The 114,302-nt window shown below is 44.7% G+C and overlaps 1 protein-coding gene across 1 annotated transcript; it reads left to right on the plus strand.

The window, feature by feature from the left end:
- Nucleotides 1-42,235: 42,235 nt before the first annotated feature.
- On the plus strand, nucleotides 42,236-100,091 carry frmpd1a (FERM and PDZ domain containing 1a; the record flags this gene model as incomplete). The annotated part of the gene is made up of 16 exons (XM_080463563.1): nucleotides 42,236-42,503; nucleotides 57,240-57,353; nucleotides 69,227-69,349; nucleotides 69,462-69,625; nucleotides 76,821-76,923; nucleotides 78,407-78,452; nucleotides 83,053-83,157; nucleotides 85,185-85,280; nucleotides 85,532-85,657; nucleotides 86,654-86,773; nucleotides 87,125-87,261; nucleotides 87,660-87,879; nucleotides 87,964-88,146; nucleotides 89,616-89,760; nucleotides 93,092-94,360; nucleotides 96,739-100,091. Exons 3-16 carry the CDS (start codon nucleotides 69,231-69,233, stop codon nucleotides 100,089-100,091), a joined length of 6,186 nt encoding a protein of 2,061 aa, XP_080319689.1. The 5' UTR covers nucleotides 42,236-42,503; nucleotides 57,240-57,353; nucleotides 69,227-69,230.
- Nucleotides 100,092-114,302: the final 14,211 nt, after the last annotated feature.

The following is a 114,302-nucleotide window of genomic DNA, read 5'->3' on the forward strand; positions in this document are numbered from 1 at the left end:
TATTGGTTTTAGCCAGCCAGATCAACTAGTTGACAGCACCAGTGCTCTGGGCCCTCTGCAAACTTATAATTGGCTGTTGGCCAAAGAAAAATCTTATCTCTCCTACAATAACAATAAGAGAGTGATGCATACCTTTAATACATCGAGACTGGACTGCTGCACCCCCTTTATCTACAGATAAATAAACAAATGAAACCAGTAACGGTTCTTCTGTCGGGTAATAAGTGCTACATCAGATGGTGCTGCATTGCACTGCGGCGTGTTGAACAGGTGAGCAGTTCCAGTTGTGCAGATCGTTCCGGTTCGTTCTGCTGCTGTTTCATGTTGCGTCGGCTGAACGTGCCTGAGAGCTCTTTGTGTGTATGAGTCCTGAGGAATGTGAAGACGTATGGATCTGGTAGATACTCTGGCTCCTGGAATGCCGTAGCTGCAGGTTTATCCACCTGACGATGAACGAGCAGTTTGATTAAGGCTTTTAGCTTCAGAGGCAGGAGTGGATGTTAATGTTGGGTGGTGATTGAAGGCCAGCGAGCGTCTCTTTAAACTCATATTACAAGTTGCTCTGTTCATTGGCTGCTATTCAATAAACTGTGGTTGAATGTTTACACACCAGCTTAAGAAACAGGCGGATGACATCACTGCTCAAATAAAAAAAAAAGTATTTTTTTAATGCTGTTGTTCCTGTAAGTTACTTAAATCCTGAATCCTTATAGCAGGAAGCTTGTTCCTAAATGACATCCAGAGCCGCGACCGTCAGGCAGCTGAAGCTTTTTGGAATAATTGAGTATCATTGGAATGAATTCTTTATTTTAAACAAGCGGAATATTTAAAGTTCAGAGGAAACATGCATTTATATGTGACTCTGGGATTAGCGTCATCACCCTGAGCTGGATAAAGAAGATGGATAAAAGTAGAAATTGCGAAGACGCTGTGCTCAGCACTGCCCCCTACAGGTGGTTGTTGAAGTGTGTGAGTCAGACGAAATCTGGATCAAAGCTAATAAATATAAAACAATGAATTTACTCCTTGGCTTTTAACCCACTTTGAGACTCTAAACCTGATTTACTGTATTATGAAATGAAATGAAATTAATGAATTAAAGTGACCGGAAGGAAAAGATGCTGTGATTTGCTGTGAGTGTGGAGAAAAGAAAAACATTCTAACCATCAGATTCCTCTCAGTGCTCAAATGACGGAAATCAAATATGATTTAAAAGGAGTTTGTATATTTAAAAAGTAAACCACTAAACTTCAGGAGCAAAATTCTAATGAATCCCTGAAATTAAGATGATAAACCGGCATTAGATGGATGAACTGCAGTTAGTTGGATTCTTCTTTGTTGGTCTGTGTTTGATATTTTAGTTGCTGTTCATGAATGTAAATGGTCGCAAATAAACAGCCCATTGAATGATCAGTATGTCATAATTACATACATCTAATACATGAGAGGGTGTACAGTGTTTTTCGAATGAAAACAGAAAACCTTCGTTGCATTTTGGGGGTGTGTTTCCATGGCAACGCTGCTCAGAGACACTGAAAACACAACTTTTTGAGAATGTTCCGTCTCCGTGGGAACGAGGGGAAACCTGTCTCCCGAAATAACGATCCAACTTGGTCGTCTGTCCATACGAATGTCCACGTCCTCCCCTTGTTAATGTTTATAGCGTAAAAAAAAAATAAAACAGCACCAACTGGTGGCCCAACACGAAAACTACAATTTTAAGAGTTTCTGCCGTTTCAGAGGAAACGGACATTGTTTGAAGACGTTTTCATGTAAACGCAAAACTTTGCTGAAAGGAAAACACCAAAACTATGTCTTGTCATTTGAAACAGCCTGGATGTCAACTAATTTCTACTTTTGTGAAGTTTGGGCAACATTTTGGTGTGTGAAGTTTTAATTTGTGCTGACCCTTGACCCCGGCCTCTCGGGCCCAGGCTCGGTCGGGGGGGGGGGGGGGGGGGGGGGGGGGGGGGAGAACAGTGTGTCGGTCCTCTTCCTGTCTCGGGGCCCCGGAGGAGCTTTCTGCACCTTTCCATCGAAACCGTCCTCGTCGTGACATCATCGCCACTCCTGCGTTCCTTTGTTTCATTTCTCCGCCGCCTTTTAATTCACAGAAGATGAGAGGATCTCGCGGTGCGGCGCAGAGGAAGAGCAGCACGAAGGCAAAATAAACAGATTTCAAAGCACTTTTATATCGGCACATCAAACGTCCTGTGCCATGAAACAACGTGCCGTGGCTCGCTTTAATTGACACATTGACAACCTCAAACTTGCGATAAGAAGAGGAGTGAGGGCGAGAAGGATGGGGGGGGGGGGGGAATGAAAGAAAGATCAGCCTAAACTAACAACAATTACAGAGTGATCGAAGGGCTTAATTTGGCCTGACAGACGGCGCTTTCATCAGATCGTGTGCCTTGAACTGCACCTTGATTAATTATTAAATAAGGCGAGCTGCTCGTCAGCGCCGGCCCTCCTTTCATGCCCCCGCAAATGTGTTTCTGCTGACAGATAGAGGTCCGCTGCTGGACCCTGTTTACATATCTGGAACTAGATCACTGCAGCGACGCCAAGTTCTGTCTCAGTGAAGTGTGACGGGAGGTTTTTAACTCTACAGATCCTTCTTATATGAAGAAATGTCCACGAGGGGAAGTGGCTCCGGCCAGCAGTTCATCATGAGGCAAACACAGAGTGACGGAGTCAGAATCACACCTACATCGGGGAGCAGTTCCAGGAGGAAACTCCATGGATGCACAGAGAGAGAACATGCAAACTCCACACTGAAAGGCCGCTGAAGCCTCGTTGGCGCCACAGTGCTGGCAGGTGAAAACGCAAAACTCTTGGTGTGTCTTTGGATCCGTTCACACCACAACGACGCTCCTCTGAAAACACAGATTTGTTTGGGGATTTTAAGGCTGTAGCTTGGTCCCCCCCAAAAAGTGTAGAATGAGTAAGAACTTCTGCAACTTTTTCCCAGATAGAAGCTCAGTTTTCAATATCTGGAAGTACTGAGAATCCACAGTATCTCGCCTGTGATTGGACAGTCACATGGACGTATTTTCTTTACTTTCTTATGAATTCCATTCAGGGATTTGTTAATTTCACTATGAATATTATTATATAATTATTATGCTCTTGGGTTTCAGTTGATTGGATCTTCAGTTCCTGTCAGTGCCAACGGCACAGGGCTGGTATGGGTTAATTAAAAGAAACAGACGTTTAAGCCAAATTTCTCCTGCCAGTGAAAATCTGCTTCCATTGATCAGTAATTAAAGGCAGATTCTATTTTTGTGTGTGCAGAGAGAGGAAGAATTGAACCTTTTATTGTCATTGTACAATGAGATTAAAAAGCTCATTCTGATGAGTTCCCGATGCAAGTCGGTGGAAACGACAGTAAACGGGCGGTTTTCTATTTTCACACGTGCATCTAAAGCTTTCTAGTAAAAACTGCCTGGAAACAGTTTCATTCTTTTTAGAAATCAAAGCGAATAATATTATCTGCAATGTCGTATTTCATCTGCACTACCAAAGACCCTGTTACTTTTTTTCCTATCATTTATACTGAACAGATGAAGAGTTTCTACGGTAAATATTCATTCTTGTCGGATTCTTTTTTTGTTTTGTTTTCTGTTTTTAAACTGGTAATTTTCTGCCAAACATAATGGAAATAAAAGGAAAAGAGCACATTAACTCATGGTCACACAACTGCTATAACGAGTTGATTGGTCCTTTGCATCTTTTTGAATCAGGAAGTCCACACACAGAGACGGGAAGATAAAAACGGTCAATATATCAGATTATAATCTGTCGCTGGTTGAATTTGCAGTCTGACACACAGTGAATCGCAGGGGAAGGTTTCTCTGTGTTTAGATGTGATGGAACTGAACTGCATGGACACCAGGGATTTTATTTGCCCACCAGATGTTGAAGATGTTGGTGCAGAAGCTTCCCAATAATCCAGCCCATTGTCAGATTATTTTTTTGGGGTTTGAGTCTTTAAGGTTTGATCCTGAAGTGAGATCATTCACCAGGAGACCTCCATTGTACTTTTCATTGGTCTGACTTTATTTTAACCCAACTCCCATATTTACTTTTATATGAATATGTTCCCTATTCAGTTTAACTATGCTTCAATATGTCATTCATTATTTCTCAATCGTTTCATTAATTCGTCACATTATCTCATTGAATCTTGTCAGTTTGGGGTTGTTCGGATCGTCTGATTGGTCGCCCTGCGTTTTCAAACATGTTTTAAATCTTCCCATGCAGTCTTGTGGGTTAAACGTGCTTCGCTGCTCAGAGATGGAGTGAGAGACAGATTTACGTTTGTAAATAACGTGAAGCTGCCGGCAATTTAATGCGCCAATAAATTCTCCCCTAAAATTCAAAACGACATGGGAAACAAAAACCCTGCCAATCGTTCAGTGAATCATGTGTTTAAGATTTTGACTTTTTAGTGCCAGGATTTACTGTTGGCTCTGAACTGACCACAGATTGAAGGATCAATGGTAAAATCTGCTGTGTATCTCTCTGTAATCTTCTCCAAATATATTGTTAGATTAAGAACAAACTTCTCCTTCTTGTCTTTCTTTAACTTAATTTAACCTTCCAGGACCTGGCGTCCACATATATGGACACTATTTTGGGTTGTGCAGCAGTCGACTGGACACTTGTCGTTGTTACTTTAAAGAACAATTGTCACCACAGACGGCGGTTTTTAAGCTACCTGGCGTCCATGTATGTAGCATCGCTAGTGTGTGAGCCCAGAAACCCTTTAGCATGTAGCATATAGCATCACTGGTGTATGAGCCCTAAAACGCTTTAGCATGTAGCATTGCTAGTGTGTGAGCCCTGAAACCCTTTAGCATGTAGCTTGTAGCATTTCTGGTGTGTGAGCCCTAAAACTCTTTAGCACGTAGCATCGCTAGTGTGTGAGCCCTGAAACTCTTTAGCATGTAGCTTGTAGCATTTCTGGTGTGTGAGCCCTAAAACTCTTTAGCACGTAGCATCGCTAGTGTGTGAGCCCTGAAACTCTTTAGCATGCAGCTTGTAGCATTTCTGGTGTGTGAGCCCTAAAACTCTTTAGCATGTAGCATCGCTAGTGTGTGAGCCCTGAAACTCTTTAGCATGTAGCATCGCTAGTGTGTGAGCCCTGAAACCCTTTAGCATGTAGCCTGTAGCATTTCTGGTGTGTGAGCCCTAAAACTCTTTAGCATGTAGCATCGCTAGTGTGTGAGCCCTGAAACCTTTTAGCATGTAGCATATTGCATCACTGGTGTGCGAGCCCTGAAACTCTTTAGCATGTAGCATGCAGCATTGCTGGTGTGTGAGCCCTGAAACCCTTTAGCATGTAGCATGTAGTATCACTGGCGTGTGAGCCCTGAAACCCTTTAGCATGTAGCATGTAGCAGGGCTTGGTGTTACGTGCTGAGCCGTTAAACTAATGAGACATCAGGATAACTCTGCTGGCGATTAAGTTGCTGGTGATTAAGTTGCTGGTGATTAAGTTGCTGGTGAATAAGTTGCTGGTCTTGTACGAACTGTCTTCCTCTTCCTTCCGTCGGGCCTGATACAGGTATCGGTATTGTTGCATCCCTAGTTTGAATCCCACTAAGGACACACACGATTTTAACAATCTTTAGTAGTAAGGGCCCCTCACACTGAATGAGAGGAATGTAAATAATATCTGCAGACTGCACGAACACACGGCGTGGGTTACGCAATCACGAGTTGCGTACGCAATCGCAGAACGATAACACGTCCGAAACACACACATGAACGGAGCCTCAGCGTTGTGGAATCTATGGGTTTGGAAAGAAAACGTGATAAAGAACGAGAGAGGACGACCTGGAGGGTGATGTTGCAACGGGAGATTGAAGTACTTCTGTTAGCATCTACTAGCATTATACGTTGGTATTTTCTGTTGTGGTCTTTCACGTACAGACCAAACACATTACATGTAAACAAAACAAACGGGAAGCAGGTCGCAGCAGCAGCGCCGATCGCCCCAAATATCTGACTCTGTCTGGTATTGATCGCAGGCCGTCTGGTGGATCTAGCACACGGTGCAACGTTACGGCCACTGATTTAAGCCACGACAACAGATTTTACTAACGATTCTCTTTTTCATCGCCGACGTCTTAAAATCACCTCGATGTATTTCAGCCATAAGAATTAGGAACATGATCCTGATTCACAGTCTTGGCCATCGGATCCCCATCAGATCACTCGTGTTACGTCTTCTTCCTTCTATATACTCATTAATTCAGAGAAACTGTCCACCTGACTTCAGCTCTCAGGGGAAATCTTCAGTCTGTAAAGTTGAAACTGAAGAAATGAGCAGATATAACAAACACAAGTCTTCTTGGAATGAGATGTGGCTGTGTTCACTGCAGCCTTTGATCCAGTCTTAACTCCTCGCCACACAATGAGCTATTGAATCAGCGCCGTCCTCAGAAGTCCTGAGTGAGCAGATGAAGAGAGAACACAGTGGAAACATTGTCATCCATCACTTTTGATGTGGAAACACGTGATGGCGTCGCATTATCAGATTTTTCCTCCAAATTAGTACGGCCAAATGAAATGAAGCACATCAAACGACATGAAGGAGCCATTTAATTGAGTTACACACCCACACTGCGCTTCCTGCAGCGGCCGGTCCTGAACGTCTGCAGGAATGGACAAACAGATGCAGAACAATGCTCCAGCAGAAGATCCTTAATCAACTACAAACACCGCCCACCACCCACCGCCCACCGCCCACCACCCACCACCCACCACCACCACCCATCGCCCACCACCCACCACCACCGTCACCACCACCGCCACCACCAACCCAAGCTTCACTTCAACCTGCCCACCACACACCGCCCACCACCCACCGCCCACCACCACCGCCCATCGCCCACCACCCACCACCCACCACCCACCACCACCGTCACCACCACCGCCACCACCAACCCAAGCTTCACTTCAACCTGCCCACCACCACCATGGCCCACCGCCACCACCAACCCAAGCTTCACTTCGGACTTGCCCATCACCCACCGCCCACCACCACCACCAACCCAAGCTTCACTTCAACCTGCCCACCACCCATCACCCACCGCCCACGACCACCACCAACCCAAGCTTCACTTCAACCTGCCCACCACCCACCACCCACTACCCACCGCCCACCGCCACCACCAACCCAAGCTTCACTTCAACCTGCCCACCATCCAACACCCACCGCCCACCGCCCACCGCCCACCACCACCACCAACCCAAGCTTCACTTCAACCTGCCCACCATCCAACACCCACCGCCCACCGCCCACCGCCCACCACCACCACCAACCCAAGCTTCACTTCAACCTGCCCACCATCCAACACCCACCGCCCACCGCCCACCGCCCACCACCACCACCAACCCAAGCTTCACTTCAACCTGCCCACCATCCACCACCCACCGCCCACCGCCCACCGCCCACCGCCCACCACCACCACCAACCCAAGCTTCACTTCAACCTGCCCACCACCAGGGCCGTTGCTGCCATTGAGGACACCAATGTTGAGACCTCGGTATTTTTCCGATGTGTGTGTAATTAAAAATAGTAAAAACGATGCTTTGGAACTGGGTGGTTTGATGAGTGGATTCACACACACACATATTCACAACATATACTGAAATCACTTGTTTTAAATGTTTCAGTTTTAATTACATATTTCGCTCTCTACTTGTTATAATGAGTGGAGGACCTCAGTATTTCTGAATCTCAGGCTCCGGCCCTGCCAGCAGACCGCCGATGGCCCCTGATCATCAGTGACGCTAGAGAACCCCACCGCCCCCCCACCATCCTCACCCTCACCCTCCTCCCCCGCTGTGGTGAAAGTTCAGGTGTCGGCGTCGCCCTCAAAGACGGAGCCGAGCAGAGACGTCGTCCGTCCGCGGTGCCCGGAAGAAAAAAACCAGCAGGCAGATTGTGAAATGCCACCTCGTGACTTTTGAGAGGAGCTAATCTATTCTATTTAATGTAGTTCAGAGGCTCCGCGCCCGAGACACAAGGCGGGATTAGTCCTCATATAGCGGTGCAAGATGAAAGGAGATAAACCACTTAGCCTGCTTCTTGGATGACTTTATATATTTATTTCCCTCAAGTCTCTTCCCCACGTTTGAAAAGGGATTTAACAACGAAGACACTTAAGTCTCTGGAATTTAATCTTTTTTTTCCTCTTTCAAATAAGTTGTGGATTTGTGTGTGTGCGTGTGTGTGTGTGTGTGTGTGTGTGTGGTGTGTGTGTGTGTGTGTGTGTGTGTGTGTGTGTGTGTGTGTGTGTGTGTGTGTGTGTGTGTGTGTGTGTGTGTGTGTGAGAGCTTTATGAACTTGCGGGAGCAGTGGGAGTGTTGAAACAATTTCCTGAGCAAACAATGACCTTTTTCTAATGAGGGGATTTCTGTCGATGACGAACGAGGGTCACGCGGCCGTGCAGTGGTTTAGTCTCCTGCCTCACAGAGCGAGGGTCCTCGGTTTGAGCCTGGGTTTGGGGTCAGTCGGTGACTAAAGCTGCATGAGTCATCGGTCCCTATATTTGTCCGTCCTTAAGGAACTATTTACTTTATAAGCCTTTTGAGTCGGTCTCGTCTCTCTGGCCCCCGTTTCCACAACGTTTCAAGTAAAAACACATCATTTTGGTGTTTTCATCTCTCAAAATTCCGGGTTTGCGTGTAAACGTGAAAGTGTTCTGAAACAACACAGTGAAAATTATGTTTTCAATTGAAGTGTGTTGCGGAGGGAGTGTGAGAGTCTCCAGGTCACTGAGCGAAAGCTTCGATCTGAATATCACCTCGATAAATCACCTCACAACCCGGAAGCGGGTCTCCTGACCCCGAAATGTGTCGCTCAGCCTTCATGTCTGACTCCTCGGGATCTTCCCACTCCTCCAGCGACTCTGCAGACCCTGGCTTTCTGAGCCCGTTCGCCGAGGGGAGTCGACCCCGGGCCGCGGCCCCCGCACATCAAAGGCTCCTCGTGGAGGATGTTAATATTTGCTCAGGTGCATCTCGGAGACTGCTCCGAGCATATAAATATATCGGAGGCCAAAGGGGCGTCTGGTCACGCTGTCCCTGAGAGTGTGTGTGAGAAGCTGGGATGGGGGCAGATGAGTGTGTACACAGACCCCACCCCCTCCACCCGCTCCACCCCCCTCCAGACTCCTCTGGTCTGCAGCCTGCATTTGAACCCCCCGGTTCCTTTCTTCTCGGTGGCCTTGTGACCTGGAGCTGCCCTCCAAGTCAGGAGGAACAGGGACAGGACAGCTGGGGACCGCAGGATCCCCGTCCCCACCGAATCCCCTCCCGCCTCCCGCCTCTTCATCCCATGACCCCCACATCGCCTCTGAACTGCCGCCGCCGGAGACTTCCACTGTTTCCCCAACAACCTTACAAACAACAACACGGTGGCAAGATTAGATATCACTCTTTTCCCCGCGTTTCCCCGATGGCACAAGACCTCCATCGCACATCTGCACTGATCCTATCTCGGTGTCACTGATTACAGCGGCGTGCAGAAAGCCCGGGCCCGTCTCCCGCCGCCGCTTCACGCTTCTGTTGTTTGGATGTCTGGTTGACCTGAGCGCTCCGCGACCGGATTGTTTACGCTGAGCTCCGCAAATAAGATCTAACCCTCGGCAGCCGCCGTCATCAGCCGACGCAGATATTCAGACGCGGAATGTAGAAAAACTCCGGCGTGCCTTCAAAGGAGCTGGAAGCCGGTCAGCTCCACATCTGTGGAACAATCTGATGTGTTTCGTAACCGGCTCGCTGAAAACACAGTCTGCTGAAAACCTGCTGGATGTGTCTCACAACAACAGTGTCTGTCCACACGGGAAAAATCTGCCACACCATGAACACTACTCAAAATGATGTAGTACATATGCCAAGCCTATAGGTGGCACTGTAACACTGCCCCAGAAAGACACCAAAAACAGAGAAGAAGACAAGGAGATGAAATCGACAAACCCAACATGCGGCCTTATTAAAGCGACGAGCATCAGCAGCTTCTGCCGCTCCACCTGGAGCAGGTCGTCCGCCGTGTTGTCGTTGTTAAGTGACGGGTTATCGGGTCGAGAGGCGGGGCGATGACATCATCGTTTTCAGCTGATGTGCGTCCCGTCCGTCCACACGTCAAAGACGAGGCGGCGTTTTCCGATTCCTCCACCCTGGACCCTGCCGTCATGGTGCAACGACGGCGGGTAAACAAAGCAGACCAAAACCTTTCCTCCTCTCACTGACAGACGTAAAATTACCTGTAAGAGGTTTGCATCCCTGTTAAACTCACACTCCTCCTCCATTCCACTGGTAGAAAATCCATTAATTCTGCGACTGTCGGTTCGTCATCGATGTGGAAATGCTGAAAAAAAAGGTCTTTGACAATGACTTTGTCTCTCTATCTAAACTCGGAGGGAGAAGGGGCGCCGAATAAAATGTCATTCTTTGATGGCGTTTCCCTGTAAAGTCTGTGAATGACGATAACATTACCCAGCAAAGTCAAGCAGGACTGTTAAATTACACATTATTGATCATCGGTGCTTATCAGTGAAGCCCAGCGCCCGTCCTTGCCGCTCACGTTGTCCTTCATACTTCTATTAATCATTACTTTCCGAATAGAGGTAGTCGCAGGAAAATGTCTCACAGTTTTGATTGTGGAAGTTCACGCCTCAATGATATCACAAAAAATACGTCATTTCTAGTTAAACTTTGTGCTTCTTCTCTCTCGCTCCCGTCGTTGCCTCAGCAAATCATTTGCCTCCAATCAATAGTTTTCAACCAGGAATCGTCCAAAATGTCAGATCTGCTCTGTTACTGTTTCACAGTTCTCTTGTTTGCTGGAGGAACACCTTCTTAATCCTGAACTGACTCAGATTAAAAACAGCTGGTCGGCTTCTGGTTCAGCATTGTGGTAGTTAATCTCAGCCGGTTTGTCGAGTTGTCATTCGTTAATAAACCATTTTTTGTTTGTTAACATCCACATAATAGAGCGTCTTCCTCTAACATCCAGATTATAGAGCATATTCTGTCAACATCTAGATTATAGAGCATCTTCCTCCCCTAACATCCAGATTATAGAGCATATTCTGCCAACATCTAGATTATAGAGCAGTTCCCCCTAACATCCGGATTATAGAGCAGCTTCTATAACATCCAGATTATAGAGCATATTCCTCCTCTAACATCCAGATAATAGAGCATCTTCCTCCTCTAACATCCACAATATAGAGCATCTTCTGCGAACATCCAGATTACAGAGTTTATTCCTCCAACATCCATATTATAGAGCATCTTCCTCCACTAACATCCATATTATAGAGCATCTTCCTCCTCCAACATCCAGATTATAGTGCATCTTCCTCTAACATCCAGATGATAGAGCATTTTCCTCCTCTAACATCCAGATTGTAGAGCATCTTCCTCTTCTAACACACAGATTATAGAGCATCTTCCTCCACTAACATCTAGATTATAGAGCATCTTCCTCTTCTAACATACAGATTATAGGGCATCTTCTGCTAACATCCAGATTACAGAGCATATTCCTCCAACGTCCATATTATAGAGCATCTCCCTCCTCTAACATCCAGATAATAGAGCATCTTCCTCCTCTAACATCCAGATTATAGAGCATCTTCCTCCACTAACTGATGTTACGATACATGAATGATTTAAGGCAATACAACGTGTGTAAAAGGAATATATTTTTACGTTTCACCATTTTAACCCTAACCCTAACATTTTTACTTCTGCATACAACCTTTTTTAACATTTTCATCATATTTGCTACATTTCAAACTTTTGTTCCTTTAAAAAGGGTTAAATTCTGCATGGAGTGATCCTTTAATCCCTGTTACTCAGCTTCGATCAGCTTTTAACTACCGAATTTATTGTGTCAGTGTTGGAGAAATCTCCTCCTCCGTCACAGGATTTACTCCGTCCTGTTGAGGAACGAGAGGAAAAAGCAGATTGCGTCATTGTGGTGAAAGTGTTGCACAAATGGGTTTTTTCTGCTTCATGCAAATGCATTCTGTATACTCTGTTTCCCCTCACATTACTGAATGAAATATTGTAAGTGTGTGCATGTGTTGTAATTAGCGCAAAGCAGGAATCCTAATCAAACATTCCCCAGCATACTGAATTATACAAGTGTGGGGATTTTCCATGGGGCTCTGATTTCCAGTTAACAAGGATACAACTGAGGAGTTCTTCAGAAATCCTCCCCCAGCTTCATTTTCAATGGGTTTCACTGAGATTATTCCCATTGACAGTATAAAAGATGTATTTGCTTTGCCACAGCTGTTACCAGGCAGAATCCTCCGTCCACGACGCTGTGGAGCGGTGATGGAGCCGATCAGCTGATTCCAGCTGAGAGAAGAGTCACACCGCCGACGGGTCCGAGTTCATCACAGGACAGACACACACTGAGTCGTGTTTCTGTGCTGTGGAAACCTGCACAGCTGCTCAGGGACAACATGCAAACATAAGAAAACACAGAAGGGCTGTCTTCGGTCCCGTTCACAAGTTCTCAAGTGAAAAATGACAAAAAAAATAAATAAATTCAGAGAGTTTTGAGGATCTGTTTAGGGAAACGATCTGAATCTGTCTCCGTGGAAACGGGGGAAAGAGCAACATTGATGAAATGTAGATCCTGGTCCTGGTCCTGGTCCTGGTCCTGGTCCTGGTCCTGGTCCTGGTCCTGGTCCTGGTCCTGGTCCTGGTCCTGGTCACCACTGCCATAGTAATTTGTTGTTGTGTGCATGCTCAGTAGATGGACAATAAGCCAACAAGGACAAGTGACAAGGGCCAATGACAGTAACCAATTAATGTTTGGTCAATTTAAATGTATAGTTTAAAAAACACTAAACAAGGCCTGTCTTATCAACACCTAAAAATCACGCGCAGATGCCCCTCACCTAAATCCAACAACGCAATTTGCCTTTCAAAATAAGATTTTCACCCAAAAAAGGCCCTTTATTAGCTGTCATATCTTCAAACGCCGCCGCCCTCCTCATTCAAATACATGGGAAAACCAGAATGTCTCCTCTAAAACAGCCGCGATAGAACGCCTTGAACAAGTGGCGACTGTGGCGAAACCGTGACTCAGATCGAAAAAACGAGCAGATCAGAAGTGCGACAAGAACCTGCCGAACAAGACGATGTAACACATGTTGGGGGAAATTCCATAAAACATGACCTTTTTGACGAGAGAGAACAATGCTGTCATTTCTTCCCCCCGGCGATATCAAGCCACGTTTATCATTGAGTCAGATGGAGCAAAATCGTGCGGCTGCGTCAAACTGCGCCTCCTAGTGTCTAAAGTTTACGTCTGACTGCTTCGAAACCCACACAGACTGAAAGACAACACATTTTCCTCTCGAGAAATGATAATTTTATCAAAATATTTGAGCGAAAACTGTGGATTCAGGGGAGTTGTTTCCAAAATATGTAGTCCCCATTTCTTTTCAAAATTAGTCCTTGTTTATTAAAATGATGAAAATTAGAAAATGATGTTACGTTATTAGCTAGGCCAGGTGTGAGCTGGCATTCAAAATAAAAGCCCAAAACTCCTTCAAAAATAAAAGTCCTTGTCTATTAAAAAAGATACATCAAAAACTCAAAAATATTAATTTAGGGATTACCTGGATTAAAGTTTAGTTGGCTTTCAAAATAAAATCCCCTCCTACATTTTTCAAAATAAAAGTCCTTTTTTGTTAAAATGTTCAAATTCTATATTTTATCACTATTTAAATGGGCCAGAGGCCATGATTGGGCCAACCCCAAGGGCCAGAGGGGCCAGGGGCCAGAGGCCAGAGTGCCAGAGGGCCAGAGGGCCAGAGTGCGAGGTCCTGATCAAGGCTGCTTGCAGCTTTAATTACTATTATTATTGAAATTCTCATTGAATCCTAGTGATGTTTTCATGATATTGGATCAATATTGTGTTTAACTTTTGCCATGTTATGACATTATTGGCTTAATTCCATTTTAAAATTGGATTGTCTCAGCTCAATAATAACAATGATTAAAAAAAAATAACGATAAGAATAATGATAATGAAACAATCGTCTTGTGTGTGAAACCAAACAACCACAGCTGCCAATGCTGCATAAGAGGAAGTTATATATGAAGCCTTTTGTCAGACCTCATGTCCGTTCATCAGTCTGATTCCTCCGGACAAACAAATCGAGCCGACGACTTATCAACAGACTCCCAGAAGGAAATCAGTGCAGTGAGAGCACCATCTGCTCTGCAGTATGGAAGTAATTAACAGCACATAAATGAAGCCGATGAACACACAGCGGGTGAATCTATATGAGTCGATATCAGACAGAAAGATCAGATCACAAACCGGCTGCGGAGGGAAAATGTTGATAAACGACCAAACTTTTCATATACGTGTAAACATGCAAATGAGAATGTTTTCTGTTGCATCACGTGATGATCTGTGCCTCCCGGTGCTTCTGTGGGCGGCTGCGGCTCTGAATGAAAATTCTCCCACTAAAACACTCAAAGTTTTCTATTAATCATTTTGGTTAATCCTCCTACATCTGCTGGTCAAAACCTTCATGACACAGAGTGACTGAGTCACTGCTGGAATCAGTTAGAAGCTCATATGTCACAGCAGCGTGTTGGTGGATCGAAGCTGAATCACAGTTAGAAAAACGTTTTGATGTTTCGTGAAAACTTCTTGCATTCTGATTATCTGTGAAGAAACTTCTTCTTCCTTCACCAGATACTAATGTCAGAGCCGATGACATTCTCTCTTTCTGAATTGGATTTATTTTCGTTTAGGAAGCTCTCTGGATCATGGTGTTTGCAGATGACAGTGTAATCTGTGGTGAGATTAAAGAGCAGTTGGATTGTTTTTACAGTGACTGTCAAAATAAAAGTACCAAGTCCCAGGAGAAAATGGACTGGGACTCATGTCACTCTGGAGGAAACATTGTTCTGATTGTCCAGCTACTGAGCATGTGCACAACTACTAGTTACTAGTACTTGGTGACTCGGATCAGCGCTTCACAAAAGTGTTTTCTCCGTTTCCATGGAGACGGTGTCAGAGCGTTTTCAAAAAGTTGTGTTTTCAGTGGCTCTGAACATCGCCGTTGCATAAACAGACCCCAAAAACACAACAAAGGTTTTGTGTTGGTTTTTTTTAACTTGAAAACATTGTCGTGTATACGGAGCTTTAGTCACATTTATTTTAGACGATCTTGTACTTTATTCATCCCACAACAGTGAAATGTACTTGTTACAGCAGCAAAGAGGTAAAACAAAGTTGCAAAATACACAAAATACCTTAGACGGAAAAAGACTCCTGCCGTAAAATATTTTAGAGATAAACAATAAACACTAAACAATATACAATAAACTATATCATATTTAATATTTTATTTTATTTTTGTTGTGTTTGTTGTTTTGCTGATATAGTGTTCAGTTTTTTTCTGTCTTTAATGTTTTGATATTCTTGCGACACACCTGAATGCAATCAGGGCCTGGTTACTTGGCTCTGACGATGACATCAGCATGAGCGTTAATGTCACCTGACCTGCCGTTACCACCCTGCAGCCAGCAGAGGGCGTGACGCCTGAGCGCCATCCGAGGATGATTTCACCGTGAAGCTTCGCATGTGGCAGCGACGTAGATAAAGCTCTCCTATAGAAAGTGGTGTTATGAGGAGGGACGGTAGAAGAACGAGGATCCTGTCGCCGTCAAAGAGCCGCCGTCGCCGTGACGGCGCCTCTCGAGTGACCGGCCGTCATTTGACATAAATGCAAATCACATTTTTCAGCCGGGGAGAGGTCGGAGAGGAGCTCCTGAAAGGACGAGAGGAACAAGCTCGCTGACAGGCGGGGAACCTCAAACCGACAAACCCCCGACGTCACAAACTCTCCTCTCAAATATTCATCACCCCCACCCCTCCCCCGCTGCTTCCCAGCTCCAGTAGTAATAAATACATTAGTGGATAAAAAGCAAATCAAACCGGCTCCCGGAGGAACATTTGAAGCCTCACGGTCTCCGTGCTGTTTGTACTCCCGAAGAATCAATTAAAAATGTACAGCTGCCGTAGATTTATTATTCATGCACACATCTTCTTCAATTCATCCACGGATACACGTGTGTTTGTCAGCCTGGGTACGTGTGTGTGTGTGTGTGTGTGTGTGTGTGTGTGTGTGTGTGTGTGTGTGTGTGTGTGTGTGTGTGTGTGTCTATAAAGCAGATAAAACCGCTGTAATGAAATAAATTCTAACACTGGTAAAATAGGTAAAACAGCTAAAATGATGAAAGCTGCTGGGATTGCTTGAAAAATACTGAAACCACTGGATATAGTGAAAAGAAAAATATAAGTAAATAATTAAATAGGTAAATAAATAAATAATAAATAAATAAATAGATCAATCATTCAATCAATCAATCAAAATATAAAGAAATAAATAAGTACACAAATAAATAAATAAATAGATCAATCAATTAAATAAATAAATAAATAAATAAATAAATAAATAAATAAATAAATAAATAAATAAATAAATAAATAAATAAATAAATAAATAAATAAATAAATAAATAAATAAATAAATATACCATTCATTATTAAATGATATAAGACACAGTTTTACTCTCTAAAGCAAACTTGTACAATACCTCACGTGGACAATAGACACGCTGAACTTTTTAACTCTTATAAGAATAGAAACTGTCACCGTCTGATTATATATTTTTGCTGTTTGATGTTCACATTCTTTTCTTCTGCTACTCTTCTATTTGTTTACTGGATACTGTAAACGTCCGTTCATCCATCTGTCTTTCTTTGTGAGCTGAGTTCTCCTCATTTGGAAGGTTAAACATGTTTTGTAGCTTTAATTTGGTGAAAAGAGGCAGAATCGTTTCTCTGGGTCATGAAGGCAGCAGACGTTTGATTTGGGTGCAAAGTCAGAAGATGAAGGGAAGTAAAAATGAACTTTTGGCTTTATTATTGATAATGAATGTCATTTGAAGGCGAGTTGGAGGCTTTTCTGCTGTTGCTGGATCATAGTTAGTCATAGAATTACACCATGTGGGGGTCAAACCAAAGGTTTTCATGTTCTGAAGAGACTCTTAGGCACAGCGAGGTAAATCTCTGTCCTCTTCACTCTGTTGATCTCTGCTTGTTTCTCAAACTCCAGGTGCTTGTTCAGGTTCTAGATTATTGACCACCGCTGGATTTTCTTTCTTTTCTTTCCCCTCCCCCCCATTTTTGACAGATTTCTATGTGATATTCTCCCATTTCATCCTCACCCGTCTGCCTGCCAGTCAGGTTGTTGGTGCTATAGATCCCTTATGGCTCAGCCAGAGAAACTATTGAAGCTGTGCGATGCAACCTCTCCCCCTGCGCTTTGCTTATAGGATCCACAAGCAGACCTACAAAGACGCTATTGAAGTGAAAGAGTCAAGTCAATCTGAACACACACACACACACACACACACACACACACACACACACACACACACACACACACACACACACACACACACACACACACACACACACACACACACACACACACACACACGCACAAGCACAAACACATGTGGGTGTTTCGTCTTGTAACATCTGAGATTCTTCAAATGTGCTTTTAAAAAAAGTTTCTCGCCAACCACATCAGTGAAGGCGAAACTTGTGCAAAGAGCTGCCAAGTATAAGACACAAACACACACATGCGCTCACGCACACACACCTACCTGCAGGTTTCTCCTCCTTGAGAAGTGTTCTCACTTCCTCCTCCTCCTCCCTCTCCTCCTCCTCCTCCCTTCCTTATTACACTTGTATTAAAAACCATCAATCTGCTGGCAGCTGTTCTGTGTGGAGGCCTAATAGAGGATCAATGGCAGGAGGATTACCTGTGCTCAGGTGGAGGAGTGAAGAATGTAGCTTAGCAGATGTTCGGCGCAAAGATAAATGAAGTGTGTGTGTGTGTGTGTGTGTGTGTGTGTGTGTGTGTGTGTGTGTGTGTGTGTGTGTGTGTGTGTGTGTGTGTGTGTGTGTGTGTGTGTGTGTGTGTGTGTGTGTGTGTGTGTGTGTGTGTGTGTGTGTGTGTGTGTGTGTGTCTGTTGTGGTATGTGTGAGATAAGAGATTGGGAGTATCCCCGAGGGAAACTCTTCTCGAACAGCGCAGGAGGAAACATTTCAGAGCTTCAGAACGGCGCCGGCGTTTAGCCGCGACACGAGGCTGGATCTCCTCGTCGCGTCTCTGACCGAGCTGGAGGGTGAGCGCTCATCTCCGTCCATCTGCTCAAATAAATGTCCTCGTTATCTCGGAGGTGTGTTGCTCCACGGATAAGACGAGATGTGAGATGACTTTGTCCCAAATCCCAAAGCAGAACGCGTGAGGGTGAGGTAAGCCTCGGATTTTCGGGGCTTGTTCACACGGCTACGATTTCAAGTGAAAATCCGAAACCTTCATAGCATTTTGGCTTTCTGTTTACAGAAAACTCTGAGCCGCTTAAAACACAACTTTTTGAAAACAAAGGCAAAAATCAGACTTTGTGGAAACGCTCCACCTCCATGTAGAGAGTGGAGATGCTGCGACGGGTCCTGCACAGTGAATGGAGTCAGCATCTGTTATGACTAGTAGTTCTGCACATGCTCAGTAGAGACAATCAGAACAATGTTTCCTCCAGAGTGTCATGACTCCCGGTCCAGATTCTCCTGGGACTCGGTACTTTTATTTTGACAGTCATCATAATAACAATCCAACTTGGTCGTCTGTCCACTAGAATGTCTGTGTTCTTACATTGTTAATGTTTAGAGTGGATTGTTCTCTGCTGCATGTGTGTGTGTGCTTTCATTAGAAAAACAAACAACAGCACCAACTAGTGGCCCAACATGAAAACTATATCATTTCCAGCATTTCTGCTGCTGCAATGTAAACGGACATCGTTATCCACACATTGCTTAAATGTGAATTTTTTTCTGGAAAAAACAAAACACAAAATGATGAGTTTTGACTTGAAACGTTGTCGTGGAAACGAGGCCTCAGTGTGAAGCTTATCTCCTTTTTCTGTGGTTCCACCTCTTCGCCACTAGAGGGCCGATTCAGCCGCACTGGCAGGTGGAAACCTCACAGAATCAGCTGTTTGGAGAAATAAAATACAAAGCCTAATCTCCTGATTGACGGATCGTTGGCAGCCGAGATGATCAGCGTCTCATCACTCAGTGGATCTCCTCACAGGCAAGAAGCTCGTGGATGGAGCAGCGATAGTTAAATGATCGTGAGACAGACAGAAAGACAAAGGAGTGGAAACCCACCGTGACCTCCTAAAACTGCTTTCTGACACAACTCCTTCTGGCTTGGTGCCACAATTCTTCTGCTTCTTCCCCACATCTGGAACATAAAGGGGCTTTTTGAAGACTGGAGATACCGAAGGTTACTGGATGTTCCTCCACCTGCACACACACACACACACACACACACAAACACACACACACACACACACACACACACGTTAAAAGCAGTTTGGATGTTTCCAAAGGCGCTGTTTTAGAGAGACTCCAGGAAAGGTGTGAGAAGGAAAAAATATGTGACCTTTGACCTCACAGGAAGTGATTTATTCGGGACTATAAAGCAAGCCCCGAGGATCAGTGCTGGGCTGTGATTTTTAGAGCCGTGGCCACAGTCAAAATTGCAGACCGAAAGACGTCCACAGGTCCAAAAATACTTTCTCATGTACAAATGACTGAAGCCTGGTTTAACACGATCTGAGCCATTAGTTCCAAAGAAAATAACAAAGTCCTAAAAACCTTCGTGGAACATAAAAACCTCCGAAAACCTAAGAAGCCAGAAGAAATTCTTCAAATGAAGGGGTGCCAGTGAGCACAATTCATTCAGTTTCCTTCATTCATCTATTATTCAGCTATAATTTTAAGTTAAGTAGAAGTTCAGTAAGTACCATGTGATCTGTCTTATGGTGCGTTTCTCACAAAATCCCAACATTCAGTAACTTTCTCTTATATTTGCTCTTGATGTGGAAGAGGGAAGATGCTCTGTAATGTGGATGTTAGAGGAGGAAGATGCTCTATAATGTGGATGTTAGAGGAGGAAGATGCTCAATAAGAACAATGCCGGCCTCCAGGGAGGCATGACAACGTGTGTAAAGTAAAACCACACAGTTTTTTGCATTTTTAAATCTACCAAGTCGCAGGAGAATCGAGGTTAATATCCATCCACTCACACATGTGCAAAAGAACTATTTGCTACAGCCGTGGTGCGCATGCACAGAAGCAGTGTTTCAGTAAAGTTGTGTTTCCCCCCATTTCCACCACGACTGAGGCATTTTCAAACAGTTCCACTGAGAAAGCTTAGAATAGTTAGAAAGTTTTTCAAAAAGTTGCACTTTTTGTAAATAGACACCTGAAACACAACAAAGTTTTGTGTTTTCACTTGAAAACGGTTAAAACAGGCTCGACCCTCAAACTGGAAAGGAAATCTTGACTTTAACCATTATTCATGTAAATAGCATATAGTTCTCAGTAGTGCGCGAGTGCAAGCGTTGGGGTGGCGTCTATTGGGAACATATGAGTGCAGGTTAAAATATTCTGTAAAATACTCTAATTTCATTTCCAGATTTGCTGTGGAATTCTTGAAAGGTGGCGTTAAGAATAAAATGACCACAAGAAAGGCCCGGGGCACGTCCAGAGTCACCGGCCGCCCACCCGACCCCCTCCGGATAAATCTTCCAGTCAGTTCCTGCATAGTTTCACATCAACTTCATGGAGGTTAAAACAAGTAATGAACCAATTTATCCAAAATGAGGACAATAATGTACAGAAATTTGTCTTTAAATGCACTTTTCTGAAGTTAAAAAGTCAAAATATAATAAAACCTTAGAGCTCTAAAAATCCCAAAGTAATAATACTTCATTACTCGCCTCCTCTGTCCATGTTAAATTTGTCCTCGACGCTGTTAAAACAATTATGGGGGTATTTAGGAGAAATCTCCCACTCAGGCTTCTTTCATTTTCGCAGAGTGAAGCAGTGACAGTAAAAGTGCTTTTCTCTCTGGTTTTCTTCCTGCTTCTTGCCCTTGAACGAGACGAGGACGGACTCAGACAGCCTGGGAACGGCTAACTACTAACGGATCCGAGCGGCGCGACATCAAAGGCTGCCCCATTTGCACAGCAGCTTACACACACCCACACATACACAAACAGCGGCTTACATATTTGGGGTTGCTTTCTCTGAAGTTCATTACGAGTGGCAGAGCTATTACCCTCCCTGACAGCGTGTGTGTGTGTGTGTGTGTGTGTGTGTGTGTGTGTGTGTGTGTGTGTGTGTGTGTGTGTGTGTGTGTGTGTGTGTGTGTGTGTGTGTGTGTGTGTGTGTGTGTGTGTGTGTGTGTGTAAACAGTTCAACTCGGCCCTGAGACGTCAGAACGCTCTGCAGCCGTTTTCCCGCGTCATCGTTAGTTTCTCTCTCTTTATTTCCGGCGTCGTGGACAGTCAACAGCTCTCACCAGTCATTTTCCGGGACTGCTGGTTTAAGTTAGTGGAACAAAACTGTGAGAATCATAAGTAGTTGGATTTTTGGACATCTCCACCCACAGCCTGTGATGTTTGACTGCAGCCCCATGAGCAGGAATCCACAGTCATCCAGTACACTTAATCTGAAGTGGCAATATTAGAACCCTGAGCCGCTGCCAAAACAAATGCACACAACTGCCGTTCCTCAATGGTTCCTGATGTACCATGTCGGAGAGGACAGGGGGGTGGAAAGTGGAAGCGAGCGAGGGAGGGACGGGCAGATTAACGTGAGAACAGTGGAGGAGTGTATCGTGTGTGGGAGGGACACGTGATGGATACAAGATGTGTGAAGATCCTCCGGCAGGATGAAAGAGTCATATTGAGTTATTGGCCTCAGACTCGGAGCAATGTGATAACAGTGAGCAGAGGTCACCGTGACATCATTAAAAAAGAGGATTAATGCAGATTCACCTTCAATCTGCCGGCGGCTTTTTGTCACGAAAGGTGCAGTTGGAAGGTTCTGGTCCGAACAGGAAGTGATATCTGGCTGAATGTTGCTCCATCAGGGCCAAAGCCGTGGCCGTTACACTGGACAGCGAAACACTTTGTAGTGAAGTCGAGCGTCCGCCGTGGGTCGGGTCCAACTCGCCTCACCACATGCTGGAACCATTACGTGATGTCATGGCGGTACCATTTCCCACCAGCGCCTGCACGTGTGAGAGGAAGTGATGTCACGGGCTCAGGCTCAGCCCTGCAGGGCACGCCGGTACGCCTGCAATCCAAACAGTGTGTGTGTGTGTGTGTGTGTGTGTGTGTGTGTGTGTGTGTGTGTGTGTGTGTGTGTGTGTGTGTGTGTGTGTGTGTGTGTGTGTGTGTGTGTGTAGGCGTGTGTGTGTGTGTGTGTGTGTGTGAGCTGGAGGCCAATGAGACAACAGCTGGGCAAATCAGCTGGTTTCAATCCAGAAAAAAAATAAAGTCTCATCCTCATTTCTTTCTGATTGGAAGCGAGTATGAAAGTACTTTTGATTGTTTTTTTTCTCTGTGTGGGAGAAAAAAAAAGATCACATTGTTCAGTTTAACGTCTCTCGGATGAAACAAAACTCCACCACAAAGTCTTCTTTTTTATATTTTTGCTTGTTTTACAGAATGTCTTCCATGTGGTTGTACGCTGGTGCAGTGGTTAACACTTCATTCACACAGTGGGAGGACATCGGTTTGTTTCCAGGCCCTGTGTGGCGTCTGCATGTTCTCCCTGTGCATGTGTAGGTTTTCTTCCTTAACTAAAGTCATGCATTTAAGGTAAACATGAGACTTTAAATTGTCTTTAAGTGTGTGTGCTTGTCCACTTGTTTTTCTACCCTTGTGGGGTCCAGAACCTTTGACTTCCTCCCTTGGGACCGGGATTTTATTTGGGGAGATCTAAGATCTGTTCTCCACAAGGATCCGCACTGTGTTCAATGGGAAATGCACTGAGTGGTTTGAATCTTTCCAAAACAAAGAATCGGTGCCAAGTGGGTCAAGTTTAAAGACGTGTGTTTGGGACAGCGCAGTGCCTCTGGAGGTCAGACCTGGTACTGCATTGTGTAAAGTCCAATTTAACAAATACATATGATTATTGTAACTCCACATTAAAGTTCCACAAAAGCATAAGTGGCCTAAAAAAAAATAAAAAATTAAATTGTATCTTAGTGAGCAAAAACACTATGGAGCATCTCTGGAGTCAAAAATTCTTATATTCAGCAAGACATTTAAACTATTTGCTGTGATTCATACTCTTGCCTTGTAATTCATCCTCCAGGTGGGAATGTCACACCTTTATGTGATCTTAAAACATACCAAACTAATCTATCTATTTATATCACAATGCAGACTATCATTAGAGTTCGCTGAGGTGAAGCTGCAGTGATCTGTACTGCCTACAACCCTTCACATTTACATACCCATGAAGTAAATTGGAACTAAACTCCGCCACAGCAACTCACAAAACAATGTGCGCACCCTGAAAAGTCCCAGGTGTTTATTTGTTTGCATTTCAAACACGCCGTCTTCTCCTGTGTGTAAACTGGTTAAGCACTTAATCACTGGTTTCAGGGGAAGGCAGAGAGGAAACAGAGTGGGACGGTAAAAGTGGATTATTTTGCAAGAGGGAGGAAAAAATTGGGGTAAAAAAGGGAAAAATAGAGCGGCTGAGCAGCGATCAATGTTTTTTTTTTTCTCTCTCCCCCCAGAGCTCTGCAGGGATTTGCGTTGAGTGATCTGAAGTGGCGCCCCGCAGTGCAAACCTGAGTGCTTTGACTCCACATAAAACCGTTCAATCACAGAGCACCGCGTTCCACTGAAAAGCCCCTTATGAGATCATTACCAAGGATGAACGAACAGCCACTAATGAAAAGGGCCGGGGCACTTTGTGCGAAGGACACCGAGAAAGTTAGAAGCCGAGTGTATTGAGGTTATTTAGAAGATTCATCTTAATGTCCTGCAGAGACTTGTCCTTTCCAAAAATGTCAGATTTCCCATCTTCACTTGTCGGAACACAGAACCAGTTTACTGATCGGTTTAGTCTCCGTAGGTTTCCAACCTGTAGTGGGTGGCAGAGATCCTGGGGTTTGTCCAAGGCTCTGCCTGCTCGAAAGTATTCAGAATCCGAGTAGCACATGTCAAGGAGGACTTTCTAAAATCCAGGAAAGAACTTGGGTATTGGTTGCTTTTTAAATGTTGGTAAGAGTTCGTATCCGCCAGCGTTTGGCTTCGTGTTCCAGCTGAAGGAGTTCGGTACTCCCATTGTTCCAATGTTTAGAGCGTATTGTTCTCTGCTGCTTGTGTGAGGTTTCATTAGAAAAACAAACAGCGACAACCAGTGGCCTGACCTGCTAACTACACTGTTTTCAGTTTTCACCTGTTTCCATGGAAACCAGCATCCTTTTCAAAATGTTGCCCTGTGAACGCAAAACATTTTTAAAACAACAATGGATGAACAATGCATTTCCACATCGTCATGTAAGTGGGGCCTTAATGCCAAGAAATGTATGATACCCAGAAACCTTCTCATTCGGTGGTTCAGAGCATCTGTATGTCGGAGCAGAATCTGTGAGCTTTGTGCAGCTGAGCTGTGTGCACGCTTAGACATCCAAGCAGAAGTGATTCATTTGTTGTTTTGAACCTGCCACTGTTGTCAAATTCATCAGCAGTCGAGATGCCGGCAGGACGCTGCCGACATCAAACAAACCAGAGGCCCCGTCACAAAGAGCCCGAGCGGCTCTCCACCAAAACAACATTCTTCTTTCTCTTTGTGGCGCTCGGGATCCTGGGAACACGAAACCCGAAGCGCTCGTATTGACAGTTCCTCCCGTTAGTGAGCGCAGGAGAAAAAAAAAACAATGTTAGGATAATGATGCAATCCATCAAGGAGAAACGGTAACAAGGCTTTGCCCCTATGCAAAGTGATCGCGCCGCGCCGCTTCAAGGCCGTCTGAATACACCTGCTTGTTTCCACAACACAGAACAACTGGGCTCCGTTTCACACGCTCGCCTAACGATTCGCACTCCAACCCGGCTGCACTCGGACTCCGGTGGAAAAGAAAGTTTAACATAAATCGGGAATCAAAATGCGTCGAAGTCTGGGCTGCTCTTGACGCATCTTCACCATCGCGCTTCCACTTTCATGTTTTTTTTGTTGTTGTTTTTTTTTTATGTTTGTTGAAACAGTTTCTGAAATTTGGGATTACATGAAAAGTCCTTTCATCCTTTGTAATAACACTCAGCTCGTCCAAGAATAACCTGAGAACAAACAGGAGCAAATAAACTCTTACAAGTCAGCTGCCAGTTGTCATGGACAAGGTGACAAAACAAAAGAAAATCAAATGCTTGACCAACATTACGTGTCCAGAAGAGCTCAACGCAGCACGCGTGTCAGCAGAGGATTAAACAGCCAGGCCACGCAGAGAGTCCTCCCAAACCACATGAAACAGCAGCAGCAGCAGCAGCAGCAGCAGCAGCAGAAACTATATCACAGCTCTGCCCGTAAGGCGCGCTGCTCAGCGTACAGTGTGCCCGGGTTTAGAGCCACATGCACAGATTCAAAGCCTGGGAACATTAAAGGGGTTGACCACCTGTCTCCGTCCTTCCTCTGCGTCCTGAATGAGACCACAGGGAGATCGTCCTCCTCCAGCTCGCCACCTGCCACCGCCAGCCTTCCTTTAATGGTGGGCAACTCTTTAAAGATCGCACAATGGCCCTTTGTGAGGGAGCCCAGTTTAACATGGAGACGACTTGCAAAACCGCGTCACACTGTGCTGTGACTTCACTTAAACTGTAAAGTAGCGTCTGAACTCGTCTGTGTTGTGTGGGTCCAAACATTAACCTCGGGGGGATTTCGTACCTGCTTGAAACTGTTCCTGCAAATGACGGGGAAATGATCTGTTGCACGAGAGTTCCTGGTTTCACACTTTTTGTTTTATAACACACCAGAAGAGGTTTCAAAGTGCTGAAGGTCACATTGTGTCATCCCCATTTGCTATATGCACATTTTACACATAAAAGCCTGGATGGCGAAGTGGTCAGTACTGCCGGAGGAGGAATGTCTTGGTGTGACTCTGGGCTTCGGTTCTTACCGTGTGGAGTTTGCATGTTTTCTCTGGCTGTGTTCCTCCTTCGGCTGCTTCTCACAACTCAACCAAATGTTAATGATGTAAAATGAGTGACTCACATGACAACATTTCAGGTGAAAACGCAAAGCTTTCGTTCTGTTTCGGGAGCCGTTTACACGACAAAGGTTCTCAGAGTCACTGAAAACACAACTTTTGTGAAGCGCTCGGGCACCGCCTCCTTGTAGACGGCGGAAACGGTGCGACTGCGCTTGTGCACCACGAAGGTAGTGAATACTTCTCCACCCCGCAGACATCGCTCGTCCTCCTCTTGTCCTCCTGCTGCTGACAAGACTGACGCTTGACGTCACGCAATACTCGCCAGGTTGTATCAGGAAGCTTTCACTCCGTACAGTATCGGGCCCGATCCTAAATACTGGCATCGATGTCGATGCATCTGTGCTTATAGCCTCACCACTCTTTATCATATCGCTCTCTGAGATTCAGCACGGATCATATTATTATGGAAATTGGACAATTTAGAAGGTTTATTTTTTTCAACACAGACTCAAATAACAGCATTTAATTGAGTGAAAAATTCTCTGCAGACTGATAAAGAAATAAATAAATTCCTTTCAAGAGGAGTCTGAAACAAGGAATAAATGTGTAGAGCTGAAAGGCCTGAAAACTTTCCGAATGCACTTTATGAGATGAGAGAGGAGCTTTTGGCTTCTGGAAGCTGCTATATGTGGGTTGAAGCTTTGGTGCATGTGTGACATGCAGTGTGTAGAATAAGAGTTGCTGGCTGTGCAGAAAGCAGCTTCAGAAGTGGTGAAAGCAAAAGAGGAAGAAGAAACAAAGCCGTAAGAAGGAAAGCAAAGCCCGTTTCATACCGAGATCAGCCTCTCTTTCTCTCTCTGACTCAAGTCTGCTTCTCGTAGCTCAAGGCGAACCTTTTCATCCTCCCCAAAAACAGCAACTCGTGACACTCCGGGTCCACTTAGCTGCAGTGGAGCAACACGGAGCGGCGAGCGGCAGCCGATCCTCCTGCAGGAGCGAATTACAGTAATGACGAGCTGCAGAGGTCGTGGAACGATAAGTGTAATGGATCGGGCTTTGATGGAAGTTTATCAAACTCAGCAGAGGAAAAGCAGAGAGGAGAAAATATCATCACGCCAAGTTGTACTCAGCGTTAGATTTAATGGTTCCAGTCAGAAAGGCTGGCTCACATCAAAGGCCACTTTAAACTGTCGAACTGTCGTCGTCGTTAAACTTGGCCGCAGATGGGTTTGGTTTTTTTTTTTTTTTCTTCTTCTGTGTTTTGGACGAAGACGAAACAGGTTTATTTCTCCTTCATTCCTCCCACTGCCATGTAGGTCAGTGTCAGTGAATCAGATGTAACTTACATTAGTGAGCCGAGCCGAGCCGCAGCCAGACCCAGACTGGCCATCTGGCAAATCTGGCAGCACGTCTGAAGCCGCGCTCGACTTCGCAGCCATCGAGTGAAATGATTTAATGAAAGATTTCAGTACCAGCAGGAATAAGTCAGCGCGTTTCGCAATATGCCTCCACATCAAATCATTGTGAAATCTAAACACTGAGAGAAAACTGCTGTCCTGAAGCAAATTTCACACATTTTTCATGAAGGGGTTCGTTTAAAGCTGAAAAAGAAAAGACGTGAGGTAATCAGGGTTTCTTTTAATTAATTCAGACAGACACTTCATTAAACTGATGATCCGAGTCATTATTGGTCCAAAATGATTATTTATGTTGCTTTACACAAACTGTTTATCTCACCCAAGTCACAAGACAGTGATACTTCTAAATATCAAAGCTGTTATACTTGATCCAGGTTACCTAAACTTATATCATCATCCTCTTAAAACATACAATTTGGTACAAATATGACTGTTTAAATAATACTTTAATTCCTTTTTTTATATGTCAAAGACATCTGGAAGCACAATCAACATTCTGCTGCATTGTTACTCTTTATTATTGGTTATTGGTGATATAAAGAAATTGAATGTGTGATGGTCATTGCAACACCACTGTACCAGTACACCACTATACCAGTACACCACTACACCACTGTACTAGTACACCACTATACCAGTACACCACTGTACCAGTACACCACTATACCACTGTACCAGTACACCATACACCACTGTACCAGTACGCCACTACATCACTACTCTACGACATGTACCAGTACGCCACTACATCACTACTCTACGACACCAGTACACGGCTGCACAAGTACATGACTACACTACTACACCAGTACACCACTATACTAGTACACCACTACACCAGTACACCACTACACCAGTACAACAGTACACCAGTGCAGCACTACGTAGCTCCTCCTCTACATAGTTAAACCACTCTGCATCGTGAGACACTTCGTTTATATTAAATAAACATGCATGGACGTACTTTACGTTCCACACTGGTGTAGTGGTCGGCCCTGTCACCTCACATTGAGAGATCCCAGGTTCCAATCGGGGCTGAGAAGAGTCCAGGTGGGGTTTGCATGTTCTCCCTGACTCCCGACTCTCCCAACTTTGAGGTAAATGTGTGACTATGAAGGTGCTGATGGTTGATTGGTTGAGGTCTGTTTGTCCTAGACTGACACGAGAGCCGCTACACAGATGAATGGATGGTGATATTTTTCCATTTTAAAATGATTCTATTAATGCAGCCTATATGGCCTGTATAAATGAAGCGATTGTCATCTGGAAAGGTGATAATTTCACTATTTTGGAAACGACCTCAGACCACAGAGAACAAGTACAGTGGCTCTTTGTGGTCCTTTGTGGCCCGCAGGCTTCTGGCTGCACGTCTGATCCGTCCCATTGCATTGGGACGTTTTCTTTCCCGGATCTGCACACGTGAAGTCGGTGCAGATCATCAAAGGAGCTGCAGTCTGTTCCCATGCTTGTTCCTTGAGTCCTGCTATTAAATATAAGAAGATCAGGTTAAGTGATCAAAGGCCTTCACTTTCTGGGCTTAAGTGTTGCTCCATTTCATCAAAGGCCATTAGTCTTTTTAACCTCCATTACCTCAGGTAACATAAAACTCGCAGGTAATGGAGCTCAGCCTGTTCCTGTAAATACTGTACGAGCCTTTTTCAATGGGAACCAATATGAAAGAGGATATAATGACACAAAACGGCAGCTTCTTTTCTCACATTCCTCCAACAACAAAGGCACCTGTCTCTTTTATCTGCACTAAAAACAATACGAGCGGACTTCAAAAGCGTATCCGGCTGACACTCAGTTTTTCCTCTGACCAGAGTGTTTATCAGACAGGCATATATCAGGCCGCCCCGGGGCATTGTGTTGCCACTAACCCACTTCCTCGCGGCCCGGGTTAATTGTCACGACATGTGTCCTTCCAAACCGCGACTTGGGAGCCATCAGCCTCCACTTCCTGTTGACGGCTGACGTATTCACACGGAGCTGTGGCACTTGTTCCTGCAGCAGCTCAACACTTTTGTTTCTCCAACCTGGGCCGGTTAGTGAATCTCACACACACACCTGAAGCGTCTCAATGTCATCTTTTTCTTGTGTGCATTTTGAACTTTCACTCACGGAGAACAAACTTTCCTATGAACAATAAAACAGCTGGTATTTGTCGCCAATGCCACCCATGCTGCATGTGTGACCCCGCAGGGCACTCTCAATGAAATCGTCCACTAAAAAAAAACCAAATGTTTCCCGATCGATCAGGGTTCAAGACTGCAGGTAACGCTCAGGTAGTCGGATCCTCGACGTGCTCTTGTTCCGCTCCACCTCAGGCGGTTACACAGTGAAGGAACGGTTTATTATTTTTTTTTTTTACACAATCACGTCTGGTTTTCTGAAACAATCTGCATGCCTGCAGGATCGGGACCAGATGGGAAATAAAATGAAGCTTTTTCTCTTTCTTGCTTCTCTCTGTTCTGCGGGAGAGAAGAAGGTCGAACGATGTGCATTAAAGACAGACATGCTCTGGAACATCAGGCCAGCATGTGTTGGCACGCCGCAGCCTGGAGAGCATGCACACACAGCCACATCACCAGTCTCATCGAACGATTTACTCACAGGATTCACGCAAAATAACAATAATATTCACAACACTACGTCTTTCATCAGGAAAGTGGACATAGATGGTAACAGTAGCTTCTCCTCCCGTTTTTAACATTAAAAAATAATTTTTAATGGATAAAAGCTCAATAGTTGTACTTGATAACTTAAGTAAATATAAATGAAGGAAATGTATAGATAAACAAATATTAATCTAAATATAACCTAGAAAGTAGCAAATAATACACAGTATACAATAGTAGTGCTCAACATGGTCTAGGTAAACTTTTTCTTTAAATGAATAAACTATGAAACATGTGTTATTTCTATCAGTTTGCCACGCTGGGATCAATAATTTGTACATACACTGACTACAGTAGTCTTGAAATAGACTTTAACAACACAGTATCTAAATCTTAATTTCGTATTAATACTAGTGGTAACTTTTTATAATGTCTCTTTAATATTAAAATGTGCCATCACACGCCAGAATGTTTGGGTTGTATTTGTTTTTGAAAAAAGGAAATTACACTTAAAACTTTGAGGAAAATAAATATAAAAAACAAAAAATAACATAATTGTGTAAATTCCAAATACAACTACCACTACTTATACTAGTACTACTTCTACTACTTAATTATGATAATGATAAAAATAAGAATAAGAAACGTCATCAGAGAAGCAATGATAACAGTAATAATGTCCTTTCAAGGGAAAACGTGTCATTTTTGCTTTTTCGTTTCAGAAAAATTTCCCCTTTACACAGCAACATTCTGAAAATAACGTAGTTTTCATGTTGGTCCACGAGTCGGTGCTGTTTGTTCTTCTTGTAATGAAACCACACGCACGCACGCACGCACGCACGCACGCACACACACACACACACACACAAGGTGTGGTTTGTTTTGGTTTATTTCCTCCAGCGCGGCAGGTTTTCCTCAAATGGCCTTCTGTCTTCAGGCTCGTTTCCTTCATTTGCCGGTTTTCAGTTTCCTCGCTTTCCGTTTGGTTCAGCTGCAGAACATCTCTGGATTTTTGCGAACGGCTCATAAAGGGTTAATGTTGATTGATTTCAACATTAGAAAACATCAGTCTCAAAGACCGGAGCTCCAGAAGCTGCACACGTTTCCCCTGCACTAATGAGCCCCTCATTCGCCTCTGAACATCGACGTGATTTCACTTTAAACGCACCTCTCTCTCTCTCTCTCTCTTTTCCGCTGCGTCGTCGTCGTCCTCTTCTACACTTTGTCTTCTCGGGTTCTGCTGCCAGCTGGAAACCCCGGCCGCTCTCTCGATCTGTAAAGATTCCATACAGCTCTGTGGCCACGCGCTTTCCTGTCGATATCTTGTGACTTTGTGACTAATCACATGTCCTTTGAAGTGCCACTGATCTCACTCTGCGGCCGACGAGCACGACAACACACACTTTTATTACTTGCGAGACTTTTTGTCTTTTTTTTCCCCCCATAATCCTTTCATGTTTGTCCTCGGCAGCTCTGTGATCCGTCTCTCGCTGCCTCCCCGTCCCTCATCCCGCTGCCTTTTTTATCTAATCCCAGACGAAAGGGAGTTGGACACTCATTCCAAAAAGTTGGATTTGTAAATAGCTTGAACCACATCTAAGGGAGAGACCGAATTAGCAAGAAAACACCAACTCAGGGCTGAGAAAGGGAGAAGGAAGAATACAATAGAGTTCAATGTTCAGAGGCAGAAGTCCTCTCGTGTGTCGGCTACAAAAGGTTATGGGCGACGGTAAAAGTTTTCTCCCAAAATAAACCATGAAGCCAAATGCAATTTCCACCTTCAGTCAACATAAACGATTGTTTGATCTCTGTTTTTCTGTGGAAATGATAAATGTAAGCGAGTCACTCTGGGTTCTCGGAGGCGTCTAATCGCTGACACGCACAAGGTTTCAAGATGTGACATGTGCGTTGACACACAGCGGACGGGACTCTGAAGTGACCCGCGGCGTCCGACACAGCGCTTTCCGACTCCGAGCCGTCTTGTCCGCGAGCTGACGTGTCCCGCCGGCTTCTCCAACGCGGCAGCGCCGCCGCGGTCTGATCAGGGAGCTGCTGGCAGACAATACCAGGGCCCGGTGCCACCGCCAGCTGCTTCCTCTCCTCACTGGAGTGGACTCAACTTATTTATTCCTCTTTTATAAGGCCGACATGAAAGACAGAGCTGTTTATATGTGTTTATTATGACTTGGGTTCACAATAGGAGTCTTGAGGAAGACTCCCTCAGAGAATCAAAGTGTTGGTGTGCGTTTGATGCTGGATTCAAGTGGCCTCCAGTGCTGGGATCAGCTGCTGAGTGATTAGTTTTTCTGACATTTGGACCTGATGTAGCATGACTTCATCCAGTAGCCCTCCTGCTTCTCTGCCCGCCAGATGTTGCCACTGGAGGGGGACTTTTCCTCACCTGCTGCTTCCAACGTTCCTTCATGGGAACAAAGAACAAGTTGTAGCGTTCCACTATGTCACAACACAACAGAAAACAGTAACGACGTGGACAAGCTGCAGTTAGGTGGAACATAAGAACTGTGATTAACCACCGATGGTGTAAACGCTTCTGTCATCTGTCACATCGGCCCTTTACGATTACCTTCGCTGTTTTTAGCCGCGTGTATTTATTTATTTATTGGTTTGTATGTGTTTTACCAACTTTTCACAAAAACTGTTGACTCGAATTGGATAAAATTTTCATGGAAGATTTGTCTTCATCCAAGGATGTTTCCTCTAGATTTTGAGAACGATTGTGTCAAAGGTCAAGTTCAAGGTCTGGAAAGGTCAAAAAACGTATTTTTGTCATAACACGGTCAGTTTTAATTTGATTGATGTCAAACCGATGGCAAAAAGGTCCGTTTTTGTCCTCTGATACGCCACGAGATGCAGTGGTGTCATTAGCAGTTCAGGGTGAAAGGTCAGGAGGGTCACACGGAAATGATCAAATGTGTGTCAAACAGTGATAACATGAAGTATTTCAAACGACCACGACAAATGATGGAAGGAGTGGTGTGGTGGATCAAATAACCTTGTTATCCATTGGTTTCCATGGTGACAAATGTGGCTTGGCGAAGGTATGCGCTCAACCGAGTGTCCGTTTTAGTTGAAATTACGATTGGGTTTGGTGTGAATACTCATCTATGCTCTAGAAAAGCATAAAACTGGTCACTTGAAATGGCGTAAATGTCACTTTATACTTTTATGAATCCAACTGATTAGTGTTATTCCTTCCAGCAGAGGGCGCCACTGAAAGTCTAAATGCAGCGAACACCAAGAAGAAATGTTTATTTTTCTGAGAGAGAAGAAAGAAATCAACCATGACTACGATGGAGACAACAGGAAGTAGATCTAATGTTGGTGATTTTGGATGAAGTGGATCACGTTGAACATTGTATATTAATCTATTAGTACAAACATATGTATGACATATTCACAAAGGCAGTGGTTAAACAGGAAGTGCTTAAACAGGAAGCTTAGCGAGACGGACAATCAGGGACAAACCTTTAGCTCTGGAACGACTAACAAACTCAGGCCCGTTGACGCGGCAACAATTTTAAGTGAAAACTTAAACTTATGCTGTAGTTCCAGTGTCTGTTTACACGACAAAGGTGCCAAAGCCACTGACAACACAAATTTTTGAAAACACTCCATCTGAACTGAAACGGAACAAAACGCCACTTTTTTGAAAACGCCTGCGACTGCTCCCGGTCAAGAGGGCAGTGGTAGTTAGTAGTTCTGCACATGCTCAGTAGAGCCAATCAGAACAATGTCTCCTCCAGAGTGTCATGACTCCCAGGTAATATTCTCCTGGGACTTGGTAGTTTTATTTTGACAATCACCACAATAACAATCCAACTTGGTCGTCTGTCCAGTAGAATGTCTGTGTTCTTACATTGTTAATGTTTAGAGCAGATTGTTCTCTGCTGCATAAGTGTGTGTGTTTTTTTTTTATAAAAAACAAACAACAGCACCAACTAGTGGACCAACATGCTAACTGCACTGTTTTCAGTGTTTCTGCCGTTTCCATATAAACAGATGCCGTTTTAAAAACACTGCTGTGTAAACGTGAAACTGAACTGAAATGAAAACATGAGATTTTACTTGAAATGTCTTGTAAATGGAGCCTTAGTCTTAACTAAGTTTAACTGCTTGATGAATTTCATACTAGTAACTATCTACTAGCGCATTACGGCTGAAAGTAGTGGCGTTAAAAAGGCACATTACTTTAAAACATAGGTTCTCAAAGTGCAGCCCGCGGGGCCAATGGCGGCCGGCAACAACATTTCAGGCGAACCACAATGAATTAAGTTTTTAGTTTTCATTCGGCTTTGCGTTGATTTAAAAGGCTGAAGCTCCATTTCGTGGTCCGCGATTGTTTTGTTTCTTAGGTTTACATCATGACATCATTGTTTTCTGCAGATGTGCGTCTTTGCCGTCCACACCTCAAAGCTGAGCCGGCGTTTTAGAATTTCCCCTCTCTGGGACCCACCTAAAAAAAAAAACATTTTAAAAACCTGTTTTAAACCTAAAACGCAGTGCAGTGGATTATTGGACAAAAGTGGAGCGTTTATGCGTGAAAGGGCGTCCTCATGTGGACAGGCTGACTGACTGTTCTAAATAAGTTTTAACATATATTCTGAATGGACTGCACACAGGACTGTTATACCCCAAATTTGACTGTAGAGGGCAGAAAAGCCCATTTTGGATTTTGTGTGCGTTACATCATTTCTCAAGGTTTTCTCAGGTTTGTCCTCATTTATTATTTAAAACGTACTGATTGCACATCACTGAATGCAGACCAATAAATGTAAATCGTAGAGATGCAACCTGGTCATCAAAATGATTTCAAATGAGACTTTTCTTTGTCTCTTTTTTTCCATTTTTTTTCTTCGGCAGCCCTCAGTCCAATCTTGGATTCCTAAATCGGCCCTCGGCTATCAAAACTTTAAGAACGCCTTCTTTAAAACATGCTGATCGGAGCTCTGCCAGCTCGTGACAGATGTCTGTTGTTGTTGTTGCAACAAGTACCTGGTCCAAACTGGTCCGTGTCCCACGTACAGTCCCGCGGAGAATGGCGGAGCCTCACGTCTGCAGCCGATCGGGGAGATTCCGGCCCGCCAGGAGGAGGCGGGCCATGGTGGAGCTGAGGGCGCCGGGAGAGACGGAACGAAGGAAAGACGAGTTCAAACCATGTCGGGCCTGCTGGGCTTTATCCACCAGCATCTGCAGAGGGTCGCAGCGTCCTGATAAAGATGAAGAAACCACGTAGAGGAGGGGATGAAGGCGGGGGGGGGGGAGGGGGGGGGGGGGCATTAAGTTTACATAGGTTTCTACCCCCACCTCCAACGCTCCATCATGCTATCAAACATCTACTGGCTTCGCCTTCATCTCTCCTCCCACCTGATGGGACGGCTGCTTTGATTCAGTGGCATGCTGGCTCTCTAAGCTTTTAACCATCCAGAGGAGATTTAGTTTCTTCACTGTAAAGTACAGTAGCGCCGTCGATATTCCTGTCCTGATGAGAGAAAACAGTTTCATCCATTTATGCATCAGACGCGCCGACCACAGCAACATCTTCATCTCAAACTCCTTTCATCTTCATTTCTAATGAAATCTTTCATTCCGCCGTACGTTTTCACTTCAAAAACTCTGCTTTCATGTTCCACCAGTGGACTCGGAAAGTTTCAGGACGAGCAGAGGTTTGCTGGTTCAGATCCCGTCTGTTCACTTCTGCACTTGGTCCTTGAGCAAAAGCCAACCGCTGCTGATTCTGCGACCAAACGGGCCAACATGGAGACCACATGATGGCAGGTGGAAAATGTTGGGAGTATCACTAAACTCAACCCGTCATGACGAGTTCCAGAGTGTGAAACTGTGAAAACCATTTGTTGAGTTTCTGAACTTTGCTGACATCTCTTCATTTTGTCATTTTTTTTAACTTTATGATGTTTCTTTTTAAGCAACTAATGAGCGAGGAAAGATGTTTTTACCTTGTGTCAGCTGATGTGGGACGGATCTATCAGAATCTGCCCGGCCGGCAGACACCGAGGGAGACTGCAGATGAAACATGTCAGAAAGGTGAAAAACATTCTTACTTACTCGTTTATGAACTTTTCTAGAGACGTCTTGTTTTTGAGAGGTGGGATGTTCCCCCAGGTCTCAGTTTGAAGAGGAACGTGTCCCTCTCTGATCAACACATCTGTACTGGACAGTTTTGGTTGTTGTGGTGGACGGTGATACTTTTGGACTGACCACATGATGGCGTCACTTCACAGAGAGAAAGTGTGAAACTGAGTTTGCATGTTTTCTCCAGGTCCCTCGATTTCACTCCAGAAACGTGTTTGAAGCCATTAAAAGGCCCAATTATTATGCACATAAATTAGTATTTGCATTTCAAACGTTGTCCCGTGTCCTTTACATTGCCGTGATTTGTAATCAATACTTCCAGTAGGGGGCAGTGCATGTTGCTGGTTTCATGTGGGACAAAGTTTTTAATCCAAAGATCCATGAAACAGGTTCAAAACTGCTGATATAAGTGTTTGTATTCTTCATATTTAAAACTTGGTCTCAGCAGATCATTTGTTGCCTTTTATTTTCAATTTTGCTGGTGAAAACTCCAAACCGTTCACTTAAATCGTCCGAATCTTTGTCTTGATGTCCAGTAGAGGTCGTGTTGTAGATGATCTTTGTATCCACACACACATTCTTTCCTAGAAGTTGTTATTATTATTATTATTATTATTATTATTATTATTATTATTATTATTATTATTATCTTTTTTGTTCCTTTCTCTGGTCACATATGAGCTATACTGGTCAACACTGCCCCTACAGGTCATCAGGGGTATTACTGTCATTATCATGCATCTGTCAGCTACAAATAAACAAAGCAAATCACACAGATTAGTTGGTTTTAAAGCAACATAAAATGAGATTCCTTCTTCTTCTATTTTTAACATCTTCTTCATGAACCGTGCATAAATCAGCAGGGGGCTTTTTTTGTGACCCACCTTGTGAGCTAAGACCTTCCTGTTGTTAATCCTTGTTGTCTTTCAGCAGCTGCAACCAAGAAAAAAAACAACAGAAACACATTTAGACTTTTCAACTGAATCAGAAAATTGAGAAACGGCTCGTATAACCTTTCAACTCTCGTTCTTATAAAACATGAAGCAATGATTAATCGTTCACAGAGTGGCTCTTATGGGCTAAACACATGGATGGCCAGCTGCTTTTCATTATAATCCCAGATTGTATGTACTAAAACATTAACTTTCAACATTACATCAAACCAACAAGCCTAAATTCAAACCAGTCAAAGGATTTCAGGGCACGAACTGAAAACACTTTTTAACGATTCCTCAGCTGGATGATTGAACTTTAATCAGCAGACACTTGACAAGATGAGACGTTGACAGACACTTACTGAGTCACACTACAGTGTCACTGTTTCAAATACTTGAATTACTTTGGAATTTGCTTTTCAAGTCATGATTACATTTATTAATGAATTAATGCTGATGAGCATGAAACCAACACAAATCTTCACATGATAGTGAACGGTATGAGGATAAACTTCTCACGTCTACAACTTCTGTCTGTCCACTGGAATGTCCGTGTTCTCTCATTGCTAATGTTTATAACGGACTGTTCTCTGCTGCATGTGTGTGTGGTTTCATTACAAAAAACAAGCAACACCACCATCTAGTGGCCTAACATGAAAACTACATTGTTTTCAGGGTATCGGCCGTTTCCGTGCAAATGGGACATCGTTTTCGAAACATTGCTGTGTAAACGTGAAACTTTTCTGAAACCAAAATGCTATCCAAATGATTGCATCAGAAATGACAGGCCTTAAAAATAAAAAATGACCCTGGCTATAACTTTAAAGCATTTACAAATGGACGTACTGACACTGACACTCACTTCAATTATGACATTAAGTCAAAAATATATATATTTTTCTCTATTTTCACATTTAAAGTGTCAATCAGGGGGAAAAATGCAGAAACACAGCAATGTTTTTCTTGTTATAGGTAATCTATTCCCACACAACAAGCATCAATCATATTTCAGCAGGTATTCTGTGAAATTTGTAATCTTGCTTTCAAAATATGTAAAAATGTGGAAATTATAGATTACAGTTACTTCTCTGTTTAAGGGTTAAAGGTGTGTAAACTGTGTTAATTTTACATTAAGCTGTTTTTCTGTTATTATGTGGGTATAATGAACAAGACCAACATATCTTTATGCGTTCCAGTGAAGGTAATTCAGCAGGATACATAGAACAGATGGGAGGGTGTGAGTAATAATTCAATGATATACTTAGATATACATAAGAAATAACACAAATTGTGAGGTATTAGCACAAAATGGTCCTTTGTCTCACTTAAATATGTTTAAAAATGAACATACCGTCTGTAGTTTCAACTGTGAGGCACTAATTAAATCATATATGATCAAATTTTCTTCCATTTTCCAATAAAAGCATAAGTCAGGAGCACTGATGTACTGCACTGATTGTCATAAAGGGGTTTATGTTATTATGCAAAATGAAAAGCAGATTTTTTTTTTTAATGTCATGTTGTATCATTATTTTTATATTATATATAAAACCAATGAAGTGCTCTGTCCTGGTAGTAAAAGGAGCTAAAGGACTAAAACTCAGCAGTGTTTGTATTATAATGAGAGGTTTGGGTTAATCTGGTTTTGCAGGATTAATATATTCCAGTTTGTAATCTGTGACTTTTGTGATCTCACCTTTGAATTGAGGAAGTTATTGAGGGAGTTATGGATCGTGATTGAGGGTTAAAGGTCTGTGTGATCCTGAGGCTGGAGGATCTTTAAGGTGCTGCAGTAAGCGGCGGTCTTCCCGTCATGCTCCTCTGCCCGGAGTCGCTCCACCATCTAGTGGCTGCATCCGAAACACGAGGCTCCCACTTCATACGGCAACGCACATTAAATAAGTACTCATGTTGCTTCTATGGAAACACAAATAACTCCAAGCCAATCATTTGAAGTTCATCCATACTGCGCTAATGATGCTAATAAGGCTAATGACAAAGAGGTTCCTCTGTTCTACTTTCATGTGGAGACAGAACAACGTCTCCTTCCTGAGGACAGGATTGGATGGGTTCTGGCTTCAGACGTCTGAATTCACTTTGAAAATCTTTCTTTTTTTTTCCTATCATGAGAGAGGAGGCGACTGGAGCAATTGAGAGAAAGCGGGAAAAGGATTGTTTGGAGTCAGAAACACATTTCAAAGGCTTCCCCAAAAACAGCCTGCGAAATCTGAGATGAAACCAGCTAATAAAGCGCCACACAGCAATAAATAATGCAACAAGAGGAAACAACATGAAAGATCTTTTCATCTCCTTATAGAGAGAAAGAGGCAGAGGAAGGCGATGAGAAACGTGTACACGCTCGGCTCTCGAGTCCCGACCAGACTTTGTTGGACTTTGCTTTGAAACTTTGAGCTTCTGGTCAGGAGCAGGAACAGATTTGTGCTTTACAGTCCCGACGATGTGTTTAATCGGAAAAATACGAAAGAAAAACATGTTTTTCTTTACTCATCCGGAGCTCTCCCCTTCATAACCTATGACACCCACTTCCAGTTTCGTGTGATGTTGCTCCACATGTGTTGTTTTTCCTCTAACCCCCCCCCCCCCCCCCCCCCCCCCCCCCCCCCCCCCCCCATGTGGACCGAGTGCTGTAATTTCCCTAATTTCACATCAAGACAGTCTTTGCTCTCACTACATCCTCTCTGCTGTGACTCGGTACATTCAACAGGGCTGAGAATTCCCCTCACACTACCCTAAAATAGTTCTGTCCAACCAGCTGACGGCCAAAGACGGAGATCAAACCCACCACAGAAAAGGAGGGGGTCGGGCGGGGATCAACACCGGGGTTTCCTCTCATAATCTCTGCTAGATTAAGGTGGACATGTGGGCTTCCTGGAGAGGATGAAGAGGGATTGAGTGGTGACTGGAAGTGGACTGTGTGGTTTCCATATTATTATTAATAATGGGGGAGTTCAACAGTGCTGCATGTGAGGCCTGCGGATGAGGAGTGAAAAGAGACACCGCAGAAAAGAGGAAGAAAAAAATCTGAATAAAAAAATAAAAAGAGTAAAAACCTGTGTGTACCGTTGTATGACACTGACATCTTGTGGCCAGATGAGTGAACTGAATTTGAATTCAGACGTTTCTCTGGCCACACACACACACTCATGGGTGGATTTTAGTTAAACGTGAGTTATAGTTTTCAGGATGTTTCACCCAGAAAAACAGTAAAACACCAAATCCACAGAGTCTTATCAGGGATGTACAGATATCAGTGTCGGCCCGATTCTGCAGGTCGAAAGCTCCCCGATGCAACCCGGCGAGTATTTCCTGACGTCATGCATCAGCAATGTCGCTCGCAGATACGCAAGAGGGGCAGGAGTGATGTCTTGCGAGACTCTACGCACCGCACTCTGGGTACTGTAGACTGTGAGGCCTTGTCCACATGACAACATCGTTTCATGTAACTGCATCGTTTTTGTCCGATCATCCACACGCCGCAGCGTTTTAGGACCCCAAGAACGATTCTTTATTATTTTTTTTTAGACTGGTTCCAGAGTAGAGGAGCTCGAAAACGCTGCCTCACCTTAACCCTAACCCCTTGGCCAAACAAGAAACGATGATGTCATCGCCCCACTTCTCTATGGCGACGTCACTTAACAACAACAACAATGGCGGACGACCTGCTCCAGATCGAGCTGCAGAAGCTGCTGATGCTCGTCGCTTTTATAAGGCCACATTTGGATTTGTCGAATCCCAGGATTTTATTCATACCCGTGTAGTCTTCTGTTTTTGTTGTATTTCTGGTGCACAGTTAGAGCCCCCCCTATAGGCCTGACATATGTACCCACATCATTTTGAGTAGTTTTCATGGTGTCCTGTGGATGAGGGGGGGGGGGGGGGAGCTGATTGAGGGTTATGAATCAGAGAAAGACGATTGTTCTGGCTTGTTTGGACAAGGTCTAAGGCTGTTGGAGGTGACGTAGCGTTGACACCGGCTGTGCGGAGGTGCTTTGTGGTGACGCAGAGTCTTTGCATACTGTATGGAGTATGATTATGCTTCATGGCATTTTACTCCTACTCCTTTTACAGTACTCTGTATCTGCAAGTAGCTAAAGGTTAGTACTCATCCATTAAAAAAGTGGTACCAATACATCCCTAGTAAACAGAGTTTAGACTGCAAAAATGAAAATAAAAACTGATGATTAAAAATGTGTGGAAAATGTACACTGCAAGCAGAGGAGCCGATAAACTCTGTTTGCTTCATCAAATACCACTCTGTGTGTGTGTGTGTGTGTGTGTGTGTGTGTGTGTGTGTGTGTGTGTGTGTGTGTGTGTGTGTGTGTGTGTGTGTGTGTGTGTGTGTGTGTGTGTGTGTGTGTGTGTGTGTGTGGTGTGTGTGTGTGTGTGCCTATCTTTGAGAAAAGATACTGAAGATCTATCCATCCATCCATCCATCCATCCAGATCAAACCACACTTTCTGACTCTAGGGTCACTACTTTCTATCAAAATCATGTTTTTGACTGTAGGAGGAAGATGGGGTGTCATACACAAGCTATTCATGCACAAGAGGAACATGCAAACTCTCTATATAGAGTCCGAGGCCGGACTCGAACCCGCGACCCCGTGAATTTACTACATCTCAGCTGCAGGAAAGACATTTGGCCAGTAGGAGGCGCCAGATGTCAGTTTTATCTTTGAATATTATTTATTTGTCTGAGATCATTGATGAAATGACTGCATGTTTTACACACTTCTGTTGTTTGTGACGATATTTCATGTTTCAGGGGGAAAAACTAACCTGCTTAAAAAGAGTCGCGGTTAACGGCTGAAGCGGAAAGGTTTACATCACTATTAAAACTTTGTGTGTGTGCGTGTGTGTGTGTTTTTGTGTGTGTGTGTGTGAGAGAGAGAGAGAGAGAGAGAGAGAGAGAGAGAGAGAGAGAGAGAGAGAGAGAGAGAGAGAGAGAGGGGGCGAGATTAGCGCGCCGCTTTAAGCCGCGTGCGTCGCGCGCTCACCTGCACCGGGACGTTCTGCACACAGACGCACCTTTTCGGTTCCTCCTCTCCGGATGTGGGTCGCAGCATTAAACCGGCAGGTGCGATGGATTAACTGACTCCTCCCGCGCTGTCCGAGGAAGGTGCGGCTCTTTGGGCTTTTCTTTTGGTTGAAGTTGCTCCACATCCAGGACGGCCGGACGGACGGCGCGCCCCGCGCGCGCTCAGGAGCGGATTACAGCGCACAGACCCGCGGCTCGGTAAGCCTTCACACCTCCCGCTAATATTGCCAACTAGACGGAATAACGAGCAGACACTGAAGGGCCCAAAATAGATTCCTGTCGGGAGAAACTGGGTTTGTTTTCCTTCTGCGCGTCGCTGCGAGAAAACGACGCACCGACTCCACGAGAGCCTCGATTTATCCCGAAAGACATTAAAGGAAAAAAAAAAACCCTTTAACTTCTCCTACAAACTGGATTATCTCATTGGTTTCTGAAGAAAAAGATTCAGAATTCACTGTTATGTTCTGAAAATAAAAAGTCCCTTCAACATGTATAATTTAAATATCCTGAGTGTCCCCCTGAAAGCCCCCTTTTTTGGGGGGGGGGGGGGGGGGGGGGGGGGGTGACACTGAGTTCACCTGTCCACATCCACCTCCGCCATACTATGAAGGGAGGATGATGATGAATGGATTCCACTTCCTAAAGTAATGGACACACTGGGAGTTTATACCTTCAGTTAATTCTACATGACGGATCAATATTCTTGTAACCAAAACCAAATCCAGGTCTGGCTGTCAGGTGCTTAAAGATGCTTTATACGCCCCAAATCACCATCCTGTGACAACCAGTATGACAAAAAAAAAGACTTAAAAATACCTCAAAAGAAACAAATACTGAAATACTGTGAGTCCTAGTTATAACAGCGTTCTCTTAAAAGAATATAATCGGCAATTTATATCCTTTTGTCTGTGAAAATAACAACTGATATGCAAGTTGCCAGTTTGAGCTTAACAGTCTTTTAAAAATCAGTCAAGTAGAGACATTTTTATGACCGGAGACCTGTCCAGGTTGGATTCTACTGGATGGATGGATGGATGGATGGATGGATGGATGGATGGATGGATGGATGGATGGATGGATGGATGGATGGATGGGTGGAAAATGCCCCAAACAGGATGTGAAAATCAGACATGTGGACCAAAGAGAATGTTGGTTCCCCTCAGACTGAAGAAGAGGGGACGATGAAGTGTAGGGACCCTGACGAGGGCCTGGACACCAGGTCAGCCAATCAACAGGGCCAACTCGTGGCCCGGCATGCCAACGACATCGCTGCCATATAAATGTGAGACTTTTTTTTTGAAACGAAAAGGCAAAAACAATGTTTGCCCTTGAAATGATGTCGTGGACACGGAGCCTCCATTGCTGTTCAGTTTCTACAGCTTCAGTGGAGATGATCGTTCCCATCAGTGGCTTTAATCCTTCGCTGTAACTCTGAATCGTCCCCGTAGACCTGATGTGGCAAACGTTTCAGTTCAGGGGTCACGTTCAACCCCATTTCATCCCGAGTGGGTCGGACCGGTAAAACAGTCCAAGAATAACTTTTGAATTAAAACGTTGAAGTTTTTCTTGTGAATGACTCCAGTTTCAACATGAAGCCAATTTGAATGAAACCTTCTGGTGGGAAATGCAGTGAAAGCTTCTCCTCTCGCTGTTGCATTCTGGGTGTTTTCAGAAACTCCCCTTGACTGCGTTAATGTTAATATTAATGAGAATGACAAACGTAAGACAGACTGTAAATTATGTCCTGACAAAATATCAAGAGGAGATGAATACTTCATACAACAATAGCAGCTTAATCACCAGCAGTTAGCCCGATGTCGCTCATTAGTTTAACTGCTCTGCATGTATCTCCAAGCCGCGCTACATGCTACATGCTACATGCTAAAGAGTTTCAGGCTCACACACCAGCGATGCTACATGTTATATGCTAAAGAGTTTAAGACTCCAGACACCAGCGATGCTACATGCTAAAGAATTTCAGGGCTCACACACCAGTGAGGCTACATGCTACATGCTAAAGAGTTTCGGGGTTCACACACAACCGATGCTACATGTTATATGCTAAAGAGTTTAAGACTCCAGACACCAGCGATGCTACATGCTAAAGAGTTTCGGGGCTCACACACAACCGATGCTACATGTTATATGCTAAAGAGTTTAAGACTCTAGTCACCAGCGATGCTACATGCTAAAGAATTTCAGGGCTCACACACCAGTGAGGCTACATGCTACATGCTAAAGAGTTTCAGGGCTCACGCACCAGTGAGGCTACATGCTACATGCTAAAGAGTTTAAGGCCCAGACACCAGCGATGCTACATGCTAAAGTGTTTCGGGGCTTACGCACAAGCAATGCTCCATGCTAAACATAATTAAAGTGTGACTGATACACTCATTAACAGCTCCGTCCCTCAGTGTACAGTAGCATAGCGCAGTGCGTAGATAGATGCTACACACTGCGCTATGCTACGGTGGACTGTGAGGCTGTTGGAGGCGACGTAACATCAACGTAGAGGCTGTATGGAGTTAGCCACACATAGCCTTCTCGTGTCGTTACCATATGACATATGAATTAGGCTTCATGGTATTTAATAAGTACTCATATCGGTACTTTGTATCACAGGTATCTAAAGGTTCGTACTTGTACTCGTCTTCGTAGAAAACTGGTATGAATGCATCCTTTATAACTTTGTGCTTTATTTCATCTGGATTATTTCTCTGCATTTGTTTCATTGAATCTGCAACCGAAACATAGAATTTCTTTGTGTTTGAACTATTTCCCTCATGTTTACATCCTAAAACCCTCCACATGCGTGAGCGAAGCGGCGGGATCGCCCTCAAACAGGCTTCCCCCTCCGCTCTCACAGTGACTCAGTCGTTTTCTACATTCAACTGCTGCTAAACTATTGATGAATGGACCTAATAGTACGAAGTCTGTGTGATATGAAAATGTGTTTTACTAATGCATCGCTGCGACGGGGAACATGTCCAGCTGCACTCGCAAACAACCAGTCTGAGCGCAGCTACACACACACACACACACACACACACACACACACACACACACACACACACACACACACACACACACACACACACACACACACACACACACACACACACACACACACACACACACAGAGCGTGGCTCCGCATGTTGTGCTGCATCATGCTTCTGGGAAACACACTATCGCACTGTGTGACACTGATGAAGAAGATGCTGATGAAGAAGACGCAGCCGCGCGTCTCTGCTTGACACGAACGCAAAGCGAGCGTTGACACTCGGCGCTGAAACGGAACAGAAGAAGAAGAATACGAGGCCGGCTGCGTTGTGAAGGCCCTCCCAGGCTTTACTAATTTATGATGTTATTTTTAGGCGAGGCTACATTTTTGATGCTTCGTATTTGTCAAGTTTAATACTGAGCGAAAACTGGTGTGTGTGTGTGTGTGTGTGTGTGTGTGTTCGCCTCTTTGTACGCTGCACTTCGTGGAGGAGCGCACACTCATGCCGACACGTGTTCGGACGGAGGCCAAGTGCGCGGATACTTCAGGAGTTTCGGGGCGACTAATAGTTTCAGACTGTTCAGACGTCGCAGTATCATAACCAGTACATGAAGATCCGTGTTTTAAAAGCACTATATATTTTTAATCTGTCAGATGAAGCACCTCGGTTGCAGCGCTCTCTCCTCAGAGGGCCTCGTTTAGAGTTTGCATGTTGTTTCTGTGCTAGAATGTTTTTGGGGTTTTTTTTCTGATTCTTCTCATTGTCTGAAAACATGCATTTGGGGCTAACTGCTAACTGCTAACTGTAACCTCTCTGCACGACTTCCCTGAAGGGATTAATCACCTTTGCGATGCGTTTAAGGCCCCGTTTACACGACAACGTTTCACGTGACAACACCTAATCCGCAAAAAAAAAGGAGTGTGATTACACTGCAGCAGCGGACACAGAGACAACGATGTAGTTAGTATGCCGGGCCACTGGAGGGCGCTGTTGCTTGATTTTGTAATGAAACTACACGGATGTGTGCAGAGAACAAAACGCTATAAACGTGAAGAAAATGGAGAGAACCCGACATCCGCATGGACTGATGACACATCGGATGATATCAGGGGAGAGTCTCAACTATTAAACTACTGATATGGACGATAAAACTAGAATACGGACCGCGAGTTGTACCACTACGCAGCCGCCATATTTGTTTGCAATTAGATGAGCAGGAGGGAGGGGGGAGAGATGTGCAGTAACAGGCTCTGTAGCCTCCATCAGTCTCTGCAGGAGGGATTAGCGGCCATGAAAGAATCTTTCCACCTTGGGAGCCGGATTAAAAACTTTGCGGATACAGTGCGTCCGCACACTGGTGCCGTGTAAACGGACCCCCCCAAAAGTGAAGAAAGTTTTTGCGGATACACTCTAATTCGTTTTATTCGTTCATCAGTTCCTGGTGGTGACAGGAAACGACTTCTGGTGTAGAAACTGACCAAATCTACGGTGCAACTTACTGAGAATTCATATGGAAACCAGTGAGAGATTAAAGTTCCTCCACCAGAATCCACACGGGAAAAATGAAAAATGTAGGATCCAGTTTTAGTTGTTGCTGTACGTCTCTAATACGTTGTCATTACCTTTCTGAAGGAAATTCGTCATTACACTTATACAAACTCGTATTTCCAGCATTTATATTTCCTGAAAAATACCCGTTTTTCTTTTTTTTATGCATCTTATCGTCACGGAAACGCCAGAAGTTTCCCGAAGCAAGATTCCGTTTTTACAATCGATGTCGATTTGCACTGGAAAAACGAATAACGATCAGTTTCACAACATTTCAGACTTTTCTCGTGGCTTCAAGACTCTTTCTTTGAAAGAGTCTGGCTTTTTTGGGGGGCCAAATCGGGCAAATGTGGATATTTTTGCTGGAGTTGCTGCGACGCCATCTTTGATATCCCAGAAACCAGTGAGGCAGGTTTCCTAAGATGCCGTCAGTCGGCGAAATTGAGTGGAAGTGAGTGGTGATGGTCTTATTTTGGTGTGTTGCTTTATTCTCTGTGCAGAAGTGAGCCTTTATTTGGGAAGTATATTTGAAAGATCTTTTTCTAGTAGAGTAACTTTAACTTTTGATAAGCGTCACCGTCATGGGATCAAGTTGTTAATTCATCACGCTGGTGACAGGATACGGCGAAGGTCAAAGGTCAAGTCACCGTCCAACAACATTCCAATAAATATTATAATGAAGCCCCCTGCTCCCTCCCTGCTCCCTCCCTGCTCCCTCCCTGCTCCCTCCCTGCTCCCTCCCTGCTACCTGCTCCCTGCTCCCTGCTCCCTGCTCCCTGCTCCCTGCTACCTGCTACCTGCGCCCTGCCCCCTGCTACCTGCTACCTGCGCCCTGCCCCCTGCTCCCTGCTCCCTCCCCCCTGCTCCCTCCCTGCGCCCTGCGCCCTCCTCCCTGCCCCCTGCTCCCTGCTCCCTCCTCCCTGCTCCCTGCTCCCTCCCAGCTCCCTGCGCCCTGCGCCCTGCGCCCTGCTCCCTCCCTGCTCCCTGCACCCTGCTCCCTCCCTGCTCCCTGCCCCCTGCTCCCGCCCTGCTCCCTGCGCCCTGCGCCCTGCCCCCTGCCCCCTGCCCCCTGCTCCCTGCTCCCTGCACCCTGCTCCCTGCACCCTGCTCCCTGCTCCCTGCTCCCTCCTCCCTGCTCCCTGCTCCCTCCCTGCTCCCTGCGCCCTGCGCCCTGCTCCCTCCCTGCTCCCTGCTCCCTGCACCCTGCTCCCTGCTCCCTGCTCCCTCGCTGCTCCCTGCTCCCTCCTCCCTGCTCCCTGCTCCCTCCCAGCTCCCTGCGCCCTGCGCCCTGCTCCCTCCCTGCACCCTGCTCCCTGCTCCCTGCTCCCTCCCTGCTCCCTGCTCCCTCCTCCCTGCTCCCTGCTCCCTCCCTGCCCCCTGCGCCCTGCGCCCTGCTCCCTGCTCCCTCCCTGCTCCCTGCTCCCTGCTCCCTCCCTGCTCCCTGCTCCCTGCTCCCTCACGATCCGGTCACATTTTTGTTGGAGTTTCTACAAAATGTTTGTCGGAGATGAGTCCTTATTGTTTTGAGGTGATTTACGTACACCACAGTTGTAGTAAGTAGTAGTTGTGTACATGCTCAGTAGAGACAATCAGAACAATGTTTCCTCCAGAAGTGTCATGATTCATGATGATTCCAGTCCATAGTCTCCTGGGACTTGGTAGTCGCCGCAATAAAAATCCAACTTGGTCGTCTGTCCACTAGAATGTCCGTGTACGAACATTGTTAATATTTAGAGTGGATTGTTCTCTGCTGCATGTGTGTGTGTGTGTGGTTTCGTTACAAAAACAAACAACAGGGCCAACTAGTGGCCCAACATGAAAACTGCATCTTTTTCAATGTTTCGTTTTCAAAATGTTGTGTAAAGGTTAAGCAAAAACTCTAAAGTGTTTTTTCTTGAAACAGGTCCAAACAGGCCCGCAGGCTGATGAAAAAAATGCCAAATACTATTTCAAACTTTAATGGAAGTAACTGCTGCTTTGAATTATTTCCTAAGGGAAGCTGAAAGCCGAAAATTTACCGATATCAAAATTTACGAAAATTACCGACGTCATTTTGCCCATTTCGGTATATTCGGTGTTTAAGGGGCCGTCCACACGAGCAAGCCGTGAACACGGGTCCCAGGGTGGGGAAATTCTAAAACCCCGGCTCGTGCCGTCCAATACCCCGATATAAAACAAGAGTTATATATCGGTTTATGAGAGGGGTCTACTTCTAAATTACTATGTGGTCTGTCTTCTTCTGCGTTTCTTGTGTGCTTGGTGTGTTACAGCGCCCCTAAAGGCCTGGCATGTGTACTACATGCCCTGAAGTTTACAAGGGATGCAACTTGTTTGTCTCTTTATAGAGAACCTGATTACTTGGCAACTTGAATGTGGCCATTTTCCAGTAAGCTCTTTGTAATATCCATATTTAGAATTTGTTCACAAGAGATTGTATTTTTAATACTTTGTGTTTGCAGGAAATTTTTTGGTTATTTTATACTTTTAAATGTATTCAGTCGTTCTCATTTCAAGTGATCCGTACTTATCAGCTCTTCAATAAATCCTAACAACTAAAAGTACTTAATTTGTATTTTCTTCATTTATTTTCAGACAGTGTATTTTTACAGTCCTTTAAAGTGGCAATACGTAGGTCCAGGGGAGTCATACTATCAGTATAACTGCCACATCGAGTGACATTTTTTTGCGCAGGGGACACAGTGGAATAGTTATCGTCCAGTTATCGTTATCTAGGTGAACTGCTCAATATATATATTTAAATCGATACTATACTGGGCCCCGCCGGTACCGGTATCTTTTTTTGGGGGGGGGATTTTTTTTAACGTCGACGCGGAGTGTCATTGTGTTGTAATTTGCACCGAGGAGAGTCGTCAGTCTCTCTGTCGGGGGAAACGTCGGCCCGCTTTTTCGCTTTCTGACTTTCATTCACTTTGGATTTTGTAGACGCAGGAGCATGGCGAATGACCGGTAGATCCCTCGGAGAGCCATCGTTGGTGGAGGGTGTGCGCGAGAAATTGACGGCTCTTTACGTGATCGTGTGTGTGTGTGTGTGTGTGTGTGTGTGTGTGTGTGTGTGTGTGTGTGTGTGTGTGTGTGTGTGTGTGTGTGTGTGTGTGTGTGAGTGTGTGTGTTGGTGTGGGTTACGGAATGTTTTGGACAATCGAAAGAAAACAGCGCTCCGGTTTCTTTTTTTATTTGTTTATTTATTTTTTGCGCCCTGGTTTCTGAGAGGTGTGAAAAAACGTCCGAGACGGGGTGCGCGCGCCGCGCTCCGACTCGAGATCCGCAACTGTGCTTCATACACAACCTTATTTACCAACAACTGTTGGTCCTGGACACAACTTCAAAATAAAAGTCAAAACAACGTATTTTCAAAACAATCTTCTCCCAACCGAGCTTGCACTTCGAAAAGAATACTGGATGCTCATGTGTAAATGACATGGCGTTTTCGTCCGTGCGAGAGTGCGCATGCGTAACTGACTCAAACGACTCGTGGAAACTCTGTACAAAGAAATCGAGTGCATCACTAACGGAGCAGCAAAGAGCAAGAGTCTTGTGAGAGAGAGAAATAAAAGAGAGAGAGAGAGATATAGAGAGAGACAGAAGGGAAACAATGGCTGCTGCTAAATCCACAAGGCTGCAACTGTGTTCTCTTTTTATTTGGAAAATAATCCAAATACAAGGTGGTAATCAGTATCGATACCAAAATGTTGGTATCGCGAACAACACTATGCTGCACCTAATATTACATCTAATGCTATTTCAAACGCTGCTTCAAATGCTACTTCTGATGCTACTTCTGATGCTACTTCTGATGCTAGTTCTAATGCTAGTTCTAATGCTACTTCTAATGCTACTTCACGAAGCTTATCTTCTGCATCTCTCGGTGTAACTTTCACTGAAATATAGCAGTTATTGTTGTTCTTGTCATATTTTCTCTGTAAATTCACCCCTGGTGCCGGACTAGACTCGCTGGACGCTAGTTTTTGTTCCATATGTTTGCCGCCGCTGCTTAAAGCTTTACATCCAGCAGTGAAAGATTAGACAGTTTTACTGAAACAAAGAGTGTGAAGCCTGAAACTCATCTTTATACTCAGCGTTGGCCTTCATCCTGTGCTCTACTGATGCTGCTGTTAAATCCTGAATATTTTAAAAAGCAAATCCTCATTAAAGCGTTTCTCTAGAAACGTCTTAAAACATGAACTCATTAAAAAGTGAGGCAGTAAAACCTCCCGCTTCAACCTGATTAATTCGATTCAGGCAGCAGAGGAACTTCAGCTGCGACGAGGTTTAAAAGGTTTCAGATCGTCTGGAATCTTCTTCACAATTCAGCCAGTTTGGCTTCAGTCTGATGAAGCAACAGAAATATTTCTTTAAGCTTTTTTAAGAAATGAGGTCAATCAGAGGCTAAGTTAAAAGTTTAGGGAATTTGACTCCAGAATTAGGGGGATACCCGCCATATCTGGCAACACCATTCAGCGCGGGTAGATCCATTTTCAAGTTGTTGTTAAATACGAGCCGACAAAATCTAGTCAATCGACGAGGGAAAGAAGGAGAATGAGGAAAATAGAGCTCAGCTTTTAACGTTTAGGCGGAGCCGCTTCCTCCGGCGTTTATCCGTGACGTCAGTCACACGTCAATGACGAAGCAGTCGCATGTAGAAAAATATCTGAATTGGTGCCACATATGATCGAGGACTGGGTCTGGTGTGAAAAAAATCGGAATTGGAGTTTTCACACGGCCACAAAACAGGTCTGAACCGTGTTGCGTTACCCTGCAGTGTGAAAAAGGCCTAACAGACCGTTTCCATCTTCACAGACGGTTCTGGGTCAGTCCTTTAAGAAAGAATAACATGAATGAATCCAGACAGTGTGAGGTTAATTCAGCCATAAAGATTTGCTTCACAGGACGGAGTGAACAATGAAAAGTTGAGTGAAAATCAGCCGACACTGATGGTACCGGTCTGATGCTTCACATCAGTGGATCGATCACCTGAAAGTCTCTGCCTCATTGGAACTAATGGAAAATCAGATACATCATATCTCACACACACACACACGCACACACACACACGCACGCACGCACGCACGCACGCACGCACACACGCACACACGCACACACACGTTAGTCAGATAAAAACGAGATTTACGGACAAAAATACTTGTTTCCTATTTAAATTTTTAAATTGTGTTTTTTGACTGAGGGGGTACGGAAAATGAATATTTGCTTTGAATCAACGCCAGAGTTCCCTCAGACTCAGGAGTCGTTATAAATCCCAATGAAATGTGGATCAACTGATCACTCTGTTTGGGGTTGCAAATTACAGTAGTACACTTCTGGCATCTTTCTCAAACTTGGCTGGGAGGAGGAAGAGGAGGAGGAGGAAGAAGAGTTTATGTGCCCCACAATGTGTGGGCAGCAGACTTGGTCAAATCTTTCTAAAAACCACTGAAACAAACATTAAGTACTACTGCTGCTTCGTACACTCACACGGGCAAACACGTTGGTTTTTAAAATTGTTATCAAGATTGTCGCAAATAGAAAAGTTCTGGGGAAATGCCCACACGTCCAATTCCTCCAACGAGAAACGAATTCTGCTCCGAGGCCTCTTTAGGCAGCATTTACAGTTAAAATGCTTTGTTTTTGTGTTTTTGTTTCAGAAAAGTTTTGTATTTACAACGTTTGTCCATTCAAATGGGAATGGTGTAGTTTGCATGTTGGGCCCCTAGTGGGCGCTGTTGTTTGTTGTTGTCATGAAACCACACACACACGCAGCAGAGAACAGTCCGCTCTAAATATTAACATGTAATACATGACTTTCTCGTGGACAGACGACCAAGTTGGATTTTTATTACGGTGACTGTCAAAATAAAACTACCAAGTCCCAGGAGCAAAACCTTCGCAGTGTTTTGGCGCTTCGTGATCGGGGACACTGGAAATGCAACTCGTCAAAAACACTCTAACTGTGGAAACGGGAAAACGCAACTATTTAAAGATGCTTGGGCTCCATCTTGGTGTGAATGGTGGAAACACTGGTCCTGGTCCTGGTCCTGGTCCTGCTCCTGCTCCTGCTCCTGCTCCTGCTCCTGGTCCTGCTCCTGCTCCTGCTCCTGCTCCTGCTCCTGCTCCTGCTCCTGCTTCTGGTCCTGGTCCTGGTCCTGCTCCTGGTCCTGCTCCTGCTCCTGCTCCTGCTCCTGCTCCTGGTCCTGGTCCTGCTCCTGCTCCTGCTCCTGCTCCTGGTCCTGGTCCTGCTCACCACAGCCGTAGTAACTAGTAGTTCTGCACATGCTCAGTAGCTGAACAACAAGAGCAATGTTTCCTCCAGAGTGTCATGACTCCCAGTCCATGTTCTCCTGGGACTTGGTACTTTTATTTTGACAGTCACTGTAATAACGGGCCTTAATGTGAGACTTTTGCTGATCACAAAGGTTGTGATGTGAAGAATACATCGACCCCTCCCCCTCCAGCAGCACGAAGCATACTGTATCTAGGCACAGCGTTGAAAAGTATTTAACCAATGAAATGAGCTCTTCTCTCTTCTCCTCTTCTAATCAATCGTCCTCCACTGCCACCAGCAGCGACGTGCGTCTCAAGACGTTTCTCCACCCAGTCCCAGTTTGAGCAGTGAGAGTCACGGTACCTTCACAAAGAGTGGAAGAGGAAGATTCTCTTTTTCTTCTCCACAAAGCCTGATTGCAGCGCTGACCTAAAAACACGACAGATCCAGTTTCTCCTCAAAGAAAAGTCTCTTTTCACGTTTTATTTCCTGTTCTGAAATCACCAGCTCTGTGATCAGCGTGTGACACGCACACACACACACACACACACACACACACACACACACACGCACACAAAGCCATGCACTGGTCTGATCAATTAAAAGGTCATTAGGTCACAAGGATTGTGTGTGTGTGTGTGTGTGTGTGTGTGTGTGTGTGTGTGTGTGTGTGTGTGTGTGTGTGTGTGTGTGTGTGTGTGTGTGTGTGTGTGTGTGTGTGTGTGTGTGTGTGTGTGTGTGTGTGTGTGTGTGTGTGTGTGTGTGTGTGTGTGTGTGTGTGTGTGTGTGCTTGCAGGAGATTCACGCCGTCCAGCAGAGTTTGATGTATTAAAATGTAGAATAACGATCCACCTCTCTTACTATTACTCTATTTCTTTCACCTTGCTGCCGTCATGCAGTTCCAGGTAATCCTAATTTCCGTGTATCCTAAGACCTTTATTGGATTCTTACTTTTCAGTTAACTTCATTGTGTCACACTTTTTTGATGGGTTTTTTCCGCGCTGTGACCTGGTGTAACTCCTCTGTAGTGCGACCCACCTCCGTCCTGTAAGACTTTTTAATCAGCCGGTATAATTAGAAAGCGCCAGTGTGGGTTGGCAGGGCCTTGAAGTCATTTATTAAAGAGTCTGGTTGAACAGAGCTGCAAACAAGATGAAGCAAAGAATTTTTTATTTTTTTTTTTATCTGATTTTTAAATGTACTGAATTGTAGTTTCTGCCGGATTGTACAGTCAGATGTCGGTGGCATTGAAACACAAGCGTAGTCAAATAGTTCACCCCTGCACCACCATCTGTACTGTATATGCACTTTTAGATGCACGTGTACAGTTCACATCTCATCCATCTACTGATGACGACCTCGCACATTTATGTACAGACTATCATTTTTATTTCTATCTTAAATTTTATACTGTATACATCACTAGTATTTTTGCACAGTTCAATGTATAGGTTTATAGTTCTATTGCTGAGTGTTTGCATGCAACTTTTAAATTAGTTTAGTTTTTATATTTTGTTTAGTTTATGTGGCGTTCAGTGTGGGCAGCAAAGTAAGGATTTCATTGTACAGAGAAACACGTTTCTTTACCGTGTATATGACAACAAACACTTTGAATTTGAACGTTAGCGTTAGTGTATAGCCGCCGTCCCTTTTAACCCTTTACCTCGGCGGTGTCAAACACATTTTAGTTCAGGTTCTACATTCAGTCCAGTTTCATCCTGAGTGGGCCGGACTGGTAAAACATAATACCATAATAACCTTTAAATTTCAACTTTAAAGTTTTTCTTTGTTGTGTTGCAGTGTACAAGATGTAAATGTTGATATTTTCACAAAATCAATTGTTTACTACCAAAAATGCCTCCAATCTCAACATGAAGCCAATTTTAATGAAGCCTTCTGGTGTAAAATACAGTACAATGTCCAGGAACTTCTACATCTGTTGAGTTCTGTGTGTTTTTACAAGCTCCCGCTGACATCGTGGCTTTGAGGCTAGTTCAGGCCCTAAAGTTGGCTCATATGTAACGACTAATTATGTCAAAATTCGCCAAATATTACCATGATTATGTAAAATCAATCAATGAATACGATGACGATACCATCCACTACTTTTGAATTGCATCCTGTACTGTCTTAATATTTGCCAAAGCCTGAATTTTGGGATGTAACTCCTTGTTCAACTCTACATGCTTGTTCTTTCATGCTTGTTCGAGCTCCATTCAATGAGTCAGTGATGATCAAGCGACTGAACAGACCACCGCTCCAGCAGATTATTCTCCTCTGACGGCCTAAAACACACAGGAAGCTCATTGGGATATTCTTGTTTGCACGTGGTGTCACACTGTTAACGAAATGATTTATTTTGTTCCAATGAGGCCACAGTTGTACCATATGAGTACATGAGTGTTAAAGTGGCTACGGCAGAAAATAAAGGTTTATGCATGTCAATACATGAAGTGAAAAACGCGTGCGTATAGGAGATTTATAAACCCGAAGCCGATTTCATTGAGAGGAATGTTAATTCTTCTATGGCAGTGGTGTCAAACATAAGGCCTGCGAGAGCCTCCAATCAGCCAAACCATCAAGCAAATGGTCAAAGTGAGAAAAAACTGATTATTTAACAAATGACCTGAGCTATAAGTGATGCTTCCATGAGAGCTCACTACCTGGTTGCTATCGAACTAGCCTCTAAGCCGTGCTGCCAAGGGGAGTTTATAAAAACTCCCAGAATGCAACAGCTACAGGAGAAGTGTTCTGGACATTTGACTGTATTTTGCAGCAGAAGGTTTCACAAGAGTTGGCTTTATGTTGCGGTTGGAGTCATTTCATTGTTTGGTTTTATGACAATACAGACATTTTCATCATATATACTCTGCACCACCACCACAAAGAAAAAGTTTAAAGTATAAATTTAAAGCTTATTTTTGCACTAATTTACCAGTCCGGCCACTGAGGATAAACCTGGACTGAAATGTGTTTGACACCATTGGTCGAAGTTGTATGAAGCAGCACAGGAAATGAATGGATGAGAGTAAACACTGTTAGTTTGACTGAAATGTCTCACGTGTGGTCACTTTAAACTCATCTGAGATGTTTCTTCTTCAGGTTTCCACCCTCATCCTGTCATTATTCTCTTAAAACGTCAGTGTATTGCTCACATTTCCCTTTCTCATCTTCCCATTCTTTGCAACCTCATGCATTTTCTCTCTCTCTCTCTCTCTCTCTCTCTCTCTCTCTCTCTCTCTCTGTCTCTCTCTCTCCTCTGTGTGGTACGCCTGTTAGTTGTTGGTAGAGTGAAGCGGCTGCATTATCTGGATACATTATTGATGCACGCAGCACTCTGACTGGCACACACACACACGCACACACGCACACACACACACACACGTGTGTGTGTGTGTATTTCCTCTCGCCCGAGAGAGCCCAGCTGATTGTGTTTCTGTACGTTAAGGCGAAGCAGCCGCAGTGTTTCTGAAGCGAAGCCCGGTTGGTTCAGCTCGTGTGCCTCGCACTGTCATACGGTCGTACTCGGGATGAGCCGAGACAAAAGCTGGAGGAGACAATCAGTCTAAAAATATCCTCAGATATCAGAGAGAAAGCGGAGGGAAAATCATGAAAGAGAGAAGTACAGAGTGTTGGAGTGGCGGGGAAGTGAGGGACAGAAGAGTTCCCAGCATCTCTTCTCCCAGGGCTTTGTGAGGCCTCATTAAATATGGATGGTGTTTGGAGCAGAGCGGGGGTAAGTGGGACTCCACAAACAGCACAGAAGCAAAGGCCGGCCCATCCTGCTGTCTTCTCCTCCGTCCTCCTCTCCCTCCTTTCCGTCATCCTCCAGCTCTCCCTCGACCTTTCTCCCTGCCGTCCGTCAAACCCTCACATGGGAAACCCTGTCTCTTCTTTCACTTCCCAGCCCGTCTGTTTTCTCTCTCCCGGTTCTGACTTCATGTGGCTGAAGACAAACGCTCCATCTCTCTCTCCCCGCTCTTCCCCCATTCAAATCATATCTAATGCATTAGAAGTGAAATACTAATAAACTCAGACAATACACCCAGCCTAAGTACATGACGGCCTCTCCCAACTCTCAGTCCCGATGTTGTGTGTGTCCTCAGGAGATGAAGACGTGTCGCTCTGCTCCTCTTCGGCGAGATGATGGACGAGCGGCCGGCGGAGCGGGACTGTAACTGGCGCCTTCATGGAGCCGTGATCCGCAGGGCGGAGAGCAGGTGTGTGTGTGTGTGTGTGTGTGTGTGTGTGTGTGTGTGTGTGTGTGTGTGTGTGTGTGTGTGTGTGTGTGTGTGTGTGTGTGTGTGTGTGTGTGTGTGTGTGTGTGTGTGTGTGTGTGTGTGTGTGTGTGTGTGTGTGTCCGGCACGCTAAATGCTCATATCAAACACAGTTCATCTGTAGGAAGAGACGAGGCGGTGTGACAGGATTATTGAGTGAGATGAAGAGAGAGCGAGACAGAGAAACTGTGTGTGTGTGTGTGTGTGTGTGTGTGTGTGTGTGTGTGTGTGTGTGTGTGTGTGTGTGTGTGTGTGTGTGTGTGTGTGTGTGTGTGTGTGTGTGTGTGTGTGTGTGTGTGTGTGTGTGTGTGTGTGTGTGTGTGTGTGTGTGTCTTAAAGTTGTATCCAGACAGTTACCCTAAACAGACAAACAGACCTGTAAGGTTGAGATGGAGCTCAGTCTAATCTGGCTCAGCAGAGTGACGCACAAACTCCCCGTTACAGCCTGCAGACACACAACTTAATCCCATTTTCCTACTCTGTGTGTGTGTGTGTGTGTGTGTGTGTGTGTGTGTGTGTGTGTGTGTGTGTGTGTGTGTGTGTGTGTGTGTGTGTGTGTGTGTGTGTGTGTGTGTGTGTGTGTGTGTGTGTGTGTGTGTGTTATTCACTCGTTACTCCTCCAGAATGTGTTTGTGCCTTAAGAAGCAACATCAGAGACACAAACAAGCCGTTCGACTGGATTATTGTTCCAAGAGTTCATATCGCAGTGTTTCATGTTGACCACAAGTTTTGGACAAAGTACTTGACAATCTTTACTTAAACCAGAGATATGAAACTAATTTTACTTGAGGGGTCACATTTGGAGGCCGGACCAGTAAAATCATCCAAAAAATAACGTTTAGGTAATGACGATTCTAAATAATTGTATTATTAAAATGTCTTTCACTAACTTTAGCAAGGTGACAAACTTTGCAGATGTTATGACATGAAAATTACAGTGGAAAGTTGAAAAACACGAAATATTTGAGGTCAGTTGGAAATACCGTATTTTCCAGACAAAAATTAGCATCAAAAAAGTTGCATCAGTGAAAAGATGTGTCTTGAAGAGCAAAAAACATTTAAATAAACAACAATTTATTATTCAATGTCCAGATGTGCGTGTTGATAATCCAGGTCCAGCCTCACTTTTCCAGAACTTTCTGTGAATTTGTTCCTCAACTTTCAGTCCACGATTAGCCTCTGAAGTTTTGCTGTAGCAGCATTGTATCGTCATACAGTGACCTCTAGTGGTCACAGATGATATGTACCTCTATATTTTGATATAGCTCAGTTGCTTCTGAATAGAACTCACATGGCCGGCCAAACTACTGAAAACAGTTGTGAGGAATTGTCGGGGAAATACAGTAAAATGCTGTATTCATTTCTGTAGCTGTTGTAAAGCAACTACCGTATTTCCTAAACTATAAGTTCTATCTGTCAAAAAAGCATCATAAAGCGGTAAAAACACATATGAATCTAATTTAATATTCAATGTCCAGATGTGCATATTGATAATCCAGGTCCAGCAGCTGCTGTTCCAGAACTTTCTGTGAATTTGTTTCTTGGCTTTTTGCTCAAGATTAGCCTTCTTTGCTTTATTCGTCACATTAAAAGTATCTATATTCTATATTTGTTTTTATTCACTCTCCATATGGTGACACTTCGTGGTCCCACATGGTATGTAGGAGTATGTTTCGATATTTAAATCACTTTTTTAATATAAGTGGCATGACAAGGCGCACAACTGAACATGCAGGTGTCATAGTCCAGAAAATACGGTAGTTGTAAAAATGTGAAATACTTCACTATTTCTCTGTAAACGTGCTACTAAGTTGTTATGATTGTTTATTTGTGTAACATGAACTGAATTGAATTGAACTGAAAGTCCAAAGAGCATCTGCCAGGCAGCTGCACCTTAACTTGTTTAAAGTGCTGCTCTGCTTCGACGTGTTCAGGGGAAACAATGATGATCAGAGTCCAAGGAGCAGTTTTGTATTCGAGTATGGCAATCCATTTATTGATATCCACAAGTCGATGCCTATCGTCAACTACTCAGCCCACTACTGAGTTCCTATAACATTAAACTTTTCCTCCGTCACTCACCCCGACTTGTCTCCCTGACACGGTCTGAAAACTGATTGCTCTCCTGGTCCTGCACATCTGGCATCAATTACCCGGAGGCTTTAGAACCTCCACCTTGCCCCAGCTCCCCCTAGTGGGCAAATATCAAACCTGCACAGATGACCAGTAAACAGGGGGAGCACACACAGACAACAGAAATAAACAATAATCCTATAAAATAGCTCCGACACCGGTTGTCATTTTTATGTCATTTTATGGGGTGTTGTCAGCAGGTGCTGAAAGTAAAAAGTTACTTGTAATCTAACTTAGTTACTTTTAAAAACAAGTAATCAGTGAAGTAAGTAAGTTACTTTTTAAAGGAGTAACACATACTCAGTAATCTGCTTACTTTTTTAAGGTAACTGTGGCAACACTGCTCACAGGCCAACTCGTTCTAATTTCAAGTAACACAAAAGAAAAGGAACCAACAGAACGTCATCATTTTAACATTGCAAGGTGACGTTGGGGAAGGTCTGCGCTCTACCGAGCGCCTGTTCTCGTCTCTGCTTGTTATGCAGGCCAATCTGTTGATGCTTGATATTTATCACAGTTTAGGGGCATTTAGTTCAGTCTGAGGGGTCAGTATTACAGGTCCCATCAAAGCAATGTTTGAAGATGCATTATAATACACTAAAAAACACCCGTCCAGCTTCCATGCTGCTTCGTCCAGCTCAGGTTTGACTCAAATAGCGATAAATGAAGGCCGACTGCATCCTGCACAGTCCCCAGTCCGTCACGGCAAACAGAAAGTCACACACACACTTACATCTAAAGGACATTTAGTCACCAGGTTCACTCACATCCATGTTTTTTGGCCAATGTGTGGCAACTGGAGTACTTTTACGTGCACAAGAAGAACTCTAGACAGAAAGACCCACAACTCCCACCTGGACTTGAACTCACCACGACACTACTGCACAGCGCCAACGTTCTTTTCACGTTGTCACAATATCCTGATTTACTAAGCTCCTGCAGGAATGTGCTGAATTGCACTCTCACACAAAGGGATTGTGCAGTTTTCAGGAGATCCAGTAATAATAACATGGAAACAGAAATACTGAATGTAGTTTTTTGCACGTTTCAGACCCTGTTTACATAAGAACGACCTGGACGTGTGGGTGGAGAGATGGTGGTGCATATCTGTGCTTTGTAGGAAATAAATCTGAATTTGCCAAAATAGGAGATCGTCACAGTTAACTTATAATAACATGATTTGGACATTTGGACATAAGTGAGTATCAAAAGGAACTATATCAGCAATATGTATATATTTTGGGGTTTGTTTACTATAAAGTCTGCATGTATAGATATGTATGAATCCGAACACATGAAAATCCCTTGTGGGGTTCCTCAGGGCTCTGTCTGTGGGCCTCTTTCATTTAACATCTATATGCTCCCTCTGGCTCAGATCATGAACATTACAGCATGCAGATGACACACAGCTCTATATATCATTGTTAGTGAATGACCTCAATCACCTTACACCTGCTGAGCAAGTCAGGAATGAAATAAGCGAGTGAATGTGTCAGAACTTCTCGCAACTTAACCCAGAAATGACGTAGGTCATTGTTTTTGGCCCCAAAGAGGGTCAGTGCTCATCTTGACTCCACGTCACTCCAGGCCACAAATCAAGTAAAAGTCGTGAGGAACTAGATGATAAAACATCTCCCATCAGTATCTCTGCTGAAGCCAGACTGCTTTTCCTTTTCAAACATATTAAAAACCCAATCATAGACAATGCAAACATTTAAGCCACATTTTGTGTTGTAATAATCAATTAGCAGAAACTCCTTGTTTATGAAAGCGTTCGCCCTAACTCTGCAGCCTCGGTGGTTTTCTCTTCATAAAGTTCAGCTCATATGACTTGTGTGATGCAGGCTTCAGTTCACTGCAGGTATAAGTTGCATTTATGTGAGTTTTCATTCACGGGAGTATTAGAAAAACACGGCCGGGGGGGGGGGCAGGAGGTAAGAGGAGGAGGCTCTGAACTGCCGTCGACTCCTCTTCGCTCCACAATACGTTACTGAGAAGTGTGTTAGGAGAGACGACGGACGAGAGACAGAACAGATGACAAGAGTAAATGAATAAATGTGCAGGAGAGAGCGTGAGTGTGCAGGAGGGGGTAAGTGCTGCAGCAGCCCCATTAGTGTGTGTGTGTAGTGTGTGTGTGTGTGTGTGTGCGTGCGTGCGTTTCCCTGCAGCATCCAGGACCACAGTTCAGGCTCTTTGGTTTCCTGCAGCGGTTCTTGTTCTCCAACAGTCACATCTAATCTGAAAGAAAGCAGATTATATTCTAGAAATATCCCTGTGTCGTATCGATTCTGTGTGTAATACTGTAAACGTGGCGCTGCCTTCAGGGGAGTCCTGGTTTCAGTTTTTGGGTCTTCGGAGTGGGTTTGCATGATCTCCCTGTGCGTAGAATTCAAACGTGTTTCCTGTGACGGGCCGGTGACCTGATCAGAGTGTAATCTGCTTTCTCTCGTAGTTACTTATACGACTGGATTTGAGTATTTTGTTGAGTACTTGCAGGAATATTTCTTCAAGTATGTCATTTTTACTCACACTTGATTTCAATGTAGACTAGTAGTTCAACACTGTAGTGTAGTGATTAGTACTTTAACCTTAACTTTAATTGATGGATTTTTGTTTAGATCATTTTTGCACGTTAATCCCGGGTTAACCTGTAGATTTTCTCCGGTTTTCTCTTGAAGTCCAGAAGCTTTTGAAGTAAGAAAGAAAAAGAAACTAGAAACTGGATAGATGGAAGTAACTGAGTACTTTTGTAATGGAGTTAAATCTTCAAACCTTTTGATCTGGACGTTTGACAGAGAAGATGTCTGCTTTAAATTAGGATCAGGAAAACTTTGCCAAGTCGTATCTAAAAGAAAATTACAGGGCAAAGGACAGTTTTTGAGTGTGTGGTGCAAAAATACAGAATAAACCGTTAAAAATCAGAAAATGCAAAAATCAAAAAGAAGGAATCTACATTTGTTTACTATGATGAAATGCTTGTTGTTGTTATTGTACAATAAACCTTCTAGATAGAAAGAAATCTAATTGCTTGTATTGTCTTTTCTAATTGACATGTTCGCAATGAATACATAAATATGCCTCCATCTTCTACGTTCACACAAAACTGTGATCCGGTTCTTTCTACACACAAAATAATGTAATAGAAATAGAAGAAGAAGGGATGTTCTGGTGAATGATTCGATAGAGACATTCCCGATTACTGTGCCAGCAACACGCAGGTCAGTAGGTTTTGTGCCAAAACCTGCAGCATTAGTCTGATTACTGTTTGTTTGTGGTGATATTCCTCAACTTTTACCTCAAGTAAGCAGTTGTAGCTTTGTGAAAACTGTCATTTCATGTACTTAATGTCCTTTGTTCTTTGTACCTGAAACAAGCCTCCCCTGTTCCTGTTTCTGTTTCTGTTTCTGTTCCTGTTCCTGTTCCTGTTCCTGTTTCTGTTCCTGTTCCTGTTCCTGTTCCTGTTCCTGTTTCTGTTTCTGTTCCTGTTCCTGTAATTAAATTGTTATAGATCATCTGTTGCTACTCCTGGCAAAACAACAAAGACGGGAATCTTTCCAAATGTCGGCTGTAGAGAGAGTTATAGCCTCATGATGGTGTGACGGGTTTTATATTTTCTGCAAGGTTTTTTATCAAATTGGCATTTTTTTGTCTTGTTTCTGCCACACTGGGAAGGTTGTGGGTTTCTAGCGCCACATTATGTAATAATGGTGCACTATGTAATGGTGTAACACATTTTCACCTCATCTTGTAATAATCTGCAGCATTTATTGATAAAATGGGACGTTTGTGTGTGTGTGTGTGTGTGCGTGCATGCGTGCGTGCGTGCGTGCGTGTATTTCAAACACGACCTCTATCAGACTGACGTGTGAACGTGATCAGACCCGACGGTTTGGGGCCCCAGAGCACAGAAAACGCTGTTGTCAGAAGTAAATATGGACGCCACACCGGTCAGCACCAGGGTTGCCAGATGTGACTCACTGTTTCCAGCCAAAACATCATAAAACCCACACACCTCAATAAAAAGCAGCCTGTGTAGAAATCATGTTAAAACTGTAAAACTATAATGTATCTAATAAAGAACACGCCATAAACACACAAATGCACAAAATAAACAGAGTTAAAAGGTAAGAGTGTTTGGCTCCCCAATTGTGGGATACCGCCATATCTGGTCAGCGTGTAGAGTCACTTTCATGTGGTCGTTCAATACGAGCCGACTTAATCTAGACAACATGACGAGGTGAGGACGTTGAACCATTGGACGGGATTAAGAGCGAGTACATTAGAGGGTCGGATCATGGCTGAAGGTTTAGTTTGAATTAAAGGGAAACCAGGTGGAGAGGGTTTGGTCTTGTATGGAGAGAGAAGATGTTTCCAGGTAAGGCGCGAGCAGGAAGGTCAGTCAGAAGGTTCATGAAGCTGTGAGAGGACAAGCAGGTGATTGAGGAATCGGGAAACGAGAGACAGACCGGATGGGAAGATGATCCGCTGGGGAAACTCCTGATGGGAAAATGCCCAAAGAAGAAGAAGACGGTCTGAGAAGTGATCCTGTTGGCGGGTGATGCTTCAATAGGGTCCTTTTCTCTGCAGTTACACTTTTACAGGTGAGCTGCACAACTCCTAAATCTCCTAAATCTCCTCTGCACATTATAATACGACGTCTTCAGAGGAAAACGAGGCTGGAGATCACAGTTTCAAATGAGCATAAAGCATTAATAGAGTCAGCATGGACACTCTGGGAGTGTTTCTGTGATGCAACGTGACACCGTGTGGTGGATGTGAGAGAGAAACTGTCTAAAGTTGCCAGCAGGTTCTAATGTTATACCTTAGTAAGAAATCAGCTGGCGTCTGCTGCGCTACAGAATGTGGAGTTGCAACGCGTCTCGACGCGAGTGGATTCGATGAGACTCGTAGTTAATGGAAGCCACTCAGGAAGGGAGACACAGGATGAGAGAGGATCGGGGTGTCAGGATGGTAAAGATGTTGATTAAGTCGTACAGGAAGTGGATTTCCTGAGCTTTTCTTTATGCTTGTGTTTGTTTCCGTTTGACCCATGAGATCGTCGTGCTGCTAAGCTAGTTTGATTATAGGAACCGTAACAAGTCAAAGTGCTCTGATGGTTTGTGTTTCTGCAACCTGAGAAGTGAGAATGGAGGGGGGACGCCAACAGGAAGGTGGAGGGGGGGGGGCATCCACAGACAGATGGATAATGTGCTTATGACTCCAGATCCCACCGGACACTCTGTTGTCTGGCCGTGTCACCACTTTCATCACTAAGCCTTCCTCCTCCTCTTCCTCCTCCTCTCACCTTAGTTTCACACTTGTTTCTCCTTCAGTTTTCTCCTCCTCTTCCTCTCCTCCCGTCTCTAATGGATGATGCTCATCAGCAGCTGGATATTCCTTCCTGCTGCTGCTGTTTTCATTCACTTCCTCGTTTCACCGTCGGCCTGTAACCGGACTCTGAAACGTCTCACTGTACGTCTCAGGCAGCAGCTTCTCCTGAAGATTGCTGCGGTACTTCAGGGTTTTACTTGCAGAATAACTTTATTGGTCCTGTTGGATGAATTGTTGCTCTGCGCAACAATTGGGGGGGGGGGGGTCCGGGGGCATCGGGGAATCACAGAAAGATCACCAGGCTGGAAATGGAAGCAGAGATATTGTTGTTGAGCATTTAGAGTGCTGAACTCTACACAGACACATCAGAGTGACTCTCATCACCTGTCCACTCCAGAGGGGAGGAAGCTGGACGACTCGCACAAAACCCAGCTGTGGGAGAAAAGGCAAACGCTGGACCTGGAATCGAACCGGAGGTTCTCTCCCTGTGCGGCGAGAGCATTAACCACTGCACCACTATGGAACAAAAACCAGATGTGAAGAGTACTGAAGAAGAGTACTTCTAATTGTATTCAGATGCTCTCACATTGTATGTAATGTAATCAACCAGTCTCAAAAGAAGACTACCCTTCTAATAAGTTACACAAAGTATTAGTTACTTTTTAATCACATTACGTCCCCGTTGACGCGACTTTTCAAATGAAAACTCATCGTTTTTGCATTTTCGTTTCAGAAAAGTGTCGGGTTTACACAGAAACTTTCTGAAGACAATGTCGGCAGAAACACTGAAAATGATGCAGTTTCATGTTGGGCCACTAGTGGGTGTTGCTTGTTTTTGTGACGAAACCACACACACATACATGTGCAGAAGGACAATTCACCGTGGATGTAGCACGCATGCGTACTAGCAGCGTTTCCGCCGTCTACACGGACACGGATCCCCAACGTTTTCAGAAAGTTGCTTTTCCCCTCGTTTCCACGGAGACGGGAGTCGGAGCGTTTTCAAAAGGTTCCATTTACAGTGACTCGGCTTTCGGGTAAACTGAGCCTTGATTTCATTGTTAGTTGCTGTTATTAAATTCCATTTACCTGAATCAATACAAGTTATCTCTGTTTAGGCAAGTTACACCTTGATTATTTAATGATTATGTAAAGCAGGAATTTAAAATAAGAAAATACTTTTTTTAATCGACAAAATGCTCATTAAAATGTAGTGCTGGACTCAAATATCCAAAGACTCAGCGGTATGCGGAGATATCCACATATTAATTTTGAGACATTCTCACCGTGTGACATCAATAGAGTTTAATTCACATCGACATTCTTTTATCATCTATTTCATTTGAGCTTGGATGTTTTCTTTATTTTTATTTTTGCACCTTTATTTATTCCTCGTTTGTCCTGTTTTTGTTTCTATTCATTGCGTCATCCCTCCATGTCGTTTTAGATGCTAAAACAAGACTCGTTCGTGCTCGTGTTCACTCGATCATTCATTGTGTTTTGCCTTTCTCTAAGGTGACGCTACATGAATATTCACTGTGAGAGTATCCGTTTCAGTCGCAGTCTGTGATGATGTGAGGCAGTGTTCGGTGTCAGCTAATGAGTCTTGGTCATCTGGGAGGGTGTTATTTGTGTGAAAGCGGGTGGGGGGGGGGGGGGGGTGCTCTTAAGAACCATCAACCAGGTCATTAAAATGAATACAAATGGGATTTTTGTGTCTGTTTATAACAAAAACATTCATTCAGCGGCCCTCACTCCAATGTCGGGTTCCTAATTTGGCCTTCAGCTATCAGAACTTTGAGAACCCCTGGTATAAGAAGTATCCAAATACAGGTTTTGCATGAATTACTGTTTGTTTTCACCGTAGAGTGATGAGAAAGAGCTCTAATGAGCACAAAGTGATGTGAGGTAACATGGAGTTGGACATGTTGGTGGAGAAAGAGCAAATATATCTAAAAAAAATCTAAAACAAACTATATTCTGTACTCTAGTCATTTCTAAAATATAGTAGAGCGTTCTGTAAAAAGTTTTTTTAGTCGCACTCTAAAATGTAATTTACTGGTCAATTATCCCTGACTCACACTTGTGTGTCTGTACTATATGTGTAACGTAAAACTTAAGAAACGTGTCGTGACCTCACTGCTTCATTCAGACTCGTGCATCAGTGCCAGAAACACCAGAGGTGACCCGTGTCCATTACGCCTCCCTCGCCAGCCGCCGCAACCCGTCTGCACAACACGGGAACGACGAGGGAGCCATTCCAGCAAAAAACTCCGTCATTAGTGGAAATGGTGAACTATTGATATTGATGTTTATCGAGGCTTGAAGGCAACATGAGAGCGACCGGGCTCTTTAGTCGCGCTAAAAGCCGATTATGGTGCACGGCGGCTCGAGTGACATCATCGCTGGCCTCAATGGACAGGAAACCTTAATGTGTGTTCGAGCTGCGCCGAAGACTTCAAAATACTGGGGGTGTGAAACATGAGGCCCGCGGGCCAAGACCGGCCCGCAAGAGGCTCCAATCCGACCGACAAACCAAATAGTAAGGATTTCAAAGAAAAACAACGATTGTTAAAACAAATAAGAATAAATCTTCTGAGTAGCGACACGACATAACACTGAGACCCGAGCTGAGATCTCGTGACGCTGCCATGAAAGGAGCAAACTGGTTGCTGTCAAACTCGCCTGAAAGCCGTGAAGTCGGGGGGAGTTTGTACAGTTACAGGAAGTTTTCTGGACATTTTACTTTATTTTACACCAGAAGTTTTCATTAAGATTGGATTTATGTTGAGATAGGAGTCATTTTCAGTTGTAGTTGTTTGTTAAAATATCGACTTTCACCACATATTCTGCATCGCAACTAAGAAAACCTTTAAAGGTTGTTATGGCACTATTTTACCTGTCCGACCCACTCAAGATGGACCTGGACTGCATGTGGCCGCTGTGGTCCATGTTTGCAGATTTTCTTTGTTCACATCTGAAGGAGTCGGTTTTGACGGACCTCGCATTAAAGATTCTGTTTGAAATGACACATAACTTTTTATTGCTTTTGTAACGTTCTTATTTATTCATCCATTCATCCAGACGTTTAGAGGGAAACCCTCCCAAGCACAGGAACAACATGCAAACCATACACAGAAAGACCTGGAAGCTCAATGATGGTGTGCTGCTACTAACACTGTGAGGCATGAATTCATTCTTTAAAATGAAAGTTCTTTTTTTTTCATGTTACTCTGATATTTCATCTGTACAGTGGAGCAGTAGTCTTGGTCACGGGATGAGATACTGGCCTGGTCTTTCTGTGTGGTTTGCGTGTTCTCCCTATGGGGTTGATGGTAGTCGTGAAAAGGAAAATCACAAATAAACCCGATGAGGGAAACACAAAAAAGTTGTCTGAATCTGAACTCTGAATTTCTCTGTCCACCAAACAAAACTTGTTTCATAATGAACCAACATGAGAGTAATTGACTTGAAGGAAAAACGCTTTAAAAAAAAAATAAGCTTAAATTAGTCCACATATTTTCTGAAGGTTTTACTTCTAACCCAGTAAAAACAGAGACGTTGCGTGTTCAGGCAGGATCACATCGTCTCTGGGTAAATGATGCCATATTAGCCTTAATGTGGCTAATAGCGCTAGCTTTAGCACAGGTTACTATCCAAACGGTTGTGAATCGCTCCAGTGGAGTGATTATGCGCTAGTTTGCTTTCAGACATACTCAGGTGTTTTCATTTATTAGATTCTCCTCAGGTCGGCGTCTGTCTGCTGCTGTCCGACGGTCCTGTAGCTCCCACTAGTGGCAGGTGGCTGCATGACAGTTAAGCTGATCTACTTATTTAAAAAGCTATTGCAGTTAGTACCATGTTGCACCACTAGATGTCTCTGTATGACCACACAAAGCTGCTACAGTACAACAGAAAAACCTCAATTAACGCTGTAATTGACTGAAAGAGCAAGAAAAATGTTGAGAAAAAAGAAAGTAAACGGAAGAATTTAACTTACAAATACAAAATGGAAATACTTTAGCGTGTGTGAGAAACCTGGAGTCGGGAGAAAATAAACTGTGACCGTGATGAAGAAAGCTAATTAATGGTTAAAAGCTGAGGAACAAATTCACGGAAGGTTCTGGAAGCTGCTGATGGACCTGGATGATCAACATCTGGACACGGACAAACAGATGAGACTTTACACCAGTGCAACTTACGTCTGCTTTATTTCCTCTTCATGGTCAACGACTAGATTTTTGAATGTTTAGTCGACTAATTGTGCCCCTCTGAGTGCGACGGGAAGTGTTACAGGAAGTAAAACCACCATGACCATGTGTAACTGTCGTGTTCACCTGATGTTCTCCAGGTAAATGGAGGCGCAGGACCGGAGCCGCTCGCCGTCCCGCAGGACCAGCCGGGTGGAGCAGGTGGTGGGACGATGGCTGCGGCGGTCTCGAGATTTAGGCAGCAGGTCTCACTCTCTGGGCAGGTAAACCCCAGAAACACCTCACTTTCTGTCCTGATTTCTTCCTCCACGTGAACAAGAGTTCTCTCAGTGGAGCAGAAGTGTCTGTGATGTAACTGAAAGTGACGTCCCGCAGAGATCGGGTTCCAGCGGATGGGAAGGCCGTAGAGTCCGGCGGCTCCGATCAGAGGAACTACCCCTTCCGCTTCACCGTGCAGATCCAGCGGGACGCCGGCATCGACTCTCACGGCCTCACGCTGTCGTCCCAGACGCCCATCGTGGTGCACGAGGTCACACCAGGTAATGACACACGGGAATACACAGAACAGTGCATGAAAACGCACATCCATTCACACAACAAAGTAGGTCAGAGTTGCTGAAAATGCACGTTATTTTTTAAAGGACCCCCGAAGTGGAACTTTTCGAAAATGCTCTGAGTCCGTCTCCGTGGAAACGGAGGGAAAACACAACTTTGCCTAAACACTGCTACCGCGCATGCACACCACGGCCGTAGTAACTAGTAGTTGTGCACATGCTCAGTAGAGCCAATCAGAACAATGTCTCCTCCAGAGTGTCATGACTCCCAGTCCATATTCTCCTGGGACTTTTATTTTGACAGTCACCGTAATAACAATCCAACTTGGTCGTCTGTCCACTAGAATGTCTGTGTCCTCCCATCGTCAGTGTTTAGATTGGATTGTGTTTGTGGATTGGTTTCATGACAACAACAAACTAGAACTTGCACTCAGTAGAGCGCATATCTTCGCCAACGCCACATTTGTTTAACGGAATCGAGTTAGCGTTGCCGGCATGTTAGCCGTTAGCTCAGGGGTCGACAACTCCTCCGTCCCTCTGCTGCGGCTCCTTGAGCCTCGGTCCCACTGTGTGGCGGGCAGGGAGGATACGGTTAGGCAAAGCGCTCCCAGACCCAACCCTGTTGCACATTCCCACCACAGAGAGTACGGTTAAAATGTAGGCGGGGTTGTAAACGACTCGTAACGACACAGGTATGTAACGTTATTACGCAACCATAGTCACAATACCAACGCGGGAGTTGCGGAGTGAAGCCATGAGCCTCCGTTCTCTGTGACACAGCTCGGAACACGTTCTCTTTCTGAGCAGCAGCGTCCGGCTCCCGCTGGATCTCCTCTCCTGTTATGGAGAGGAGCGTCTGCAGCTCATCGAAGGACAGTGCTGCTGTGGAGCGCCGACGTTTCAATAAACCGAGTCAACAAAACAACCAGTGAGCGCGAAGCAGCGCACGTAAATAATAACGGGGGTTCACTGCAGATGAGATCTTTTAATGTTGCAGGCTTGTTGAGAGTGACGATTGACAGTCAGTCAACAGAGGAACGATGCTGACGAAGGTCCTTCACTTCTTCATCTCACCACCACAGACAGCGGCAATTATTCATTTAACCTTAGATAATCAGGATCTACACAACAATTTGATGACATTGAATGCCTCATGGTTCTAAAAACTCGAACTCCCGTGAATATGGGCCGATTAAATAACGTAGTGGCGGCCGGGGGTGCGGCTCCCAGTGTGTTCTGTTCAGTGGGAAACGGGTCCAAATGGCTCTTTGAGTGTTGAAGGTTGCCGACCCCTGCATTAGCTCAGGTTGATGCTAACTAGCCTGTCAAGTAGAAACATCACTGTGTGAAACACTGAGCAGGGAGCGTCTCCATGGCAACAGATGCTGATCTCCATTGGATCTCCACGAGGTGCCTCTGCCATCCGCTTTGTATCGGACATTTTTTAACAGTTTTTTGAGATTTAGTCGGAAACGATTAACCGTTAAGCTGCCATAATTTAATCAATTGGTCCTTGGATGATCACAGATCATCCCTGAAAATTTCCTGCAATTCAGGTGAGTAGTTTTTGCGAAAAGTTGGTTATATACATACGTACGTACATATTGTACATACATACATACATACATACATACATACATACATACATACATACATACATACATACATACATACATACATACATACATACATACATACATACATACATACATACATGCCAATAAATAAAAACATGCAGACAAACAGCTACCTGTTGTTACCTTCTCGGCCAACTTCTTTGGCGAAGGTAACAACAGCACCAGCTAGTGGCCCAACATGAAAACTACATCATTTCCATCGATTCTTTCCCTTTCCATCATTTTCAAAATGTTGCTCTATAAAACTCAAACTTTTCTGAAACAAAAACCCAAAACGACCTTGGTCTCGTTATTCACTGCATTTAAAAGAAATATTATCTACTTATCTATATTTTTTTTCAGTTTCATTACCAACCTTTCATTGAATCTTTTGAATCTACTGCGTCAGAGGTTAATTGGTCTTTACACTTAATTTCACTGCTTTTGTGCAAAATGTAAAGTTCCAAACTGGAATATCAAGGTCAAGTTGAAGGTCAAGGTGACTCTATTGTAACTGGTTTCAGGGTTAGGGTGACACAGTGATGGTTTGATTTACTGAAGGTTTATAACTGATTCAGTGCTGAGCTCTTAACGTGGTATATTGTGGATAAAAGTGTAGTTTAGTACAAAGGTAAAAAGATAAAAAAGTATTTTAACTGTTGTTATTTTATTGCTGTTTGTCACTGTTGTGATAAAGCACAGATTTCTGGGGAAAACTACTTAAGACCAGTAACAAAATACAAATACTTCCTTAGTTCCTTAGTTCCTTAGTTTGTGTGTGTGCCTGGATGTGTATGGATGCTGACACACGTGTGGGAAACTTTGTGGATTAGGAAAGGTTAATACCTTATATAGTAGCTGTTTAAAGGAAAGTATTCTAACTGTAACTGAGAGTAATGTGACACTGAACCTCGCTGTGTTTATGGCTGAATTATAGCCGTAGAAGCGATGCAGCATTTCTCATAATGGACAGCAGAGGAGTCGCAGGAGATGCAGTATTTGCCCTTTATCGGGGAGTTGGTGTTTATCGCTGATTCAGCAGGTTCAGGTGAGCCCGGCGATGTCTGTTTCTCCGGCAGCTGAGGATCCGATCTCGCATCGCACCTGTAGATATCTGCAGGTTCTCCTCTCTTCCGTCTCTGCAAACACTCGCCTCCTGCCACTCACGTTCTGGGCGGGGGGGGGGGATACTGCGTCGAGCCTCGATTAACTCGTAAACCTGCAGCGCGCTGGTGTGACGCCAGCTTCCCTCCACAATAGGAGGAGCCAGCTTTAGCAACCACGCCCCAGAGCTCGCCTCATTACAGCTGATTTATACCTAAACATACTGTTGTGGCTCCGAAAGGCTAAAGCTCCCTCACCATCAATTAGTGGATTCAGTAATTGGTTTCGATAAAGAGCATTATCCCAGCCTGTTCGCCCCGTTGTCTCCAGAGCGGCACGCTTATTTTGCATAAAGTAATTCCCCTCAGCGAACAGAGGAGTGGAGCGGTGCCAGACCAATGCAGGCCTCCGGCCCGAGCGCAGAACAAACTGACAAAACTCAAACCCCCGAGGAGCCGAGGCTGAATGCTGAGGCTGAATGCTGAGGCTGCATACATGCACACAAAACCACACAAACAAAGGAAACAGGCTCTGCGTGTGTGCGTGTGTGCATGCGTGTGAAGCATCTAATGAGCAGGCAAAACAAATGAGGAGGGATTGAGAGAAGATTCACATCTTGGTGATGATTAATGCTCTCAGGCAGAAGTTCCTCTCGGGCTGCTCGCTGTCCTCAAGAAGCTCTTCCACTTTACTGCCTGTTTAGCTTTCTGTTACGTCATCAACGGGAAAGACTCAGTTGAAGAGAAGAATCAGGTTTCTTCTGAGGAGGAGGAGGAGGAGGAGGATGAGGAAGAAGAGGAGGAGGATTAGGCTGGAAATGTTCACACTGCCATTTGTGATGGAAGCAGTGAAAAAATTAAAAATGACAGGACATCTGATTACACTGTAAAGATAATGCAGTAGATTAGAATTACTGTTGTAAATGCAGTGTGTTGATACAGAGTAAACCCACTGCATAGAACGTATTTCTATTCACTGCATCTACTGCGAATAACACTCCTGTGAACAAAGGTCATTTACTGCCTCCCTCACTCGTCTCTGGAGGCCACAGCTTTTCTGCATTTATTTGATGTTTTTTTTTTTTAAACGAGCTTTAATGACAATGCAGCAGAGATAATTAATTTTCCCTCACTGCAGTCAAAATAACCAAACAGACCAGAACACAGAACAGAGTCTATCAATCAATCGCATTAATGGATAATTATTTTAATGTTTCTTACAGATGTATATATGAAAACTTATTAACTTGTAAAAATCAACGAATCCCTCTTCATCCCTCTTTTAATGTGACAGCAGCTCCAGTAGAACCTCCCGAGCTATATACTGTACGCAGTATCTTGCATAAGGAAAGTACTTAAATCTGTGCACAATCTGATGCAAACACACTGGAAGAATCAACGACAACTTGTTAAATATAATAAGAAGTACAGTTGTGTCCTAATGATGTATTTTATATTTCGTTCACACATATGTATGTACAAATGCACAATTGAATGACTGAGAATATATTTAAAAAATATCTTATTATAGTTAATCTTAACCATCTGTAAATAATTCACAATATCTTTGTATACACTCAAATATATATTTGAGTGTATACAGCAACTTCATTTAATTCCATTCCTTCATAGTTTGTTTTATCTACTTAGTAATCTACTTAAATGGCAGTAATATACCAATAAACAAACAATTGTATTGTTTTAGTGTTTTTATTTACTTTTACTGTTTTTGTGAATGTTGCTATATTAGTATTCTTATTATTTCTTTGCTGTTTTGATTGGCTTTGTTTTGTTTATTTTGTTTTGCAAACAGACTCTGTCATCAGCATTAACACATCGTTCATATTAAAGTAGTTACAGTTGTTATTGTTCATCGTTTTTAGTCGTTTAGTTGTTTTGCGTTGTTGTTGTTGTCGCTATACTTTCCAATTGTTGTTGTTCCGGTTCTGGTTTTAATGACCATCATTATTATTGTGGTCTCGATTGTTTTGTGAACCTTTGTTATTCCACCGGCTCTTGTCTCCATTTTTGTGCTTTGAAGTAAAATGATAGATGCTAAAACGTATTTATGCTGAAAGAAAAAGACAAAAGTCTGATTGATGTGTGACTGAAAAACAGAGCTGCAAATTCAATCCAGTGTTTCCTGTTCAGTCGTTCTGCCTGTCAATCACCTGGAGAGAGAGAGAGAGAGAGAGAGAGGGGGGGGGGGGGGGGGGGGGAGAGAGAGAGAGAGAGAGAGAGAGAGAGAGAGAGAGAGGGGGGGGGGGGGGGGGGGGGGGGGGAGGATCCCCTGAGGTGGAAGAACAGACCTCTCTGTCTGCTATGACCATCTGTTTCTACACACACACACACACACACACACACACACACACACTTGTGCGCCAGCATCCCTCCCAACGGAGAAATATGAATCCTTCAGCTTTTTCAAAGCTTTTATTGTTGCCTGCATCTGTCATCCGTCCATCCATCCATCATCCGTCCATCCATCATCCATCCATCCATCATCCATCCATCCATCCATCCATCATCCATCCATCTGTCCATCCAGCCATCATCCGTCCATCCATCCATCATCCGTCCATCCATCATCCATCCATCCATCATCCATCCATCCATCCATCCATCATCCATCCATCTGTCCATCCAGCCATCATTCGTCCATCTATCCGTCCATCCATCCATCATCCATCCATCCATCCATCTGTCCGTCCGTCCGTCCATCCATCCATCCATCCATCCATCCATTAGTCCATCCAATTACTCTTGTAGACATCAACATCTTGGGGCAGATTAAAATGATGAATTACTCCTTTACGTGTTAAGTAACTATTCATACTCACTTCCAGCTAAACTAACCATCACAGGTAAAAAACAATCACAGAAATCAGCACTTAATCGTGATTATGAAGAGACATTGGGAAGAATTTTGAGATTTTTTAACTATGAGTTGTGAAACTCAATGCTATTTTGAGCAGTTTTATACTTTCCAACGGCTTTTTATCACATAAAACTAAATTTAGTTGTGCTGCTTTATGTTGACTTAACAGTCACAAACATTAAAAAGTATCTTAAGAGATTCCAGACAAATAATATTTGGGAACCATCAATTTACAAGATAATCAATAGAAAAAAAGCCTCATAATGCAAACTTTTTGTATTTTATTCTTAAAATGTCGTGGTTTGTTCATTTTAACTAAGTGTTGTTGACATCATTTAATTCTAATGAGTTTGATTAAATGTTGCCCAGAGACAAAAAGCTCTGTAGATGATTTTTATTTCAATTATTTGACAGCAGGCTTTCATATTCAGTGCTGACAGACATGGAAACACAAATAATACAGTGAAGACTACGACAGAGTGAATTGGATGTTAATGTTCAGAGTCGCTGTGATACGAATTAATTTATGTGTCTGTTTATAATCAGAACCAAAATATTTTGCCCTTTTGCCAGCAAACCCATTTCAGATTGAAATCTGATTTATTCTGCGTTGGTGAGCAGTTTGTCGTCTCCGCATCGGCTTCAGCAGTAAACATGCAGCGTAGCTTCTGTCCAGAGACAATGATCCGAAACTCATTTACATCTGCTGAAAGAGAGAAAAGCATGACGAGGAGTGACGAGCACAGCGGCTCTGAAAGAGAAACACATGTTAGATTCATGCTAAAAATCTCTTGTGCTCTGGGAGAAGAGTTTGGAATGATCTGCTGTTTAATGGTACCTGAGTACCGGAGTGTCGCCTGGTACCGGAGCGCTGCCTGGTACTGGAGCGCCGCCTGGTACTGGAGCGCCTCCTGGTACCAGAGTGCTGCCTGGTACCGGAGCGCTGCCTGGTACCGGAGCGCCGCCTGGTACCGGAGCGCCGCCTGGTACCGGAGCGCTGCCTGGTACTGGAGCGCCTCCTGGTACCAGAGTGCTGCCTGGTACCGGAGCGCTGCCTGGTACTGGAGCGCCGCCTGGTACTGGAGCACCGCCTGGTACCGGAGCGCCGCCTGGTACGGGAGCGCCTCCTGGTACCAGCGCGCTCCTTGATCTTGGAGCGTCGCCTGGTACCGGAGCGCTGCCTGGTACTGGAGCACCTCCTGGTACCAGAGTGCTGCCTGGTACCGGAGCGCTGCCTGGTACTGGAGCGCCGCCTGGTACGGGAGCGCCTCCTGGTACCAGCGCGCTCCTTGATCTTGGAGCGCCGCCTGGTCCCAGAGTGCTGCCTGGTACCAGAACGCCTCCTGGTACCAGAGCGCTCCTTGGTACCAGAGCACCGCCCAGTACTGGAGCCCCGCCTGCTAATGGAGCACCGCCTGGTACCGGAGCGCCTCTTCGTACCAGAGCGCTGCCTGGTACCAGAGCGCCTCCTGGTACCAGAGCGCTCCTTGGTACCAGAGCCCCGCCCAGTACTGGAGCGCTGCCTGGTACCGCATCGCTTCAGGCCGAGTGGCGACCCTCACCAGGACATTTCATGTGTCCAGGTGGTCCTGCAGATGGTCGGCTCGTCCCCGGTGATCAGCTGGTGAAGATCAATAACGTCGCTGTCGATGACCTGACCCCGGAGCAAGCCAGTGAAATAATCAGGTACACACACACACACACACACACACACACACACACACACACACACACACACACACACACACACACACACACACACACACAGTTCTGAAATCTGAAACACAAGCTCCCACTTCGAGACACACGTCTGTAGCGATCAGCCTCAACATTATAACCACCTGTTTAATACTGTGATGATGAGGGATGAGAACTGAAAGGGTTCCCTGGGTTTCAATTCCTGAGAATAATCGGCCAGATTTTGCAAACGATTCCCTTGTGGATTTCAGTCCGAATGACATCAGCACCACCAGTGGAGCCAGCAGGAAAGATGGAATCCAAGTGGCACGAACTCTTGAAGTTTTGGATCCACTTCAGGAGACAGGATGACGACAGGACAACTTGCAATACTTGCAAAGTGGATATTTGGTCAAAGGGAGGGAATACGTCTAACATTTGCTCACAAAGCAACGTTTCTAATCTGCTCCGGAGTGAATCTCAGCCCAGCAGCAGCAGCAACTGAAGCATGTCCTCTGCTGTTAATACTGCAGGTTTTATTCCAACATGAGAATCAACAAAGAACTGAATCGTTAAGCAGAATTGGAAATGGAATCGGAATCGTGAAAACCTCATCGATTCTAATGTCCAGTAATGACCTCCATGAGAACGTCGTCTTTGGATCGTCTGATGCTTTAGGTCCTTTAAGTTCTGCATCTAGAATTACAAAGGAACACACACTGCACCATCTTAATGAATCTGTCCTGGAGTCAGAACCTCATCCCTCAGACCAGACCAGCTCCCTCAGACCAGACCTGATCCCTCAGACCAGACCAGCTCCCTCAGAGCAGACACTCTATTTTCCAGATCCGGTCCACACGTGTCCACGGTTGGCGCTTTGGGTGGAGGAGAAGTTTCAGCTCGGGAAAAAGAAACTGTACAAACAGACATGTTAGAGGTTATATTTACTCACTGCAGCACATTTTTCACATGAACTCACATCAGTAAAGACCTTTCTTTTTTATTCACTGTTGAACTGAGTTTAATTTAATTCTTTGTGAGGAGAAAATAACTAAAACTCAGCAGAGGCAGCTTGAAAAGCAATCCCAGGCCAAAGGTCACAGTCTCAGAGGCTGGTTAACCAACTAAAAACTCTATTCACAGTATTCATGCATACATATATAACTATGGAATGTTTTCTGAACTGGTGTTCTGCCGCAGTTTGAGCTGCAGCAGCTCGTCTGTCTTCACCTGGCCTAATAGATTCAGACCTGCAGGTTTTTACACATTCTGAGTCCAGCTGTTGTCAAACTCACTCAGACCGTCACACTTGTCCATTTTCCTGCTTCCTCACTTCTCATCTAATCCCATCCAGGAACAGAAGTCAAGTTATAAACTTCACCTGTCGGTTGTTCTAATGTTGTGGCTGAGCGACGAGTCCAGCTATGAGTACAAACGCACCAGAATCATTTGTAAAAATGGGGAAAGCATTCAAACCTTTCATGTGTTTCAGGGAGTGCCAGGAGACGCTGACGATGACGATCCTCAGGACGATGGTGGTGAGTTCTTCACCGCAGAGAAGCACAACTTTAACAAGTTGCATCAGAGTGGCTCCTCCTCCAGCTGCAGACAAGTTGAATGCATTCAGATCAATTCAGGTGTATTTATACCTGGTTAATTCCCTTCAATGACATGAGCAGACACATATAGGGATGCACTGATCCAGGTTTTTTCACTTCCGATCCGATCCTGATACCTGAATGTGGATATCTGCCGATACCGATACTATTCCGATACCAGAGCTCTGTTTGCTTTAATATTATTATTATCATTATTGTTGATTTTATATGAGGCTGTAATAAACTCCTCTCTACAGGGAAGCCTGAAATATACTAATGTATGCATGTATTCTCTTAGTATAAGGTCAGAAAAGGAAGAAGTACAAAGTATTTTTATTCCATTTGGACAATGTGGGGGTCTGCGTGACGTCATCATCTCATAATAAACTAGTTCTATCTTTAAAACCTCAGAATCTCTTTATTAATCCCTGGAGAAATTCTTTAGCAACGCAGCACCAACAGAATGTTTCCAGTTCTAACGCAACACATAAGATTGTGACTATTTTCAGGGAGTTTAGCGCGGAGTAGGACGCAGCTTCACGGAGGTGTGAACCGACTGCTAGAGCTGCTGTTCATTGTTTTGACGCAGCGGTCAGAGCTGTTCTCCTCGGGGAGCTGGAGTTTTAAAACGGTGACGTCTGGCTGCAGAGCGGCGCCTCACTGTACAACGGCTTAGCAAACATCCACGTCAATGTGTTGCTTTGTGGTGCAGCAAGCAGAGCAGCAGCAGAGAAACACTTGTGGTGTCATTTCAGCAACAGTGAAGCAGACGAGGCTTCATGGATCGGAAATCTCTGATCGGAAATTTCAGATCTCTGAATTACATTGGTATCGGAACCCGATACCGATACTGGATCGGATCGGCCCCATCCCTAGACACATATGAGAGTTCAGAAGAGAAACATTTTATCGGGAAGAAATCTCTCCAAGAATAAAATGTGTTAAAACCAGCAGCGGCCGTCAGGGCCTGGAAGGCCTTCTCTGCAGGCCGAAGAACAATATCAGAATCACACACTGATGTTGATTATATTTTGTCCATGAATACTTATTAAATAATTCCAAACTGTCTGTCCACTTCCTCTCATAGCTTCTCTCCTGTCTGTGCTGCTTCCAGAGGTGTACTTCCATATTAAGGCTTTTAACCAATCACATTTCAGCCATCACCTGTTGCCAGGGTAAAGAAATCTGCCTGAGGCCTTCACTTTCAATTCTGCAGGCGTCTGCAGTGTAAAACAAGCCTCAGTCGCTGCTGCTTCAACCAATCAGATTTTGATATAAGCCCTCTGATTGGATCGTCACAGAGTTCACTCTCCAGCGCTAGCTGACTGCATCTGTAGCGAGCTGCACGAACAAAAATATAGTTGTGTTGATTTAATAGAGGTTTTGTTAACCGACAATGACTAAAGGAGAAGATAAAGAGATTTGGTTGCAGAATTATTGTCAAAACCATTTTCAAGATGGACTTTTCCCAGAGGTCATTGAACGCACCACAGCAGTCAAGCGCGGAGGTCCGGTGCAATTTATCTGCGCTCACGACAAACTCAAAGGCAGGATTCAGGATTATGTTATTTGCCATTATATTATTTTCAAGACCACGAAAAGCTGACGTTTGTTCACCGTCCTGAACCCCAGAAGTTTTGGGTAAAGCATCTGCTATTATATGCAGCTGCAGCAGAAGGAGAGACGTGAAATTGGATTTTTTTTCAGGTATTTATTCTGGCTGCACAAGTATCTATCTGTAATGTAAAGGCTTTTTATACTGCATTTTTGCATGATAACATGGTTTTTGTAGCCATAAAAAAGTTATTGAGGGGTGGATTGACTCAGACCAGCACTAGTGAAGGCCTGGGTCTGAGATGCACGGCCCGCCACTGGTGAAAAGTCTACAGAAAAACGTCATGAGGAGCCAGCTGAACAACATCTCTGCCTGAAGCAGTTTGATTCTCCTTTAAAGACACAACCTTATATAAGACATGAGAATCACATAATCCATTTTGATGGAGGAAACACTTTGAATGGAGTGTTTCACGTGATTCTGAGTTCCTCCAAACTTTATTAGATCATTTTAAAGGGGTCATATTATTCAGCTTTTCAACACTTTCACATGCGTCTCGTTAGTCCAAAAACTTTGTATTCAAAGTTTTTTGCCCCAAATCCAGCTTTTCCTTCATTCTCCTCCATTTGAATATTGGATCATAGGAGCTGCATTCAGAATCTGCTGTGTCTGTGTGAGCTGGACTGGCTCCACCCACACATGTCTATCTTTGGAAGAGGAGGAAGTACTTCCTCTCATGGTGCCATGTGCCAGAGCAGAGCTGCCAAATTGTGGGAAGAGCCAAAGGGTGGGACTGCCTTAATTCTGATTGGCTAAACCCCCGATGACACTATATAGGGTTTGATTTCTGATTGGCTGGTTGGAGCAACACACTTTTTAAAAACTGAAACAAGCCAGGGACAGAGAGGACAGACTGTCTTCACTTCTGGGACGTCAGTCCAGGTATGGGGACGATTATTACTGTTGGAAAACCAGTAGACAGTCAATTTTGCACAATGTGACCCCTTTTGAAGTATTTTCTCTAAGTTTCAAACTCCGCAGTGTCGTCCTGTCCAAACGTTTGACACTGTGTTGTTGTAGGAAGTATTATTCCTTCCCTACATTCACTCTGGTGCAATAGCATGTCCGGCGTTCGTGTGTGTGCATGTGTGCACGGCCACGTGCTCTACATGTCCAATGTCTTAATACACCAGGGATATAAACCGCTGTTGTCAACAAACCCATTAATCAGAATACTAGTGGGGCTTGGGGTCAATGCTAACCACGGCGCGGTCACCAAGGTCCCACCGCTACATCACGCCGCGCTGCGACGACACGTTACAATCTGACACACACACACACACACACACACACACACACACACACACACACACTCCTCCAGACACACACCTGCTTCATCATGATCAGTCTATATGTGTGTATTTATTGTCTTTGTGTAGCTGTGTGTGTGTGTGTGTGTGTGTGTGTGTGTGTGTGTGTGTGTGTGTGTGTGTGTGTGTGTGTGTGTGTGTGTGTGTGTGTGTGTGTGTGTGTGTGTGTGTGTGTGTGTGTGTGTGTGTGTGTGTGTTGACTTGATGTATGTGTTTCCACTGAGGTGAGGTGGATCAGTAAATAAATGGCAGCTCCTCAGTGACTCTCATCAGGCTTTGCTGATTGAAGCACCTTCACAGTGATTCATCGCTCGCAGCTCCTCCAAGAAATCATTAACAAGCTTTTAGGAATTCATGGGTAATATTCGTCTGTGTCAGGATGGCTGGCTGTAAGAAAACATCCGGAGACGTCTCAACTGAGCGAGGTTAATTTCATTCTAATCAGACTGTGAAGATAAGAGGAGGATTATTATTCAACAGCTTCTTTTGCTTCTTAAATCCACCAGCTGTGTGTGACTGTGCAAAACACTGTTTATGTCTTTGTTTTCTTGCACTCAGATGTAGAATGAATTATGTGGCACTTTAGGAGAAAGTGGATTTGGATGTGCGTTTTTGTGTTAATCTGAACCTTTTAATTATGGAAACATCAGTTTATCAGAAACACTCTCCAGCATCTACTCTGCACACTGTGCATCTTATTTCAAGTCCTGTTCTTGAAATAAGATATTTTGCCTTTGCAAACTGGATCATTAAGCTATAAGCATCGCTGCTGTGTGCTGTTTGATGAGCATCCAGATTATCATCCAGAGTGGCTTCCTTCCACTAACATCCAGATTATAGAGGGTCTTCCCCCACAAACATCCAGATTATAGAGCATCTTCCTCCACAAACATCCAGATTATAGAGCACCGGCTTCCTCTAACATCCAGATTATAGAGCATCTAACTCCTCTAGCATCCAGATTATAGAGCATCTCCCCCTCTAACATCCAGATTATAGAGTATCTAACTCTAACATCCAAATTATAGAGCATCTAACTCCTCTAACATCCAGATTATAGAGCATTTCCCTCCACTAACACACAGGTTATAGAGCATCCCCCTCCTCTAACATCCAGATTATAGAGCATCTCCCCCCAACACCCAGATTATAGAGCATCCCCCCTCTAACATCCAGATTATAGAGCATCTCCCTCCTCTAACATCCAGATTATAGACCATATCCCCCAACACCCAGATTATAGAGCATCCCCCCTCTAACATCCAGATTATAGAGCATCTCCCTCCTCTAACATCCAGATTATAGAGCATCGCCCTCCTCTAACAACTAGATTTTAACTTGATGAGTGAATCAGTCATTATTCTGACCAACACAGTGTTTACAGCTCAATGCCACAATAACACAAATATAAACCAAATAATATAAATCATCATTGAGAGAAATTCATCAAAGTTACTTTTCCAAATAATAATCTTCATTCAGTGAACTAGTAACTTCATGAGTATTCTTCAAACAGAGTGTCCTTGCTGTGATAAAACAGTACTCGCCACTCCACCAACATGCGGTCCTGAAATGAGGCCTCGTTGTTCAGTGTGTCGACTCTCCTCCATCTCAGGGCCCCAAGTCGTCCTTCATCACACCGGAGAAGAGAGCCAAGCTGCGCTCCAACCCTGTGAAGGTCCACTTCGCCGAGGAGGTGGAAGTCAACGGCCACTCTCAGGTCAGCTTGGAAATAATCCCGCTCTGTCCGCGCTGACTGCTTCTTCCAGGGCCGACAGGACGAACCGTGATAAACGTATCCGGGATGTCTCTCTGGGAAGCGAGTTAACTCACCCAGACCTGCGTGATCCTGATCAGCATTACTACGAAGCAGGTTACCGACCCGCTAGTTCAACCCAGAGTTTTACCTCCAGGATCAGAATCCTTCACATGAGAGGGGCGGAGTTTGCAGCGTCTGGCCAATCACACACATGGAGAATCCCTGCAGTGACAGAACATTGCTGACTTGTTGATGCGTGACCTCATCAGATTATACCAGATTAATTCATCGGACAATACAAACAGGCGGCACCGCGGTCGCTGAGTTTCACTTCATTACAGCAGAAACGTTTCAGGCTGAACTTCCTCGCTGCTCTGCTCTCAGTTTAGAGTTTCCATCCGGTTGTTTTGAGGCTCAGTTTCCTCCGTGTGAGTGTGCTTTGTGTTGGAATATTAATTCATCGCCGTGACGACAGGAGCAGTTCTGCGTTCCATAACTTCATGTTTCTGCAGTTCTGTCAGGTTGTGACCATTATTATTATTAAGCTCATTATTCCAGATCAACCCTCGTGGAGATAAACAGGCTTGGAACAAGTAAAGAACAAAAACGTCCTTCGAAGCCTCAGTGACCAGGATTTATTTTATTATGTCAAGAATTTCACTCTAAAAACTTTCTCATCTCCTCTCCGCTGAACCTGCTCACCAATCACCATCATTTAGGAATGGGCAGGTCATTTTCCAAGCGATCTGATTGGTCAGGAGGCGGAGCTGTTAGACTCACTGTGAACTTATCAAGAACATAACCTGGTCCGGAGCAGATTAAACATTCAGAGTAAGTTACCGTGGTGATTTATCCCGGAGAGAAGTGAGCGAGTATCGCAGTATTAAAAAAAAACCAGGGTTAATCCCTGGAAGTTATCTTGATGGGAGATAATCCAGCGTCGTAGTTCTGGTCATCGACATCGTCGACATCGTGTTTCCGCTGATGTTTCCTCAACAAGAGAGACAACAGGGATGAAAAGAAACAAGCACATCTGAGTGTAACCTGGTTAAAAATAGAATACATTTCTTCCTTCTTCTAAATATCTGGCAGATCTTCAGTATCGGCGGGGTTTTTTTTTCATTGTACTGAGAAACTGATGCTAATGCTGAGGAATCCTGTAACGACTCCGATATGAGCACAAGTCTCTATTTCTCTGCTTTGTTTTTGAAAGTTCTGGCTCCATGAACCGTGGACTTTTGGTTATAAGAAGCCAGATCCAATCAGCAGTGAGACCATGGGATGGATTCATATCGAGGCGTGTCGCTTCATAATGGGTCTGTTTGATTCCACACCGTGTGCAGTTTCTGTTTTGGACGCTTCCCTCTGGTGGGTTTGGGTTTTCCGTTCCGACAGCGGATGTGAAATTAGCTGGATGAGGGAAACCACAGCAGCCATTACCGATGGGCCAGAGAACACGGATCGATATCCGCCGCATCCGCCGTCCTAATGTCTGTGATTACAAGACAGTGAGCTGCAGATCGGATGGACGAGGGCGGAGCGCCGCTGTGGAGGAGAGGAGGAATGGGAGGGGGGGGGGGGGGGTCTGAAAATCTGCGTTTCAACTTGAAATCGTACTTTCATCAATGTTGCATCGCATCTCGGTGTCTATACAGAAAAACACTTTCTAAAATCATGAGAGAACAAGGAAGAGGAAGAGATGAGTCACTGCGAGGAGACAGAAGAAGGCCAGAGGAGGATGTGGGGAGAGGAAACGCTCCGGGAGGAGCCGAGGCTGACATCAGGCTCCTTCGTTCTGTCGTAATGGTGAACGATGACCCGCTTCTCAAAACCAATCAAATGTTTCAGACTCCCTGTCTGTGGCAGCCTGAAGCACATCAGTCCTCAGCCTCCGCGTCGCTGATGAACTGTAAATCTCTCAGGTGTCACCACGCTCGGATTTCCGTGTGACGCTCTCCTTGACCTCTGACCTTTCGTTTGGTTTGCAGGGCAACTCGCTGCTCTTCCTGCCCAACGTGCTGAAGGTCTACCTGGAGAACGGTCAGACCAAGGCCTTCAAGTTCGAGCCGGCCACCACAGTCAAGGTACCTCAGCGTGAAATATACTGAAATGCACCCAGAGGTCAGGGGTCAGAGGTCAGAGGTCACGGTAGTAATTAGAACCCAGCAGTGCATCCGGAGATGATGATGGATGGCTGGATAAATGGACAGATAGTTCATAGAAAGGTGGATGAATAGACAGTGAGATGATAGAAAGACATTTTGATGAGACTCTGGAGCCTCCCGCTCTGCATGTTGCTGAAGTTTCTCCCTGAAGACGTGATTTTCTTCATCAGGACATCGTGATGACGCTGAAGGAGAAACTGTCTCTGAGCCGGATCGAACATTTCTCTCTGGTTCTGGAGCAGCGGCACAGCATCAGTAAACTACTGCTGCTGCACGAGGAGGAGAGGATACAGCAGGTATCTGCATGTGCACGCACAGACACACATGTACATACACACACGCACATGTAGACACATGCACACACATACACATTAGCACATATACAAATGCATACACACATACATGCACACAGTCGCACATATACAGACGCACATGTACACACGTACATACACACACTCAAATAGACACACATTCACATACACACATACACACATTTACACACACACATAAACAGATGCATGCACACATGCAAACACACGCAGACGCACAAACACGTGAGCATACATATACACGCATGCACATACGCACATGCACACACATACGCACATGTACAAATGCATACACACATACATGCACATACACACAGACGCACTTATACTCACGCTCACTTATACACACATTCACACAGACACACATACACACACGCACATACACAGTTACACACACATTCACTTACAGACATACATTCAAATTTTGTTGATTTAATGTAATTTAATCATGTCACACATTTCCACCTATTCAGATTAAGTAGATTAAATCCCTTTTAATGAAGTTATGTGTACCACATTTATTAGAACGAGCTCAATATGCTCATGTTACTCAAACATATTTCTAATATGTAAACTAAGCAACAGGCCCCCGGCTAGCTCAGTAGGTAGAGCATGAGACCCGCAATCTCAAGGTAGTGGGTTCATGTCCGACGCCAGGCGCCACCGTTCCCGTGGGCTCACCACCTGCAGGGAAGGTTCTTAATCGGTGCAGTGTGATCTGGGTGACGGTGCTCAGACTGACACCCCCGCGACCCGGAAACAGATAAGAGGGAGAAGATGGATGGATGGAAACTAAGCAACTGTTAAGTCGTTTTTACACACACACGCACAAACATGTGGTATCATCTGTGTCCTCAGACATGAGTAAAGTTGTGCACCCTTCTCGTGCCTTAACAGACCAGTTGCCTCTTGTGGTCGTTACTTCCACGTGTTTGAACACTGTGTGAATGTGTGTGTGTGCAGGTGGTCCAGAAGAAGGAAGCCCACGACTACAGGTGTCTGTTCCGAGTTTGTTTCATGCCCAGAAGCCTGGAGACGCTGCTGCAGGACGATCCAACCGCCTTTGAGTACCTCTACCTGCAGGTAGACCGATCAATCTGCAAACTGTCCTTTTTTGGTCGAGATGTGAACTTAAACGCAGCATCAGCAGGAACGAAGCCGGCTTCCTTTGAAAGGTTTCCTGAAGTGATAAAATATGGCTGATATTGACGCATGGTGGTGATTCAAATGGGAGGGCGGATTCAGGAAGGTCACCTGGTTTGATGGTTTTCACTTCTTTGTCATTCCACTGGTGAACTCCAGTTATATTTGATAGAACTCCAGGGCAAGAAACCATATTTTAAAGGTTCCAACCTTCTGAAAAAACCCAACTGGACGTCAGTTTTTACCATTCACGCCCCAGATATTGTCTCTTTTACTGTCGTCGTGCTTCAGGGGGTGAACGACGTGCTGCAGGAGCGCTTCGCAGTGGAGATGAGGTGCAACACGGCTCTACGACTGGCCGCTCTGCACATCCAGGAGCGGCTGGCGAGCTGCGGTCAGTCGCCCAAGACCAACCTGAAGATGATCACGTGAGACACACACACACACAGACACACACACACAAACACACACTATTCAATGCTGTGCCGCCTGCTCTCGTGTGTTTGTCAGAAATTGAACTTATTTGTTTTTTTTATTTCACTCGCGATGTGATTTTGTCTTGCAGTTCTGATATTCTGTGACAGTCATTTATCTGTGTGATCAATGAAAATATTTTTAAGCTGCGACAAAACAAATCAATGATCCTCCAGTAGCATGAAAGCACACTAATGCTAATGTTCATTTTTGCATTAATCAGTCCTCTAAGTGTTTTGCAAGTCATTGACTACTTGGTAATTGTTTGAAGTTACTTTTGTTGAAAAGTAATAAACACCTTTTACTGCTTAGCTGTTCTGATTAACTGTTCTTCATGTGCGTTTCTCTGCAGGAAGACCTGGGGCATCGAGAACTTTGTGTCGTCGACGCTGCTGAGGAACATGCGGGAGAAAGATCTGAGGAAGGCCATCGGCTACCACATGAAGAAGAGCCAGTCGCAGCACAACCCCAAGCAGAAGGGCGCGTCGGCAGATCAGGCCAGGATCAACTACCTGGACGAGCTGAGCGACCTCAAGTCGTTCGGAGGGAAATCCTTCAGTGCCACCATGATGGTCAGGTCCCGATCCACGCGGAGGGTCAGGGTTTGGTTTCTGTTGAGACCGTCTGGATTAAAGCTTGAAATCTGTCTGTTGCAGCTCCAGGACCGGGAGTCCATGGTGACCCTGCTGGTGGGGGCTCGCTATGGGGTGAGTCAGGTGGTCAACCACAAGCTGAGCATCCTCTCCATCCTCACTGAGTTCGCCTGCATCACGCGCATCGAGCTGCTGCCGGAGTCCGACAAGGTCAGCCTGGTCAAGATCTACCTGCAGGACATCAAGGTGAGACGCAGAGGGTTCGCCCGAGCTCGAACAGCCAGCGAACAAACACCCCAGACACGTCAGAGACGTCAGTCTGTGCTCACACCAGTGACACAGTCCTGCAGGACACGTTGTGGGGCTGATCCATGCAAGCTGATGTGGATCAATACATTCTGCAGCCTTAATTTGCATGTTTTACTGATTGACCCTCACAGTGATGCTCCTCAGTTGGGTTTCTCTCTGTTAAAAGCACCTAGAAATGACTGTGTTGTATGTGGAGCTATATAAATGAAGTTGAATTGAATTGAATTGCCAGCAGTGAGGAAAATTCTCAGTAATGTCTTCATATCTGCTGCAATCGCCAGTGAATGAATCTCAAACCCTTGTTTTTCTAGTTAACTTGGTCAATTTCACCCTTTCTGGTCAAGCAGAACAAAATGGCAACTTTACTGGTCCGGCTTCAGCCCGGGGGGCCGTTTGTCATCAAACATGTTGCCAAATCTTGAAAACAATTACGATTAATTAATACTTCTCATTAACTTTTACACCAGGGATGTTAAACACATTTCAGTTCAGCCTAATTTCATCTTCAGTGGTCCGGACCGGTAAAATAGTGCCATAATAACCTTTAATTTTAAAGTTTGTCTTTGTTGTGTTGCAGATTATCTATGATGAAAATGTCTATATTTTCACAAAACCAATGAATGACTATATAAAAAAACTCCAATCTCAACATGAATTTTATTTAAACGTTCTGGTAAAATAAAGCAAAATGTCCAGAAAACTTCTCCTCTAGCTGTTGCATTCTGGGAGTTTTTACAAACTCCCCCTGACAGCATGGTTTGACGCTGGTTTGATAGCAGCCAGGCGGCTTTCAGGGCAGCATCAGCGACATTTGTTAAAGAATCAGTGTTTACATTCCCTTGGTGGTTTGGTGGCTGGACCGGAGCCTCCCGTGGGACGGGTTTTGGCCCGTCGGCCTTTTGACACTCTGGTTTTACACAGTTTTATAATTCTCTGCTTGGAGTCCGACTTGTTGGCCTTTCTTCTGTTTCCATCTTCTGCCTTTGCATGAATTGATTTCAAACTTTAGTCTGATATGAATTAGTGACTGTAAATAGTAAATAGGTGTGAATGTGACGGACTGAGGATCTCTTCAGGATTTAGCCTCCTTTCAAGCTGAATCAGCTGGAATCTGCTCCAAATCTAATCCCTCGGTTTAATAACATGGAGAGATGGATGGATGGATGGATGGATGGATGGATGGATGGATGGATGGATGGATGATTTGATTTCCACATGATACGATCCGTCTTTGTTGCACAGTTCAGTAGATAAACGACTGAATTGTTCCTGAATTCATTTCTATATTTGTTTACAGTGATTTGTTTGGCCTCTTCTTTGTTTGTTGTTCTGCAGGAAGCGAGACGCAGCTGTTTTATCAGAAGTGCTTTTCCACTGCCTTGTCTCATCTCGTGTCATCTTTTCAGCCCATCACGTTACTGTTGGAGTCGGCCGCAGCCAAAGACATGTCCTGCCTGATCGCAGGGTACTGCCGAGTGTTCATCGACCCCGGGCTCAACATCTTTCCCTGGACGGACGATTCCAGGAAGCACCGGGTGTCTGCGGAGGAAGGTACAGAGACCGTGCACGTGTTCAGAGAACACACCTGCATGTTCTAGAATAATCTGTTCCTGCAGGTTTGTCCCTGAGGAAGGTACAGAGACGATGCATGTGGTGAACGATGTAGAAATAATGCTGCACGTGCACCGGGATGCTCCACAACAAGGATAACATGGAGAACACGAAAAATAAACTATTGAGGAAATTTATGAATGAGTAGATAATTAGAAAACAGACTGGCTTCATTCAAAATAATAATGTTAATAATGCAGGGGTTTTATATTACACTTTTCAGGACACTCAAAGACACTTTACATTGAATTATTCATTCACTCCATACTTGATGGTGGTAAACTCATAGAAACTGGTATTATTAATTATTATTAGGGATGTCCCGATCACACTTTTTTGCCCCCGATAGCGATCCGATTTTTCAGAATTGAGTATCGGCCAAAACCGATACTTTCCCGATCCGATACTTACATTGCTATTGCAAATATACTCAATAGTGTATTTTTGGAGCGACTAAGATGTCTGAAGTTAAAAGCACTATTGGCAGAAGCTTTGTTTAGCTAGAAATTGTTGTAAACTCACTTATTCAATCAAGATTCTTCTCAGAATGACTTAAGAACTTATTTAAACTTTATTCAGTCATAACAACAAAAAAAAACAATTACACTCTGCAGTCTTGTTTCTCTTATTTATGTTAACTTAAACAACTTCACCTGGATTTTGTGGCAAATAAAAATGAAACCCAGTGAATCAGTTTGACTAACATATAAACTATAAAAAACTACAACATAAACAGTATTCAGTAAAACCAATCAGAAAACCCAATTCCACTTGAAACGGGTTGGGTTGGAAATAAGTCCTAAAAAAGTGCAAATACAATAATAAAAATTAATAAATAAATCTTAAACATAAATGCTCTTAGGCTCTAATGTATTTTCTTTGTGTATTAAATTTCAGTTTAACTTAAAGCAGTATGAGAGGTTTGACCTGAATTGTCACAAAACATTTACATTTCAATGTGAATTATAAACACTTCATTCCACTTCAAAGTGGTAAAACTTGTTTGACAAAAGTACTCTGAACATAGTACTCTCAGAAACTTATTCAGAATATCTCAGTCTCCCTTCAAACTAGAGGAACCTTCTGGCTTATTTTTTTTGCCGTATCGCTCCCCTGTGGGTACTTATCCTTTATTTTAAAATCCTTTATTTTAGTTATTTTCTTTAGTTGTTGTTGTAAACTGAGGAACATCCACGCAACGAAAATCGATCTTTTTCCTCCCTGGCCGTCTCCCAAAAAACTTCTGTCCACACCTCACTATGAACACGGCTCAACACGAGGCTTCAGGCCATGTAGTACACACGCCAGACCTTTAGGGGCGCTGTGACTCACCAAACACAATAAAAAAGCAGAAGAAGACAGACCACATAGAAATTTAGAAGTAGACTTCTGCACAGAAACACATAAACCACTATATATAACTCTAGTTTTATAGGTCTATGGCCCCGCTCCACCTGCTTCTAGCTTCTGCAGCTCGACCGGAGCTTCTAGTCCCTGATTGTTCTGGTTATTAGATGACGTTGTGGACCGCATTTTTTTTTTTTTTAGATCGGCGGGGTGATCGGCTGGATTTGCCGATTCCCGATCACTCACAAATCACCAATATCGGCCCCGATCCGATATCTACCGATCGAATCAGGACATCCCTAATTATTATTATTATTATTATTATTATTATTATTATTATTATTATTATTATTATTATTATTATTATTATTATTATTATTATTATTATGTTTAGTTTATTTGTCATTCCTTTCTTATATATGTAGCTATGAAAGTGTAAGAAAGAAAGATTAATTTTAGAATTTCTCTATATTAATTTATCTATTCATGCATTTATAGATAAGGTTCAGCTCAACAATCACTCGTTACTTTGTTTTTGCTTTTCTTTGCCTTTGTTAACTATCTCTATTATTAAAAAAAAAAAAAGGTCAAATAAATAAATCTATTCTCGTAATAAATAATTGTAAATAATAATAATTCTAGTAATAAATATATAAATTGATAAATCAATCAATCAATCCCATAATGTTTATGTACCGTCCGACTGGCAGACCGGTGTGGTGTCTGCCAGCTATCGGGGCATCACACTTCTCAGCCTCCCTGGGAAAGTCCATGCGGGGGTGCTGGAAAGGAGACTGATCGATGGTCGGACCTCAGATACAGGAGGAACACTGCGGATTCCTTCCTGGCCGTGGAACAACGGACCGGCTCTTCATCCTCTCGCAGATTATCGAGGGGACGTGGCAGTTTGCCAATCCAGTCTGCATGGTGTTTTGTGGACTTGGAGAAGTCATATGGCCGTGTCCCCCGAGATGTCTTGTGGGAGGTGCTAAGGGAGTACGGGGCACCGGAACCGCTGCTGCAGGCGATCTGGTCTCTGTACTCCCGGTGTGAGAGCTGCGTCCGTATACTTGGAACTAAGACGGACTTGTTCATGGTGGACGCCGGCCTCCGCCAGGGCGGCGCCTTGTCACCCATTTTGTTGGTGATTTTCATGGACAGGGTGTCGAGGCGCAGCCAGGTGCAGGAGGGCATCATGTCCTCCGGCGTTCACTGGAACGGCTCACTGAGTGTGAAGTGGTTTGGACGCGGATCAGCTCCTCCAACTCTTAAGTCTATGGTCCTCTCACAGAAAAGGATGGCATGTCCTCTCCAGGTAGGGGGTGTGGAGGAGTTTAGGTATCCCGGGGTCTTGTTCACGAGTGATAGGAGGAGGATCGTGAGATCGGCCACAGGTTCGGACAGGCGGCTGCAGTAATGCGATCACTACCACCACAACCGACCGTTGTGGTGAAGAGGAGGTGAGCTATAAAGCAAAGCTCTCTGTTTACCGGTCGCTCTACATCCCCACCCTCACCTTCGGTCATGAACTCTGGGTCATGACCGAAAGAATGAGACTGCGGGTACAAGCTGCCGAAATGCGTTTTCTCCGCAGGGTGGTGGGCGTTGCTCTTCGTGACAGAGTGAGGAGCTCAGCCATTCGGTAGAGACTGGAAATTGTAATGAGTAAATAAAAATAAATCTTAATAATTAGATAAAATAGACAGTTTTACAACCAAAATTATATTATTTTCACTAGTGTAATTTCCCATCCTTCATATATACAATGTGCATATTGTTTTGTCATTTTTCCATGTCCACATTCTCATGTCTGTTTTTCTCTGTAGTTATTTATTTACTATATATTTATTTTTAAGAACACATCAGTGATGATGACTTTCTTCCTTCATGTGATCGTTTCTCTGCTGTGGGTTCGACTCCTCAGGCTACGTGTCGCGCTGCGGCAGCGACTCGGACGACTCCTCGGACCCGGGCACCGAGCCGCTGGCCAGCCTGAAGTCTCGAGACGAGAGGTCTTGTCATCGCGGCCGGTCGTCCTCAGACCCGGACGGAAGGAAAAGAAAAGACAGACAGAGGAAGAGAGACAGCAAACAGTCCATTGGACGATCGTGGGACGACAAGAAAGTCAAAGAAGAGAAAGACGACGTCAGCGAAAAGGAGAAAACTGCAGCGGGTCAGAGTAAAGAGAGCAAAGGGGAAGACCTGGGACGGACAGAAGAAGTGAAGGATGGTGGACAGATAGAGGGAGCATCAGAGGGACCGACTGAGGGATGGACTGAAGGACAAATTTCAGGACAGGTTGGAGGTGGATCAGAGGTTCGAGCCGTGGACGAACATCCGTCTGTCTCAGAAGCGTCGGACTCGTGTCACACGGACTCTCGTGTCCTCACCAGCCCGTCCAGCGACTCTCTGGACGCTTTGGAGGAAGACGACTTGCTGTCCTGCTCCTCTACCTCCATCCTTCTGAACGCCCCGACTCACATCCACTCCTCCCTTCACCTCCACCCTTTCTCTCAGCGCCACGCTCAGCCTCACCTCCTCACCCCGCCGCCGGCTCACTCCCATCCCCTCCTGCACCTCACAGGAGGAGGAGGAGGAGGAGGAGGAGGAGGATCAGGCTCCTGCAGGAGGTCGGGGGACGGAGGAGATCCACACCTCCTCACCCCCGACTCCGCCCATCAGAACTGTGCAGGTGGTCTCTGTTCTGACGACGGCTCGCTGTGCTTCGCGGAGCTCTCCCGCCTCGTGGACTTCCTGCCGAGCCCTCCGGAGGCCAGCGAGGAGGAGGATGAAGAAGACGAGCTGAGGAGGAGGAGGAGGAAGATGTTACAGGAAGTGGAGGCGGCAGCGAGGAAAGCAGGAAGTCTGAGCGCGGACGGCAGTTCAAAGGAGCGTCCTATGTCCCCGTCCTCCCCTTCCTCCTCCCACTTGGACTTTGTCTTCAACTTCGACCAAAGTGACGCTCGCTGCTACTACAACATCTGCTCCAACATCACCCCCGACAGCGCCCGCAGCCTGTCCCAGCCCCCGCAGAGCGCCGCGGGGGGGAGGGGGGAGGGGAACCAGGACCCGGCCATCCCCATCCTGCAGCCGCCCCCCGGCTTTGGAGACAGCAGCTCCGATGACGAGTTCTTCGACGCCAGGGATGGCTTCACCTCGCCTGAAGACCCGACGTCGGGGGCCGTGCCACGAGGTGACTGCGAGCTTGATGATCACATGATCACAATAACAATCTCTGTGCTTTTTAAGATGTTTACTGCATCTTAGGCCCTGGTAACACGGTGAAAACGTTTCAAGTGAAAATGCAGACATTTTGTTGAATTTTGTTTTGTCCATTTACACGACGACGACGCTCGGAGTCATTGAAAACACAATGTGGACAATCAGAACAGTCCATATTCTCCTCGGACTTGGTACTTTTATTTTGACAGTCACCGTAATAACAATCCAACTTGGTCGTCTGTCCACTAGAATGTCTGTGTCCTCCCTTTGTTAATGTTTAGAGCGGATTGTTCTCTGCTGCATGTGTGTGTGGTTTCATTACAAAGAACAAACAACAGCACTCACTAGTCACCCAAAATGAAAAAAACTCCATTGTTTTCAGCGTTTCTGCCGTTGCCGTGGAAACATTCATTGTTTTCAAAACGTTGCCGCGTGAACATGAAACTTTTACGAAATGACAACGCAAAGACGAGGCATTTTCACTTGAAACATTGTTAAAAAAAAAAAAAAAGGTCAAAGGATTTCTATTTTAGAGAGCTTTTCCACTGCTTGAGCATTCCCCAACACAGGTAACCACATTCACCCGTTCACACACACACTCACACACCAATGGAAGCACTTGCCATGCAAGGCGGCACGTCCATCCATTGGGAGGAATTTTGTGTACAGGGAGAAATGGGGAATCGGACCTGCAACCTTCGGGTTGAGAGCCGCCCCATGTAAACAGAGCCTTACATTCTAATAAGTTTGTTTTTGCCTTTAAACTTGCCACCATAGCAGAGACATCAAGACACAATAAAAGACTAATAAGCTGTGATCAGATGAAATAAAATCGGATTAAAAACAAAGTCAGTCAAGTAGATTTTAAGCTGCTTTTTAAACCATGTGACTATTATTTTATTCTAATTTAATTGAGTTTCGGATGATATCAGATCATCCTGGAAATTAAAAGGTTCATTTAGGTGGATTTCTTTTTAATCCAGATGATCTGCAGTGTCCGGGTACTTCATGATATACAAGTTAATCAGAGATTATAGATTATATCAGAGATATATTCAGGAACGACCATTTAGTGTAAGGGCCGAATTGGAGCCTCTTGCAGGCTGGTTTGATTGACAGGTTTTATGTTTTGACGCCCCTGTTTTATCGACCAGTAACAAGATTCTGACGTATCTAGTTTGACTCACAGGAAATCAGTTCAGACTTAAGCTTCATTGAGTGTCGTCAGCTTTCCGAGTTGTTTTTTTTAACTCATACCTGTGAAGGTGTCACTACAGTCCAGATTTCTGAGTTGATTCGTAGTGTTTAGTTGTAAACAATCAGAAACCGTCAGACTCATTAATCGTCTTCCTCTACCGTTTTTTTTTTTTTTTTATTAGACGTTCATCATGGCCCTTATTTCAATATAAACACATCTGATTTTATTAAACTACTCAGTTGTTTCAGCTCTGAAGAATCAGAAATAATAATATCATCATGACCTGCACTCACACACTGTTGGAGAGTAAAATAAAGATTGTAAATCTTGCTTTGCTGCCACCTGGTGGTGGACGCATTTAGAGACAGAATTTGCAAATGCATCTAGAAAATAGAATAACAGTGAAACCTAATTGTTTTCTCATTTATTTCTGTGTTTCTACCAGATAAACCAAAAGCTTGCATTATGGCAATTATAGCCTCCAATTTAAAAAAAAAACAAAAACTAATCTAATGAAGCTTTATAATATTTTGTGATACTTTCTCGCTGAATCATCTCATCCATGTTGAAGTTCACTAAACTGTGACGTGTATTATTGCTCTAAAACAGATTTAAATACAACAATCAGAAATTACAGCCACATGCTTCAGTTTCTTTCTCAAATTTGATTAATGGTTCAAATATAACCGGATCTCCTCTTTACAAGATTCTAATTTTAAAGTTTTCTGCAATAAATCACAATATTTATTAGACCACACAACAGCCCCCCCACCCCCCATCCCCCACCCTTTCGAAAAGTCATTCAGATCAATACAGTCTATATACAGCAGAACTTGAGGAAAATTCTGAAGAACATTTGCTGCATTTTCACAATAAAATATGTCATATAAAGGTTATAAAGTCTATAAAGATCTGACAACTGATGCATTGCTCGCATTATATTTAGTCTGTTTTACATTTTATTCATTAATTGTTGCTAGAATAAGAAGTTTGAAGATGTTAGGCATCGTATTTTAATCATATTTATCTTCTTTTACACTTAAATCACATCCTGCTTTTGTTTTCACTCTTCTTCTCGTCAATGTTTCCTGACTGTCAGGACTTTACTGTAAGTGACATGATTCTCTTTAACAGACGTCTGTTTCTTCCAGATGTTTGCACCGAGATGAAGCTGGACTTCCTCAGCACGCTCAGCCTTAGTGACATCCAGGTATCTGTGCCGGACGCAGACAAAGACGGAAAAGCACAAGAAGAAGACGAGACGTTGCTCCAGCTCAGAAAACGATCTCGTAAGCGGCGTTCTTACATGGAAACTGAATACACCTCCAGAGTGTCGTACCCCGACCCGGACCCGAAGTCCCAGGAGGTGACCCGGCTTCATAGAAACCTCCCGGCTGAGACCGGCGGCACCCAGACGCTCAGTTCAGACCCCGAGCCGTCGAAGCAGACGCAGAATCCCAGTCCCACCGTGTCCTCGCTCACCCACTCTGAAGGAGAACCGACTCAGCTGGAGTGCAAACCCATCCTGTCCAAACTCTCCGCCCACAGATCCGACTCACTCTCCGGCCCGCGGACCCATGAGCAGGGCAGAGACCCCCAGGCCTCCCCCAGGACCAAGAAGCAGGACATGGAGATGGAGCCGGACGCCATGGAGTCCAAATCAGTCACAGACCTGGTGAAAGCCGTTTCTCCGGCCATCACGGTGGTCCGCTGCCGGGTGGACCCAGACGGGAAAGAGAGTGCTGACCGGAGGGCTGACGGAGAGGAGGAGGGTGGAGGACAGGGGGAGACGGGTGAGGGGAGAGAGGAGGGAGACAGGGATGAACCAGAGAGTGTTACTGGAAATGGGCCATTCACCCGTCACATGTTTTTACCAGAGAACACTGAGGAGAAGCAGAGATTGCTCCTCGGTGCCGCCCGGTCACCAGACGACGACTCAAAGACTCCAGAGGTCAAGGTGAAGGGAAGCAACGGCCTTCTGCCGTCCCAGCCCAACGACCCGGACATGAACACACATATAGATGAATTTATACTTGAACATGAGCTCAAGAAATCCAAGCGGTTGTCATACTCTCCACCTCCCCCGCCACCATCGTCTCCTCTACCTCTGGCACCGCTGCTTCAGGAACCAGGAAGTGGCTGTTTGGTGAAAGACGAAGGAGCCGACCAAAACACAGGAAGCTCAAACTCTGAGGAACGCCGTGAAGCCAATCACACCCACACGAGTAACCACACGACCGAAGCACAATCACTGGAAACCAGTGTGAATGAGGACAAGTCTGTTTCCTCTGCGACCCCCAGCGACGACGTTACCGACAGCACCGACTCAGACAACGTCTTCGACGAAGACGCTGATGAAGTGACTGATTCTGGAGGTTTGAGTTTAAGTGATAATAAAGATGAGGGGCATGTAGCTACAAAGCACGGCCTCAGTAAAAGCGACTCACAGATGATTGTTAAATCCCCGCTGAGCACTGAACCTCGGAGACTTCGTTCCACCGACCCCGATTACACTCGAGCTATAAACTCTATCACGGCGAAGCTTGGAGCCGCGACCAGCGTCACGTCTCCGACGTTTAGCTCGGGCGCTCGATTGAAAAGTGAGTTTGAGCTTCAAAACGCTTCAAATCAACTGGAAGACAAACCCAGAAGTGATTCGGCCTCGTCGAGCCCCGAGGCTGATGAAAGTTTAGCGAGTCCAGGCTTAGCGAAGGTAAACACATCTACAATCCAGGACATCCGCAAAGAGCCTCCTTCTCCAACTCGCTTCCTGTTTCAGCCGTGTTCCCCGAGCTTCATGGGACGATTGTCCGCCTCAACTCTCAGAGGGAAGATTCAGATGTTACCTCTTTATCTGTCGCGATCGCAGGAAACCGTCAACCAAGCTGGCGTCGAGAGTGTGGAACAAAGTCCGTCCGAGGACAGCGGCAAGGAAACCTCAAAGATCACCATCCAGGTCACCGACGTTCACGATGTCACGCAGACTGTGGACCTGGAAAAGGAGGCCATCGCCGAGTCTGCGGAGTCAGACGATTCGGACGCGACGATCACGGGCTCGGAGGTGGACGGGGAGTATTCTGTGGAGGTGAACTCAGCCAAGAGTTTTCATTCAGGTTCAGAAGTTAGTCCTCAGTTTCCCGTCCAGACTGAGCCCAAAGTCCAAAGTCACCAACCGTCCTTGTTCTCCGGACTTCTTAAGAACACACCAGGACCAATAACTGAGCCTCCAGCCTCCATCAGGAGCCACTTTCAAACAGAACCCTCAGAGTTCACCACGGACACTCCTGGTCCTGTGAAAGAGGCTCCTGAGCCAAAAGTGGAAGACGGTCCAGGACAGAGAACAAGCAGTCAGTCTCCTTCCGTCCCCGCTCCGATCGTGGTGACCACGCAGAACCTTAATGGTCCCGGTCTTCCTTTCCTCATTACGACAGCACAAAGAACCAGCAGTGACAGGCCTTTAATGGGTCTCTGCAGACCCTCGGAGCAGAACTCAAACTCAGCAAAAAGCCGTTCGTCAGGCTGCAGAGTGTTTACCATCTGTGAGGATCCGTCCCAGAACAAGCTCCCCGGCGAGGTGGTCTCCGCCGCCCCCCTCAAGCCTGAGATCAGCTGCGGCTCTGTGCTGGCGTCCGGATGTGAGTTGGTGACCGAAGGGGTCCAGGTGCCGCTGGACGCCTGCGGCTGCCCGGCCGTTTACACCAACTGCTTCAGTTCGGGGGACGGGTTCGACGACGAGCTGACGGTGTACGAGTTCTCCTGCCGCACGCAGAGCAGCGGCGTGACGCAGACCTCCGGGGGGGGTCTTCCTCTCATGAGCTCAGCCCCTCTTTCCTCCTTCCTCTCCACCTCCTCCTCCACCTACTCCCCCTCCTTCCCCCGTTCCATCCTCTTCTCCAGCTCCACCTCTGAGCTCTCGCCGCTCCTCTCGCCGCTGTCCGACTGCTCCGACTCGCACAGGGACACCATCAGCCGGCTCGGCCAGCAGCGCTACCCTGAGCCCCCCGCCGGGTTCCAGGTGTTACGTGTCGACGTGGACCAGCTCCTCTCCATTCTGGAGAGCAGCATCGTCGACCGATCGGTGGCAGGCTACGGAGGGCGCCATCCCAGAGACACCTGCCCCGCCCACTTCACAGAGAACAAGCGGGTCCTGCAGCTGGAGGCGCGGCGGCTGATGTCCGGCTGCCAGAAGCTGGTGGGGGTCGGACAGAGCCCCGAGGAGATGCTGCGCTCGCTGGCCAACAGCTTCCGGACCCTGGTGGAGCTCGCCGGCGTCTGTCTCTGGTTCTCCGGGTGCGACAGGTGCGACCGCCGGAATGCGGAGGCCGTGGCGGGCCTCGCCGACGTCGCCCGGTCATTCAGGGACTTCTGTCTGGCGGCGGAGCGAGCGAGCAGCAAACGCAGCTGCCAGGATCTGAGCACCAAGCTGCTGGCCAAACAGTGCACGGCGCTCACCGCGTCCGTCTTCTGCCTCACGCAGCTGTTCCGCACCCTCACGGCGCTATGACGTGACCTTCGACCCCCGTGGCGATCCACAGACAGGAGGTCACCGGCGAGGGAGGGAGCGGCGCAGTGTGACCAGCATGGCGAGCAGGAACGATCCCTTCAGCTCCCGTCAGTACTTGGCGTGCAGGCGGCGGCGGCGGCGGAGGTCGTCGAGGTGCATGTGACAACCGACGTAACGCTTCGCACGGACTGTAGCTCCCAAACCAGGCCGTCGCCGACAGACTGTGAAGGGGTGAAAGCTGCAACAGCAGAATCCGCCTGCATTCCACTATCGAGGATCTGATGTACTTGAATGTATTCTATATTACTTCTTACCTTTATTTATTGATCGGTTGATTGAGTTGATGATTAAGTTGAGTTAAGTGTCTGAGGAATGTCGAGGAAAGTTGAAATGTTTACAGGAAAAGCTTTAGACAGACGAGTAGCAGAGTGTGGAAGTAGTGGGCCTTACACACACACACACACACACACACACACACACACACACACACACACACACACACACACACACACACACACACACACATTCATCCATTCATAAACAGGCCTTGGGATTCAACTTGACTTTCTGTTTCCTCTCGTGGACATCCTCCGGCCCTCAGAGGTCAGAGAGAACTTTTTCTGAATGTTACTGTTTACAAAACCAAAAAACTCGCGTTAAGAAATTATTTGATGAACCTGAAGCCTGAAGCTGTTTTATAAACTTAGTAAGTGGAATGCTGATGAATGCGCATTATATGATTTTCTGAAACAACAGTTTGGATGAGCTCCAGTCTTGTACACTTTCGGTTTGATGTCATTTTGCACAGGAGTTTGAATTATGCAAAACATGAAGGCAATACCTTCGCAGGCTTTTCACGCGTTCATGTGTTAATGCAACGTTTCTCCACCGGAGCGTTCCAGTGCATCACAATGTTGCTGTCAAGCCTCCTTTCATCGTCAGAAATGTTTCTATTTTTCAGTTTTATCTACAGAAATGTCAGTTGACCACATGGATATACCAACATACACTTCGGAAATAATCCGCTTCAGTTTAGAGTCATTTGTAATCTGGCCATGAAAACTGACCCAAACGAGTTTAGGATTTTTCCCAGGAACCTTTTTCCTCCAGTGACCTGGAATGACGTGACGGAACAAAAGATCTCACTTTGTGAGATTTTACTGAAGTTTCTCAGGATCCCGAGATCGTTTATGTAATCATAAACGATCTTGTCATCGTTATTTGTTTAATTCTAAAGTGATGAGACTGAAAAGCTAATAATGCAATCTTACAAAGTATGAGGAGCGCTCAAGATGTCACTTTAATGTGATCCTGAGCTTTTCCGGATCTTTTAATACGTTTTATGAGAAAAGTTATGCAATATTCCCTCATTTTTCTAAATCTTCAGGATGCGTTGTTTCTTCTTGCAGTCATTTATATTATCTCATGAAGCCGTTTTGGCTCGAGGAATGGTTGAGTTGGTAAAGATATAGAGCCTTACACATACACATAAAGTTTCAAAGTTGCAGTACTGTATTTGAAAAGGCAAAAATCACATCAGAGAAAAAGAAAAGAAAAATTCTCACAAAAACTTTCTCTTGCTTCTCGAGTTACCTGAGGATTCTGCCAAGCTCATCGGGATCCGAAGGAACTCAAGATTTGACTAACTTTCGTAGGTTCTCGAGGTTTTGCAGGATCTCATCACATAAAACAGATATCTCTCAGGCTCCCCAGAACGTTTGCAAAAACTTTAAGATGTGTTTTGTTTTCTTACATTTTATTTCCCATGTGACTGCCTGGGCTCCCTCAGTTATTACGTCGGAAGAGTTGATCCACCAAAGAATTAACAGTTCTGTGTTCTTAACTCTTCCTGAAAGTCCTTTTGTCCAAGAGTGTCGAGCTCGATGATTTGTGCTGCTGCAACAGGAGACGCTTCATCTCCTCGGTTCTCCAGGGACAGAGAGGAGGAAACAGGCCACATTTACACGTACCTGGGTATTTGAAAAAAAACAATGATATTTCTCTGCATTTGGGCCTTATATTTACACATAAACACAGCTAAGACTCACCACAAACATTTACCTGGACTTTTACAAAAATGAACATATCCCCCTCTGCCTTTAAAACAAAAATCTTCATTTACACTGACCTGCATATATACCTGGTTCAGAGCTGCTATCAGCAGCCAAACCTGTAGGGGGCAGTGTGGCGAGAAGCATGAAGCCATGATAGCCAATCAGAATCTTTGAAAAAACTAGCACGTCATGAGTTGTGACGTAAATATCCGCCTGCCCCCGTTTAGATGCAACCTAGAGACATGGATTTTATCCAGATCTCCACTGTGACTGGAGTTTTCAGGATTCATCATTTGTGGTGAGTCGTAGCTGCGTTTATGTGTAAATGTGCTGCCCAAATGCAGAGAAATATCACAGTTGTTTTTTTTTCAGATATCCAAGTACGTGTAAACGTGGCCCATGATAAACTCTGTGTTTCTAATTGCATCTAAATGGGGGTGGGCTGATATTTACGTCAGAATTTGTGACGGTGTGTTTATTTTTCCAGGATTCTGATGGGCTATTATGGCTTCATGCTTCTCGTGACACTGCCCCCTGCAGGTTTGGCATGCTCATTGTAGCTCTGAACCAGGTGTGTATGTGGGTCCATGTCATTGAATATTTTTTGTAAACGTAGAGGGGGAAACGTGGCCTCAGACAAGGGAGGAAGGTAATTACTCCCCTGATGTAACACAGTTGTGTCCCGTTACCTCCCTCCCACAGCTGCATTTCTTCAACAGTATCAGGTCATGTTTACACGTAACCGGGTTTTTACAAAAACGGATATTTCCCAAACAAATCTTCATGAATACATTCATACACCTGGTTCTGAACAACTATGAGCATGCCAAACCTGTAGGGGGCAGTGTAACGAGAAGCATAAAGCCAGTCGTGGGAAAAAACACAATGACAGGAATCATGCAGGTTATTTCCTGTTCAGTGACGATAGCGCACGGTTCACTTATTTAAACCAACAAAGAAGCGGAGCTCCTCCTAAATGTGGCGGTAGAATATAACGTAAAAAGCATTGCTATCCCGGTATCCATTTTCATCACAGCGTTAAAACTGTAAACGCTTGTCGCACACAGACGGCGCCGACGACGCGTCTGTCGCAAACTGTGAGGTTTAATCATCATTGATGTAACTCTTAAATCCATCATGCATCAACCTGCTGTCTCAGTATGAATTACTATAATAAGAATGTTTTAGTTTTGACCTTGGGTGTGTTATTGCACACTGAGTATGTTAAGATACAGTTAAAACATTGAGAGTTAATAAAAGAAAACATTTCCGTTAGACCGACATTGTTAACATGAATACGCTTGTTTGAAAAGATACGTTTCAAGATGAGATTTAAAGTGTCCGGGGAGTGATTGTTTCTGATGTTGGAAGTAAAGGTAGAGCTGGGTGTCATCAGCATAACAGTGAAATTGAATATTGTATTTATGAAACGTATGGGGGAGGAGATAGGCAGTGAAGAGGATGGGGCCTGGGACAGAGCCCTGGGGGACACCGGAGGAGAGTGGAGATGGCTGGGAGTTTAAAGATTTTAACTGAATGAAGTGATTGTGACCAGGGAGGTATGATTTGAACCAAGCCATCGATGACGTATGAGTACTTTTATCTGCCGAATGAAACATTGGCGACGTCTACATTTTCCAGACAGTTCTCAGAACGTTTAACCAGACGAAGTTTTGAAACTGGAAGACATTGTGCTGAGACAAAAACCAAAACAAAAGGACTTTCCATGGAGCCAATGCCAGCAGCTCTGGGAGCGTTGCATCACCGCAGGGAGAAATATTGATCTGAACTGAAGTCGGGTAGGTTTGTTTCTTTTCATTTGGGTTCTGGAAAACAACAAACAAGCGAAGAGGAGACAGACTGACAGGCCTTTATTGAGCTCGCTGCTAGTTTTCATTCACTGAGTAAGTTTATCGTCGAATCAGCATCAATTTTCTAATGATTTGAGATCGTCTCAAGGATTGTGTTCGGACATGAACTCTACCGTTTGACCTCGAGGTCCGCTCGCAGCAAACAGACCTGTTTCTCACACTAAGTGCATTATTCCTGCAGAATTCTCCGACTTCCCACACACAGTCTGAACAAAGTTAGCTGATAGACAAATCTCATGAAAAGCTTCAACACATTCTTCACTTAACCAACACTGATTTGCTGAAATATTTTTAATTGTGGATAAGCTGTTGTGTAGCAGCATTTTCACCTGGAATGTTTCTTTGAAAAAAAAAAAAAAGAAAAAAAAAAAGGCTTGATGCACACTGGAGCTGCATGTTCTTTATCAGGAGTAATTTCACCACGTCGGTACCGGGAACACGGCGGATTGCAAGCATACTTATATTTAGAATGGCGATTTGAACACTTTCTTTCTCCACTCGTACTGGTTTTGTTCCGCTCGGTTGCATCAGAGTATCATTTCCTGTGTTTCATTCCCGTTTTTGCCGCAGAGGAACTGAGTTGCTTTGACCATGAACGCCCCCGAACAAATGATGGAAAACCTTTTTGAATAATCTGTGCTCACGAAGCATGCCGTTCTAAGCCATAAAATGCATTGTTTCATCAGGGATTTTATCTGTGAATGACTGAATGATGATGTCTGCTCTTGCTTTGTAATGCTCAACTCCCACCATTAAAAACAACGTTAACATCTTTTCCAGGATTCAGTTATTCCTCGTGTCGCTGACTTGTTCACAATCTTTCTTATTTTAGCATAAAAGAGTTTTTATTCTGCAAAGCCAAAACAAAAAACTATATCCTGACACGTGACACGTCCTAAACTTTACATTTCTACAGCTTTTGTGTGTCAGGCTGATTTGAAAAGTCCCTCCTGCACGTTTTGTTGAAACTGCATTACACTGCTTTAACCACTAGAGGGCAGAAACGTTTAAAAACAACAAAATGCTTCAACCTACTGTGGGTTTAATCTTGTGTGGCTCGTGAAATCATTTCACTGAGAGATTTTCATGCAAAGGGTAGAATACCAGTTTAAAAATCATGTTTGAATGAAAGGTGTGGAGACTGGAAGGTTTAATGAAATAAACATTCAAACAAAAGGGTCCACTCTGGAAAGATCTCCGGATCTTCAGAGGTTCTTTAGTTTTTACCACCAGTTAACTTCAAGCTGGACTGTGGGCAGAGCCAGAGGAGAAGAACACAGGGAGAACATACAAACTGCTTGAACCAGTGAGAGAGCTAACCACTGCACCACTGTACACAGCAGAAACAACCATCCAGGACACCAGGGGCTTCACCTGCATCCGTCTGGTGGTGTTAAAGTGGAGGTCAAAGAAGACGGTCCACGTTCGACCATGTCATTCCAGGTTCGACCAGGTCATTCCAGGTTGATCCAGGTTGGCCCAGGTCGATCCAGGTTGATCCAGGTTGGTCCAAGAAAAGCAGGTAAATGATGGAGTTCTCTAAAGCAGTGATTTCTCCTCAGCGTACACTGAAGCAAATGAACACTACATGTGATCCCCTCACTGAAACAGCTCATCAATCAGCTTCTTCCGTCAGGTTTGTTTTTCCTCCTTCTCCATATCGGTTCGCCTCGGTTTCCCGACGTGGCCCAGACTGGCCGGAGAGCGGTTGGATCAGCGAGTCGTGAAAAGGAGATGACAGCCAGCTTGCTCCGTGGTCCACAACTTTGTGTTCTTACTTTCAAAAGTGCAAAATACAAAAAAGTGCACTAAAGTGCATTGGCCCATTAACAGGAGTGTGACTTCTCCAGCAGCAGAACAGAGACTGGCGTTAACAGGCACTTTAAATACGGTCCGCTTCACTGGGTAAAACCATTAAAAACTCCACAGGTGATAAAGGGAACATTAGTCGGTTAAAACTGAGTTAAACTCCTCACAAACAAAACAATAACCTTAAGTTAATGAAAAGAAAACCCATTTTAACACATAAACCTCAAAGCCAAACATTTAAATAATAAACTCAATTATAAATCCTGGTTAAACTACGTGCAACACCCCCCCAGCTTCCGCTTCCTCTTGGTTCAGCCCGGAACGTCTTTAAGGCTCCTGCTCCCTGGGGGAACGTTTTGCCAAGACAAAGGCCAGAAGACAAGAGAAGGTAAGTTAGAAGCTTTACTTTCACACCTTCAAACATTCAGCACATGAATATCAACACCCACTGAATCAGCTGCTCTCATATCACATATATCATTCATTCATATCGTTCATTCATTGTCATGTTGACAATGATGAGCTGCCTGACTGGTGACGCCCCGACTGGACCTGCTGCAACAACAAAATGTTCCAATAAATACTTTTAAAACGGTCTGTGATCTCTTTATATGTGCAAAATGTAGTCTTATCCGTGAAGTGCTGTGTGTTGAAGTGCTTCGCGAATATCTAAAGTGCTGCGAGTGATGATTGGGGTGACAAACTGGCTGTTCCTCACCGTATCCATCCTTCCACTCTCCTCCAAGTCCTTCAGGCTGAATTATAAATGTATTTTTACTGATGTAACTCACAGAATTTAATTCAAGAAGTAAAGCAGGAGGTTCAGAGGCCAACGGGTCGCATCGACGCAAAGACCGACGGTCTGAGCATCTATATAATCCGTGTCACACGCAGAGGTGTCCTTTCAGTTCACTGCTGTTCAGAGTCACTAAGAGTTTTTTTAATCATTACAAATAAACTTACGAAAGGTGCTTCTGAAGTTGCTTGTTCTCTGTCATCATTTGCTCAAACTTTAAAAATCATGTTCCTCTTTTGTTGTTGCCTCTTTAATTCATGTTCCTGCTTCACGTTACTGTCTAGATAGAGCTGCTCAGGCTGGTTTAATCCAAAAACAGTTGGAAAGTATTTGGATCAGTGTGATAACTGCAAATAATATATGTAGCACAACAAGGATATTGTATGTTATCTTTCACTTTTCATTTAATGTGCTGCTCTGCCCTGAAGGGTAATACTTCATATAAAACTATAAAAACTCGTCCTGCATCAGTTAAGAGAACCATGTGATGTTATTTTAATGAATGAAGAGTCGTCATACAGCCGAGTCAGAATCCAGCCGACTTCTGTTTTAACTCAGAATCTGAATCCCTGTCGCTCCTGAAGAGGATCTGCAGCAGCTGATACACACAGTGAACACACACACACACACACACACGCACAGTGAACACACGCACAGTGAACACACGCACAGTGAAAACACACACACAGTGAAAACACACACACACACACACAGCGAACACACACACACAGCGAACACACACACACACACAGCGAACACACACACACACAGTGAAAACACACGCACAGTGAAAACACACGCACAGTGAAAACACACACACAGCGAACACACACACACAGCGAACACACACACACACACAGCGAACACACACACACACAGTGAAAACACACACACACACAGCGAACACACACACACACACAGCGAACACACACACGCACAGTGAACACACACGCACAGTGAAAACACACACACAGTGAAAACACACACACAGCGAACACACACACACAGCGAACACACACACACACACAGCGAACACACACACACACACAGTGAACACACACACAGCGAACACACACACAGCGAACACACACACACACACAACGAACACACACACACACACACACACACACAGTGAACACACACACACACAGTGAACACACACACACACAGCAAACACACACACAGTGAACACACACACACACACAGTGAACACACACACAGCAAACACACACACAGCGAACACACACACACACAGCGAACACACACACACAGCGAACACACACACACAGCGAACACGCACACACAGTGAACACGCACACACAGTGAACACAGACACACACACAGCGAACACATACACACACTGAACACATACACACACTGAACACATACACACACAGCGAACACACACACACAGTGAACACATACACACACACATTGAACACACACACACAGTATTTAAGGGATTTGTTGTGTCTATCTCCAGCTGGTGGAGGAATCTGCACAAAGCCACATGCGGAGGTCGGTTCTCTTCCCACTAAACGGCCTTAATGTCTTTATTGGTGTGTCCATTGACATTATTTGCAGGAGCGTCGAGCACCGTTGTCGTGTAAACGGACCCCAAAATGCAACCAGAGTTTTCGGTTTTCATGTGAAAACGTGGTGTCAACCTCAGTCGTGTTCTTTCATCAGAGGAACTCAGGAAGATGTTTGCTATTATTGTGTGATTAAGAAAAATATTAGAATGCATGGACAGTCCTGATGTTTTCTCCGCAGTGGCCACAGTGCAGCCGTCAGTAGTACAATCAGCAAAGAGTTGGAAAGAACAAAGAGTGAATTCAACCCCGAACATTAAATATTCCAGTACTCTTTGTATTTGTCACACGTTGTAACAAACACTGCCAGTCATTTTAATTACTCTTTAAAATGTGGATTCCTGGTCGCTGCCGGCGTCACACTCAGGAAAAGTGTTTTCAGCTTCACTCCCACAGCCCGCGCGTGCGTGTGCGTGTGCGTGTGCGTGTGCGTGTACCTTCTCATTCCATTCTTTTTTTTCCTCCTGTTTTCAAGTTTTTAACTCCTCTTGAAGTAATCAAGTTTTTCTTACTATATTTTCTCCTAGCCTATCTTACAGTTCTCTACAGTACTGCTGTTATCTCCTTATTAATGTAGAATTTTTGCCACAATCCTTGAATGTTTACAGTAAAAACCTACATCTATTGCAGCGGCGGCTGGTGATAAATATCTTAGGTGGGGCTCTTCATTATGATTTAATTTCAGCCAATGTTAACTTCATTTAAATACAGTGCGTTAATAAACCATTTGACAACAATCTTGCATTTTTTAGATTGAGAGAGATCCTGAGTGATGAAACATTAAATTTATTTTAGACAGCTGGTGAACAGAGAGCACTTATTAATATCACTCTTTTATTACCAACCTTGTAAACAAATACAAGCAGAAGCTTCATTAGTCCCTTTTAGAAAATGAAGTTTGTGTTTTGGGGCTGGTTTACTTGAAATGACAGTCTGAGTTTAGGAGAAAACAAAGGGTATATCAGGTAGTATACTATCCAACAACACATCGATCCATCTTTCAGAGCGTTTACTGTAATAGAACGGGCTCTATTGGCAGGAATCATTTTATCGCTACTGCAGTATTATGTGACATCTATCAGGTGTAACTGCTGAGCTTTTGGTCAAATACACACACAAACCCAACAGTACCTTGATCTTGGCATTAGACACATGCATTGCTACTTACACATACACATACTTCTCAGAGGAAGCCAGAGTTCCTGCGTCAAACCAAGGGTTGTGGTATCATCAGCAGGGGACACGTGAAGGCTGCAGTGACTTTGGCGACGTTACTGGGTATTTTTCATTAGATTATTATTGAAGTATCTGTCTCCGCTGTTGTAGCAGTTTGCAATCTGCAGACTTTCCCCGGTACACTGGGTACACAGCCTCTCGTCTCTGCCGCTCCAAACAAACGTGGCTACTTTTGAGAAAAATGAGCTTGTTGTCGTTTGTGTGTTGACATTTTGTTACAGAGTTACTGATGCCAGAGGTGTGAATCTGTGGATATCTTGACAACTTTACTGAAGTCCAGTGCAAATGAGAGCCTGCCCGCTGTGCTCGCTGCTCCAGCATCTTCGTCACCCAGTAAAGCCTTTTTGGAGGTAAACCCAAAGTGTGACACTCAATTGACATTTGGAAAAGTGATTGAGTTGAAAAATTATTCCTTGAAATGAATTAGGGATTTTTATTGAAGTGATGCAGTGAAACGTTTCCACCGCTCTATTTTGGATGCGTAGAGCGAGTCTGTTGTTTGCGAAGGCACCCCGCTCTCTGACGAGGGGACATGATATCTGTGGGTGTATTTGGGACGTCAAGTACCAATATGGGAAAAGCGCAGAGTAAAGCTGATCCAATGAAAAGGACGAGTGTATGAGAGAGAATGAAAGAGGTTATCGAGAATTGAAAATAGAAAACACCGATTATGATTGCTCACACCCCCGACTAGTCCAGTTGCCACAGATGACATTTTTAATGACCACAAGTAATAATGTAATTCTTCTTTTTTTATTTAAGTATTTAGTTTTTTTAGTGTTTTTTGCGGGGGGGGGGGGGGGGGATCATGGCTTAAACCAAAAGGGACTTCTTGCTTTGGCACATCCCCTGCAGCCATTTGTCCATGCTATGTGGGCCGGCAGGCGCAGCTGGATCTGTTGAGACTCTCCCTGCACGCTCGGCTCTCTCTGCCTGTCTCAGAAGGAGCCTGGAACACACAACCACACAGTAAGAAAATGGCTTTTTAAAGGCCAAATACTGAAAAGCTCGTCAACAATTTCACACAGGTTGACAGAGGTCCAACAACATTGCAGGTATTCAAAGTGTTTTTCCCCAAATCCAGCTTCGGTCCTGAATTTGAGCCTAAAAGTTTCTCTAGATTCAACTACTGTGTGTCTGAGTATGTTACATAGTTTGGTCGTCTGTCTTGTTACAGTTACTTCCAAGTATTTCTAGCGAGGAAGTCTGCCTGTACGCAGGCTTCCTGAGACACTTGGGTTGTGCCGATGTCATTCTGGATAATAAATCTTAAAGAGGATTTCGACTGTGCGCTTCCCCTGTCTGTCTCTTGATGTTTCTGGAGATCAGTCCCAGCAGTCCCAGCTACTCAGGCAGCTGGGATCCCTCCTACTCTTCTGTCGTCTCCTGCCCCTCCGGCTGGGCTTTGGCTCCTCCAGCTGCTGATTCTCCTCCAGAACCTCCGGCTTCTCAGACTCCTGCAGCAACTGGAAGAGCTTCATCAACTGGTTCTGTCTCCTCCGTGTCCCCCGGCTGAGCTTCGGCTCCTCCAGCTCCTGATACTCCTCCAGATGCTGACGTCCCTCGGTCTTAACCAACTCCTTAGACTCCTCCAGATGCTGCGGTCCTTCTGTCTTTTCCGGCTTCCGAGACCCCTCCGGCTGCTGATGCTCCTCTGGCCTCTGAGGCTCCTCCATCTCCTGACGCCCCTCAAGTTTCTGAGGCTCCTCCATCTCCTGAGACTCCTCCACTTGATGTGGCTCTTCTGGGCTCACGGGTTCCTCTGGCTGCTGAGGCTTCTCTGGCGTCTCTGGTTGCCGACGTTCCTCTGGCCTCTCCAGCTGCTGGGGCTTCGGCTCCTCAAGCTGCTGATACCCCACCTTCTCCTCCAGCCCCTGAGGCTCCAGGTCCTGAGTCTCCTCCAGCTGCTGAGGCCCGTCAGACTGAGTCTGCGGCTGCAGCTCTTGAATTGGGCTCAGGTTCAGCTGCTCCTGCAATTTGAGGTAGAAAATGTGAGGATAATGAGGGTGCGGCCATTAAAACAAGCAACACAAAAAAAACTGAAAATGAGGCACCGAGATGTAGGCAAGCATGCACACAAATAAATAAACAAGTCCAAAATGCAGGATTAAGCAGAAACAAGGAGTCCAATGAGGTGTGGTCCGATAGAGAGAACAGCAATGGAGGAGAAGACAGGAGGAAACAGGCAGAAGATGGAGGATCAATGTGGAAGAAAATGAAAAAAAAAAAAGAAATAGAAAAGCTCAGGACTATGCAGAGAATGATCAGAGAATACGATGGTAGATATACAGTACAAAGAAATGAATACAAGATGGCACAAAAAGACAGAGAAAGAGAGAAAAGACACTATTTACATCCACAGAAAGACACAGGGAGGAAGAAGTCACAACGCTCTTCTTCAGAATCCAGGAAACAACTATGTTGGGCATCTTTTGTTTCAATTCGAAAAAGTTCTAATGAGCCCGGCAGATTTGGGGTTCAATTTCTTTCACAAAAACATGGTGCTTTACTACAGACACAATCCCAGTATTAGTATTCCTGGAGTAAAGTCTCGGGCCACATTTCCATACTATTGTCAGGAGGCACCAAATAAATTCAATTTCTTTTGCTGAGCCCAGTCAGAGGATCTGGGTGGATTCTGGTGAAGGAGTCGTGATATATTGACTGTACATATGAAACATACTGTAAAAGGTAGTGCTATAGCAGATGGCACAGTTGCAGCAGGAGTTAAGAAGTACCCCTCCATTTATCTAAGTGGTATTAAATGTTGAAGCTTAAAGTATCAGAACATTAATAATACCGGTCTAGTTTCCGCCTAGACCTAGGGATGCACCAACCTGCATTTTTTTCACTTCCGATCCGATCCCGATCCCTGAATTGGGATATTTGCCGATACCGATACTATTCCGATACCACAGCTCTGTTTGCTTTAATATTGTTATTATCATTATTTTTGATTTTATATGAGGCTGTAATAAACTCCTCTCTACAGGCAAGTATGAAATGTACGAATGTATGCATGTATTCTCCCAAAAGGCAACTTGAGGATATAAGTAAGTAAGTATAACATGTTGTCATGAATAGTTGGACAGCACAGTGACGCTACACTAGCCTGCTAGCTGGCTGCAAACTGTGAAACGGATTTCCTGACTCATTACTCCACGTCTCATTGAGACCCGCCTCCATTCAGGAAATCCAGTCCACATTTTGAAGCCAGCATGTAGAGCAGCTGGCTCGTCAGTACCACTTGTAGAGTCATTTTAGCAACAGTAAAGCACAGACGAGGATTCATGGATTGGGGAAATATCGACAGATTGGATCGGAACCCGATACCGATACTGGATCGGATTGGCCCCATCCCTACCTAGACCTAATATAGCAGTTTTAAAGTGTTATTTCCAGGTAATTAATCAAATCCAATAGTTCAAATTCAAAGAATTGAAGACACTGACCTGTGGCATGTTGTAAAGTGGAGGCTGTGGGCCGTGGTGGACAGGACCCTCTGGGCCGTAGTACACAGGACCCTCTGGGCCGTAGTACATAGGACCCTGTGGGCCATGGTGGACAGGACCCTATGGGCTGTAGTACACAGGACCCTCTGGGCCGTAGTACACAGGACCCTATGGGCCGTAGTACACAGGACCCTATGGGCCGTAGTACACAGGACCCTATGGGCCGTAGTACACAGTACCCTCTGGGCCGTAGTACACAGGACCCTGTGGGCCGTAGTACACAGGACCCTGTGGGCCATGGTGGACAGGACCCTATGGGCCGTAGTACACAGGACCCTCTGGGCCGTAGTACACAGGACCCTGTGGGCCGTGGTACATAGGACCCTGAGGGCCGTGGTACACAGGACCCTGTGGGATGAAGTACGCAGTCATTGGTGCCATCCTGGTCATCATTGTTAGTTGATTCGCTGGGCAGAAAGTAAACAAAAAGAAACGACAAAAGACACAAAATATTTAGTATTTCCTGAAGAAAATTCAAAGCTGGTGCTGAAGAAAGCTAAACTGTCATGCTAAAGAAGTTGAAGTAGTTAAAATACTGGAAATTTTAAAAAGGGAACGAGCCTGAAAGGCCAGGAGTCTATTGTATTTGTAATGTTTCTTCTTATTATTATTATTTCTTATTCCGCCGCATCATTAGACCCAAGTTTGACCTCCTAAACGCGCTCAAAACTCACCAAATGTAGGAATGTCGTATGGAGATCAAACCAAAACTCATCACATGCTGATATGCCGGACCTAAATCCAATAGGAAGTCTGCAATTCTACTTTATCTTTATTATTGATGTTGCAGTGGGTGGTGGTGGTGGTGTACTGATTGTTTCTACTATTTTGTATGTTGATGGGTTGGATAAAATATTAGGAACACCAGTCAATATAATGCACTCTAATAGTCCACAGTCACCCACTATGACCTCAGTAATGAACAAAGTAGAATTATCACCTTATTGAAATCAACACAATGTATAAATTACATTGGAGCAGATTTGATAGCAGCGCTATTGTTTTGGATTGTATTAAGTTACACATGTGTACCTAATAAAGTGGCCAGTGAGTGTATTCCTTCATGACAAGGTTCAGTATTTTATCTTACCTTATGACCTGCACACTGCTTGTGAAGCTCTGGAGAACGCTTGATGAAGACTGCATCAATGTCCTTCTTCTGCAGCTGCTGGTACAGCATGTCAACGTGAGGCATGATGTGATGAAACAGCTGCAGAAAAAACTGAAAGTCCTCATCCTGCAGCATCCTCAGGAAGCCAGAGGCCTCCCTCACTGTGGTGCTGTCAAATGAACCCGAAGTCCTGATGGATTCAAAACACTGCATGGGGTCACCAAGGTTCT

Source organism: Lipophrys pholis (genome assembly GCF_963383615.2).
Source record: "Lipophrys pholis genome assembly, chromosome: 5".
Classification (NCBI taxonomy): Eukaryota; Metazoa; Chordata; class Actinopteri; order Blenniiformes; family Blenniidae; genus Lipophrys; species Lipophrys pholis.